Genomic DNA, 121,896 nt, shown 5'->3' with positions numbered 1-121,896 from the left:
AAGTCTATGTTTAGGTATGGGAGGTACGATTCACCTCAGCGCCAAGATCGCTTTGTACAACTGCACCCAGAACTGATTCATTTACTTGTGTAAACAGACTTGACAAGGTATCCCATGAGAAACAGAATTACAGTGCCTACTGGGAGCTGTGTGATCTATGTGATCTATGTGATCTATGCTGTGTACAGTAAATTGTATTTGACGAAAAAATTGGCCATGTCCTTACAATGACTGTATAAATGCCAGCAATGGGAGGTGAGGTGAGGTGAAATTGGGTTTAACGTCGCGTCCAAGATTATTGCACTTATATAGCGACGTTCCCAGCAATGGGAACTTTCAGAATAATTTCATTATTTCATTATGAAAATACACAATCATGTTAAAATATACAAGATGTACTGCTTTAAGATGACCATTTGTAGTAGATGAATAAAATAACTTGCATGCTTACAACTAAATATACACGCATAATTAGTTCAAATTATAATTAGGGCTATAGATTTCTTTAAAAGTTTTGATTTAAAAAAGTTTAGTTGTTATAGTTATTGAAATGTGAAAAAAGGCACATAAGTAAAAAAAAATAAGACACACGTCCCTGGTATAACCTCAGGACTTCATGTGTTCTGACAGGTTCTTCTCCAGCTCCAGTGTGGCATTGAGGAGATCGTCATCACTCTCCTCCTGCTGTGACTGGTATGTCTTCTCCACCTCCTCCGCTGCCCGCACAATGTCATCATCGTCGAAGTCGGACTCGAGACCATCACTGCTGATGTTGAAGTAGTGGCCAGGGAGGACTTCTGATGGGAGGGGCAGATCTGAAAAAATAATGTTTCGGGTCAGATTAACTGTTTGCAATTTGCAGACAGGGAAATATTCTGGTCATATTTTACTGAAGTTGGAGCTTCAGTTTAGAATTATAATGTTTTCGTTTCTTTTATCCATCAACTGGGTAACTTCATAATTATAATATTTTTTGTCTGAATTAATCTTTTACTTGAATTGAAGCATTCAGAAGATAAAATCAGAACTGAATTATTAGGTTGTTAAATATGTACTGTATGTTCAAATAAACACATAAATACAGACAGTTTGTTGCTGAAAAGATACTCAAGATAGGTATACATGTAGTTTGAAAGAGGTCACACAAGAAACAGATGTAGAGGTCACAAGAGGGATATGTGGAGGTCACAAGAAGCAGATGTAGAGGTCACACAAAAGACAGATGTAGAAGTCACATGAAGCAGATGTGGAGGTCACAAGAGGGAGATGTGGAGGTCACACAAGAAGCAGATGTGTAGGTCACACAAGAAGCAGATGTGTAGGTCACACAAGAAGCAGATGTAGAGGTCACACAAGAAGCAGATGTGTAGGTCACACAAGAAGCAGATGTGTAGGTCACACAAGAAGCAGATGTGTAGGTCACACAAGAAGCAGATGTGGAGGTCACACAAGAAGCAGATGTGGAGGTCACACAAGAAGCAGAAGTGGAGGTCACACAAGAAGCAGATGTAGAGGTCACACAAGAAGCAGATGTAGAGATCACACAAGAAGCAGATGTGGAGGTCACACAAGAAGCAGATGTAGAGGTCACAAGAAGCAGATGTAGAGGTCACACAAAAGACAGATGTAGAAGTCACATGAAGCAGATGTGGAGGTCACAAGAGGGAGATGTGGAGGTCACACAAGAAGCAGATGTGTAGGTCACACAAGAAGCAGATGTGTAGGTCACACAAGAAGCAGATGTAGAGGTCACACAAGAAGCAGATGTGTAGGTCACACAAGAAGCAGATGTGTAGGTCACACAAGAAGCAGATGTGTAGGTCACACAAGAAGCAGATGTGGAGGTCACACAAGAAGCAGATGTGTAGGTCACACAAGAAGCAGAAGTGGAGGTCACACAAGAAGCAGATGTAGAGGTCACACAAGAAGCAGATGTAGAGATCACACAAGAAGCAGATGTGGAGGTCACACAAGAAGCAGATGTAGAGGTCACACAAGAAGCAGATGTGGAGGTCACACTAGAAGCAGATGTGGAGGTCACACAAGAAGCAGATGTGTAGGTCACACAAGAAGCAGATGTAGAGGTCACACAAGAAGCAGATGTAGAGGTCACACAAGAAGCAGATGTGTAGGTCACACAAGAAGCAGATGTGTAGGTCACACAAGAAGCAGATGTGTAGGTCACACAAGAAGCAGATGTGGAGGTCACACAAGAAGCAGATGTGTAGGTCACACAAGAAGCAGAAGTGGAGGTCACACAAGAAGCAGATGTAGAGGTCACACAAGAAGCAGATGTAGAGATCACACAAGAAGCAGATGTGGAGGTCACACAAGAAGCAGATGTAGAGGTCACACAAGAAGCAGATGTGGAGGTCACACAAGAAGCAGATGTGTAGGTCACACAAGAAGCAGATGTGTAGGTCACACAAGAAGCAGATGTAGAGGTCACACAAGAAGCAGATGTGTAGGTCACACAAGAAGCAGATGTGTAGGTCACACAAGAAGCAGATGTGTAGGTCACACAAGAAGCAGATGTGGAGGTCACACAAGAAGCAGATGTGGAGGTCACACAAGAAGCAGAAGTGGAGGTCACACAAGAAGCAGATGTAGAGGTCACACAAGAAGCAGATGTGGAGATCACACAAGAAGCAGATGTGGAGGTCACACAAGAAGCAGATGTAGAGGTCACAAGAGGGATATGTGGAGGTCACAAGAAGCAGATGTAGAGGTCACACAAAAGACAGATGTAGAAGTCACATGAAGCAGATGTGGAGGTCACAAGAGGGAGATGTGGAGGTCACACAAGAAGCAGATGTGTAGGTCACACAAGAAGCAGATGTGTAGGTCACACAAGAAGCAGATGTAGAGGTCACACAAGAAGCAGATGTGTAGGTCACACAAGAAGCAGATGTGTAGGTCACACAAGAAGCAGATGTGGAGGTCACACAAGAAGCAGATGTGGAGGTCACACAAGAAGCAGAAGTGGAGGTCACACAAGAAGCAGATGTAGAGGTCACACAAGAAGCAGATGTAGAGATCACACAAGAAGCAGATGTGGAGGTCACACAAGAAGCAGATGTAGAGGTCACACAAGAAGCAGATGTAGAGGTCACACTAGAAGCAGATGTGGAGGTCACACAAGAAGCAGAAGTGGAGGTCACACAAGAAGCAGATGTAGAGGTCACACAAAAAGCAGATGTAGAGGTCACACAAGAAGGAAATGTGGAGGTCACACAAGAAGCAGAAGTGGAGGTCACACAAGAAGCAGATGTAGAGGTCACACAAGAAGCAGATGTAGAGGTCACACAAGAAGCAGATGTGGAGGTCACAAGAAGCAGATGTAGAGGTCACACAAAAGACAGATGTAGAGGTCACATGAAGCAGATTTAGAGGTCACAAGAGGGAGATGTGGAGGTCACACAAGAAGCAGATGTGGAGGTCACAAGAGGGAGATGTGGAGGTCACACAAGAGGGAGATGTGGAGGTCACAAGAGGGAGATGTGGAGGTCACACAAGAAGCAGATGTGTAGGTCACACAAGAAACAGATGTAGAGGTCACACAAGAAGCAGATGTGTAGGTCACACAAGAAGCAGATGTGGAGGTCACACAAGAAGCAGAAGTGGAGGTCACACAAGAAGCAGATGTAGAGGTCACACAAGAAGCAGATGTGGAGGTCACACAAGAAGCAGATGTAGAGGTCACACAAGAAGCAGATGTAGAAGTACTAGAAGCAGATGTGGAGGTCACACAAGAAACAGATGTGGAGGTCACACGAGGGAGATGTGGAGGTCACACAAGAAGCAGGTGTAGAGGTCACACAAGAGGGTTATGTGGATGTCACACAAGAGGGAGATGTAGAGGTCACACAAAAGACAGATGTGGAGGTCACAAGAGGGAGATGTGGAGGTCACACAAGAAGCAGATGTGGAGGTCACACAAGAGGGAGATGTGGAGGTCACACAAGAAGCAGATGTGGAGGTCACAAGAGGGAGATGTGGAGGTCACACAAGAGGGAGATGTGGAGGTCACACAAGAGGGAGATGTGGAGGTCACACAAGAAGCAGATGTGTAGGTCACACAAGAAGCAGATGTAGAGGTCACACAAGAAGCAGATGTGTAGGTCACACAAGAAGCAGATGTGGAGGTCACACAAGAAGCAGAAGTGGAGGTCACACAAGAAGCAGATGTAGAGGTCACACAAGAAGCAGATGTGGAGGTCACACAAGAAGCAGATGTAGAGGTCACACAAGAAGCAGATGTAGAGGTCACACTAGAAGCAGATGTGGAGGTCACACAAGAAACAGATGTGGAGGTCACACGAGGGAGATGTAGAGGTCACACTAGAAGCAGATGTGGAGGTCACACAAGAAACAGATGTGGAGGTCACACGAGGGAGATGTGGAGGTCACACAAGAAGCAGGTGTAGAGGTCACACAAGAGGGAGATGTAGAGGTCACAAAAGGGAGATGTAGAGGTCACACAAGACAGTTTACGTTGGTATCAACATATATCCAAGTAGATGATGTTACCCTCTGATTTGAAGTTGTCAGCCTTGCAATCTGGGTCATGGCACTTTTGGTAATAAACTCCTTTCTTCATATCCACACACAGCCTGGTGTAAACACAGATACAATCTTCATACTACCTCAAATAGACAAACCACCCATGCACTACTACAGGGCTGGGAAGGAGAGGGGGGTGGTTGGTTGCAAAGTTTTTTTTTCAATGGCAGAGTACTCAAAATAGGAAAGTGCTTCCACATAATTTTGGAATCAATTTGCTGTTGTAAAAAGAGTCAATTAATCAGTGTTTTAGTTGAAAACATGTTACCAAGTGATTTAGTTATGAGTTTTTTTATTCTTCACCCTAATCCACACCCCTACCCCACCACCCACGTCTGGTTCTTTGAAAAGGTATCTTCGAAATTTTTGGAAACACAAAATGGTCATGGACACCAATGGCCAATTATTTTCAAATAAAAACACCTTGAACAAAGTCAGAGGTACATGTATATAGCCCTATAGGCACTTTGATTTTGAGAAGGAATATGTTTAATAAAAATCCCTTGTGTCAATATGGAATTTAAGATTTTGATGTCTTGAACAAATTAAACGCCATTATTGATACTTACTCAATGCTCCACCTAAATCTACCTGTAGTACAGCCTAGATAAATCCCTGACACCACTGACATAAAAGAAATAATCACTGACAACAAAATGTTGACAAATTTTAATGATGCAGAAACTAACATGATGTTGTTGCTGCGGTGCTGTCTCTGTATGTTGGCACACCAGCGGTATCGGGCGATGTCATAGATGAGCAGCTCCCCCTGGGGGAAGTACGTCCAGTGTCGGATGCAGCCGTTCTTACCACTATCCCCCACTGTCCTGCAGATGAAGTCATCCAGCTCGGGATACGGGGACGTGGTGTAGCCGGCCAGTGTTTCTGTCAGGGATAGCACAATTAGTCAGTAGATCTTATATTGTCAGAAAATATTGTTTCTTCCATTGTATTCAATAACATGCTCTTTTCTGAAAGTATCGTTTAAACCCAGTCCTTCAATAGACTAGGTGACGAGTGATTAACTTATAGGCTTACCCAACACCCCAGACAATTTCAACACCTGTACTCTCACATACCACGGATCAAGTCAACCAGGACAGGGACTTATCTCGACCTGCTCAGAGGCCCATATCTGGCCCCTGCAAATGACAGTAAAAATTCTCTATTTGAATTTTAAAATTTAAAATTCTTAAAAAAATCCATGATTTTTTTTACCAAATTACCTGCAAATATCACTTGGTTTGACATCCCAGATAAATCCCCGCAGAAAGTCCAGGGACTCTGCTATAGCGAGACAAAATAACAACACATTGTGCCATGTGTACTACTTGCCTGTCTCATCATGAGATCTGTGTTGTTTGATTGCCTGATGTCGGAATCTGCTACCTTGGCTCTTGGAGCCAAACGTCAAGATACGCAGTCTTGGTGTGTATCTGAAACATGTATGCTAATATACTGAAATCATGGCTGTAAGCTATTTACTTTTCTGTGTTTGGGGTCCATGTCATAATGCTAAGGTTAATGAATCAGGGGTCTCATCACAAGCATCCTCTGTTTCATTCAGACAAGCATCTGCCAGGAGAGCAGAAATTCGGTGTCGTGTTTCGATCCCTGGCCACGTTATGCCAAAAGATATTAGAAGATGGTACTTGTTGTTACCCAATCTGGTGCTCGGTATTAAGGGGATGAAAAAATGACTGGTCGACTTGAAGACAGTGTCTTCTCACTCACAAACACACAAAACACACATGCATGCATATATATCGCCATATAAGTGCAGTAATCTTGAATACGACATTTAACCCCATTTCACCTTCAGTTTTGTTTGCTGTTTAAAGCCACGATCATCACTATCCCAACCACATGACAGCAGCATGTGAATAATCAAGTCAGTAAGTGATAGACATAATGAGCAATGCTCCACTCAATCAGGGTACGCTGACACACAATCAACCAGGTCACATAGCCCGACTATCCAATCAATTTAGTCAGCCCTCCTGGTCAACTTGATGTGAGTCTCAGAATGGAGAAATGTGTGACTGTTGGAAAACTGTTCTGAAACACTCACTTGACATTTGAAATGAGAGAGTCAGAGAAGAGGTTGAATCCTTCCATAGTGTCTGGTTTTGGTCTTGGTGTGTAGACGTTCTCAGCTGATACACGGAATGGGTTTTTCTTTCCCAACTTTGTGGACTTCAGCAACCTAAAGTTCCTGTTCTTTGTGTAAACACCTAAAACAAAGACATATATTTTACTGTTAGGGAATTGATATCGTGGCATCATTTTCAGAGTGAGTGAGTGAGTTGGGTTTAACTCCGCTTTGAACAGTATTCCAGTTTTATCATGGCATGTCAGCTTGATGTGGAAGGAAACGTAGACATGATAAGATGTGGGCCCACGTAACTGCTATATATTTAAATGTATTTTACATACCTGTCACGATGTCCATACCATTTTAGGGGCTAAAGAAAATCCAGCTTATTGTATTAATGAAAAAGTGATGTATATAAAACGATAGTCCATCAGTTCTAACTCAATTTATGAAAATGAAAAGTTTCCTCCGACACTGCCTACCATACCTACCCATATCACAAAACAGCATGGGCTTCTGGTCCTTGGACATCACCACCAGAGACTTCAACTCCTCATCAGTAAACTGACCCAGTATGTCACAGCTCTCACTGCTGACGTCCCGGTCTGTCTTCTCCATGGAGCTGCCACTACCTTCCATCTCCTTCAGGGGGCTCTCACTGCTGACGTCCCGGTCTGACTTCTCCGTGGAGCTGCCACTACCTTGCATCTCCTTCAGGGGGCTCTCAAAACCTGAATCATTTCGGTCTTCACTCTTCACCTCAGCTGACACAGCTGCATCTTGCTTCTCCTCACTCACATCTGATGTTTCCGAGGCTGCACTCGACAAAGGTGGGATGATCTCTGTAGAATCTGAAGGTTCTGTTTTAACAGGGTTGTCTCCCCCTGGTGTGCATGGCTGCACGCTGTCCAGCAGTTTGTTAAAGATGTGATGGACAAAGTGACCTGTATTACAAAATATCAAAACACATTTAAGGATTGACTGTGTATTTTTTTCGGTTCATTTAGGTACGAATCGAAAAACCAATGTGCAAACTGTATGAATCCGCGGAGCGCCGTGAACTAGGGGCGTTTCACAAAGCTAGTGTAATATTATGTACGTGTAAAATTGGCGTAAACTCTACGTGTGGTCTTGGGGTGGGGTAAATATTTACGCAAGCGATAAGATGGCGATAAATCTAAACACGGACGAGATTGCCAAAAATGTATGTAAGCGAGATCGTGTTTTCCACGACAGGTCGTTCATGACATCATCGAGAGGTACTGCCTATCACGACACATGATATTTTCTATTATTGGTAAAATGAGTGACAGACTTGAACATCTAACCCAGCGTTCCCAATACCAATCAGGTCTGAACACAACACTAGATTTCAAGGTGTATGTACATTTCACAATTTATGCCTTATATCAAGCACACCCTATGTCAAGCACACCTTACATCAAGCACACCTTACATCAAGCACACCTTACATCAAGCACACCTTACATCAAGCACACCTTACATCAAGCACACCTTATATCAAGCACACCTTACATCAAGCACACCTTATATCAAGCACACCTTACATCAAGCACACCCTACATCAAGCACACCTTACATCAAGCACACCTTATATCAAGCACACCTTACATCAAGCACACCTTATATCAAGCACACCTTACATCAAAGGTGCAAGCTGATTACTGTACACACAGCAGCAGTTACTGAAGTGTTCTCATGTGATTGACGTTGACATGAAAATTGAGAAATGAGTAATTTTAGGCTTAATTTGAATACTAGGGACTCCCAAATAAGTTTGAAACAACTGGGAATCCAACACATCCAGTTCAACAGATGGGGTCCGGAAGGTGAGTTTAGACAACCGTGTGTTCAACACAACGAGGTTTGACTGTTTTGTTTCATGGTGACATGATACTGGATACTTCTAGACAGTGATACACTGATATGCCCTGTTGACATGGAGCATATGGTCATGTGAGTTGCTGGGGGAGGGGCGAGGTTCAGGACAGGCGCCAGTTGGAGCATGATTATATCAAGTTATTCAAAACCCACTTTCTTCATCAGCAAACTAAAATTCCATGATGAATTTCCCCAAATATACACAGACAAAATCCCGGTTCTCCTCCGAGAAACCAATGTACAAGGTGTAGATTGAGGTGGCACCAGACAGTACAGTCCCCCGTCTATAGCACCCATCAAAAACCACAAAAGCAAAACAGTTACTTTAAAGATTCTGTTGATTTTTAACATTACAGGCTTAATCTTTAAACTGACTGTAAAAGTTATTTACCCTGCAAACCAGAGTGTCAGAGACATTAAAATAGGGTACTTATTGTTTCCCTGTCTGATGCTTTGGATTAAGGTGATAAAACTGGCTGGCTCAAAGTCAGTATACTGTGTCTGTTTTAGGTATTCATGTTAAACTGCAGCATTGTATCTCAGTGGACCAGAACAATAAGCCAGCATTCATCTTGACTAGTACAAGCAGGGGAACTAAAAACTAGCCTCACCTGCACCAATATTACTAGCCTCACCTGCACCGACATTACTAGCCTCACCTGCACTGACATTACTAGCCTCACCTGCACCAACATTACAAGCCTCACCTGCACCAACATTACTAGCCTCACCTGCACCAACATTAGTAGCCTCACCTGCACCAACATTACTAGCCTCACCTGCACCGACATCGCTAGCCTCACCTGCACCGACATCGCTAGCCTCACCTGTATCAACATTAATAGCCTCACCTGCACCAACATCACTAGCCTCACCTGCACCAACATTACTAGCCTCACCTGCACCAACATTACTAGCCTCACCTGCACCAACATTAATAGCCTCACCTGCACCAACATTACTAGCCTCACCTGCACCAACATTACTAGCCTCACCTGCACCAACATTACTAGCCTCACCTGCACCGATATTACTAGCCTCACCTGCAGCAACATTACTAGCCTCACCTGCACCGATATTACTAGCCTCACTTGCACCAACATTACAAGCCTCACTTGCACCAACATTACTAGCCTCACCTGCACCGATATTACTAGCCTCACCTGCAGCGACATTACTAGCCTCACCTGCACCGATATTACTAGCGTCACCTGCACCGACATTACTAGCCTCACCTGCACCGACATTACTAGCCTCACCTGCACTGACATCACTAGCCTCACCTGCACCAACATCACTAGCCTCACCTGCACCGACATTACTAGCCTCACCTGCACTGACATCACTAGCCTCACATGCTCCAACATCACTAGCCTCACCTGCATCAATATTACTAGCCTCACCTGCATCAACATCACTAGTCTCACCTGCACCGACACCGACATTACTAGCCTCACCTGCACCGATATTACAAGCCTCACCTGCACCAACATTACTAGCCTCACCTGCACCGACATAACTAGCCTCACCTGCACTGACATCACTAGTCTCACCTGCAACAACATTACCAGCCTCACCTGCACCAACATTACTAGCCTCACCTGCACCAACATTACTAGCTTCACCTGCACCGACATTACTAGCCTCACCTGCACCGACATTACTAGCCTCACCTGCACTGACATCACTAGCCTCACCTGCACCAACATCACTAGCCTCACCTGCACCGACATTACTAGCCTCACCTGCACTGACATCACTAGCCTCACATGCTCCAACATCACTAGCCTCACCTGCATCAATATTACTAGCCTCACCTGCATCAACATCACTAGTCTCACCTGCACCGACACCGACATTACTAGCCTCACCTGCACCGATATTACAAGCCTCACCTGCACCAACATTACTAGCCTCACCTGCACCGACATAACTAGCCTCACCTGCACTGACATCACTAGTCTCACCTGCAACAACATTACCAGCCTCACCTGCACCAACATTACTAGCCTCACCTGCACCAACATTACTAGCTTCACCTGCACCGACATTACTAGCCTCACCTGCACCAACATTACTAGCCTCACCTGCACCAACATTACTAGCCTCACCTGCACCAACATTACTAGCCTCACCTGCACCGACATTACTAGCCTCACCTGCACCAACACCAACATCACTAGCCTCACCTGCACCGACATCACTAGCCTCACCTGCACTGACATCACTAGTCTCACCTGCAACAACATTACCAGCCTCACCTGCACCAACATTACTAGCCTCACCTGCACCAACATTACTAGCCTCACCTGCACCAACATTACTAGCTTCACCTGCACCGACATTACTAGCCTCACCTGCACCAACATTACTAGCCTCACCTGCACCAACATTACTAGCCTCACCTGCACCAACATTACTAGCCTCACCTGCACCGACATTACAAGCCTCACCTGCACCAACATTACTAGCCTCACCTGCACCAACATTACTAGCGTCACCTGCACCGACATTACTAGCCTCACCTGCACTGACATCACTAGCCTCACCTGCACCGACATTACTAGCGTCACCTGCACCAACATTACTAGCGTCACCTGCACCGACATTACTAGCCTCACCTGCACCAACATCACTAGCCTCACCTGCACCAACCAACATCACTAGCCTCACCTGCACCAACATTACTAGCCTCACCTGCACCAACATTACAAGCCTCACCTGCACCGACATTGTCCTTGAAGACTACATCTTGCAGCTGAAAGACCAGATGTCGACTGAACTTCTTCTCGGTGCTGAAAGAACAAAACAGAAGAATGGCTCTATTATTTTCTATATGGATATCATCAGAGAACCGAAAGAAGGGTGAAATTAGCCGATAGGCAGCAGTCATTCTATATAAATATGTATCATTAATAAATCATCCTAATTTGCCATATGAAGCCCATACTCAGGCTGGACACATCTGGTCCATAAAAGGGCAACTAAAGATATAAGAAATGATAAAGGAAAGAATCAGCTTTCATTTGTGTATCAAAATTAAAGGATATTCACACAATTTAAAAAAAGGCAAAAAGCATTATGATGCATAATATTATAAACAAAGTATTTGATTCAGCCCAATCAGAACACTCACCTGGCATCAAGGTCGAGCACATCCTGCCGATCACACTGCACCCTGTAGTGATGCTGCAGCCAGGTACACACGTACTGGGGACAGACGACAAGGTGTTACTGCCGGGCTGGTCAGACAGACTAGCAGGACATCACATAGGTTCAATATTTATTTAATAGCTGTTTTGTAGAGATTACAAGGAAAGAACATAATAATATAAGGATAAACATCAAAGCATCATGTTCTGTCCTTACACATTACTATCTGTGTTCTTTCAAGAATTATATTTCATAAATATGTCATATAAAAGTTAATTTTCATAACAATAAGTCAAATATTGATTCCCAAATTATTACTTTTCAGGGGAACAAAACATTTGTCATGATTTCATTCAATATGTGCCTACCTTTCACTGCCATTGAGATGATGGACTTTTTGATTAAGTGTTAAGGCTGTTAATAGCAAATCATACATTCATTCTCATTTAGTTTTTATACTCAGATGCGATACTTCTCTCTATCAAGGTCAGCCAATCAGGTCATGTCAGATGAACTTTCTACCCAGCCAATCACAGCCAAAAGCCTTCAAAATTCTCAGAACAAGCATGCAAAACATTCGGAACACCATGTCTGATTTCTGTATCTCAAAAACACCCCTAAACAGGAGGTTCCCCATGGAGAATAATAACGGCATATTAACACCTTCTCATCTTTCATTCAATGACATCAGAATTTCTATTTGCTGTGGTTAAATTTCTCACCCACCAAACAGTTAAACTACCTGTATTGTCCAAGATCAGCAATTCAGACAATGATGCCAAATTCTTTAAGAAAGCTGAGTTCTGATTGGTTCAAAATCCCAAGCATTTTACTTTTTGATAAAGGCGGCCCAAGTTCATGTGATGTTACCTCCCACAGTGGGCTTGTCTGACCTTGATGGAGAAAGGTAAGATCTGATAGTAAGGAAATTTATCACACACTTTATTGACAAAGGTTAAGAGTTATTTGTGTCTATCACCTTTATAAATATTTCAACCATCTGTAATCCATTGCTGTCAGGATTGACTTCTTTAGCAAACTCCAGATCAAAGTACAGCTTACACACTCCACCTGCATCAAGGCATCAGAAACAACTTGTCAGGTTGGTGTGTTCAGAAGTTGTCATCTAAGAATAGACTTTCTCAGTGGAAGAGTCAGTAAAGTCAAAGTACAAATATGCAGGCCTATCATTCAGGTGTTTCAATATCAACAGATCAACATAGACAATCACATGATGCAAGGATCCTTCGTATGTAATGCCATTTTCATTACAAATACTCCTAATCCTGTTTTTGATGAGTCATATTTGACACAACATATTCAACTCACTCAGTGATAAGTTCCAACAAAAATAGCCAGGGACTGAAACAAATTGTTAATTTTCCCATTAAAATGTTTTTCAATCTCGATGTTGCCTTTATAATCAAGCAGGACTCACTAAACTGAGCCACGGCTATGTTTGTTTGTTGTTGTTTAACGCCACACTCAGCAATATTGCAGCTTTATGACAGCGGTCTGTAAATAATCGAGTCTGGACCAGACAATCAAGTGAATGACATAATGAGCATCAATCTTCACAACTGGGATGCAATGACAAGCATCAACCAAGTCAGCGAGCCTGACCACCTGATCCCGTTAGTCGTCTCTTAGGACAAGCGTGGGTTGCTGAATGGGAAACCCTGTCAAATAAAATATCACACACTATCAACATATTGATTATGCTCTTGTCTCCAAATTAAATAAGAGGTATCTAATCTAGTTTGACTGCCTAAAAATTTCAAAACAGGTTTATCTCTTGAATGATCCTACCAGAATATGTCAAAGTACACAATACATTGCAGGCTTCTGAATGAATTACATTCCATAATAAAAATAATAATAGGCCATTTATATTGCACATATCTCCACACCACACAGGGGCATACTCAAAGCGCTAAAAGCATCATGAAATAAATGCGAAGAGCCCTACCTTTGAACTTAAGAGCCCAATCAGCAAATGATAAAGCCATATTTACAATATAGTATGGACGAATAGCAGTCCACTAAGAAATATTGTTGGCTTTCTTTGTAAACTGAACTTTTTAACTTGACATGTGTTGTGGGTGATTATGCTCCAAGTGATGAAAATGTTTACTTTAACTGTATACAGTCAAGTCTTGTTAATCAGACAATCAGCATTATCCGACACTAATGATTGAAAACGAATAAATCAGTGCTATTTAGACCCGTTAATCTGACAGTCTTGCACTCTGACTCCGACACACCTAATTTGCAATGAATTACCGAAATCACTCATTAATCAGTCTCGTTAATCCGATGCAGTGTTCAGCGTACGTCATCTGCCCGCAAGTACACAGCCCGTGTTTTGATGCGAGACGAGTCTAAGCTCTGCAGTACCAGTTTCAAACTTGAGACTTCCATTCAAGACTATGTTTTTTAAAGTATTTTGAATAAGTCATACAGTCCATAACAGTTGTTTTGTGTTGAGCCTTAGAGGTTGCATGATTAGAAAACATATTCCGCTAACAATGTAACATAACAATATGAATATTTCATTTTTATTTTTTTATTACGTGTTTGTATTGTTATCTATCGTGTAGTTGTCCGATTTTCGATCACGAACGTTGATACCACTTAATTTCGTTTATCCGACATACTCGTTAATCCGACATAATCATATGCAACCAACCATGTCGGATTAAGGGGACTCGACTGTATTGCACACAGCACTCCACCTTGTACTAACCAAGCACTGACTCATACCCACCTTCTGGTATCACCTCATAGTGGTGTCTCTCACATTCCCTCAGTTGACTGAAATAAACAGTATCAAACTCTATATGAGAAGGGGAATACTTCATGAAAAAAAAGGTTATTTGAAAGCAGCTTTTTTGATCATTCCGAAAAGGATTTCTAATCTTTTCATTAAAATGATCCAAATGTAAACATGGTTTTACAACACCATTATTCCTCCGTATTTGAGGCAATAAAGTCCTGAAATGCTTCCAAAAGTTTTTAATACACGTCATAATTGACGCAATAAATCTGCTGAAGAAATCTAATTTCACATGGAGTATTTACATTATTTGTAATACAATATCAGTACTGTTTACTTATAGATCACTGCACAATGTGTACCTGACTACACACCAGCCAATCAGCTGCGAGTATTTCTGTCTAGTTTTTACTGCTGTCATAATGTATTTGACAGCAAACAAGCATATCCTGGTAGCAGGGTCTTGATTGGTTTTAAATCATGACTGACAAACTTAGAAAATGAACTTCATTAAAAACATGAAAAGATTTGCAAAATATCTGTCAACGCCCAATTGTCAGTACACATGTTTTGCAGTCGACTGAAATCTGTTGAAATCCATGAAATCTATTACGTGAATTTGATTGGACTACACATAGACTCGTAAATCCAGCTAATAATGTAACTCCGAAATACCAGCCTAGTTCAGCCAGGGTGGAAACTGGACTTTTATAGTCTGTTAACTCCCTTGCCTTGAGAAGATGTGACCAATATAATGGTACTTCAGGGCTTGATTTAAGGAACTTGATTTAACTAGCTCCAGGTGCATGTTGACATGAAAACCAGGTTGCACCAGACAAAACCAGGTTGCACCCTGGTCCCATAAATTTATCAAAGTTGGAATATTGATGCATAAACGAGTCGACATTTTTCAATAATAGGTTGCACTGGTGCATGTTTTATACAGCTAAATCAAGCCCTGTACTGCAATTTACCATCTAACACTGGCTCCCACAGGGCATATTGCTTGGGTGAGATCATGCAATATCTCCTAGGAGAAATTGCTTGATCAATGAAATTGCATCACAATGCTTTGCAGACCATTGTGACATCATCGGTTACCATGACGTTACAATCAAATGACATCACTATTCCCTCTGCCACTGAATCTATAGTTGTAAATTTACACCCAAGACACTGGATATTACTGTTTTACAAACAGAAAATGAAGGGAGATTAATTTTTCTTGTCTTCCAAGGTCAAATATATCATATCAATATCACTGGCAAGCCTTAGACATTTGTAACTTGTATCAACTCGTCTTGACATATTTGATCTCGGAAGACACTCGAGTGAGATTCTCTGTGTCACATGCTTCTTTTAATTTTTAACTTTTTAACCAGAGTCGTGGGATCTACGTATGTAGTCTATTTGCAGAATGCATTGACGTTGACGGCTCATGGTTTCTCTACGACGGCGGCTCTTGCTATTCGTCAGACACACTGCCCTTCTACGGTCTCCTTGTATGAACGGAATGGAGCACCTGCCTTTCTGGATGCCCATACCAGTACCCCTGCATGTTTGTTCTTTATTTCTTTGAGATGACTGCATTAAACTCTGTAACAAGGGTACTACATATTGTGAGGGTAACTACGGTGCCTGATCTTTCGAGTACTTCCGGTTGCAATGTAATTTCAACGCATTATGGGACTAGTGAAATTGAAAACAAAGTGGCAGTCTAATCTAGTCCGTGCTCCGGGCTGACCACTCAATAGCAAATGGGGATATGCAGTTGGTCCAACCCACCGTCCTAAGTGGGATAATTGCATACTGTTGTGGAAGGATAAGTTAAAAAATATAGGGAATCAGAGTATCCCCTTATCTACATACTTATCCTGACACAACAGGTCATGACTGCCCACCCATCCATGCCCCCAATGTTTGGATCTACTTGTCACCTGTCTACAGCCGATCGTGGGAAAAAGTGATGAGTAGTACAGGAGCATGCTGGGAACAAGGTGGTCGGAAGGTGAGTTCGGTTCATTATTGTTTTCACAATGTCCAACACTGTTATATAATCGAAGCAAGATGGAATACTGTATACTGTAGTCAGGATAGGTATATATAAAGAAGGGGAATATTCTGATTCCCTATGTTTCTGTTAATCTCCTTGGTTGGCTCTTCGTGCAACTCACAAGAGGTCTCATCCCAAAGATGACCTGTAAGCAACTGTGAGTATACCTGTAGTAGTGCCAGAATGTGGGGTAGCTGGCCACGAGGTACATCCTCTGTCCCGAGTCTCCCCCCAGGGTGTCACTCTCATAGGCAAACACATGGAGGTCATCCTGTAACACAAGCACATGGAGGTCATCCTGTAACACAAGCACATGGAGGTCATCGTGGAATGGAGTGAGTGAGTGAGTTAATGCTTTACGTCACATCGGCAGTATTTCAGCCATATCGTGACGGTCGTGAAATGGAGATATGGAGGTCATCCTGTAACAGAAGGACATGGAGGTCATTGTAGAAGAGAATATGGAGGTCATGCTGGAAGACAACATGGAGGTCATGCTGGAACACAAACACATGGAGGTCATGCTGGAACACAAACACATGGAGGTCATGCTGGAACACAAACACATGGAGGTATTCTTGGAACACAAGCACATAGAGGTCATCCTGGAACACAACATGGAGGTCATGCTAGAACACAAACACATGGAGGTCATGCTGGAACACAAACACATGGAGGTATTCTTGGAACACAAGCACATAGAGGTCATCCTGGAAGACAACAATGAGGTCATGCTGGAAGACAACATGGAGGTCATGCTGGAAGACAAACACATGGAGGTCATGCTAGAACACAAACACATGGTGGTCATGCTGGAACACAAACACATGGAGGTGTTCTTGGAACACAAGCACATAGAGGTCATCCTGGAACACAACATGGAGGTCATGCTGGAAGACAAACACATGGAGGTCATGCTGGAACACAAACACATGGAGGTCATGCTGGAACACAAACACATGGAGGTATTCTTGGAACACAAGCACATAGAGGTCATCCTGGAACACAACATGGAGGTCATGCTGGAAGACAACATGGAGGTCATGCTGGAAGACAAACACATGGAGGTCATGCTAGAACACAAACACATGGAGGTCATGCTGGAAGACAAACACATGGAGGTCATGCTGGAACACAAACACATGGAGGTATTCTTGGAACACAAGCACATAGAGGTCATCCTGGAACACAACATGGAGGTCATGCTGGAAGACAAACACATGGAGGTCATGCTGGAACACAAACACATGGAGGTCATGCTGGAACACAAACACATGGAGGTATTCTTGGAACACAAGCACATAGAGGTCATCCTGGAACACAACATGGAGGTCATGCTGGAAGACAACATGGAGGTCATGCTGGAAGACAAACACATGGAGGTCATGCTAGAACACAAACACATGGAGGTCATGCTGGAAGACAAACACATGGAGGTATTCTTGGAACACAAGCACATAGAGGTCACGCTGGAACACAACATGGAGGTCATGCTAGAACACAAACACATGGAGGTCATGCTGGAACACAAACACATGGAGGTATTCTTGGAACACAAGCACATAGAGGTCATCCTGGAACACAACATGGAGGTCATCCTGGAACACAACATGGAGGTCATGCTGGAAGACAACACGGAGGTCATGCTGGAAGACAACATGGAGGTCATGCTGGAACACAAACACATAGAGGCCTTTCTGGAATACAAACACATGGAGGTATTCTTGGAACATAGACAAATGGAGGTATTCCTTGGAGAAGTTCTGTAGCATGTACACTGATATTCTTAAGTGGTCATGAAGTTAGTTAATGGGTTGGATCTGGAAGAGCAACTGTATCACCTTACATCAATTTTACTCCGAGTGAAGTCGAAGGCATCTTGTTGTCGATAAAATGTTTTCCATTCAGTGCTTGGTCCAGTTATGCTGAAACATAATTGAAACAGATTGAAGGTTAACTAATCATGATGACAACATAGAACTAATCTCATTTCTATTTATATGTCATCAAATGCTGACTTTATGTGATTGAAAACAGATAAAGTAGATTGAACAGAGTATAATATTTTAATCAACTGTGTGCTTGATTGTTTGCTAATTTTAGCACATTTATTTCATTATAAACATGATTAAGGCCACATACCCAAGTACCTTATACATACATGGTGGCATGGTGGAAACTTGGATACAAAAACAATAGGTAAATTGTAATAAAAATTGTAATACATATTATCATGATTATAGGACTAAAGAATGTAAAGTCAAAGCATTTTATATATTTTTTGCACATGAAGACATACTGATTTTTTTATAAAACAGACAAGAAAGGATCTGATATAAAATTTCAGCAAATGTTGTACTGTTTATTTCAGAGCATTTATTCCTGCTGTTTTCTCCATCCTCATAACCCACGTGTATGTGTGCTGTTATACAACATGAAAAGAGAGAACTAAAACATATACAACAGGTGATTATTACCTGTGCTTGAATTCATGTGGAAGCTTTTCATCCTTGAATCTTTTCACTCTGTTTTCGACATTTTGTTCCAGTTCATGTCTTCTTCTGAAGAAGGATAATCATACATAACAGTACATAATAAAATCAATATAAATGTTTGCTGCACTAGGCTGGTTTACTGCTCATGAAGACATTTAGGCAACGGAGAACGTTTGAGGGGGGGGGGGGGGGGGGGATCTCAGGGGCACTGTGAATACTTTCAAGGTATAAATACTGTCAAGGATATTTAAGTAGAAACAAAGTTCAAAGGAAAATAGTGAGCGTAACATAAACATGATAAAAACATTTGAAAAAACTTTGCTCATTTGATTTAGAATATTAAACCAAAATGTTTCATTTGCTAAATTTCTAATCATGCCAACAGGTACAGTAATATACATCTGCCCTCCCTTTTCAAAAATTTTATAACCTCACTACACTACAAAATGACAATAAACATTGTAATCAGTACATCAAAATGTCACCACACTTTTACTGCAGTCAGGAAACCCGCTGTCACTTATAACAGTTTGAAGATTTTGACTTATAGGCAGAAATAATATTCTGTAAAGAAATTGCTTATGGTTTAATACTGGTAGCATTAACCGACTCCCTAAACGGCGTTAATATTGCGCTACGAAACCTCAAAATATGTCAAATAGACACCACAACCAAAATACATGGAGTGTCTTTCAATACTGGGTTGAACTCTTTGTCGTAATTTACCGCTTAGATTTCCTGTCATAAAATCGGAACACAGGAAGTTCTTTCGATGTCATAACTAACAATTTCGAAAGTCAGCAATTTGCCGCCATTTTGAACTCTTCTATGTTGAAAATACGAAAGTCCAGCTTATCAAAACTAAACTCATGATACGAAATAAAGTATCTTATGTCTGAAAGTCACTTATTTTCAAAGTGGCATTTCACAAATTAGATTGATTATGTACAAATACAAATTCTATATCACATTTTCATATTGCAAACTCCAAAGCATAATAATGACTTTAGTCATATTCCGTCTTCCGGTGGCATTCATACTGTTGTAGAAACCAGCATGGACACTTCCTTGTTGAAAGAACTTAAACGTGACTTCTCAGGAATAATACACAAGTACACATCAAGTTTGACTTTTGATGAGATCGTGAGAGAGCAACCAAGCCAAACAATGCCGGGGCCACTGCACGAAGCTAGCAGAAGTATTTCCCGACAAGAACTCTTGTCGAAAATTATATCCACCATCGTTGGTCTGGCAGCATCCTTCACTATCACATATTTTGGGGTGAAATATTTGGTCAACGCAATGGACCCAACTCGAAAGGACAAAAAGGAGGCCCAGGACAGGGTATGATTTGGTGACGGGACATGTCTGGTTGCATGCATGAATTATGATTTGATTAATACTCTCCATACTACCCATATCTGTTCCGCTGTGAATGAACTGAACTGGTCTGATGTAACTATGCAAATGGTTGCCATCAGCCTGTTCATAGAGGTCAATCTAGATGAAAGTTTTTAACAGGTTCTTGAAACAAGCTTTACAGTTTGAATAACATTGAATAGAAAGCCAAAAGACATGTTTACATGGTTAACTTTCAAACAGCTCTTCATGAAGGTGATGAAGAAGGTCTACTCGCCATGTTGATGATATTATTAATAATGCATTTTGTCATGTTAGTGTAACCAGTAAGGTTATTTAGAACTGTTAGCAACTACAATTGTACATTGAAAACATTTAATTGATAAACTTTTGAACATTTTGTATTTCCATCTACTTTCACATTCCACATTCTTGGAGCAACCCATGCTTGCCGTAAAAGCCGACTATGCTTGTCGTAAAAGGCGACTAACGGGATCGGTTGGTCAGGCTCGCTAACTTGGTTGATGCCTGTCATCGATCCCAATTGCGTGGATTGATGCTCATGATATTAATCACTGGATTGTCTGGTCCAGACTCAATTATTTACAGACCGACGTCATATAGCTTGAATATTGCTGAGTGCGGCGTTAAACAACAAACCAACCAAACCAATCTTGGTGTGTTATGTTTGTGAGGAGGCAAAATGTTATTCATCATTTTTCATGTTGTTAGCAAGGGACACAATAAACAAATAAAGACATCTATGTTCAAATTTGTTAGCACTATAAATTAGTACAGTTGCACCCATTACCTTGAGATCCATTATCTTGAAGGTACCAATATCTCAAACTTATTCCCCGGTCCCAACTGCCTTACTATAATAATACTTATAAATCTGACTGCTTTAATTTCTTGAATATAAGATAAAAAGACATAGTACTATCTCAAACCTTGGACTTGGTTCCAACTTTTGCGGTAGAATTTTGTACCTTTATCTTGAAGTTGACATTTTCAACATTAGCAGTTTGTAGAAACAAAACTAAGCATTTCACATAGTGGTGAGCAATTATCTTAGATATACAGTCAAGTCTCGTTAATCCCACACTCGTGCATCCAACAATCGGCTTTATCCGACACAAATGATGGAAACCGATTTAATCAGTGCTATTTAGACCCGTTAATCCGACAGTCTCGCACTCCGACTCCGACACACTAAATTTGCAACGAATTGCTGAAATCACTTATTAATCAGTCTCGTTAATCCGACACAGTGATCAGCTTACTCTGATGTCATCTGCCCATGAGTACACAGCCCCGTGTTTTGATGCAAGACGAGTCGGCAAGTAGCTGCATATTTCAACGGCTGCAGAGATAAACTTGCTTAACAATACAATTACTGCTTTAAATAAACAAAACAGGATTAATCACATGCCTAGATTACCTCAATCTCATTAAAATCGGATACAAGTTCTCGCTACCACTGAGGACATCCCATTACAGGTCATGTCAGGATGACCTTTAGCGAACTTTGACCGACCAATGAAATTACTAGCAGGAAGTCGACATAAGCCACTAAGAAAGCAGCTTTCTTAAGCATTGCGGCACTAGTTTTACATCAGCGACTTCCATTCCAGACTATGCTTTAAAAATCAGTCAATTTTGAATCAGTCATACAGTTGGTAACAGTAGTTTTGTGTTAAACCTTATGATTAGAAAACATATTCCACTGACAATGTAACACAACAATATGAATATTTCATTTTTCATTTTCCTACGTGTTGGTATCGTTATCTATCGTGTTGTTGTCCAATTTTCGATCACGAACGTTTATACTACCTAATTTCGTTTATCCAACATACTCGTTGGTTGCATATGATTATGTCAGATTAACGGGACTTGACTGTATCTAGTACCTTTCCTAACACTCTGATCTAACACCACTGTGAAAGTACAGTGCACTTTGAACCAATTGTTCAAACAATTCTGTACTTACCTTTCAGCCCAATTGTAAATGGTAATCTTTACTATGTTATAATTTATGATCACTATTAATTAGTACATGTATACTCACTGGTGTAATCACCACGTTAACATATGGTAAACGTTTGAGATTTATCATTGTTTATCTTGGTGTTTTAAAACCCATTTTCTAATCATGCTAATAACATTTGTTGTTTTTTATATGTTTTTTGGCTTATCAATATATTGATAATCTGAATCTGATTCATTAATCAGATAATAACTGTATTAATGGTAAAGTTTCATCATGATGATAATTTCAGCTCTTTTGTGTTGCAGGCTCAGAAGATGTTAAAGCGTCTTGGAGTTGAAAATGTGCAAAAGGTATTCAAGCACTCATTCTTTCATCATGCTTATCATGTTAACTAACACGACTATACGTCAAGATGATACCTCCTATGAAAAAGCAATGTTGATAATGATATATGATAATGATAACCATGATATCATAATGATTGTTCAATTGGAAATATTTGATTTCTCAAAGTCATGAATGTTGAACATGTTGATGTGATCTATTTAACATGTTCAATATATGTTTAAAATACACTGTTGTCATGAATACACAATGCCACTGATGTACACAAAGTATGTCATCTAGACTACCAGTTGTCGGACTTGATCACTCTGAGAGTCCGGGTTTGAATCCTGGATGGGACTCAGCCAAAAATAAGTACTAGAATTTGTACTTTACAAGAAAGTGTTGTCCCAAATACCGGTTTAACATTTGTTACTGTTATCATGTTGATATTCATACCTCATGTGCTGTATTCAGTGATGAAGTTTAAGATTTCCTCAAATCCACATACTTCTGTAAATGTGAAATCGGCTTGGGTGAAGTTTCAGCATGCCTTCGCCATGTTGGTCACAAGGATGTTTTTCGAGTTATTTCCAGCCATTTTCCTGATTCTATCACATGTGTCTCCCTGGTAGTCTTCTTCATGATGTTTAACATGTTTAACATTGTCGTGTTTTATATTTTTTCTGTCATGTTGGTCATGATGATAAATAATTCATGTTCTGGACATATTCATAATATACAATGATGTAAGGACATGTCATTCTTAATGATGGGATAATCCAAATTATTTATGTGTATTTGTCGTTCATGAAGGTATTAATCATGTTAGTGATTAAGTAGTCATAACAGTAATGCTTATATCAATGATTATCAATGTTTTGGCTCTTTCCTTTCATTGGGGGAAGGTAGGCCCTGTTGTCTAAGGCACTGCAAGTCATTTTGAAGAGTTGTGTCCCTTAGGCATGCGAGAAACATTTAATCCTGGGTTCTTATCCCAATAGTTTGCCAGCACCACGCCCATGCTCTTGGGATTCAAATGGCAAATTTTAAGATCTGCAATCTTTGGGCTGCCCTACGTATCAAGCTGACATGCCATGATATGATGGAAATACTGTTCAAAGTAGTATTAAACCCAACCCAACTCACTCACTCACTCTCTCTGTTTAGTTGTCTGAGTATGAGCTGTGCATCGCCTCCAACCTGGTGGACCCTCTGACAATTGACATCTCGTGGGAGGACATCGGAGGGTTGGACATCCTCGTCAAAGACATCAAGGAGACTGTCATCCTGCCTTTCACTCACAGCGAGCTGTTCAGGAATTCACAACTACTGCAGCCACCTAAAGGTGTGACGGAAAATCTTGTTTGGTGTGCTGTAAAATGTATCAATATTTAGTGTTATGTCATGCAAATTGAATGGTATTCTGTTTCTGATTGGACCCGTGAAGATCCGGGGTAGAATAGGTCCTCAGCAGCCCATGCATGTCGTAAAAGGCGACTAATGGAATCGGGTGGTCAGGCCTCCTGGCTTGGTTGATCTATGTCATTGTATCCCAATTGCGTGGATCGATGCTCATGATGTCAATCACTGGATTGTCTGGTACAGACTTGATTATTTACAGATTGCCTTCATACAGCTGGAATATTGATTGCTGAGTGCGGCATTACAAAAACAAAAAACAACAAAAACAGAACTGTTTCTGATTGTTTTATCCTTGTAATGATACATTGTCCATAATGAAAGTTTGAGGAACATTTGAATTAACATGCACTGTTATATATGTCATGTACATATATCAAATGTTTAGAAATGCATTATTTTGATTTAATCTGTATATGATATTCCCAAACTTACCCCTTGACTTCCTTTGGAATGTATAACTTGTTAAATCATAATACGGACCGCCTTCATAGTGGACAGAGCGTCTGCGTCTGCCCAGAGAGTGGAAGGTTGTATATCTTAAGCAGTTTGATGTGTTATTGATGACATTCACTAATGATGGATGATGTAATCCCAAGTTATTGCCATGACTACACGGATGTGGATGATCACCATGATGATGACTATTGCTGTAATCAGGTGTCCTGCTGTATGGGCCGCCCGGATGTGGCAAGACGATGCTAGCAAAGGCCACAGCAAAGGCTGCAGGTATGGTGTCTTCAAAAACCTGAATTTATTGAAGAAATAAATGACGTGTGGGAGTTGTTTACTGTACAATAAAACACTGCAGGGAGAATAAACCATGAGAGGTGCAGTGTTTTATTGTACGATAAATAAGGACCACAAATTGTTTTTTCTTATGTGAAATATCAACATTGTGTACAGCCTCTTCAATTTTGATTATGACTCCCTGATAAGAATCCAACCTCGGAAATGTCAGACAAGTCAATTTTTCGAACAGATGGGTTAAGTTTGGTAATTCTCGCATATTTGCACAATCCTCATGTCATCATCTGTACCTTTTCACCTAATACTGATTGTCATATCTCTCCCACTTTTGGATGCGATTGTTTGGCCATTGCATTTATCTGTGTAGCCCAGTTGACTGTGGGGAACAACTTACTAGACACTTTCCTCTAAAAAATAACGTTGTCCAATATATGACGTCATCTAGTTGTGAGCGCATATTGGAACCACCAGAAATGACATCATGATAGAACAGTGTTTTATTGTTCTTCGTTGTTCTTTGCATCACTTCGGGCTTTCCTCCCACATTAAGCTGACATGCCTTGAAATAAATGGAATTCTGTTGAAAGCATTGTTAAACCCAACTCACACCTTCATTCGTGGCAATTACAACTGATGTCAACTTTGATCAGGTGCTAACTTCCACATGTTAAAACATTGTCAAAAATGAGTTTTTGTTTTTTGTAGGCGCTCGGTTTTTAAACCTACAGATTTCTTCCCTCGTAGACAAGTGGTACGGAGAGTCCCAGAAAAGAGCGGAGGCTGTCTTCTCATTAGTGAGTCAACAGTTTAGTTACCATGGTTACACAAACATGGGAAATCATTATTGGAAAATTTGTTTTTGATTTAGTCTCAGTTTTATATGTTGTGTATGACCCACACTTGCCAGATCCTGATGTGAGTGTGGTAGTGTAACTGACAAACCTCAACTAGTGGTTATAATCCTCGGAAAATACCAGTTACAGCATTAGTATCAAGTATCAGTGTTTATCACCCTGTGGGGAGTCTGGGTTAGGTCCCAAGTAACCTGTGCTGGTTGTGTGAGGCAGCTTAATGGATCGGGTAGTCAGGCTTGGTGTCTTTGGTTGATTGCTTACATCGTGTGTCATCATAACCCAACGTTGTGGATGGTTGCTCATGATATCAATCACTTGATTGTTTGGTCCAGACTCGATTATTTACTTGCTGCCTTCATAGAGCTGGAATATTCCTGAGAGGCATTAAAAGACAAACAAATGAAACAATGTATATAAAAACTGAAGAATGCTGTAAACCACAACTATCTGTTGTAAATCTGTTAATTTACACATAAGCAGACCCAGCCTTCGAAATTCATGCCAAAAAAAATATTCTGAGGCTGAGACACCCCTTTTTCGTTTGAAGTGTGCTGAACAAGTAAACATATGGAGATGATGAGGTATTCAAAATTATTTGATGATATGTCTTGAAAAAAGAATATCATGAATAACATATGCATTGACTTCAGCTTTCCCATAATATTTGCATGATCATTGTATTACCTTGCCAGTGATATTCATTCATGTCTCTTTGCAGGCAATCAAGTTACAGCCGACAATCATTTTCATAGATGAAATAGGTAGGTTTCTACTGTCTATATTTCATTTCCACAGTAAATGTACATGGTAGAATGGTATACATAAGTCACTGCACATTTTACCACCTCCATGTCTAGTGGATAAACCATCTGCCCAGGGAGCGGAAGGTCGGTTGTTGATCTCCAGCTGCGTCATACCCAAAGACATAAAACGGTGGTACTTGTTGTTGCCTTGCCTGGCGCTCAGCATTAAGGGAATAAAACAAGAACTTGTCTCAAAGTCTGTATACTGTTTTTGTGAGTGGGGTATCCATTGCGGTATGGTTTCTCAGGGGGCTAGCACTATAAACTGTCATTAGTTTGTACTGGTACAAGCAGACACACACACACACATTGTGACATGTGCATGCCCATTACTATATAAGTGCAATCATCTTGAAATGTGACCCATAACCCCATTTCATTTCATAGTACACTTTTTACAGAGAAGTCAGTTAATATAAGCACATAACATAAGTTGCTGAAAAGGAGTTACACAACATTCAGCCTACCTCAAGTCACTGTCATGGTTAATTACATTAAGTAATACGTTACCACTGTTTTACCGAGGCTGTTGTCTCCCACAACTGCTGCTATAGCGAAATCTACCACAGAGATCTCAATTACCTCATGCAGCACGTGCGTAGCCACCTAGCTGCCATGTGACACCCTTCACTCTTGTCTCTTGCGAGAGCAAGTGCTCGGGGGACGGACGGGCGGGCAGCAGCCCAGTGGTAACGTATTACTTATAGAATATTCCGAATAGGAAAATTCTACAAATTACATTAAGTAACACGTTACCACTGTTATCATGTTATACCGAGGCTGACTACCACAGTAGGCGGCGGGGAGCACCTACAACCCAAATCCTGACTGCTAGCGTTCCTTCCGACCAGCGGAAGTAAACACCAAGGCGGAAAATTCTACAATACGCCAATCTTGACATGAGTGGCTAGACACTTCACAATATGGTTGATATTTCACTCACCCAAACACTGCTCCACATTATAACCTAAAGTTATTCCCCTGTATTATTTATTTATTGGCACTGAGCATCTCTTCTTTCTGTGAATAGATTCCTTCCTACGGTCTAGATCTTCCACAGACCATGAGGCAACAGTGATGATAAAGACCCAGTTCATGAGTTTCTGGGACGGTCTGATCACAGACCCTAACTGCCACGTGATGGTGATGGGAGCCACCAACAGACCCCAGGACGTGGACGCTGCCATCTTGAGACGAATGCCCAGCATGTTTAAGATTGGTTTGCCGGTCAGTCAACAATTTGTCATTTATTCTTGAGCTGGCTTCTTAATTAATTTAATTATGTTCACCACGGGTCCCAACATCATCAGTTTGACACTCTGCTCCTCTTGTCATTGCTTGTAGGGCTGGGATGAGTCCAAATTTAGTATCTGGGTACCCGACCCACTATTACCCACCCCACTCAAGTACCTGCTGTAGGTCTCAAGAGATGAGTACACAATGTCTGATTGGGAATTGTATTTACCACAGCCCTGGCAAAAGCTATTCAGATACATGTATCAAATGATCAGATTATGCGTACACTGAAGTTGACTAAAGCTTCATCTTGACTCAAACATATAAAAGTCATAGGAATGTGTGCATCGTCAGAAAGAATTTCGAACATTTGCGACTTGTAGTGTAACCTGTTACCACTGAGCTATAGTTAGTGTTTGTCATTAAACAATATATAACATGACTTTACATCGGGTCCGGGTAGTACTGTGGGTACCTGGGTCCAACTCATCACCCACCTGGCCGAGTACCTGAGTAACCCATCCCAGCCCTACCGGGTACCCGCTGTAGGTCTCAAGAGTTGGGGACAAAATGTCTGCTTGGGTATTGTTTTACTGGAGCCCTAGCAAAAACTATTTATATATATATATATATATATATATATATATATATATATAACGATCTGATTAATTTTCTTCTTAATTGATATATCAATGTATTATGTGATGCTTTTGGAGGGCTTGAGTCAATTTATTATATACTTTTTACTACACAGCTCGTGCACATATCTCCTTTACCCATCACTTGATGAGAAACATGATACTGTAAATCTGGAAATTAATGCAACTGCTGATCCCTAGCCAAAACTGCGACTCAATATCAATGCGACTCCCCCCCCCCCCCCCACCCCATCCCCAGTGGAATGATGCATATCCTCCAATCAAACACAAATAGCACCGCTTATCAGTGCTGAGTAGAGCACATCCCTTAAAAACAATAAACATTGTTTTCCTAAAAACAGGCAATAAAATAATTGAACCAACAACAGTTCACAGATTGGTATGAGGAGAAGGTGTCAACAAGCTTGACATGAGTGGGTAGAATTCTTGACCCCAGCAGTGATAACTCACCGATGCCCTTTGTGTAATTCCTATTCTTTGAATGACATTGTTATATACTTGTTACAACTGCTGCTCAATAAACCGTGTTTGTGTTTATATTAAAGTTTGTATTTCCGCTATCCTAAGTGTGAAGTGAGGCCGTCTTATTGTTGATAGCCATTTTGGAGACATAAATGCGCAGTTAATTAATGCTAGAACTCGACACATGGAATATTCTCTTTGTACCGAACCTAAAATTTTCAGTCAGTGACACCCCTGTCCTCTTGTGTGAAACTGGTTAGGTCACTGGGCCTGTATAAACACTGATATGGCCCATCATGTGCCCACTTGCACAAAGCGATCTTAGCGCTACGACTATTGTAAGCCTATGCTAAAGTATGGGAGTTACGATCATCTAAGCACTAAGATCGCTTTGTGCAAGTGGGCCCAGGAAGTGACATTTCCATGTGGACGACAACTCGGTAGCTGATTGTTTTTGTGGACAAGTGAAAATAAAGAACAGTGTAACAGCGTGACATGGAGTGACGATCATTCTTCTTGTTCATATCTATTAATGTGACAAAAACATGACTGAAAACATATTGACCAATATTTTCCATGGATTCAAGAAAAATACAGCATTAATATGCTAATGCTAACTGACTTTTGACAGGGTTAGAAATAAGTTTAATATCTTATATATTTCAACTGTCCTTTGACATGTTCCATAAAATGGTTTCAAAGAGATGTATTTAGCATGTTTAGTGTATTTCAAATTTAATTGGATCCTCATCAATATTGTGTTGTTCAGATGTGTTTCATATTTATATTTTTTATAGTTTACATCATTTCCTTCAGATAAAGAGTGCAAGGAAGCAGATTCTCAAGCTTATACTGGAAAAGGAACATGTAAGTATACAAGATGTCTGTTTTACTGTGTTTTTACTGTGTTTTACTGTGTTTTACTGTGTTTTACTGTGTTTTAGTGGCTTCTTGATCCTTTTGTGACCTCAACTTTGTGTTACACCCCGAGAACTAATTTTTTAACAATGACCCAGCCACTGGTCTGCTTGTTCAAAGTTAGTGAGAGAACATGCAGCTTGTAGATCTCTCTTTTTCCTGTAGATTAGAAATGTGTAAAGTAGTTTGTTTCTATGTCATGTGCTTGATTTAATCCCTCCAGGTCAGTGAGATTGACTATGATCGTCTGGCTGAGGTGACCACAGACTTCTCTGGGAGTGATCTGCGGGAGGTGTGTCGGTCAGCGGCCATCACGACGGTCCAGGAGCTGGTCATGCAGAGGAACAACAGCCCCGGGGAAGCTGGGTGAGACTTACTTAAGATTCTGAAATTCCTCCGTGGTCTAGTGGATGCAGCATCTGCCTTGAGAGCAGAAGGTCGGGGTTCAATTCCTGGCCGCTTCATTCCAAAAGGCTAAAAAGAAGGTACTTGTTGTTAACTTGTCTGTCGCTAGGCACTAAGGGGATGAAACTGTTTGCCTCGGAGTCAGTATACTGTGTCTGAGTGGGGTATCCATGTTAAACTGCAGTATGGTATCTCAGTGAACTAGCACCATAAAACCAGCATTTGTCCATTCTAGTTCAACGAACAATGTTCAACCACATTTCAACTCACCTCACTGTTGCTTTTTATTGCAAGAGAATATTTTGATAAACATCAGTGAGAAAGATAAGATGATCATTATGTGAGTTTAAGAATCTTGACAGTGAAAGGTTCAATTTAAGTTCATATAACATGTTTTTCTTCTCAGGGTGGAAAATCTTGTCGACCGAAGACGGATAACTTTCTGCGACTTGGACAATGCAATACGCAAAGTGAGACAGACGAAGAGCATGTCATCGTCCAGTCAGAGCCTATTCCCTGTAGACTGAGTCATGTCCTTCTAGACCAAGTAGCAGTGTGCCTGTCAGAGAGTCAGGGTGTGGCACAGGTGTACTGTGTGTGTGTAGAAGCTGTATGTGTGCATTTGTACAGAAATCACCACCAGTATATAATCATGTTATCACTGACGATGTTTGTGTGATGTATATCCATCAGGACTAATGGTAAATTAGAAATATCATTTTAACTGGAATTATTGTTACTGTGTTGTATGTAACTGTGTCACAATTAGCTGCAAAATTGCTGATGCGACATTAAGCAAGAGTCATTCACTGTGCGTAATTGTGGACATGTGATTTTTAATAGAAGAATAATTTTTTGATAATGTCGGTAAATTTAAGAAGATGGATGTTTAAGTCTGTAGAGAGGACTACTTCAAGTCTTCTCAAGCTTGCTGGATGATTTGCTTTGGTTTTGAAAATATAGTTAAAATTGTTTTCTGAAAAATCCTTTTTTTATTTTTGCTGAAAGTTAAGTTGTGGCATAACATAGTGCAATTGTAGCAGGGTGTGGAGTCATCCCACAGATGACATCCTTACCTTGTAAGTGTAGCAGGGTGTGGAGTCATCCCACAGATGACATCCTTACCTTGTCAGTGTAGCAGGGTGTGGAGTCATCCCGCAGATGCCATCCTTACCTTGTCAGCTTGCTGAGAGGGTAAACCACTTTGGTCATGTGGACAAGGTGTGTGCCCTTGGATGAAAAAATCTGTGGTTCAAATCCTGTCATGGGACTGTTATGGCTGCTGCATTGGCACTCAACATGAGGTTGAATATGTTCCTATCACATGGAGCAAAATAAGTCTCAGTACCCTCCCATGCGGCCCGGGATGTACCCTCTTGTGACAGGGGTGTGTGTAGCAGGGCGTGGACAACTAGATCAAACTATTTGTTCGTGTGGGCAATTTTTATGTGAAATATTTTGGCTGCTTAACATAGAATAGGTTCAACTAACAGAAAATAGGTCCGAACGGTCGAATGGCGATACAGGCATAACTGACACTGCACATATGGCAAGAAAAAACCAAGATTTGTGTCTGGACCCGAATAGTCATCCCCAGGCTCTAGTCATTCCTTGCGATGATGGAATATCTGTTTGTTTACCTTATCTTCACAAGTGTGATGCCCTTTGTACATGTTGTATAGATCTATACATTGCAACACAGTGTATCATTGCGTCCTAAATTATATAACCTTGGTGCGCATTTATCTATACATGTATATATATGCAGTTCTGAAGCGACAGGTCTGGGGTCTGTACAGTAGATGATAGTGTTATTTATCAGTACTTCATGATTGTTTTGTAAGGTGTGTTCCCTCTGTTTTGTATTTAAATCGTGTAAAGTTTTGGTCTTCTGATCAGATTTATTCCATTCACATAATGTCAAAATGTTCAGATCTTTGCCCATCTATTATTTGTTGAAAAGTAACATGATTGATCTTTTTCACTGTTGCATTAAAATGAAATGTAATTGTGTGGTCTTTATCACTATGTTCATATGTATTACCAAGCAGGCTGACATCCCAACTATATTTGATCATTTGTGACAACCAATATTGCAGTGTACAGTGAAACATCGTGAGTCCGGAACCCGTTCTTCCTTAATCCCTACCCACTGGACAAATTCTGTCAGTAACACTCACAGTTGTACAAAGGGTCCTTGACTCTGTATGGATGATTTGTTTATCTGGACAATTGATAATTCGGACAAGTTCACAGGGGACAGATTAGCAAGTTCCACTGTGCAATATAGTATTGTGTTTGTCAGGTTTCATGTTATATCATCATCTCCATATATACAGATGTCTTTCTTTTAGGGGGTGGTCGGGTACCCTAAGTGGTTAAAGCATTTGTTCGTTAGGCCGAAGACCCGGGTTCGATTCCCGACATGGGTACAGTGTGTGAAGCTCATTTCTGGTGTCTCCCGCCGTGATATTGCTGGAATATTGCTAAAAGCGGCGTAAAACCAAACTCACTCACTCACTCCTGGTATAATGTAAGTTGTCCTGGAATAATTCTCACTGGGAAGCAGTGTTATTTGAGTAAAGGAAGAAGAGTTCAGTTTTACCACACAGGTCACAAATCAGGTGAAGTTAAGCAACATCGGTCGAGAGTCCTTGTATCATGTGTATGGGTGACTGCGTGTCGGCAGCTTGCCTCCTGAGTTTCTGGGGCTTTGGTCCTGCCCCACACTGAAGCACATGTGGTGTCACCTTAGGCAAGTGACTTTGTTCGTAATAGGCCATTGTACCCATGTGGGGAATCGAACCAGGTCTTCGGTGTGACGAACGAATCCTTTAACCACAAGGCTTCCCCACCACCCCTACTATATATGGAAGTGTTTTATATGCTTGAAATGCCTGAATATACGGAAAAATCACAGTACTGTATATGTATATGATCATTCAGAACATTAACATTGAAATAGAGGATAATTGACCTCAGATCATTAAAGTGTTTTAAAAGGGAATCACATGTGTATTTTACAGGGACCTGTGAGTGTATGGTATGGTTTTCTCAAATTGGGCCAACACAATGTTTACCCACCCACTTGTTTTATTTATTGTGTTGTGTCTGCGGAAGTATGCTTTATTCTTATCCAAATTTCAACACACAAGGGCAGGTAACTCTACACATCATATTTTCATAAATTACATCTCAGGACAATACACCTCATCCAACCCATATTAACAAGTCTTATATGTTGGACAAACTGCTTTTTCTAAAAAATTAAAACAATTTGTACTAAAATGTACATATGTATTTGTTTAGAGCAAATGTATACAGTTAATATTCCATGTGCTTCATCATGTTATTGATATTTTAGATTTGCTTATTTGTTGTGTAAAGTACTTGTGTGAGGAAACTGTTGACTGTACAGACTATGTAACTTGTTGTGTGTATACATACTATGTGATAAGTTATTTGGCGATATATCATATACTAGTATTGCATGTGATCTCGTCTGTATGACCCAGAGACATGGAAGTAAAACAATCTGCAAACATTCATGTGTTACGTGTTGTCTTTAGAATTTATAGTCCGCAGTATCAATACTGATATGCTGATAAGAGGGCGTATCTTTACAGACTGGATTTTTACTAACGACTGTTACCTTGAGAATACAGTTATGAGTAGGATGCATTGTCAAACTGAATTTGAATCATCTCTATGCGATACGTTTGGCTGTATATTATAGACAATTTGTTTTCTGTAGTGTTGTAATGTGATAGTCGACTATTAAGAACACGTTAAGAGGAAAAGGAGGAACCTTGTTATTTAATTCTAAACCTTGCATCCACTTATGAGTGCAGACCTCCCATTGTGACACTGTGAATTTGACCTAACATTTTGTAATTTTACCTAAAAGACCATTAATAAGAAGCGCCCTAAAAGAAGCAGTTTTGTGTGCTGATGTTATGTATTACATCTTGTGTTCTGTTCCAAATGTACCTCAAGGCTCCCCTATTCCTTGCCCCTACTTGCAGGAACAGCTTGCATTTGTAACCTTTAATTTGTATTATCAGTGTTTGAGTCTGCCCATTGACAAGGATTAAAAACATTTTCTGTCAAATTAATATCAGCTTAATTTCAAAATCTCAAATTGAAATCTCAGAATCGAAAAAACCCTACTCTGTATTTAGAATATCTATTGGATACCTGTTATGTCCTTCATATAGCTGGAATATTTCTGGGTTCAGCGTTACACAACAAACAAACCAAAACCCTTGTTTAGAAGTTGTCATGTCCTACAAATACTTGGGATTACAGGTGCTCCATTGGTTTGAGCCACCACAATTTCATGTGCAGGGTTGCTTCCCCTGTCCATGCCAGGATTCGATGATCAGCACCTTGCCATTTGGCCTTTCTTCTCACAATGTGATGTGTTGTGATATATCTGAGATAAGAAACTGAGACCTTTTAACAAAACGACTGTAGGTGGATGTGCCAGCTGTTGCAGTATTATGGTTTTGCGTTTCAACTCGCCCCATAATCTTCATCTTCTAACGGTTTCAAATCTTTGCTGATCATTTGACGTACCATGACTTTATTAAAGTCTATATTTCCATGCTGCCCAGATTGACATGATTTTACTTCATGCACATGACAATTCATAGCTGTAGGATGAGAGTCAGCACGCATGTCTCATGTCGATACATACATCCTGATGTAGAAATATGAAAAGGGGCAGGTTTCAGTTACATAGTTATGTTGACCCTGTAATCTTGGAAGGTCTTAGTGAAACATATATTCGGCTAGCCTAGTGGTTAAATCATTCGCTCATCACGTCGAAGACCCGGGGGCTCGATTCCCGACATGGGTACAATGTGTGAAGCCCATTTCTGTGTCTCCCGCCGTGATATTGCTGGAATATTGCTAAAAGCGGCGTAAAACCATACTCCCTCACTCACATATTTGATGGCATATTGCAGGCGATAGTAGGACACAAGAAGACACAAGTAGGTCAAGATAATTTCTTCATGTATCATTTGCTGTAAGTCACATGTTGAGATGGACCATCAAGTCCTTGATCCGTTGTCATATCACTAGGTCTAACAAGAACCATATATGCCGGATGTCTTAATTCTCGTACCGTTACCGACCTACAAAACTGCTTCCAAATGCGTTGACTTCATATCACAAAACCACAGGACACGATGCTATATAGGACGATGACTGGTTGATGTCACTGGGTCTTGTCCTTGTCACGATGTTTCTGTAATATCTGTTCGGCTTCATCAACCTACAACAATTATCCATGTATTAGCAGCGTCGCACTTGAGTTAACATTTGCATCAAATACGCAGACCCGTATAACACTGGGTCACATTGTAACATAATTTGAAGCAATAACCAAAACTATAATGTTGGCATCGAGAAGTTCATGCGTTTTGAGGTCAAATAACAATATAACTGGTGTCAAGACTCACTTTTAATCTGAGTTCATCCTCTGATGTCATCATTTTTTCAATAGCCTCCGTGTCAAGTTCCAAAAGCATTCCTGTTATTTTCCCTGGATTTGCAGATGTGATGTCCTTCACCTTTGGGTACAGTCTGTTCCCTAAATACTGGTATCTCTCTTTGGCTGACAGTGTTTGAAGATCCACATCCAACTCCTCATTTGACTCTTCTTCTATGGTTTCAAATGTTGGCTACAGCCGTCAAAAGATATTTGCATATTACTTTGAGAATCACATATAGGCATGACATACAAAGTAATCATTCAGCAATGATTTTCCAAAGGGCAAAGAATCCAAGTACCAGCAGTCTACCTTGGGCTCCACACTGAATATATTGAAATATAATAATATACTGAACACAAAAGGGTTCGGGGTCATAAATATTTTCGCGGATATGTTTTTCTTGTGAAGGCTGAGAACTCAATTATATATGATATCCCCAAATGTGTTCATGATCCTTAACTTATTTTCTTCAGTATATATGGCTTTGTTGATTTCGTAATATTCTTGCCTAAATAATGCCGTCAAGGTCCATGTGGTATTAATAATGTACTTAAAGGCTGTTCATTTAGTTCATCACCACTGACCTATTCCACCAGGTGTCCACGTACTTCTGGTCAGAATAGAGTCACCAGTACTCATGCTTTTGGAAAGAGCCGCCCAATGAGGATAGGGTGAATACAAGGTGTGACCTAGCCATACCCTGTTGACCATGCTTGGCCTGCCTCACCCAAACTCGAGTTTTTGAATGCTGCCATGATTTAACTGGAATATTGCTGACTGTAGCATAAAACAACTTTCACTCACTCACTCAGGTGATTGGTTAAATAGATTCATATCACTAGTAAAGCAAATATATATTATGTTGTGTTACCATCGCGTTCTCTTCTGTGTGTTGAGATGGCTCTGCAAATGAGACAATACTTGATGAAATACATCTGTCTGAGAGATGGTGGGTAAATCAACAAGGATTGTTTCTAAAAATGAGAAAGGACTTGAAATACATCTGTGTCTGAGAGTTGGTGTGTAACTCAACAAAGATCGGTTCTACAAATGAGAAGAAACTTGATAAAACACACCTGTCTGAGAGACAAATGGCAGTCTCAAAGCCTTCATGTATATTCATCTGTTTAATCATACATTCTTAACAATAGGTGCCGTCAATAACAAGCCTTCACTAATCCTGGAAGAGAACTAATCGTAGCTTGACCTTGGTTCTAAAAGGTAAGTTACCGTTTGTTTGGGAAGCCATGGTGGTTCTGAAGTGTGATCCATGAAGAGGCATGTACAACATTGGTGGTTGTGCTGGTGGTGGCGGCGCCAGATAACGGAAGATGGGTGGTGCAGGTAACTGTGACTGGAATGGTGGCGGCGGTGGAACAGGAAATCCCATTGGATACTGCAGTGATCCAATAGTCCCTGGCCCTTGCTGTGAGTTACCTTGAACACATTTGACACATCATTGACATCTAACATAGCTTATTTTCACATATTTCTATTTTCTGATTCAGTTGATTCAGCTGGTCGACAGATGTGTGATAATATAATCATCTCCAATATAACTGCTGATTAAAAAGTAATACTCGTGTCTCAACTCTTAGGTTCTTGTAATGATCAAAACGCCACAGGTCATAAGTGAGTGAGTATGTTTTTACGCCACTTTTAGCAATATTCCAGCAATATCATGCCGGGGGACACCAGAAATGGGCTTCACACATTGTACCCAAGACGGGAATCGAACCCGTGTCTTCGGCGTGACGAGCGAACGCTTTAACCACTAGGCACTGACCCCGCCACAGGTCATAGTAAATGACTAATACTTACGTACTAGTCGACAGTCATCATTAACCTACCCGGCAAACTTCCATACGTGGAGGGGTGGCGATACCCTATAGTTGACGTCCCCCTTGGTGTGGTGAAGGTTGTTCCTGGCTGGGCTGGGGAGAAGGCGAACTGTGGATATGTTGGACCCTGGACAGGAGACAAGAAATGACGAAAGTATGTACATCAAAGCGTTGTGGGCAGAACGATTACACAAGGAGTGTATACACAGTGTATATGTATGCATCTTAGCAACTGTCATTAACTTACTTGCAAAGGAAAGCTGGAGACCGCGTTGCCAGATTGGGAACCCATTTCCTTATTCTGAAGAGAAGGGCACATGCTGTACTCACTTTCGAATCTAAAACTAGCATATGGTACAATTCTATTTGACACAAAGCGACAAAAAACATAATCATAAGAATCCCCTAAAATGCAGATACGGTATCATAAGCATGTGTTTATGAATCACTATCAAATAGTGAAGATACCAGGTGTTAGTCAGTTGTTCACCTACTGAACATTGGAACATGTGGTACAACCTATGGTTAGTTGTCTTGCCTTTGCATGTGTTTGTGACGGTGCCACTGGTTGGGTAGGGTTCGCTTACCTTTTCGCGAACACCTAGTGTCATCACTATTTGAAAGTGATTCATAAACATGATTGTCGCTTTTATTTACATATTTGAAAAGTTGATCAGGTTCCCTTTTCAGTACCACAAATATGATTTAGCTCACAACAGCTTTTTTGAAGTCCGGGCTTTCCTTGAAAGTGTAGAAATATTCTTGAAACCTTTGAGCAAGTAAGGGGAAAATACGATTGGCCACACGATCATACAATGAGTTACCTTGTCCGCCTGAAACGATATGAAATGACAAGATATTATTAAATTACCAAAAGCCTGTCAGATGTATTTGACATCATTCTTGTAATTTTCACCACTTTTTTTTACGCCAAATGCAATTTGTTTCGGGTGTTTACGTTTATCTCATAAATACCTATTGCAAATGAAACAGAAATGCACGCTAGATACCCCGTACTGCATCATCAGCTGTAAAAACTGATGCTTTGTCCGAAATGTCTCCAGAATCAGGATGTGTCCAGTCAAACACCGTCCTTGTCTGACACAAACACTGAAATGAGTTGGCTTCATCGGTCATTAACTGCTGGTACACGTTTGCATATTTCTTCTTTAGGCTGTGTTTAAAGGCACTGAAGTCTTTAACATGTCCCTGTAACCGTTTCCATTTATCGTCATGACTTAGAGCATCGTTCCTCATGTCATCTGTCACTGCCATTGAAATGATATCGTTACTTAGCATGTCCTCTGCAATGTCACGAAGTTCAACTGTGTCTTTCATGTAACACACAGAGCATTTATGAAGAACGTTAATGCCTTTGGAACTTGAGAAACTTCTTCTCAGAGTTTCCTCTAAAACGGGATGTTCTTTTTTCAGAGCTGGAAGAAATTTCTGTTCAAACGCCGCTGTCGTTATTCTTCCATTTAAAAAATGAAGGAAGCGTTCGTTCCGCCTTCTGTCTTTTCGCATGCTCGAAGCATCAGTGGCAGACATGAGGTCATCTTCTATCAGCTGGTCCAGCAGCATCGTACGATCCAGCATGAGATCCCTGCGAAGAACGTGGTAGCAATCCCGGATGACATGCTGGTGCCTTGTGGAGTGTGAACCTGGTTCCATACAAAGAACACATTGTGTTAGATGTTTTCTCATTAATATTTGAATAACTTTACGATAAATGGAATGAGCAAGTGTCCCTTAGATAGTGATGGTCAAAACCGTGTTCTTCATGACCTGCATTGATGAGATCTCTTTTGAATTACGGTAAATTAGAATTGCTAGATAGATCAATGACAATGTACCAGATGCTATGGAATTACGTATTCAAACAATCACACCAAATTTAAATATAAACACACAGACATATACGCATCAAGAAGTGGCTGAAGTGGTGTGTGTTGGCAGTCATAATGTTACAACATCAAAAAGTCAGGATGTTTTCGTGTGGATAATCTTCATTCCTATCCACACTGGATTGGAAGCACTTATGAAAATGTAACGAGCAGAATGACAATGTATTGACAATGGATAGAATATGTATGTCCAGGATACCCATGTGATACTGAAGACCATGCTATTTAGCAAATCTCCATGAAATATGAAAAAAATAACTATTATGTATACACTACGCTGGCCCATAAGGGACATGGAGTCTGTTTTTCAATATTTTGATGTTTCACTAAGTGTACTTTTATCGAAACCTTTTGCAAATTAACACAATTTGCCATACAAATTTGTGATAAATCATGTATAAAACATCCGAAAACATGGAAAATGTACTTTCAAGTAGCTATTTAGTCAAAAACTAAAATGGAAATGTCAAAAACCAAAACGAAAAGGTCAAAAACTAAAATAGAAAATGTCAAAAACACAAAACGAAAATGTCAAAAACTAAAATGAAACCACAGGAAACTATTTCCACCGCGATGGGAATAGTTTTCACCGCGGTGTAAATATTATCACCTCGGTGGAAATAGTTTTCTGTATTTTCATTTTAGTTTTTGACATTTTCGCTTTTGTTTTTGACATTTTCTTTTTGGTTTTTTACATTTTCGTTTTTGTTTTTGACATTTTCATTTTAGTTTTTGACATCTTCGTTTCGTTTTTCAGCGATTCAATATCTTCTTTACACATGATTTATCACATATTTGTAAGACAAATCGTGTTAATTTGCAAAAGGTTACGATAAATGTAAGTGAAATATCAAAATATGGAAAAACAGACTCCATGTCCCTTATGGGCCACCGTAATACACTGAAGACCACTGATATTTTTTCAATGTTTTTCATATATTCAAACCAGTGGTTTAGTTTTCATGAAAGTAGTATCTGAAAACTTGTTGTATTTTACTGTTTTAATCAATTATATTCACGTAAAGGGTTGATACTTCTTGACAGTAATCTATCATGTAAGTGTGACCACACATTGTGAGTGAGTGAGTGAGTGAATCTGGTTTTAAGCCGTTTTTTGCAATATTCCAGCAATGTCACGGCGGGGGACACCAGAAATAGGTTTCACACATTGTACCCACTACACATTGTGAACATACCAACATTGAATGATGGGTATTCAAGCTGATGAGGAACCTGAACATCCATTTGTCTGAATCCCTGCATTAGTGAGTCTTCATAAAAACGGAGCATGTTCTCTATATCCTGGCCATGGACGCCAACATCTTTACTCAGATTATATGCTTTTTCGGCATATGATTTTACTCTTTCCCCAAGCATTTGCACACCAAATGAAATGATATTTTCAATGATCGCCAGTACTCCGTCTTGTGAATCCGTTTGACGATCCAAATATGGCTTGGCAAATAATTCAAAGATTTTTCTGTTGACGTCTTCTATAGATCGTTCTCCTACTGGTACATTTCTGTTTCCGTCTGGCACAGTTGTGTTATTTGGACTTTGATGGCCATTCTCCCCAGCATCAGACGTGTCAGACGTCAGGTCTTCAGCACTATCATACAGAGACTCGGCCGAGTCGGTTGTGTTCCTGTGTGTAGTAAACTCCATTTTGTTGCTACAATAAAACAAATAGCAAATAATACACATTCATAGGCATATGGTGCTTAATGTCTCGAAGATGCATCAGTGGCATGAGTGGCAAAAACGTGATGGAGAGCGAGTGACTGAGCGAGAGTGGCTGAATACCCAGTACTTTGTTCATCTTAGTGGAGACACATTGAGAGAGAGAGAGAGAGAGAGAGAGAGAGAGAGAGAGAGAGAGAGAGAGACCTCAGTCAATAGTGTGACCCACATATCTCTTTTCCACGAAGCGATACACACAAGCACTTCCTTGAAAGCGGACATTGTTACACAATCAGTATCTGCATTTGTAATAACTGCTTCCACAGCAATTTGATGTATTATATATGATATCTGAATATACGACACTTATTTCTGTGGACAAACACTAACAAATCAATATATAACCAGTTTCTCCGTCTATGTTTCTTGTGTCACGGTGACCTTAGTCAATAGTGTGACCCACATATCTCTTTTCCACGAAGCGATACCGACAAACACTTCCTGGAAAGCGGACATTGTAACACAATCAATATCTGCATTTGCAATAACTGTTTCCACAGTAATTTGATGGAATATATATTATATCTGAACATACAATACTTATTTCTGTGACAATCACTATCTGAGCAACATATAACCAGTTACTCCTAATAGCTAGAACAATCTAACCATTATCTAACACCTAGAAGCATTATCTGTTACATGGTGTTTCCATCCAAATCCACGATATAATGAAAACATTTACTTACCTTGGCCTCCCTGATAATATATTAGTTGAATCCTGTTTGTTTTATATCAGTAAGGTTTCACTTTATAATCACAATCTAACTCGTCAGTAACACATATGGGGAAGGCTCATGCCACTGATCGGCACATGTGCCAGTAAAAAGTGCCAGTGAGCTGACCCACATCTCTGTGTTATTGTTTATATCCCCTTTCAGCAACAGCTGTGTTGTGGCGAGACTGTCCCTTATCTGATGGAACCCGGGGTCAGGAGACATAGACTTACACAGGCTTTTCCCAAAGCATTGATAACATTTTTTTGTCTTATTATAGTACTTATTCACATATCTTATACTTATTCACATGTTACATTATTTGTCTAGTGCATACTAGGTAGTATATAACACCCTGTTCATATAATATTCTTGTTTCGAAAGTAAATACCGTGAGAGGAGTTTGACCAAGAAAGTCTATACTTTGGGGGTTTATAGTTAAATTGAACTCTTTTAAAATATTGTCCAAACAGTTAAGAGCTCCTGAATAATGTTTCCTTTAATTTCCCCACCACCAACCAGGGTATGAAACTCCCAAAAATTTCAGCCAGACCACAGGACTGGCTAGCAGAAATACTTGCCAGCCCTGACCAAAACCTGCCTGCCCACTATAATCATATGTTTCTCAGGATAGTTTAATTAAAAATATCAAAACTGATTGCTTGTAGCATAAGCGCATCGCTAAATGTTAGGTTGGCTAAAAGCTAACGGGGTTTCTTTTTGGTTACATTTTATCATTCATCTTTACATGTGAATTAATGCTTATCATCGGGAATTATTTAGAATATTTTCACCTATAAAATAAAACCCGACCGTCGGGCAGGGGGATTTGAAAATCTGACAGTACGGGTTAAAATCAACCAGTCTCGGACGGTCGGGCAGGCAGGTATTTCGAACGCTGCACCAACCCCTCCAGCCACCTATATTTAGGTACATTTTAGTTCACTGTTCTGTTTCAGCATGCATGTTCCAGTGTTTTTCTATTGAATTCAATTATGCGTTTTTATTCTATTTCTCCAGTCTGGGTCATCTTAAATAAGAACCCCTCTCCGCCGCCTGCTCAACGCCATTCTCCCGTCAACACGTCAAGGCCAAATGATGACAGCACTTTTGTAATCTGATACGACATCTCCAAATAAACTGCAGCGCGGCCCCGGAACAAATCCCTTCAGTGAAGGTTCACATGAACAAATCTCCCACCTCCTAACTGATAAAGACGAGGACGGCTGGATAATTAATCTGCAAGCTGTTTGTAACAGACGACACGTTCTTTACTTCCGGCTGGGAATGCATTTATATTATACAATATCATCTTCAATTAGTTCCAACTATTTTATCATCAAGCGTGTCAAATAGGTAAAGTAGCCATATAGATAGTAAAGATATATATCAGTATGTTCTTGTGTTATAATGCATTTTTTTTTCATCAAATAATCTTATAAAGCAACTGAGCATACATCGCGTGAAGCTACTATATATAATATGATTCATATGATCAGTAGTTTGACCTTTGTGTAGTTCTTTTGTATGCCCGTCCTTTGCAAATGTTATGTAATGTTACCAATGATCAAAGTTTCATCGGAAACGAAATAAGAAACATGGCTGCAACATTACCATAAAATCTAAGTTAAATACAACACATTGGTAAAGAAAGGGTAAACTAGATTATCTTAGTAGTAAAGTCAAGGGAATTACAGTCACATCATATGCTTCTTCTGCATAACTCCCAACCTGTAAAATTGTTGGTAAATCATTTCGATCTACAACCTCTCTCGTTAACTTTTAACTCACTCACTCGGGAACTATATGTCTTCCCTTTAACATAGGGTTTTCTCTATCCAAACGTCACTATGGAAATAGCCTGAAAATTTCGTAGCACATCTGGAAGCCTCGCATGAATCGCATGGAAATAGTTTCAAATACAGGTTTGAAATATTATTATCTTTTTACTTAAACATTTAGGCATAAAATGAGGTAAAAGGAGTAGCTCTATATCCTGTCTCGGAAACTATATAGCTTCCCTTTAACACAGGGGGTCGTCTATACAAACGTCCCATTGGAAAAGAGCCTGAAAACTTAGTGGCACATCTGGGAGCCTCGCATGTTTCGCATGGAAATAGTTTAAAATACTTGTTTGAAATATTATTATCTCTTTCCTAAACAATTTAGGCATAAAATAACTTTAAAACAGTCGCTCTATACCCCCTTTTGGAAACTATATTGCTTCCCTTTACCACTAGGGGTTGTCTATGGAAACGTCCGTATGGAAATAGCCTGAAGACTTAGTGGCACATCTGGGAGCCTCGCATTTTTCGCATGGAAATAGTTTAAAATACGGGTTTGAAATATTATTATCTCTTTCCTTAACCATTTAGGCATACAATAACTTGAAAACAGTCGCTCTATATCCCCTTTTGGAAACTTTATAGCTTCCCTTTAACACAGAGGGTCGTCTATTACAAACGTCCGAATGGAATTAGCCTGAAAACTTAGTGGCACATCTGGGAGCCTCGCATGTTTCGCATGGAAATAGTTTGAAAAAAGTGTTTGAAATATTATTTTCTCTTTTCTGAACAACTGAGGCATAAAATAACTCTAAAACAGACCCTCTATACCCCCATTTGGAAACAATATTGCTTCTCTTTAACACAGGGCGTTGTCTATGCAAACGTCCCTATGGAAAAAGCCTGAAAACTTAGTGGCACATCTGGGAGCCTCGCATTTTTCGCATGGAAATAGTTTAATATACGGGTTTAAAATATTATTATATCTTTACTTCACCATTTAGGCATAAAATGAAGTAAAAGGTGTAGCTCTATATCCTGTCTCGGAAACTATATCGCTTCTCTTTAACACAGGGGGTCGTCTACAAACGTCCGAATGGAAATAGCCTGAAAACTTAGTGGCACATCTGGGAGCCTCGCATTTTTCGCATGGAAATAGTTTAAAATACGGGTTTGAAATATTATTATCTCTTTCCTTAACCATTTAGGCATTAAATAACTTTAAAACAGTCGCTCTATATCCTTTCTTGGAAACTATATAGCTTCCCTTTACTACAAGGGGTCGTCTATACAAACGTCCCTATGGATATAGCCTGAAAACTTAGTGGCACATCTGGGAGCCTCGCATTTTTCGCATGGAAATAGTTTAAAATACGGGTTTGAAATATTATTATCTCTTTCCTTAACCATTTAGGCATTAAATAACTTTAAAACAGTCGCTCTATACCACCTGGTGAAAACTATATAGCTTCCCTTTACCACGGGGGGTTGTCTATACAAACGTCCGAATGGAAATAGCCTGAAAACTTAGTGGCACATCTGGGAGCCTCGCATTTTTCGCATGGAAATAGTTTAAAATACGGGTTTGAAATATTATTATCTCTTTCCTTAACCATTTAGGCATTAAATAACTTTAAAACAGTCGCTCTATATCCTTTCTTGGAAACTATATAGCTTCCCTTTACTACAAGGGGTCGTCTATACAAACGTCCCTATGGATATAGCCTGAAAACTTAGTGGCACATCTGGGAGCCTCGCATTTTTCGCATGGAAATAGTTTAAAATACGGGTTTGAAATATTATTATCTCTTTCCTTAACCATTTAGGCATTAAATAACTTTAAAACAGTCGCTCTATATCCTTTCTTGGAAACTATATAGCTTCCCTTTACTACAAGGGGTCGTCTATACAAACGTCCCTATGGATATAGCCTGAAAACTTAGTGGCACATCTGGGAGCCTCGCATTTTTCGCATGGAAATAGTTTAAAATACGGGTTTGAAATATTATTATCTCTTTCCTTAACCATTTAGGCATTAAATAACTTTAAAACAGTCGCTCTATATCCTTTCTTGGAAACTATATAGCTTCCCTTTACTACAAGGGGTCGTCTATACAAACGTCCCTATGGATATAGCCTGAAAACTTAGTGGCACATCTGGGAGCCTCGCATTTTTCGCATGGAAATAGTTTAAAATACGGGTTTGAAATATTATTATCTCTTTCCTTAACCATTTAGGCATTAAATAACTTTAAAACAGTCGCTCTATATCCTTTCTTGGAAACTATATAGCTTCCCTTTACTACAAGGGGTCGTCTATACAAACGTCCCTATGGATATAGCCTGAAAACTTAGTGGCACATCTGGGAGCCTCGCATTTTTCGCTTGGAAATAGTTTAAAATACGGGTTTGAAATATTATTATCTCTTTCCTTAACCATTTAGGCATTAAATAACTTTAAAACAGTCGCTCTATACCACCTGGTGAAAACTATATAGCTTCCCTTTACCACGGGGGGTTGTCTATACAAACGTCCGAATGGAAATAGCCTGAAAACTTAGTGGCACATCTGGGAGCCTCGCATTTTTCGCATGGAAATAGTTTAAAATACGGGTTTGAAATATTATTATCTCTTTCCTTAACCATTTAGGCATTAAATAACTTTAAAACAGTCGCTCTATATCCTTTCTTGGAAACTATATAGCTTCCCTTTACTACAAGGGGTCGTCTATACAAACGTCCCTATGGATATAGCCTGAAAACTTAGTGGCACATCTGGGAGCCTCGCATTTTTCGCATGGAAATAGTTTAAAATACGGGTTTGAAATATTATTATCTCTTTCCTTAACCATTTAGGCATTAAATAACTTTAAAACAGTCGCTCTATATCCTTTCTTGGAAACTATATAGCTTCCCTTTACTACAAGGGGTCGTCTATACAAACGTCCCTATGGATATAGCCTGAAAACTTAGTGGCACATCTGGGAGCCTCGCATTTTTCGCATGGAAATAGTTTAAAATACGGGTTTGAAATATTATTATCTCTTTCCTTAACCATTTAGGCATTAAATAACTTTAAAACAGTCGCTCTATATCCTTTCTTGGAAACTATATAGCTTCCCTTTACTACAAGGGGTCGTCTATACAAACGTCCCTATGGATATAGCCTGAAAACTTAGTGGCACATCTGGGAGCCTCGCATTTTTCGCTTGGAAATAGTTTAAAATACGGGTTTGAAATATTATTATCTCTTTCCTTAACCATTTAGGCATTAAATAACTTTAAAACAGTCGCTCTATACCACCTGGTGAAAACTATATAGCTTCCCTTTACCACGGGGGGTTGTCTATACAAACGTCCCCATGGAAATAGCCTGAAAACTTAGTGGCACATCTGGGAGCCTCGCATTTTTCGCATGGAAATAGTTTAAAATACGGGTTTGAAATATTATTATCTCTTTCCTTAACCATTTAGGCATTAAATAACTTTAAAACAGTCGCTCTATACCCCCTTTTGGAAACTATAGCCTGAAAACATAGTGGCACATCTGGGAGCCTAGCTTTTTCGAATGGAAATTGTTTTAAGTACGTTTTTGAAATAATATTTTCTGATTCCTTAATCTTTCATGCATAAACTAACGTAAAAAGAGTCGCTCTATACCACCTGGTGAAAACTATATTGCTTCCCTCTGGTGGGGGTTGGAGGTGAGGAGTCGGGGTGAGGGGTTTGCAGTGATTCTGCTATATCTTTTACTGCATCTTATCTTCATATCTTCTTATACAATCTCTGCGTTTCACATCTGAAATTGGTTTGTGTCTCGGGGTGTGTTACTGTTGGTCATCACCCTTTCTTGGTGAGTGTGCCTCAAAACTAAAACAGCCACAAACCGTAACTTTTACGACATGATATGTCTTAGACGAACATCTTGTCTCTGAAATTAACATATTTTACAGATATAAACAGTTGTTAAATATTAGTTATGAAATATATTAATAATAAAACTCTCTTCATTTTCAGGGACTAAACAAATCTGTAGAGCTATAATTGCCTGGAAATTCACAACACACGTAAAGATTGCTATCACCCATCACTGACAGGCCGCTGAAAGTGTGTCTGACAGGATCATTTACTGACGCTACTGCCTCTCCCCAAACACGCACACTCTCACTGTCAGTCGTGGGCAGTTGAGAGAGCTTAAGTGTCTAATGTCCAGAAATCTCTCGAAAAATCCGACAACGATTTCAAAGTTATTCAATATTTCTGCAAAATCTAAAGATTCTGTTTGCACTATACTTGTAATGGGATGTCCTCAGTGGTAGCGAGAACTTGAATCCGATTTTATGAGATTGAGGTAATCTAGGCATGTGATTATTCCTGTTTTGTTTATTTAAAGCAGTAATTGTTTATTGTTGAGCAAGTTTATCTCTGCAGCCGTTGAAATATGCAGCTTCTCGCCGACTCGTCTCGCATCAAAACACAAGGCTGTGTACTCGCGGGCAACAACAACAAACGTATATTTCGTATATGGTGACACGAGGCAGGAGACTATACGTTTAACTGCAACAAACTCATACATTTAATTAAGCATTTTGAGGATTTCTTTTACAAACTGTGCTAGTTTTCTTTGTTCTGATTAACTTTCAGTATTGAGTAACATAGTGGTATCGCACAAGGTCTTGTAAAATACTTCTTTTGAAGATATAACTTACGCAAGTTATGCAGAAAAGGATATATTAGTAGATAGTGATATTCGTCAGCTAAGTCAATGACTACAAATTCTGTCTGGTATATTTTCCCATCGCCCCTTTTCTATTGGTAATCTATGGTTTGTGGATCTTATTTTAGTAATCGGGATACTGAGTCTTAAGGGTAGCGACAGCAGATAATTTTCTAACTGGAGTTTATGTTTAAATATTCGGTAAAATACTGCCTTGGGAGAGTTGTTTACATAACTTGTCCACGTCTGGCTACACTGATTTAATCCGTTTATATTTGGCATGAATTGTTAGGTCCGTATAAAACTAAGGCCTAATCTATCAAATAGTCCTTTAACATATTTATGGTTACAGCAGTCTGCAAAACTATACATAACAGTACACGTTGGTTTATTATAAGTTATCTTAGACCAATATGTCAACATTCTTTGTTTAATTAAATCCGTAATAGGGGTTCTTCCCAGCTCTCCATATAAAAAATAGTGGGGTGTGCTTTTTTTACCCTTAGTATATATATTAAGAAATCTGTGTAAACATTTTCTATCATATCTAGTTTATCAAATCCCCAAATTTCGGAACCATATGTTAATATAGGCACGATTGTTTGATCAAATAATAATAGCTGGCAGTCTATTGGCAAGTCAAGATTACGTATTCTAATATATATTAAGTGCTTAGCTTTTCTAGCTTGAGCTACTAACGACATCTTGGCTGCTAGGGAATTTCAAGTTCGTTTAAAAACCAGACCCAAGTACTTATAGTGATCTACTACTTCAACAACATTATCGCCTATCCTAAACACATTATTGTTCTTTCTTGATCCAAATACAACCACCTTAGTTTTATCAATATTAATACTCAGCTTCCATTGTTTTCAATATTCATAATAAAACATTCATATTATTTTTCTCTTAGGTCACAGGGGTTATCTGCAAGTCTAATAGTATCATCTGCATATTGCAAAACAATAATATTTTTACAGATTCTAACTACTTCATCTTCCGATATAACATCAATACCTTTACGTATTTCCTGTTGTAGATATTCTTCAAGGTCATTTAGGTACAGAGCACACAGGATTGGCGATAGATTTTCCCCCTGTCTTACTCCGATATTACTAGAGAAAAACGATGAATCTTCACACGACTTTATGCCTTGATACATGTTAAATATGAGCTCGAAACGTTTACCTTGTACATTTGTTTTTATTAATTTTTGCCATAGCCCAAAGCACCAAACGTTTTCGAAGGCCTTAGAGAAGTCTATAAATGTACAATACAGTTTCTTTTTGTGTGTCTTGAGGTATTCAATGAGGGAGTGCAATACGAACATGTTATCAACAGTAGAATATCCGTATCGAAATCATCCTTGTGATTCTGATAACAAATTATTATTTTCTAGATAATTATTAATTCTTTCACTTAAAATAGAAGTAAAGGGCAGATGACCACGGAGTACGCTGATGACTGTGTCGGATTAACGAGACTGATTAATGAGTGATTTCGGTAATTCGTTGCAAATTAGGTGTGTCGGAGTCGGAGTGCTAGACTGTCGGATTAACGGGTCTAAATAGGTTCCCATCATTAGTGTCGGATAAAGCCGATTGTCGGATTAACGAGACTTGATTGTTGTATGACAGAATATACGTTTTTATTAGAAGTACTAAGACAGAGACATTTCTTCTGGCTGCAAAGTTTTCAAAGAGCAGTACATCGAAAATGTTCTTCACATAACGTGTCCCGAACATGTCTAGGTGAGGCAACTTGAGTGGACAATACTTTAAGCCAACTTGTGAATGTTCCTATTAATTTTTAACCAGAAATGCCAACCAATTAAACAACTAAAAAAAATACAAAGGTTGTATAGAATAGAATAGAATTTATTGTACTGAACACCCTCATAGGGCAGGGTACAGACTATGTACATATGAACATGTATATAATTATAGATATGACAGGTATATGTATATATGATGTACATTTTGTATAGAGGCATTATTTCATTTACATCATATAAACATTTATGTATATTAGGTTATTGCTGGTTATTTCACTTAATTGGATCGAATATAATAGAATTTTCTTATGGCCTCAGCTTGTACATGTGGTATATAGTCCGGGCAACAAGACTTGACCATTCTTTTGGTGGATTCATAAAGTGTTTTAAGAGGTTTGTTTTATCGGTCTGGGAAGGGTCGCCTATTTCTACCAGTGCCATCAGATTTCTCCTAAGGTCTGTATATAGTGGGCATGAAAGCAGGAAGTGTTCTTCATCCTCTACGGAATGGCAGTCACAGTGCGGACAGAACCTATTTTCAACTGGGGTGTTGGAGTATCTCCCCCTCTCAATTTCCAGGCTGTGAAGACTCAGTCGGAGCTTGGTAAGGTTGTATATGTCACCAGGTCTCCAATGTCATCACACATGTCTGGCCAGAGCTCGAGTGGCAGGGGAAGAGCAGGAGCAGGAGGTCTTGGTGTGGTGTCACTAATGCCAGCTGGAGATTAACTGATGATTACAAGGCCTGTGATTTCAGCAGATTTGTACAGACCCTGATACTGCAGTAATCTTGACTTGCCAAATATCATAGGCTTGGAAGGGACTGTAATGGATATATTTGTTTCATGATCTGTATGACAGCATAGGTACAATAGGATTATGTCTGATTTATTTGTATCTGGAAAGGATATTTATTGCAGAAAATAATCCATTCCCGAAAAAAACACATCATAATTCATACATACACATATACAGACAGACATACATACCTGAAAACACAAAGAAATAATTTAATGCATAGAAAATATCAACAGTACAGATTTGATGATATTATACATAAAATGTCATAGGTTGATCCACGGGAATCTATTGCTCGACACCATCCATTTGAAACATATGCAATTGATGTTGATGGCTAAATATTTGAGAGGATGTGGTGAAATAATATGTTTTCATTATTGTGGACATTTACATTTTGTGTGGATACTTTTCCAAAGAGTATATTTATTTCTTTCGTGTGTTTGATACAATAAAGTAGGTAGTGTCTTTCCTCATTAATGGTTGAACATGTAGAGCATAGTTTCTGATGTAGTGGGGTGGGTGGCTTTGTATGTCTTCCAAGTTCTATAGTTAATTTATGGTTACTTACTCCTAGTTTAGAAAAGTGCACTCGATATTTTCTTATTTTACAGTGACTGAAATATGATTCTAATCTTATTTCATTTTTAACTGTCCTGAATGTCCTCAGTTTTTTCTTGCACCTTTTGGGGCACGGTTGGCCGAGTCGTCTGAGGCGCAGCAATTCGCTGTGCAGAAAAGCGCGTCCCTTGGGCACGCCAGAAATCTATGATCGTGGGTTCGAATCCCGGTTCGCCCCGATTATGTTTCTAGATTTGGTCAGTACGACAACCGTGCTCGTGGGTTTCACCGAAGTGGTTAACGTCTGACACCTGCATCACTTCGGGCTTTCCTATCACATGGAACGGGGCGGTCGGGTAGCCTAGTGGGTAAAGCAGAATTTCACTATGTTGAAGAACCACCATAGTGATAGCAATTCGTAATTTATATTAGTACTGTGTACATAAGAGTATAGAATCCTAGTTCTGCTCGCCTTGCCCAATTGTGTGTTGTTTTGTTGACACCTAACATGGATATACAACATCGGCGCCGCAGTTTCTCGGGGATTAATTAATCAAAGTTGTTCAGACTAGGGGTGTTGCGTCTATACCCCAGATTTGGGTAGATTATTGGTAGACTGAAGCTTATGGTAGTACCTAGACCCTATTTCAAGGGAGGTTTGGCGCTATTATTAAGTTTATCATTTGCTTCAAATGTTATTCATAAATAATTATATCTATCCATAACTAGAATTTTTGCACCAACCAAGGTCCAAGTATTCGTTTCTTCTATTTTACTTGATTTGCCAAACACTGCAACATTTGTTTTTTCACCTTTAATCTTTAGGTTATTTGTTACACGAAATACTCTTAGACCATCAAATAACTCGTGCAGAATTTTTGGAAGTGGCAAAAAGTACAAAGTCATCGGCAAACAACAAATGACAAATGTTTAAAGCATTAAGTGTTATTTTGTTATTTTCTTGTTTGATATGTGGTGGACGATCATTGTGGAATATATTAAATAATCTGGGAGACAAAATGCACCCATGTCTTATGCCGATGTTGGATTTAAAGGATTGTGAAATGCCCCGTCAATTTTCACTTTATAAGAACTATTTCCTGACATTTTATGTGAAATAGCTTTGTTAGGGGTAGTGCTCTGTCAACTGAATCAGAGGCCTTTTGAAAGTCTACAAAGGAAGTGTATACATTTTTCTTTTTACTTTTTGTTAAAACTATTAAATAAATATTTTATGAACAAATACATTACTTGATGTTCGGTAGCCCTTTCTTAATCCAGAATGAATATCTTCATTTTTGGAAACAAGAAGTCTAGACTCTCTAGACTCTTTCCTTTTAGGGTCTGTTAGGGGACTTGTTTGTTTATTGTGACGTGATACATTCTGTGGCAAGTTCCAGATCCCAGAGGAGTTTCTAGGGAGTTAGAGATGTCACAGCAATAACTGGATAACACATTTAGTGCTTCTGTGAGATCCTAAAAGATAAGCACATACTACCTGAAACCCAGAATGGGGCATGCGGTTGACATTCTGTAAGAATGAGGTTCATGAAGTTGACAGGGCTAACTGATACATATAAACAAGGAACATCCTGCCTCATGATAAAAGTGCTAACACCAGCTAGCTACAGATTTTTGAAACTTAGGCCGTGGTCAGCCTTTAACACACCCAGGGCATCTCACAACAGACTCTCAATAAGACTCAGATATTTACAGAGCGCTGAGAACTCACAAACAGGGCTATGTAACTTTCAAGACTGGATCATGTCCAAAAAAATATTTCTTGCAAGGTACGTACTATTTTTTAAAGTTTTCGTGCAACGTTGAAAGGAAGCAGGATTAGCTTTCAAAATGCCACTTTGGGAAACATGTACATTGTCACGTGTTAGTTTTTAGTAATTTATTAAAATAGAGGCGTTTCTTTTCTCCATGTTTGCGGGTATAATATGTCCAGAGTTTTGTTTAATGGGTTTCAAATGGTTTTCGATTAGTATGTGCTCGCATGTGAAACGTAAAATATTAAAATTTCATAAAGAAGAGCACTCCACGTATCTTTCATGTCGGGGACAATACGTATTGAATGACGGTAGGGTGAAGGGCGTTTAGGTTTAGTCTTTATCATATGCGCAGTGGAAATGAGTATCTATTGTTCTTTTTATGTAAAATACATTCATTTGAATATTACTTTTTCTCATGTTATGTTATGTTATGTTATGTTATGTTATGTTATGTTATGTTATGTTATGTTTTGTTTTGTTATGTCATTAAACATTCTTATGGAAGGAAGGAGATAATAATGCTGCATACCCGCATTTGAAACTATTTCCATGCTCCTGGATTTGCCACTAAGTTTTCAGGCTATTTCCAAAGGGATGTTGTGTAGATAATCTCCCCCGTGTTAAAGGAAAGCCATATAGTGTTCCAAAGGGGGTATTGAGAGACTCCTTTTACGTTTGTTTATACCTAAATAGTTAAGGAAGGAGAAAATAGTATTTCAAATATAGTTTTCCAAACGGGACACAGAACGATTCCGTTTACGTTTTTTTATGCCTAACTAGTTAAGGAAGGTGAACATTGTATTTCAAACACGTATTGTAAACTATTTGCATGCAAGAAATGCGAGGCTCCCAGATGTGCCACTACGTTTTCAGGGCATTTCCAAAGGGACGTTTGCATAGACAGCCCCTCGTGTTGGTTGGGTTGGTTCGTTGTTTGGTTGTTTAACGCTGCACTCAGCAATATTCGAGCTATTTGACGGCGGTCTGTAAATAATCGAGTCTGGACCAGACAATCCAGTATTTAATATGATGCGCATCTCTTCACGCAATCGGGATCGATGATCGTGTCAAAGCGAAGCCATATATCTTCCCAAAGTGCGTTTTTAAACAACTCTTTTTAAGTTATTTGATGCCTAAATGAATGTGAAAAGAACTAATACTATTTTAAACCCGTATTTTAGCGTTCCAAACGGGGTGTAGAGCGAATACATTTACGTTATTTATGCCTAAACAGTTAAGGAAGGAGAAAATAGTATTTCAAATACGTATTTTAAACTACTTCGATGCGAAAAATGCGAGGCTCCCAGATGTGCCACTTAGTTTTCAGGCTATGTCCATAAGAACGTTTGCATAGACAACCCCATGTAGTAAAGGGAAGCAATATAGTTTCTAAAAGGGGGTATAGAGCGACTGTTTTAAAGTTATTTTATGCCTAAATGGTAAAGGAAAGAGATAATAATATTTATAATATTTCAAACCCGTATATTAAACCTTTTCTATGCGAAACATGTGAGCTTCACAGATGTGCCACTAAGTTTTCAGGCTATTTCAATTGAGACGTTTGCATAGACACACACACGTACACACGAACACACGAACACACGAACGCACGCACTCATTCACTCACTAACACACAAATAAGAAAGTAATGGTATATGTTAACTATATTGTTCGTACTATATAAGGTTATAGAAAGAGATGGCTGAAACTCGTTAATGGAATTGTGATATACATAAACCAAGAGCATATATTCCTAGTTATAAAGACATTGGTTCTAGTTTAAACTGCCTACACCTTGTGCTAAAAACTGGTAACAGTGTTAACATAAATTTAAGAATTCTAATGGTTGTACACATTTCTTCAAATGTTTATATATTGTCATTATTTTATTTCTTCCAGGCATGGACGTTGTGAAACAAACGTGAGTATTATTATCTACAGTGGCCATGTAACCTAGACATTGTAGCACCCTACCTTCAGTTGGTTACAGGTTTTCATAAATGCACGGCGAAGATAATGGATATCGACGCGTTATGTTTCATTTAGTACTCATAAATGTAAGTGGCTTTACACCACTCAGTGTCCGGGAGTCTCAAGCAATAGAAAAATAGGACTTCTTTTGAAAACTTGTTGATTTTACACTTTCTACCTTTGTCTACAGAATGAAGACATATGGCACACAAAAGAGCTCGGCACATGTAAGAGTTTACTGGCTAAAGTTGATGGAATATTCCAGTGCAAACTGTGTCCTGAATCAACGTCACGGCGGTACAATGTCAAGGAAGGACACATCAACAAGCACACACAACATGCCGTCAAAGTTGGGGGTATGTATAAATTGGTGTTTGTTATTAATCTAATATTGCGTGGTATGTACCTAGCGTATACGTGGCATTACGCATACGTGTAAAACGGTGTCCATTACACAACCTCACAAGCCCAACGCACCATTTTATCTGGTATAATAGTGAGGTGAGGTGAGGTAAAATGGGGTTTAACGTCGCCTCGAAGATTATTGCACTATTTAGCGACGTGCATGCTCGTGTTTGTGTGAGTGGCTGCTTGTACTGGTCCGGACTGATGCCGTTTTATAGTGCTAGCTCACTGAGATACCATGCCACAGTTTAACATGAATACCCCACACAGAGACAGCATACTGACTCCGAGCCGACCAGTCCTTGTTTAAGCACCTTAATGCCGAGCGCCAGACATGTTAACAACAAGTACCATCTTTTGGTATGACGCGGCCGGGGATCGAACCCCGGACCTTCCGCTCACCGGGCGGACGTTCTACCACTAGACCACGGAGGCGGTCCGGTATAATAATCCGTATTTGTGTCCTTGCAGATTTATGGGTGTTAAGCTGCTTTTTGGATTGTACTCCGAAACAAGACCGGTGCCATTACCACTGCCCGTGTGGTAAACTCTTCCGGAGAAAGTTCACATTTGTCCGACTCACGACCACGGTTTGCCCTTTTGTTCTGACAACAAACCAGACAGCTTCTGAGGAAAGAACTTCAGCAGAGTCCCCTAAAATCCAAAAAGTGAAGAGAGAGCAAGTTCCGAAAGTGACATGTTTTGTCTGCAATGCAATGATCTCTAAGAAAAACATTAAAAGACATATTGAGACACACAATGCACGAGATGAAGTGAAAACCAAGTCATACCAACGTGGAATATGCGTTGATAAACACCGCGGTCTCTACATGATCAGCAAGTCCAGTATCGGTCCAGATTACCCACTTCATGTACAAATGAACACTGTCACACAGCAGATACAATGTGAACATGAAAATTGCAATTTAGCTTTGGGTGTTGCAGCAAGGGGCAATGTAGGTATTTATCAGTGCCACCATTTGCAATCAGTTATCATAAAGAAGTGCAAAGCGTGCGGTCACTTCTACAGGTACCAAGAGCACAGGGATGGTATACACAATTTTGACGACCACGTGTTCCTGTCAGTTCGCCTGTGCCACTGGTTCAGAGTTAACTTGAAGGTACATTATACCTAATTTAGTTAGTTTATGGACGACTCCCTTCTCCAAAACAACACTTTGCATATTTATGTGATCGTGATATCTGATTGTTGTATGGCGCATTGTTTGTTGATATATGCACTTGATGTGGGCCGGTGACATTCGGACTTTAAACACTTTTGACTGTTAACTTAGGATTAGTTTAAAATATCGGCATAATGAATGTGATCAATTTCGCCTGCTTAATGGTTTCAGAATCATACAGCCGTTGGAAGGGCTGCCGATATCTTATCAGAAGATTCCGGCTTACATTTTCCCGGAGACAAAATGTTACAGGGATATCTGCACTTTGAGGCAATGTGCGATCACAAGTACAACTTTACCTGTGACATCTGTGGCCGTTTTCCATGTTGCCTGGTGACAGATGCAAATAGGAAATGTGCATTTCCATTAGCATGTAAGTCTAATTTATAATTTCCAGTGTCTAAGAAATGTATAAGCGCATTAACGATGTAGTTTCAAAATGTAAAAATGGAAAGCAAAAATGTAAGGTCCATTATCTCATGGTTGATCACAAACAATATCCCATAATGATGTTTCCTTATCCCTGTTCTCTCGTCTGTTATGGTAAACATGTATTGCTTACAGTGTCACAAGTACCAGGGACAGAAACAGCTACAGATGGAATCAACATGGATGTGTTTTGGAGCCAAACGGTGGAGGCGTCTATTTTACTTCGGGGTTTTGGAAAAGGTGCAAATCCTCATATTGTATTATAAATGACTCATCTTGTCTGTGTGTGTGTGTGTGTGTGTGTGAGAGAGAGAGAGAGAGAGAGAGAGAGAGAGAGAGAGAGAGAGAGAGAGAGAGAGAGAGAGAGAGAGAGAGAGAGAGAGTGAGTGAGTGAGAGAGAGAGAGAGAGAGAGAGAGAGAGAGAGAGAGAGAGAGAGAGAGAGGGGGGGGGGAAAACTAAAATTAAAGTTACTGTAAGGATATTGTTTATATACACTATAATGTATTTATCATTTCATTCCCTGACAGAAGCAGCCAACGTCGGGCGTGTTACACCTAGTTATGACAACTGGGCTCCTTTCATTGGATTAGCCAGAAAAGATGAAAATGCTTTCAACACTGAAGCTGAAAAAGTTCGATCTCTCAGAACCCATCTTCGAGATACAGATTTTGATACAGGGGATAAGGAACTGACTGAAGATTTCCTGATCCAAATGTTATGTGAAAAGAAGGTAAATATGACATAATCGAAAGGCCTTATTGATATCAACTAGGCACATTTGTATAATTCTTGCAATCTTGATATGCGTAGGTAGTAATATTACAAATTGAGATATGATATGATATGATATGATATGATATGATATGATAAGCATAGTCACTCATGTTTTCGACATTTTCTATATCATATCATGTAGGTTCTGGATGTACGGCACTGGTGTACAAAGATGGAAGTAGACGCCAAAGGGACCAAATTAGAGATGATCAACAGCTTGAAGGAAAAGTTGAAAAGCAAATCAACCTTCAACAAGTTATTTTCAAGCATATGGGGCCATTCTGGTAATTATGCCTACTATTGCATTTAAAATGATGAATAAAACATATATAGTGTGTGTTCCCACATTCAAGTGCCAGACTAAATGATGCAAAATAACTACTTACTTTGTAACACAATTGCTTTTGCTTGGTAATATTATTTTCGTTAAATGTCTTCAAGATAGGCCATCCCCAGCCCCCTCTGCATAAGAATCAGCACTGAGTCTGTTAATGGAATGTCATTTTGTAACTTGAAACTCCACAATCTGACTACTGGAGTATATAGTATACTATTAAAAGCAAGGTTAAACCAAATGTGTCCCATCACTATGTTAATGTTCATTCAGGTGGATGGGTATCAGCGTCCTGCCCCCATAGAATAGTGTACGCATTCAAAGCTATTCTGAGGCCTGAAAGTGTCAGAGACCATGTCGACATCATTCTATCTATGTCAAGACAACCGCCAGTCATCATTAGTGACGTAGCCCCAATGATGTCACGCCATGGTAACAAGCGGCGGAAGAACATGTTCTCGCCCAACGAAGGACGCTTGGGTGAAGCGACTGCAGACAACATAAAAAAAGCTAAGGAGGGGGTATTTTCAAAGAGTATACCTTGCATGAAGGAATGGGTGACAGTAGCACCAGTCTCCGACTATGATTTGCCAACCTCAAATGAAACGTTCTGTTTGCTGGATAGGTTTCATGAAGGGAATACAAAATCAGATGAGGAACTCCTAAGGCGTATAACGTTTGTTCCCGAAATGAAGGGCTCAATAAATTCACAAGTTGAAGAGCAGCTGCACAGGGAAATGAACCGGAACAACTACTTTCTAGATGCGATGTCGCCGGGAAACTACATGTTTGTCCTGCGATTGCTTCTACATTTTCACAATGAACATACAAACAGGAAAATGACAGAAGCAATCAAAGGAAAACTGTACACAGACATTTCGTATGGTGAAATACGTCATGACAAGTTTGGCCGCCTGCATCTTTCAGGTAAGAACTTATAAGTGGCATTCTATGACATGATCATGTATGACGTTTATTGGGAAGTGAGTGAGTGAGTATGGTTTTACGCCGCTTTCATCAATATTCCAGCAATATTGCGGCGAGGGACACCAGAAATAGGCTTCACATGTGGGAATCGAACCCGGGTCTTCAGCGTGACCAGCAAGCGTTTAACCACTAGGGTACTCCACCGTCCATATGAAGAAATTGAATACAATATAATAGGTTGACATTATTTTGACGATATACGCCAATCAGCACGCACAAGCGTCGTATTTCATTTCCAAAGTGACATTTTACCTTCCAGATTTGGACAATGCAGCAGAAAAAGAAGGTAAATTGATACAATTTATTTCTAACATGTTGATATACATGTACCTAAACATGCAGCATGATTTAGCATCCATTACGTGCCTTGTCTAATTATAAGTTAGATGACAAGAAATAATAAAGGCTCTTGTTGTATTTTATTTGAACTTTTACAATGGCATGTTAAACTTTATCTGTTGTTTTTCAGTGATCCATTCATATAATTTTCAAGGCTATTGTTCCTTTTACAACCAATGGAATCTGCTTCGTCGGATAATCGAGATAATCGTTCTGGTGTTGACCTTTCATATTTACAGGGAAAACAGACCTTTGGACGAGGACTGAAGACGCACAGAAGCACAAGAAAATATCGCTCAAATGTAAGTAACATTTATGTATCTGTTGGGCAGTGTGGTACCCTAGAGGTCGGTGTTCTTCCCGATGGTCAATGTCCGATTTCACACGTGGGAAATGCATGAAGCAAATGTCTTATGTCCCTGTATGGGATATTGCTAGAATAGTGCTAACAGCGGCATCAAATATTAGTCATTTCACTGATGAATCTGTTGACCTGCATGTATTTTTAACACATTAATATAATGTTTTAATGTGAAGTTCACATGTCATGAAGTCACATGTCATGTCAAGAGGCCGGTCACATGACCACGAAACTGACGTTTATAAGCGTATGAACAACACACATTGAAATTTAGATGCATGTCTTCATGATACTGTATTTCAGAAATTGTCGTAAACAATGGCGGACTTCTTCCACATCCCCATGGGAAACTCCTGGGAATTCTCTATAACGAAGAATTGAGAAGTGTCAGTATTGATCATTTGGGCATTTTCATCTTGAACTTAGGGTTTCTGCATACAAGTGTTTGACTGTATGGCAGTGATGGAATATCCTCGTTACGACTCATCCTAGTGAACATAATATTTAAAGATATGCACACACAGACTATAGACTCGATCCGTGCCTAGATTGACACATGTGCGCGCGCGCGCACACACACACACACACACACACACACACACACACACACACACACACACACACACACACACACACACACACACACACACACACACACACACACACACACACACACACACACGCACATATATATATATATACACACACACACACATATTGCCTACTTTTTATTGTACTTTTGTATGATACAGATCACAAAGTTACCTTGAAACAACTGCAAGAAGCACTGCAGAAGGCTAGTCCATCAAACGTGACAACGTTTTGCCAAGGGACATCAGAACGACTTCTGGCCTCGGTAACCGAACACGGGCTGCGTTTTAGAGGGAGAACTGCCGGAGATGGCAACTGTTTTTTCCACGCAGTTGTAGATCAGCTTCAACGCCTCGATACCAGATCAGTGTTTGACCACAGGGGACTAATGATGGCAGTAGTTGACAGCCTACGGAGGTATCCTTATGTAAGTGCACACCGGACCATATATTTGTGCATATGTAAGCTCATACAGAACCCTTCTATATAAGGGCGAGCTGTCATGGAAGACGCATGCCACTGATATATGCTTAGGCGAGTACAGTATAATAGGCTAGTATTGGCTTCAAATTAATCTGTGTCTAGGAACACATTTCGAAAGGATAATACATAATCAGATAACAACATAATGGAAAACAGCATTGTCAAGGAATCACATGGAGAATCCATGCAGATAACCATTGTGACGTGTTATTGGTCTGGTGAGGGTACTGGGGTTGCCCTTCGGGTGCAGATACACTCGATAAGTGAATACAGATGATACAGGATGTCTGCGCACATCATTCAAATTCATAACACAGGTATTCAGTGGGGTTCAGGTGGAGGTACGAAATTTCGCTGGACAAGGCAGTTCCAAGACTGGCATAAAACATGCCGACTAAAGTGGAGGATAAGGTCAGTTCTATAGCTGTGTACATGGTCGGTATTTTCTAACATGGTTAATGGACGTAACTCTGCACAGCGAATAGATGACAGCTCCTTGTTCCTCGCCCCATTCAACCTCACCTCGCTATGATTAGAGTTTAAGGCGCATGTAGGTGTTTAATTTCAGAGAGTGATTGTGGTTTTAGCCGGTCAATGGAACCGTTGATGACCTCAGAAATTAGATCCATAGATGGTACTCATGTGGGAAATGTAACAATGGCTTGCGGCGTGACAAGCAAACGTTTCAGCCACAATACTACACCCACACCCTAAGTGTGCCTAAAATTGATATATGATGAATTACTAATTAAAATGCTACCAAACCTGCTTGTGTAACGTCAATTATATATACTTGTTTTCTATAGGAAGGAGGCACACACCTATCCAATTTTGTCGATGTGCAACGGCACAAAACCTGGAACCTTTACTTGGAGGCCATGTCTACACCGGGTGAATACGTTGATCACCTTGTAGTACAGAGAACATCGCAGTTTCTCAAAAAGGACATTGCCGTTTTCACAAGTTCCGAAGATGGAACCGCGTCCGACAGCAATGTTGTAATGATATCTGGTGGACCAGGAGCGGCTATGATGTTAGGTCACTATCATGAAGCACATTATCAAAGTCTGGATTTCCAACGTGCTGGTAAGTATTCTATATTCAATATTTTCATTCATACGGGTTTCATATATAAGTAACTAAAAGATCAAATATGAAATAAGTACCCACTTTTGCCACACATTTGCTTTCACCAACAGTTCTTCTATATCAATTCTTCTAATTCAAGAACCTGGGCCAGTGGTTGGCATAATAAGTGTTATCATCCGATACATTTTAGTCGTCTCTTAAGACAAGCGCTGGCGACTTATTCTAATTAAAAATACAAAGTATATTTTTTTTCACAACCGCATACAACGCGGAATATTTCCTTTAACTATCACCACTATTGAGCCTTTTACGCCCAGTGGAATCTGTTTCGTCAGATTATCGAGACTGGTTAATCGCTGTCGTTGACGTGTTACATTTAAGAATTAACTTCAATATATATCTTTTGCTTTTATGTTGGTATAAAGGTAAAAACCGGTTTGCACACTGTGTACATAAGCATAAATAAGTACGTCAACGATAGTAACTTCACAGACTGTTCATTAAACAAACAACTGTAGCCAACATTTCGAGCTAAAACAGCGCACACACTTCATAAGCCAATCATAACACAGTTGTTCGTTAGTGACCTAAATATTTTTCGGTAATTGTTTCCGCCTAAAATTCCTTGGTTAGTCAATGAAATGCCATGGAATCACTTGCAATGTATATAAGTACAAGTAATAAAAAAAGTATACATGACGTATATGTCATTTTAGCAAGCTGTTGCCGAAACAATCCGTCATTGTTATTTTAGGACAAGTGGAATGTTCCACCGCGCAAGCAGATTCATCACCATTGCCGGCGGAGGATGTGGTGAGTGTGATGAAACATATTGATATTTTCGTCTTTACAAATATGCTTACGATACAGGGCGAACTGCCTTAAGGTAGAGAGTCATGTAATAATGTTTGTTATTACAGGGCGGTTTAACTGTAACTGTTACTTGTAACCTATAACTAAGTACACTTACAATATATAAAGGAAATATAAACTTGGCGGATACAATGATATCTTTGATATATAGATATAATTTGTTGTATGTTTTTCAGTTTCAAGATATCTGTAATGATGACAGAAGATTGGACGAAATAGTAGTGACGATAGGTCCCTACCGAATATCAAAATTGGATATTCTGACAATAGCACCAATACTTCCGAAAGAAACAGAAGACCAGATGAGAGTGAAAATTGACAAAGAGACCAGATGGGCTGTGGGCTGGCTATATGATCAGGTATGTGTACACCACTGTATACACATGAAGTACATTTATTAAACGGTGATAAAGTGGAACAATAACGTTAATAATATTATGTTTCTTTGCAGATAATAAACGTCTCCTTGTATGTGCTGTGTCAAAGGTGGGGGGTAAGTGACAGGATATTCAACATACCGTGATATATACATATGATATGTACAAAATGATATGTAGATATGTTTACAAGATGCCATGTCATTCATTAATAGATTAATCAACTTTGTTACAAATTGTGATAATGTGTGCAAATACCAAAACAATATTCGTCCTTGAATATATCACTTGCTATTTTAGAATATGTTATTTGTTTCGGGGTAAGCAGAGAAACGCAGCTTTATCAAGCCAAGTTATAGAGGGATGGCAACATTTCAAGTCCAAAAGGAGACGCCGGGCGCCACTTGTTCAAAAGGTCAGAATTGCTTTTTAGAAATATCTGCAGTTACAATTTTAAACTGAAGACAAAATATGCCAAGGGAATATATAGTTTTTTTATTCGCCCGTAAAGAGATCACCCGTTTAATAAACATACAGCTGTATAACACGTTGTATTATACCAAAGCGCGTGCTTATATACTGCGGGAACAAGTTTCAGTAACAAATATTGAAAACTCCCAACATCCTTGGGCTTATTCAACGACATTGCGTGTAGTGACGATAGATCACTGAGAGGGTATGCACACGCAATGACCCTCTCAACCCTGATGCTATGCTGACGTCACATGACATTGTTTCGTGGTTGGATCTTGTAACAATATTCTACATATTACGTCAGAGGGTATTGTGACGTGTTGTAATCTTTTTGATGCAGCATCCTGAGAAGCCAGAGGTCTTCCATTAAGACCGAGGGTTTCTGCAAATGATAATGCCCTGAAAATAGCGTTACCGTTATAATAGCTAAAAAGGATGGAATTTGTTATCAAATAAAAAGAATCAACGATATCGGTTTTGAAACATTTACTGCAATCAACACGAATGTCACTGACCCGCTTTTACAAATATGGAAACGCCATAGAACAAACCAGATGACGTCACTACTGAACATGACGTCACCTATCCCTATCCTAACAAATAGTCAAAACCCAAGTATGACATCATCTGGTTTGTTCTATGACATTTCCATATTTGTAAAAGTGGGTCAGTAACATATTTAGAAAAGTTATAAACGGCAAGTAATAAATAAATTACTAAGCTCGCTCCTGTTTAATAACATTTTTATGAAACTCGTCAATAGTTTCTTATATCGGACTCCCTTTCGATCGTGAGATACCAGAACTATTCACTCGTTTCATACAATAAGTATTACAAAGGAGCTCGTTTAGTATTCTCTATTTGTCATAAAGTGGGAATGGGTAAAGAGAAGAATATTTCGAAGATGACGTTGAGGAGAAGATATCATTCACTGTCGGTTGGTGAATAAGAATCGCCTAGCCTTGCAAGGCTTGTCATTATTGAGAAAGGAAAATTAAATCTTCAAGAAAAAGCGTTTTCTGAAATTGACAGTATCATAAGTGAGATAAGATGCACTGGAAGAGTTTGTGAACCGCCGAAAGACGCCGACATATTGAGGAAATGAATTGAATGAATTGAATAAAGTTGATGAAGACAAACATTCCCTTAATTTAGCAACAGGTAACTGGATACATATCAAGTCTAATCGTTGCACATACAGTGTATATTGCACCTTACGGTTTATTAAGCAGCAGCAGCTGTGACAAGTTTATAACAATGTCATTCATAGAATAGAACTTACACAAAAGGCATCCGGTGAGTTATCACTGTTGGGGACAAGAGATCTACTCACGCATCATTGATCTGAGTACTCAAGCAGTCCAGACAGACGCAACCCATGCACTGTGTCAAAGGCCGACAAACTTATTCTCAGATCTGACGTTTACAGAACACCCCTAATACATGAATCACTTCACTTAAAGTCAAAGGCTCTTCACTTAGTTTACTCTTTTCCATATTTTCAATTTTGTAGATATATGTTTGTACAACACAACCATTAGCCATCAAATGTATATAAAGTTCAGTTCAGTGTCTTGCGTATGTGTAATGGACAGTCGCTAGGGCAAGTGAATGAGTGAACTGTTCATTTGAATAATTGTGTCATTTGTACTACTTGCTCTGTGTTTATATCTAATACTCTCTTAATTATGTAATCACGACCCCAAGAACGCGAGGGTTAGTACATGTACTGGTCTTCAGCAACCCATGCTTGTAGTAAAAGACGACTAACGGGATGCATATCATCGTATACCATTTGCGTGATCGATGCTCACGATGTCAATCACTTGATTGTCTGGTGTAGACTCGATTATTTACAGACCCGTGGTCATTAGCTGGAATATTGCTGAGTGCGGCGTTGAATAACAAATATAAATGTATTAATGGCCTTAAATGTTGATGTGACCCTATGGGGAGTCCTAAAGAAGTAGGCGTTGCCTCAAGTAACCTGTGCTTGTCGTAAGCGGCGACTTACGTGGACTGGGTGGTCGGACTCGGTGACTCGGTTGATTGAGTGTCACAGTATCCCGAGTGTGTTAATATTTGCTGGTGAAGCTATTTGAAGCAGGTATACCTAACACACCTTTTTTATTACAATGGATATATTATATGTGTTTATTATTCTGTTATGAATAAATTTCTTTGTTATCATGTACCCCAAAGTTTGAGTTCTTTGTGTGCACTTAATGCATGTGTATGGTTTTATACGCTTCAACGGCTACATCACGGCGTCGGGGGGCTGCAGGAATGGGCTTCAAACGAAACATTACCCCGATGTAAGGAATCGAACTCGACAGTTTCGGCGTTGATTGAGACACTGAGCTACCCTATCGCTAATATGGACATATTTTCTTCACACCTATTACATTTACAAATATTACCGTGCAAAGTGGAATCTGTCGGGACAGGACTTTAACTAATCAGCATTTGTAATACAAGGCGATATCAATGGTGCCGAATATACTATGATTCATAATAATACTTCTATAATATTCCTAACACAGGCCTCTGTAACAATCAGACTTACTTTCGGCCCCACAATAAGTAAAACGTTCATTTCCCCTGGATGTCAAAACATTGACGCAATGAAGTCCGAAGCAGATATTCCACTGTACTACACAATACACATTGAACGTCAAAAGCCCATTGGATGAACGTGCAATTGCAATGCTGATGCGATAGGGTAATTCTCTCAAATGTTGGCGGCAAAGGGAATTCCAAAGCTTTGTACACATAGATTGCGGTGTTCTCAGCATTCCAGAGAATCCTGCGCTCGTCCTTACGGTAGACTTCACCAAATGCATGGTGATAAATGATGATTTGTTTGTTGTTTAACGCCGCACTCAGCAGTATTCTAGCTATATGACGGCGTCTGTAAATAATCGAACCTGCACCAGACAATCCAGTGATTAACATCATGAGCATCTATCTACGCAATTGGAATAAGTTGACATACATCAACTAAGTCAGCGAGCCTGACAACCCGATACTGTTAATCGCCTTTTACGACATGCATGGGTTGCTGACGACCGATTCTAATCAGGAGCATAAACGGCGTCTCACCTACCATGGGAGGTATTTACAGGTTGTTACAATCAGCAATCCCCGTTATTTGAATCGGCCAGATGTTGTATTTTTAGTAATTTATTGTGTATTGTTCGTCATACATGATGCGACACACTAATGCAATATTTTCGCCTTTGTTAACGGTACAAAAACACTACAGAGATGTATCGTGCCGGGCAGTGATGTATATAATGTGTATGTTTTTGTGAATGATAGATGAGTATGTGGGTAGTGTTTGTATGTGATGTATGCGCACGTGATATTGAGTGGATGTGGTACACTGCATGTGTGATTGAAAATGAAATGCGTGTAATATTTATGTGTGTGTGTGCGTGCGTGCGTGCGTGCGTGCGTGCGTGCGTGTGTGTGTACTTTCGATTATGTTCGTGTATTATTCTTGCCAATTTATATAATGGATAATTTAATGATTTTAAGTGCAATCATACGTATGTATACGTGTAATGTTTTTTACTGTTTTTAAACACCAGGTGGCACTATAATAAAATAATTTTCTTCTTCTTCTTCTTCTTCTGTAATGATGATTTCCCCTGATATTGTGCAGTCTGGATCAATTAGAATTGACTGAAGGGTTTGGCAATAACACTATGGTCATATAAATTCGTCTACCGTAAATAAACCAGAATTGATTAAGTAAACTATGTAACTAACTTTTCTGACAAACACTAAATACATTTTTATATTAAAAAGTGCAGAACATTGAAAAAATATTTTAATTATCTCAAGAAGTCGGCGTGAGAGTTCTGGAGACAGATGTGAGTGAGGGGCGTCCCGTATTTCTACAGCCTCGTAATAAAGGATCTGGCGAGGGAGGCTTGCCGCCAGTCTATGTAACTTAACTCTCCCCTGGGTTCACGCTTACTGGCACTTCCTTGTGGCTCCCGGCACACGGCACATAGGAGCCTTCCCCTACTCCAGTAACACCACGTAGCCGTTTGCAGTGTAGTATAAACGGTTCTATATTCACAGCCACGCAATTGTTTAACGATTTTTACGCATATGTCAAGTATACTACTAAAACGAACTTACAGAACACCCGATCAGAACACCCCATGAGAGATAAACTATAGTCATATGATAACTATCGAGTGTCCTTCACATTCTTATAGTAGTATATATGACAATACCCATTAGACACAATCTCTTTACCCACCTTATTCCCACACACTACACATAACCTGAACTTTCGGTTACAGCGCGTTGACTTCCATGCTGCTCAGCCATTGATAACAAATAACAAAGTTTGTTTACACTTACCTTTTCGAATGTGACGTAATGAAACAAGATACATAGCGCTGTATATCGAGGCTCTAGCTGATAAGATGTCGAATGACGTTTGTATGACATGGCAATATATTTCAAATGAATGATATACTATGTATAAAGTGAGGACATTACGAACTTATGTCACGGTCTTCGTTCGTGGTCCCACCGTCCACTCCGTCAGCTCAAACCCCCAAAACCCCGACATAAACTTGAAATTAAATTGAACTCGTGTAGTCATGGTTACATCCTGTAAGTACTTTACAACAAAACATTGCAATCTTTTTGACAATGTGTTTGTTAATGTTGATTGTGAGAGTACCTTGATTAGGAAAAAGTTAGTCATTCAATCAACTTTTTTTATTTTTGACTATATAAACCATTTTAGATCATGTTACTTTATGTATCAATGTGAATACACTAGTGGAATATTATGAAAGAAAATAACTATGCATAATAAAACGTATCTTTGGAAACTCAATTGTATATATCCAACAAATTCTCTATTAAGTGCAGTTTTCAATACTACGGAAACATCCCATCCTTATGTTCTCATGTTTGCGCTTCATAAAATTGTTCCTTTAACAGCCATAGCTTTTGATTTTAATTTTTATATTACATAAGGTACGTTATAATTGGTGGAAATTCGACCACTGATAATGCAGTTTCCTCCACTTTCACCGTAGGGGCAAACACCTTTGCAGATGTGGAGTATTAAAATGCCCGGACATTTTGTACATGAGGATCTCGTACCCCATGCATGTGAAAGCGAACTATTCAAGGAACCAGTTCAAAAGTTCGATGTAGGATAAAAAAATAAATAATTCCGTACGTTTTGAAACACCCCCCTCCCCCAAATGTGACGCGTATAACTTTTAATTATTTACTTTTTGACCAGGTTATTCTTTTTAATGTTCAAATTACACCCAGGTTCATTCCAACAGTCACATCCTCTATCTCTGCTTAGCTGCAAAACAATAAACACAGTTATCATTAAACGTCAGCACACAGTTCTGCCCAAACAGATATTTTCCATTTCTGCATGATTTCATAACCATCATTACAACGCCAGCCGAGATATACATAATTTGATTATACTTGTGTCATTCTAGTACGCCTGTTTGATCATATTGGTTTTCACTGACAATTGCCTCGGACTTACTTCCCCTAAAAACATGTAACCCTGGGGATAGGCTTTGAATAAGGTCAAGGTCACCTGCTAGGTAAAGGTCATTGTTTACAAGAAATGGCTAAAAAAGGCATGGCGACACAATAACTGCCAAACTATTTATCGGATTTAATTCAAACTTGGTACAATTAAACGACCGGAAGGAGTCTCGATTTGGTTTGGGGTCAAATTTGTTAAAGGTCAAGGTCACGGCTGGTGATTTTATACAACATGCCTATAGATTTTTACTGACCTGTTCATATCTAAACGGGGGCACGGGTGGCCCAGTCGTCTAAGGCGCCGCGATTCGCTGTGCAGAGTCCCGTGGACACGCCAGAAACCTATGATTGTGGGTTCGAATCCCGGTTCGCCCCGACTATGTTTCTAGGTTTGTCAACACCATACCCGTGCTCGTGGGTTTCACCGAAGTGATAAACGTCTGAGACCTGCATCATTTCGGGCTTTCCTCCCACATTAAGCTGACACGCCGCGATATAACTGGAATACTGTTAAAAGCGGCGTTAAACACAACTCACTCACTCACTCATATCTCAACTGACGGGCAAAAGAGAGTACACATCTCAGTTGATTTTACCATATGTTTCTTTTTCAATTTCAGGTTTCTCCAAGAGCAGATATAGTATCCCAAAAATGAAAAGTACTAGAGTTTAGTCAGTACTCAAAGAATACCACTGTATGATTTTAATTTTTTAAATACAACACCTTCAACCTGATAGACAGGATGAGTCCTGCACAAGATGAGACAAGACAGGACAGAGGGGGTCGTAATACTGCTGGACTGGCCAGCCGGACACTGGTGGCCTGTAGGCAAGAGGATGTTGGTTGAGCCTCCAGTCCTGTAGCATCCCAGAAAACCTACTTCATCTGCCAGGAAATCCAGGGCTGAGACACCCTATTCACAATATATTGGGACTGATGGTTTGTCATTTGTCAGTCAGTCTCTCACGAGGCATTGCATGTCAGCAGTTACCTGTGATGTGATTATATGTGTCTGTGGAAAGGGAACTTTTTCGTTCAACATACAGCTTTGATCCTCTTTTTCCTCGCTTGTGCCAAACCTTAAACATTTGACACATTTGTTATGACACACATACTCATTATATAGTCGGAACTGTACAATCGACTCTGGTTTTAAAATGGATACTGTATTGAACTTTGCAGGTTGGACCAGAGGAAACACTTTCGCCAAATTCTGTAAGCGTTGTATAGGTTCTAAACAAAGTAATAACTTTTCTAGTCTGTGTTGAGTTGCGGTAGATATGGATTATGAAGCTAGTCGTGATGGAGTAGTTTCCCCTGGACCATATACGAGATGTTAATATGTTCACAGGAATGTTTTCCATGCAGATGTCGGAAGGTATTTAATTCAATTCAATTACATGAATTTGTATATTTGTGTTTTCTTTTGTTTGAGGAACGTGTACTTGTGTATATGTTGAATGGATGCAGTGGTTATGTAAATATGTCATCATGCATCCGTTGCTCTAAAGTATCATATGATTCCCCAGTGTTACCATGGTGATGGAGAATGAAAAATTATATGAACTTACCTGTAATTGAAGTTTGATTGAGAGTCTCCAGATCCATGGTAACACAACGGGGAATTGCATGCCCTCATTACCTAATACCCCGGGACTATGAACTCACTGACGAGTAACGCTTTATATGGTAATGATGTTTGCATGGAGATAATAAGTTCTATGTAATGTATCCATGATTACACTGTATACTGAATGCTGGGATTGATGAAGTCTTCTCATGTTATTCCCATTAGTGTTCGTTTATTTTTTCAATTAAACTTCCCTTGATGCTATTAATGTTGAGAACGCATGCTGCCACTGAGAAGTTGTTTCTACGATCAGACATGAGCTTCTTCACTTCCCTTTGATAGACAGGAACCGCCTCAGAGCATTCATGAAAGCAGAAGTACGAAGCTCCCCAATTACTTCAATGCCAAGCCCATCTTTTACTATTTGCTTGATCTCCTCTAGTTGGTCTTTTGACGACCGACCACAGACAAGACGAAGGAGGACCGCCGCCAGATCAGGGTTTCTGAGTTGGGTTTCGTGATCACGGAGCTTGCGGCAGCTCCTTCTGTACATGTATGCCCCTGATGTTTTACTTGTTCATGGTAATGGCACACAAGAAGAGCTGCGATGTGATTATGGCCAGGGACTATAAGATTGTTTTTGTGACCAGTACTCAAAGATGCCTTAATGAGACGGCAATTTACTCTTCTTCATCATGTCCTCTTTTCCATAGACGTTATTTTGAAATTGTTTAGTGATAGAGCGTTCATACACAACGTAAGTTTGGTGCTCACAATACTTGTACATGAAAAGTCTGCTTCAGTGTTAACACATCAGCTCTTGAAAATGTCCATTCCCGTCTGAGAAGTTCTCACGGCGAAATTATCCGTGTGAAACACTTGTAACAATTCTGTTTTACTTTCTGAGTCCTCAAACACAGTGTCCATGTGCTGATCTGTCTCAGGGATTTGAGAAGGTCCTTGAAGCCATGGACTGCTCCAAATTAACTTGGCCTAGACCACTCTTGTTGCATTATCCTCCGGAATGGAATCTGTTGCCACTATTTTCAATGTTGTGGAGACGATACTTTCCTGATGCCAGCCACTCTATTGGCAAAATACACTGAAAACCTCCTAGTTTGTTATAAATGTATCCTAGTAGAATCCTACTATCTGTGTAATAGCTGACAGATGTATATGTACATTGAATGTCAAAGCACTCACACAACAACCTTCCAATTTCTACTGCTACCACTGCTGTGCATGAATTCCAGCTGAGGAATGGTACATGTATGTCAATGGGTCGTTGCAGCCTTTGCTGGGCCAAGGATAAATTCTATGTGCGTCTTTCCATTCTCGTCATCCCAATTTGTGATAATGCACAGCTGTTATAACGTTTTCAGATACCTCGGAATATACACATCTTTCTTTCTTTACAGTATGTTGAAGAGGCAGTGGTAATAATGCGCGTGGGATCATTAACTGCTCAGATGACTTTAAAGGGTCTCACACTTGTCCCATTCCCCTTGAGGTTAATCCCATTCCACTTTCTGTGATATCAACATCGTGGGTGGTACCTTTCCTTTAATGATTACAGGGTCTACTTTACCCATGGTGTCAAAGAGACGATTAATGGTTGAAAGCACTCCACATCCCATGTCATGCCCAGACTATGCAAGTAGAGTGAATGTATGTTCCTTCAAGTTCAAATCTTTGAATACTTTTGCGTCAAAGGGTTTAGTCGTTGTTATTTACATTAATCTATAAAATCGTTAGTAGATAGGATGTGTGATTCATTAATATATTAATCACGGATATATTCCCCGTTTCGAAGTGGTATAACATAAGATCTATGTCAGAAGCCTTATTCCAATTTAGCTGAATAATACCGTTTAGTTACAAACATAATGTTCATACAGACATGAATGGTACAGAAAATAAGGTAAAGCTGTATCCATTGTGTATGGGGTCTTCAAACAGATGGATCTGACGTATTACACTTTTTGTTCACAGTGAGAGGGTTAGTGTAGTGTCCCAGCTAATCACGGTCTCTATATAACCCTAGCTGGTCCAGGCACACCATGGGTAACAACATGAGCAACGTTCCACGCCATCGGGGAATGGTGCCACACGATCAGCCAGGTCACACGTTGTAAATAAGGTAAAGTGGGAAGATTTCCATACATAACAAAACCATTTGCAATAACTTCTGAAAACCATCTTTATTAAGATCGAGGAGGTACATGTCATGTATATATTTTAATATATTGACTGATCCGACGATGTGGGCTGATATACTTGGGGTCTGAACATTTGGAATAAAACTTTTGAATACGGTCATCAATGTGTAATTATGACGTTTATTGTTACTGAAAAAAGCGACAAAAACTACCATATTCAGAGCCAGTCACTTGTAAGATTCCGACTATATAGTGATGATGCCAGGTTCTCCCGATCCTCATGTTATTCTGCTGTTACAACTCACATGGGGTACTAATGACTTATTCAGCCACGGATCTGCACAGGGTATTGTTTTGAAACAATATGTCACGATTGACTTGCTCTGTAAAAGCAACATGTAAAGGTTGCTCATAGATTTCCCGGAAGTACAACTAGTTTATGACGATGGTGTTTGCTTCTACATAAATCCTTAAAGAACAGCTCATCCTGTACAAGAGCTGTAAATGACATGCAGCCTCTGTGGGTACAATATATATGTTATGGTTGTTATATATGAGACGAGGTCAAGATTGAGGGACCGCCTCCTTGTATTTTTTATTTGCTTATGTACAAAAAATGTTTAATTCCCTTCATTTTTAGTTACCTCTTAGGCGGTAACTAAATAACCAATTTTGCCTTTTTGAATACCAAACATGTTCTTAAAGTGCAAACACTGCTCCTTATAATGATGGGTTCATTTCAACAAGCTCCAAATCGGTCCAGTGCCTCTCAAAGTCAGCGGTGTGTGACCAAGCTGTTAACTGACATTTCTATAGCCTGTTTGACTATAGTCTGTTTCAGGTAATATCTATGAAGTGACCGTCTGCCATCAACGTATAATTAGATTAATTCGCATAATTATAAGATATAATATAATACAAAGGGATGTTTTAGATAATATTTTATTAGGTTTTATTTCAGCATCAGCATGTTCACACATTATTATTTTCAATGGTTACATGAACACATTTTACATGTAATGAGAGCTTCAATGTCATATAATTTTACAAACGTTTTTGTCAATTGTCTCTGACACTGGGAATGTGCAGACGATGTGACACTGCATCTACATACGACATCAGGTCTCGTCAGTAGTAAATTCCAACATAAGGGTGTTCAACGTTTCTCCAAGCTCTCTGAAATTCTTTTCTGTGGTCTTGTGACGTCATTTTGGTTCAGCTGCTAAATACTTATTTTTGTCACGGCTTGTTCTCTTTTCAGTACAGTTAACATCTTTTTACTCTTGTTTAATGTGCTGTGCCACCCCTCACCATGGTTGGTGGTTCTGGGCCCCTCTGTCTGGAAGTGGTTCCAGGACTGCCATGGCAGTAGGTCTTCCACCCATTGTTCAGTCACATAGTCAGCAAATCTTGAAACAGTGTCAATATGCGTTGGACCATTGTTGATAACCTCAAACCAAACACCTTCTACCAAGTTCACTGGCACTAGTGTCAAGGCAGCTGCTCGTCTCACAAAACGACGTACATCATCATCTGTCTGGTACAGATGCTGGAGTCCTGTTCTCGGGGCCTTTCACCACAAACACTGGGTGTAATGGAAATAACACTCTTTGACATCTGTAGTGGGGAACACAGTCTTCACATTGTTTCTTTCAGCAGTCTCAAAGTCCCAGAAAACACAAGATGGCGAGTGGTCAGGGAATTCGTATTTTACAGCTTGGAAAAGTCGTTTATAAGTGGTCTCACTCTTGTAAAGAATGAAAGCATGCACCCATGGGAACAGCACGCCAAATGACATGTACATAGTTTCATTAAGAAAGTGATGTCAGTATGGTGTGGACACTTTATATTTGTAACACATCCCTTAAGCAATCATGCAATTAAAAATGCTTTCATACTTGTCAGTCAGTGTGGAATAGTTGTAAAGGGATTGTGATTTCAACAAACCTCGACCATTTATTACTAGCGTTTACATTATCTCTCTAGGGTGGGATCAAATTATGAAATGATTTCTGTTACCCCTGATGAAAGCCAAGGCTACCAGAATTATTACTGTAAAAAACCCAGAATACTTAATTTAATTCATACAAAACATGTTTCAATGATTAATAAATCACAAGGACTTTCTTCTATACCTGCACGTGCCTCTGTCATGAAAATTGCCAAAGACTTTCACACGAAAAACGGTACGTCACCTGAGTCAACCAATGTTACCACATGTCTGGCAACCAGGGTTGAGTACATTCAACCTGGGTTATCTAAGCAAAAATTACATTGGCCAGTATCCAAAATATAACGCATAAAATGCAGCCTCAGATATAATATCAAATGGTGGTAAGCAGAGGGAGAAACACAAAAGTCATGTGTATTGCTACCATTGGTTTATAAGTATTACATGTCTTGACAAAGCTGTCATTGTACATTTTCTAAATAATGCATAAACAACGATAAGTAAAACAAACGAAGACCATGAAACAGAGATGCAAAATGATCAGCAAAGTTTCATTGGTGAGTCTAAAGTAAATTTATCAATAATCGAAAGACAAATTTCCCTAACGCAAATCAGATTACATATACGACCAATATATAGTTAATTATAAACATTAAACTGCTTTTGTTCAAGGTTGAATCAATAAATATCGCACCCAGAGGTTCAGTGGGTATGGGCAACTGAGGGCAACCGAAGTATGACGTAAATCAGTGCTGACATGGACAAACTAAGGTAATCTTAGGTAAACTACTTGGGTTATCTTTTGGTCAAAAAGGGTTTACTTGGGGCGGCCTCGATTTTGAAATAGAACTCAAGCAGTATTATTTAGCCATTATTTATATTTTGCTACACTAACGTTTTACATTTGCAAAACAACATTTGTTTGCAATTCTGTATGCTTATTTTGGAACATAGAGGAAAGAGTGGGGATTTGTCTGTGTCCGGTTTTCCGCTGAATGCAGACGCCATTCTGTTCTCTTCCAAAAAAGTAGGGGATACTCGGATATAATTTCCAATTTCCAAACTTACGCTACGATATTACTTTCTGGTAATAAGTGCTCACTTCTCACGATCGTGTCCCAGATTTGTTAAATAAAGGTCAGGGGTCATCGCTGGCCATGGCATTCTATGGATGTTGTCTTGCTGGAGGTGAGCACTGACAATTTGTGCACAGTGAGCATGGATGTTGTAGTCCTGAAAGATAATACGTCGCCCCACATGCCTTGCAAACGGGACAACAAAGGGTGTCAGTATGTTGTCCCGATATTACTGCCCAGTGACCCTTCCTTGCACAATATGGAGTGGGGTTCGGTCAATCATAGTGAGGCCACCCCACACCATAACTGATCCACCGCCAAATCTGACACGAGGTCTTACGAGGTTGCCATTGGCTTGACGTTCATTTCGACGTCGCCAGGCACGACAACGCCTATCAAGGAAGAGAATCGGGGCTCATCTGAAAACATGACACGTGACCAGCCGCGATCACCACAGTTTCGACTTTGTGAACACCACTGACGTCTGTTGGCACTATAAAGATTTGTAAGGGGCAGCACAATACGTGGCCGTCGAGCCCATCTGATGCGCAACTCGTACTCCAGTAGCCTAATGAAAGTTTGATTTGCCATTTGATCTCGATTTCGTAGAGCCTGGTTCGGATCAACCGATCCTGAACTCTTGTCGCTGACCTGTGACGATCTTTTGGGTTTGTTGGTATGTGTTTCATGCTAACCACAGACTGAGAAACATTGAAAGTATTGGCCACTGTGCCCTGACTTCTGCCAGTTTCCAGCATGCCAATAGCCCGTAGACGCTCTGTGCGTTGCAGACCCCGCACCCCACACACAAATAATGAAATTAATTAAGTACATCACAACTATATGATAAGCAGGATCAATACGATGAACAGAAATGGTCCACAAAGATTTGTCGACCTTCCTTGAAGGTCAAAATCATGAATGGCACACTACATACGTGTGTGGCGCTACCGCGTAAGGCACCTGCAAGCTATAGGATTTGTTTTCGTGTTACAGACACAAACGTTCTTTCATAGGATGTTTGTCGTGTACACTTATTTTTGTTCTAATACTTGGTATTAACATTTAAATTTCATGGTCCCCTACTTTTTGTAAGAGTATATAAACACCTAATATTCAGTGATAAATAAACCATTTGATCACAGTCACTTTTGTCATGGAGCATAGAGGCAAATATTCAGATTGGCTATCCGCATGGACTGTTGCGATCATGTGAATAACGAGTCAGTAGGTGCGCCTCCACTTTTCACAGTGAGCAGAGGCAAATGTCTGTACATATACGTCCTCGTACGCTTATGCGTTTTCCTCTTGACCATCATAATCATCCAGTGCGAGAATATGGTTTTCGGGGACAGCTCTCCTGGGTGTCTCGGCACTACGAGGTCCATATTGTTCCAGGACTTTTCTCATCTCCTTACGGACTTGTGTAGCTATTGCTTCCTTCAGGTCAGACTTCATGCTCTGTATTTGCTTCCTTAATGAACCGACAAGATCTTCTACCCTGGAAACATTGTATTTTTTAAACGTTAGAAAACTATTATTTTTCACAGGTAATATCATCTTGATTTTTCATAAATACGGAAATGCTTACTTTAATATGTCCATTCCGTTATTTGACGAAGCTACTTCACTTGAACTGCAAACGGAAAAAAAATATTGTGTCAAACAAAATCTAACTTTTTATCTTTTTGCGGTTCAAAGATGACCCACACAAGTTATTCATATGTAAAATAATATTATCAAAATAGTCGGGCTTGCGCCGTTTTGAAGAGTATTTCAGTTTTATCAACGCTTCGGCTATGATCAATTATAGGTTCATATATGCCACATGACGGTCAGTGCACGAACGTTTGGCAATGATGCCATGTTTGCAACTATTATGTATGTAATTTGACTGATTAATGTGTGACGTGAGTGTTTAAGCCCCTCGACAAAAAAAAGTATAACAATCTCACCTCGACGGTTCAGGAACAGCTCTGAACGTCTTTACCATGCCTTCTTTATTGTCGTGCTTTTGTCTGAAAAGAAGGAATGCAGTCTCGAAATCATTTATTGACATTGTCGATAATAAATAAAATTGGTATACGTGTGAATCACATAACGCTAGTGTATTGTTTCTAAATTAATACTTTCTTATACTTTCAAATACATTTGATACAAAGACGTCACAGTTTTGATTTGCTATGGAATAAGCAGAATGTCAAACAGTGAAAATATGTTGACCTGACATGCGGTTCGACTTCAAATGAATCAATATTTTATTGGTGTAGGTATAATGATGTTATCTACATAAAGTTCAATTATTACCTCAACAATGTTTTATCTATTGTTTTGGAAGATACACGAGTACTGTCAGTAGAAAATAGATAAAAACAAAACAATGTGATACAGCTTTAGTACGTAACCGTATTCCTATACACACCGTATTTACTGTTAGTGCACTAAACATTTTTTGGCATACTGTTTATATATTTTTAGAAAATCCAGTTTTCAACTTGTTTTTTAAAAAAAACATGCATTTTCGTTTGAATGACAGGGAGCTTCCAGCAGGGCAGAGCATGCGTTGGACTATTTTGGTATGTCGACAACGATTCGTGAGCAGGGTTCACTATGAATTTGTCGCTTCCACGAGTATGAATTGCCTTGAAGCTTTAGTTCTCTTATTGCCACAGAAAGCCTGGAACTTGTTTTCCTACCGATATATTCACGAGGTTTTCGTAGCCGACCTTTATGTTCCTTATGTGGTGGTAAATGTTAGCTCACTGTCAACTTACTGATTTACCTTTTTCAAATATTCGAACTTAAAGAACTGTCTGGCAATCATTATGCAAACGACGAAGACGCCATGTCTGCTGTGGTGAACGTTTTACACCACCAGGTGGAGCCTTCTACACCAGTGGGATCCAGACACTCCAGCATCGTTGGGAGAAGTGTGTGGACCTCGGAGGGGATTATGTTGAACAATTATTATCAACAAACTCCATCAACATAGTCTATCATGGTTTCAGCCACTCATCGTACCACTATAGCATGACCCCGTGCAAATTCCGTGTCAGATTGATCAAGAGCCGACTTATGAGGACTCAGCTGCGTGGTATTTACTCTTGCTCGCAAACACCGACTCGACTATTTGCAGGCCTCAATGATATGACTGGAATATCGACGGCGGCTGACAACAGTCCCACATTTACTGAATAGCTACAGCCAGAATAGAAATCACAAAACTATGGCCATGTTGAAAATCGAACTCTCTTTCGCCCTCGACTTCTCGCACTCGTTATCACTGATTGATCTAGCTATAGCTACCATGAACATATTTCATTGATTTCGTCAGCTGGCCTGTCGCCAGCATTGTAGTGTGGAAATATAGGCAATAGTAGTCCTATACACACGCGTATTGATGTTCCATTGTAAGAAAGCGAGGCAACAGTTTTTGAAGTTGCAGTGAGTGAGTGGGTTTAACGCCGCTTTTAACAGTATTCCAGTTATATCACGGCGTGTCAGCTTAATGAGGGAGGAAAGCCCGAAGTGATGCAGGTCTCAGACGTTTACCACTTCGGTGAAACCCACGAGCACGGGTATGGAGCTGACAAACCTAGAAACGTAATCGGTGCGAACCGGGATTCGAACCCACAATCATAGGTTTCTGGCGTGCCCAAGGGACGTAACTCTACACAGTGAATCGCGGCGCCTTAGACGACTGGGCCACCCGTGCCCCCTTGAGGTTGCAAATATAAGACATTTACTAGTATAATTTCATGATGTTCAGAGCGTAAGTTCATTTCATATTCTTTCTAATCTATGCATGCAATGTTTTACTGTTGGCGTTTCTGTAGTAAGTGTTTTTTTAAACTTACTTCACGTTTTAATTTGTAATTGCATGTCAGTGCGACGGTAACGATGTGTTCTTTATCACTATGTTAAAGGTGAATCGATGGTTTTCTGGTTTGATTATATGAATTGCGAAGGCAGACTCTTGTAGCATATCTAAACAACTTCTCTCTATTCGTTCTTATATGCGAAATCGACAAACCATTTTCTGTAATTTATTGTTAGATGTATACATGTACCTGATTTTAGCGTTGATGATCAATCAATGATAATCAATGTATGTTTATCAAAGTATATTTCGATAAATCAAGACTACAGCGACACTAAATCGGTTTAGATAAATCAAGACTACAGCAACACTAAATCGGTTTAGATAAATCAAGACTACAACAACACTAAATCGGTTTAGATAAATCAAGACTACAACAACACTAAATCGGTTTAGATAAATCAAGACTACAGCAACACTAAATGTTTTTTTCAGTCCGGCTAAATGAAGTAGAAGAGGATCGAAACACTGTTTGTCCGCGTTGCAAAGGACACTGTATTTTGTTGTTCAACACATTTAAAATGCATATATTGATAATATCATGGTTTTATCCGTTGCAGGTGCTAAGAGGAAAGCTATTAGACAAACATATGGCAGTTTCACACATGGGCGGAGATGGTCTGGGAGAACCTTACTGTGAATGCAAAGATGATATTTTTGTTTGGACGTACACATAAGTATGACACCGTTCTCATGAAAGAAAGCAAACTTTATCGGAATCTAACACTGGAAGTTTTATCTGGACTTGCTTACGTTATGGAGTACCTTCCTCGTACGAAGTACGTCTTTAAGGCGGATGACGACACGTTCACAAATATTGACCTTCTTGTTAGAGTATCAAAGAAACTGCAACCTGTCAAGTCAGTTCTTGGACATATTTACATCTCTAAAAACGCCTTAAGAACGGGGAGATAGGGTATAAACGAGACTGTATACCCTTTCAGTAAGTACCCAAACCACGCAGGAGGATGTACCTATGTCATGACAATGGATGTTGGAAAATGTGTGGTCGAGAACTTTAAGTTCTTTAAATACTTTTGCATAGAATATGTTTTCATTACTGGCATAATGTCATTAGTGTGTAATGTAACTTGGGTTCAGGTGTCAGGGATTACTTACTGGGGTGAAAGGACGCCAAAGTTAGAAGACTTTCTGCAAGGATCTAAAATATCTGCAAACTGGGTGCCGACGGTAAGAAGTGGAAGATATGGAAATTGTGGAATTCAATAATTATTATTCTTAAGCTCTCTATATAGCGTTTGTTAACTTCAACCACTGGATGATAGTCGGTAGACCATCTGGAAGGTTCTCAATGTTACGTAAATTTAATATTGAAATTTTGTATTTTCTATAAACTCTGGCAGAAAATCTAAATGTACAACATTTAGCTTATTTACTTCACATGCATGTACATACTAGCATATGTTCCAATCACATTGACATCGTTTACATTTCGAGGATATACGAATGGAATTTTCGTGTGGTCAACGTGCTTTTAAACCAAATTGATTTTATTTTAAAATACCCTTATTTTAAACCTTGGATTCTTCTGATCCCAAATACAATGTGTCATAGCTAAGCTTGTTTAACAGGAATTAATATAAGAGCATTGTCCTATAGGTATATGTAAACACGTGCTGACAGGTATTACTGCCGTAAATGTTGGCAACGTCTTATTATTCACATGAGGGTAGAGATGTGTCTTTTCAAATCAGCTGAAACATTTTGAGCTAATTTACCTAACTATCTTTTCATTCTGCTAGTATTGGATTTTACTCCAATTTCGTTAAGCAAGAACCATAATATATGACAAACCCGAGTGGAGACATTCGCTTGCTTCCTGATTTGAATTCCTCAGTGGCCAGGTAGTATTCTCCCATGGACCTCTCCCAAGAATCCATTTCTGCATTCTGATCCTTTGCTGAAAGAAACGTTTCCGAGTAGAATTAAGTTCTTTAGGTACATGACTATTGGTCAGAAAGATACTTTGGTAATGTAGTTGTTCACTATATGGTCTCACCATACATTGGTATTGCCTGTGATAAGGTGTTGTTTGTAGAATACATTAAAATTACTTGATGTATACTTGATGTATACGTGTTACCTAAACTGCCCATAATAAACAGTTTATCCACCAACTGCGTGAACCTGACCATTCGAAAACAGGATAACATTTAACATGTACAAAAATCATGTACAGACAATGGCAATATATTGGATAACACATAGTACATTTCAAAAGCATTAAAAAACTAAACCCACTGAAAGATTGAGGTGAACTTTGCCAATTTATCTTCCGTTAGAAACTAATACCATGGCACATTTCCTTACACACACGACCACATACGTTTACATAAAAGAAGTTGAAATTGCAATTGGGAAGCGGTATCTTGATCACGCTTGTACGAGTGTAGCGTACTCATCAATGCACATGTTAACACTCTCGGTCAATACTTAAAAACAAACCTGTAAAATGACTATTGCCATCATTTAATTGAAGTAAACCTATGCACTTATTTCGATGCTAAACATCTCACCTTTTCCACCAATAACCCTTCCAAACAATTAGATACTAACAGAAAATGCAGTTGGCAATGTAAAACACAATTGGATGATATCAAATTTTAATTCATTTTGTCCTCTTACGAAGTTTTATGTTTTCTATGTAAATATCAACCAAACAAAGCATACCTGGGAGTATGAATCAACTATCAACATATCAACTAATATAAGGGTAGAAGCCCGAGGTCTGTAATTCACTGCTCGATGAAGTACATTTGTGATTTCTTTTAAATACCCAACATTTCTGACCGCTTCCTTGGTGTAGCGAATAGAGATTCTGCCTAGAGAGCGGAAGGTCAGTGCTTCGATCCCAATCCCCCATGCCAAAATACGTTAAGCGAATGTACTAGTTGTTACCCTGCCTGGCGCTTGGGTATCAATGTTAAACTGCCGCATGGTATGACTACACCCAACGTGCATTGACCAACACCGGCCACCCCGCCACCCCCCCCCCCCCCCCCCCCCCCCCCCCCAAACCACACACACACACAAAGGGTGCGCCAATACGTGTAACATTACTTAATCGTATTCCGCATTTCATTATTGATGAAGATGTGATATATATTTTCTCACACCAACACTCACACATAGGTGCAATGATCGTGAACGCGCCGTTTAAACCCATTTCACCTCAGCCAACATTTATATACATACCCTCTTTTGGTGCCACTTGCACTGACTTGCAACACACATAGAGAAAGTAGCCAACGTCAAAGAAGACGTTGAAAGGAGGGGGTACCGGGGGTTTGCTGTAGTATTCCAGTATCACTTTCGCCTTTTGCCACGCTGCCAGCCATTCAGTCTGATCGTGAATCATTTGAAAGGTGAAGCTGTGAACAACACAATATCACCACAATAGCGCCTCTATGATGTTGAGTGCACGTTCAACCTTGAATGAACACGTACGCTGATTTTATGCAATGTTATGCTACACATCTTAAACAAATCTGTTTACTTGTGCTCGAGTGGCACCTTCGACCTGCATCTCGTTAAGTTTTTGTATTGATCAGCCTGTATACTGATCCACAAAGACGGATAGTCTGGCAAGACCTTAATGGTATGCCCGAAGGGTTTATCCACATCTGCGTGATCTTAACAACAAACAATCAATTCCATTATTCATACAAACGTGCATGCTGAAGATGAGAATTAAATTGTTGAGGAGAATATTTACCTGGATGAAAATACTGCCCTGAATCTTGCTAAGGGGATAGTATTGAAGAGGGTTTGTACACTACATCTGAATTCTGCTTTTAGGAGGCTCAGGAAGAGCACTTCAATCATAATTCACCTGAATCTTAACTAAAGAGGATGTCTTCACTCCCCCGATTCTTGCTTCCAGAAAGTTAATGAGAATTTGCAATCATGATAAAAATACTAGACCCGAACCTTGCTGTCAGAGTGTTTAAGGGGATAGTGTTCAAGAGGATGTGTATACCCAAACGTTGCTTTTATGGAGGTTAGAAGAGAACACTCATATAATCTACATGGTATAATTTACCTGAACCTCTCAGTCGCCTAGAGTGTGGGTATTTATCAGGGTTTATATCACAGTGTTCAGGAGGAACTAACTGAAGAGTATGTATAACCTTACCTGAATCTTGCGATCAGGATGTTGAGGAGGAGAACATTCAGTAGAAGCATGTGCAGTGCCAAAAGAAGTGGAACTATATATTTCCCCAAGGTGGATGGACATTCATTCAGTGTGTCGTTTTCAAAGAGAAGTGGGTTAGACGAACACTCATCCTGGGTTTCGCTTGCTGAACATTCCAAGAAATTTATAATTCTGATGAACCAAGTGTGTGAACTAGATTTGTTTTACTTTCTAGGCTAGGTATACATAGATTCAATGCTGGCAGCAACTGAATATATAGATTTGTGTCACTTTCATAAGATTTACATCTCAGTCATTGTGTCAATCTTCAAAAAGGGAACAAACGACACATATACATGTATGTAGACATATACTCATCATCGAACGCCAACACCAGAAAGTCATTCAACCAAATATATCTGATTCTGCATTGTATACATGTCTATAAATAATCTGGCATGCCATTTACATGCCTAAATGTTAGGAAAGTCTTTGATACGTTATTGATTAGCTGCTGTATGTCTGTAGCATATACTCATAAAAAGGATACTGGTACTGGTTTAAAAACATAGGGATAGTATAAATCAGTTTATAAACTGAAAAAAATGGATGAATGAAGTTGCACGATAAACAGAATCTCACCCTCGTGTGTCTTGATATCAAATATATCAACACTCGTAGGTAAAACTTCTACACTTTTATCGAGTCGTGTTGATATATTTGATATCAAATGACACTCGGGTGAGGCTATCTACATACTGTACCTTCAATTTCATCCAGCCCTAATTCCCCAAACAAGTTCCAAAAGGCACTTCTAGGAATGTCAATCAAAGCTTCAGGGGACCAGACACGGTTAGGATACAGCAGCGCGTGTGCAGCCAGGCCTTGCGATATGATGAAAACCGACATTATCACCAGGAACGGAAACAGGTCTTTGATCTACATAGCAATGAAGAACAATTACCTAACCACTGTCATATTAGATGCTACCATATGGAAACCTCAAATACTTATTTGATTGGAACAAAACACACTTTCGTAGCTCTCTGCCTAGAATTAACATATTTGTGTCCTCTCAATAACTATTGAGTAATATAATTGCCCATCCTTCATATTACTAACTTCACGAATAACTAATGTCTAGACATGCTAATAGGTAGCTCTCAGCTAATGTGATAAAAATACCAAGACAGACATTTGACCATTAAGGACATAATTCTTGTCCTTTTATTTGTACCGAGCATGGTCAAACTCTACCTACCATTTGAAAGATCATTTCAAGTACTGGACCCATGATGCGGAATATCGCCAGATGTTGAAGTATTCTCCAGGTAAAGAACATGATGTCGAGACTCAGTATGACTCTAGCTGCTTCATACACATAGTTCCTAGAGGTGTCGAGATGGACGATGGTCATCAGTACAGCACCAATCAAGAAGAACCCAAGGGAAACACAGTCCAGTATGTTCCAGTAGTTATCAAAGAAGTATCCCCTGAAATCTGCGCCGAGTTTCCACTTGCAGCAGCACTGACATTTGTCTCTAGAGCAGTAGGCCTGTTCAGACTGTTTGATTTTTACAATCTGAAAGTATTAACAATGCATTAACTTAAGCTGACTCTTTAGCCATCATTTCACACTGCAGAGTGAACAAGAGGATACAGCATACATGTATTGCAGGGCCCACCAATGTACCACCAAACCCTGTCTCAAAGAGTTACCATAATCCTTAATACGTTTTTTTTTTAATTCTTCCATGGAGTATTTGAGATGAAAAAGTAATTTCATTCGGATTCTCAAAAAGGATTTGCTTGACTTTTTTTTAATCTCAGAAGAGCCAGGTTCAATTCTATAAACAACAAAAGTAAGAGAAATTTCATGTTTTAGCCCATAAGGCTCATGTCGCAAAACGCGGTGACCATGATATAAATGGCTCCAACTCTATCTTCGAAGGTTCATCCCGGTTCACTCAGATTATGTTTCTAGGTTTCTACCTCATCTGTGTCATATTTAGATCTATACATAAAATGTCTATGAAAAGACTATATGACAAGGAGGATGAATTTACTTTCCCTTTTTGTTGAGCAATGTCTGGCAGCTCCAGCATTGGTGTCTACAGTTAACAACTTTTAAGGTACAATCAAGCAGGATGTTTCTTCGAAGATTTCAAACCGGGTCATAGGTCTTTTTTCTTTAACTTTGCATTGTTTTGGGACGAGTGATACCTGCGGGGCAGGACACGCTAATTTTCTTCTCAAACATCTGGTTAGGTTAGGTTTGTTGTTTAACGCCGCACTGAGCAATATTCCAGCTATATGACGGCGGTCTGTAAATAATCGAGCCTTGACCAGACAATCCAGTGATCGATATCATAAGCATCGATCCATGCAATTGGGATCGATGACATGCATGAACCAAGTCAGCGAATCTGACCACCCGATCTCGTTAGTCGCCTCTTACGACAAGCATAGTCGCCTTTTAAGGCAAGCATGGGTTGCTGAAGATCTATTCTACCCCGGATCTTTCGGGTCCGCAAACTTCTGGTATCATCACAATTTGAAAGTGATTAATAATTACATGCTTGTGATATAGTGGGAATCGTACAATGGACTTTGCTTTAAGGAGACTTATGATTATGGGATGAATTGTCTCGCTTTTGTTTGAATGAGTTTTACGTTAGAAATTGTGCATCAAACCTCATATTAACCTGTCTGATTTCCTCCCAAACAAACGTGAACCACCATCCGACCAATATCCCTTCAAGGGCTGAAAATTCTTTCTTCATTTCAAACAGCAATGTGTGGCCAAAGAGTCCCAGGAAACAAACGTAGAACAGCTGCAGTGATTGAAAATTCCGTTGTATTCATTTACGTGTTCATTCATTCGATTATAAAACATATTCAAGACGTAGAGCTGTCAAGTCTCTTTATGAAAGTGATATTTCATTTTGCAATTATATCGTTATTGTTTGGGCGCGGTGGTGTAGCCTAGAAGTTAATGCGTTCGCTCGTCACTTCGAAAGACCGTGTTCGATTCCTTACATGACTTGGGTTCCATGTCTTGATGATATGGAATTTCTGCTAAAAGCGGCGTAACATCGATACCAACCACTCATTCACGCTCTTATAATTGTGTGTATGTTACCAAGTTCAAAGTATATGTTGTAACTGGTGCTATCACAAGTCGTCCCAAGCGAGCACAGCGTGTTTCATTCCTGAAATGAATACAAATGAAATATGCACTTAAAGTATTGGAAAGGAGTAAGTCATTCGTGCCTTGACATCTGAATTATTGTATCATGATTTGTTTGTAAAATCTTATGTCCAGGTTCATACTAAATGCAAAATTTCAGAAGAGAAATACTCACTCCTTGATAGTCATTTTCTTAAGTTCTTTGTATTTATCCTGAAAATAGATGACACAAGTTTTCTTGAAAAAGTAAATAATGATAAACAATGTTACTATTTCACATGTACCTAATAAACATTACAGCGATATGTACTATGCAGTGAACAGTTCGAATAACAATTTATAGAAATAGTAGTGCGTACCACTTCACTATGAACAGTCAGCATCACCATGTTCAAGACAGAATTCGAGTTGTCGTAAATTAAATAGCATGTTACATCATAGCCTGAAACCTGCAAGGTGTTGTATTCCAAAGGACATGTGACCCGTGAAGATCCGGGGTAGAATAGGTCTTCAGCAACCCATGCTTGCCGTAAAAGGAGACTATGCTTGTCGTAAGAGGCGACTAACGGGATCGGGTGGTCAGGCTCGCTCACTTGGTTGATGCAATTATGTGGATCGATGCCCATGATATCAATCACTGGATTGTCTGTTCCAGACTCGATTATTTACAGACCGCCCTCATATAGCTGGATAATTGCTCAGTGCGGCGTTAAACAACAAACCAACCAACCAACCAAAGGACATCTTGACACGATCGTGGGTTTTCCAGGATGGAATACGTCTCCATGAACCTGTGCTGGTCGTAAAAGGCAAATTAATGGATCGGATGTTAGACTTGGTGATTTCCTTGACGGCGGGAACCCTTGCACATAATATCAATCACTGGAATGTCTGGTCCTGATTTGATCAGTAACAGGCCGCCGGCATAGAGTTCCACTATTGCTGAAGGGGTCATTATACAACAAACTAACCTACCAACGCACCAAAGTAGAGTGAGTGAGTGAGTTGGGTTTAACGCCGCTTTTAACAGTATTCCAGTCATATCGCGGCGTGTCAGCTTCATGTGGGAGGAAAGCCCGAAGTGATGCAGGCCTTAGACGTTTACCACTCCGGTGAAACCCACGAGCACGGGTATGGTGCTGACAAACCTAGAAACATAATCGGGGCGAACCGGGATTCGAACCCACAATCATAGGTTTCTAGCGTGCCCAAGGGACGCAACTCTGCACAGCGAATCGCGGCGCCATAGACGACTAGGCCACCCGTGCCCCCGCACCAAAGTAGATATTCTATTGATGTAACGGTTGCATAACGCCACTCACCTGTATGGGTGGGTTAATTTTTCCAAACCACACACGTTCACTGTACTTCCGATAAGCCTCTGTCGCAAATATTCTCCGGTTATGAACAGCCAAAGAACATCTCATCAGATCCTGCTCCCATATGTTGTCTGCTAACTGTGACTGTATCAGTTTCATAGTCCTTTCTTTGTGGTCATCATAACATTTATTTATGAGGCCGATTGCTCTGCTCTGAAACAATCTAAACATATAACAGATGACCCAAGTATGTGGTGTTCCTTACATCGATCATACATAATAAAGAAATATGTAGTCGGCGCAATGTCCAGGCTTTATCACGGCGACCTCTAACACATCAAGACCAGACGAAGCTTCAGCAGCGAACAACAATGTGATGCACGTCACCGACCCCCTTGTATAGTGGGAACAAGTTCTTCCTTGATTATGTAAACGTTGCTATTCTTATGGAATTATGTCTTTAATTCAAATATTGATCCTTCACTTTCAGCAAACGTCATCACAAGTATTATGTGTGTATTATGTTTATTATTCAGGACTGGTGATTAAAACATTTCTTTTCGAGCAAACACATACATAAATATAAAACCTTACGCTCCTTGTGTTGAAAACATGAAATGTTCAATGGTTTAATACGCCGAACTTACATTGCCTGTTCTTCTAGTGTTTTCTGACTGCCAATGTTCTCTTCATCCCTCATCCGAGACCTGAGGACTAATGCCGCCAGCAGGGACGATGTCAGCAGGTGCTGAAGATAGGTGACATGCTCAAAGTATGATCTCCATCACTTTCAAAATGTACTTACAAGTGTACAGGTTAGCTTACTACAATACATAATGTACATATACTTTTTGGGCATGGGTGGCACAGACACCAAATCGCCGTGCAGAGATGCGTCATTTTAACTGATGAGGATTCTATAAGTTTGGGTTCCATTCCCAGATCCTTAGTAATAATCCAGCTATGTGACGGTGGTCGTAAATATTACAGTCTGGAACAGACAATCCAGTGATTGACATCATAAGCATCCACACAATTGAGATACAATGACATGCAATCAACCAAATCTTCCCAGCCTGACCACCCGTTCCATTTAGTCGCCTTTTACGACAAGCATAGGTCCCTGGGATTCTTTACCGGATACCTAAATGTATCAGCCTTGCCATGGTATTACGGAAATACTGTTCTAAGCGGTGTTAATCCCAGCTCACTCAGTCATTCGTGTATGCAAATTATCTTACGGTTCCTTTCTTCCAAAACAGCGCAGCGCATTTCAGTCGGTCTGTCTGCACGGCCCACATCATTAAACGTCTGAATACCTCCTCCTTGGGCCCATACGACGTAGCACTGGATCGCGGGAACAGATTGTATGAGGTTTCCTGTACAATAATAAATACCGCATTCGCCAATGGCATTTTTACCATATGGGAAGATTCATAAATTAAATGCTCAAACCAACATAAAAAAGAAAAAAATTATCACGTTGATATAAAAAAGTACCTACCAGTGGCTGTGTACAGTGTGTCACTTTACACAAGTCTGAGATCACAGTCTCAGTGAAGAAATCTTTAAGGTCCACACCGTTATAGTCTATGATGAATTGTGCACTCTCCGCCTCGTCCATCAACATCGCTTGAAGAAGGAACATGCCTATTGTCTCTTGAAACAAAGAAATGAATTGTTGGTTCAGTAAAATTGTCAAAGTTACATAATACAATTACGAGGTTGGGTCGATAACAGTAAAAATTGTTTACTTGATTAACCAAACGCTCATTGAGACCAGACATCACTAGTGGACGGCTTTGGTGTCTGACAAGAAGAGTTTACACTATAAAATATACCTTTAAAAATACAGTAAACTACGGTTATAACGAACTCAAAGGGACTACTAATTTTAGTTAGTTATAACCGTAGTTCGTTATAAGCATATATACAGCATAACTACAGCAAATAGTCGGGACCAAAAAAGTAACTTCGTTATATCCCTCAGTTCGTTATAAGCGTGTTCGTTATAACCGTGGTTTACTGTACGCCAAAAAGGGCAACGATTGCGGACATGGGTTTCGAAACGTTTCCATAAATGTCATTTTGCTAAATTGCCAACAAGGCCAGATATCCACACGTGGCGTTTACCACTGAGATGTCTCCTCTGTTCCTGGATGTTGAGAGCTGCAGCGGCAGCCCCTTCCCCGTCAAACAACCTCGCCGGCATATAGTAGTCCAGAATCTGCAGCACTTCAGGAACAGTTTTACCTGAAATTGAATAACACAGCTTTGTGATCTCATGTACTTAAAATACACTTCACAATTTCAATAACATGGCTCCGTACCTGCTTTCATTTCCAGACTCAAAGTCTTTTTTTGACTTAGACATTGTCGTCTTGACAAAATGCACCATCAAATTCAGCATGGACCGCCTTCATGGTCTGGTGGTAGAGCGCCTGCCCGGAGAGCGGAAGGTCTGGTGTTCGATCCTCGGCCGCGCCATACCAAAAAACGTTAATGATGGTACTTGTTGCTATTCTGCCTGGCGCTCCGAATAAAGGGGCTAAAACAAACACTGTCTGAGTGGGGTATTCATGTTAAACTGCGGCATGGTATCTTAGGAGGCTAGCGCCATAACATCGGCATGAATCAAGACAAGTACAAGCAGCCACACACACACACACACACACACACACACACACACACACACACACACACACGCACACACGCACACACACACACACACACAAGTGCAGTAATCATGAACGCGACGTTAAAATCCATTTCACCTCATCTCACCTCAAATTCAGGTTTGGTGAGATATGAATGATATGAAATATGCATGTGTTGTCGGCCAAGAACGGCGATACGTGATAGTGAGTTTGGTTTGACGCCGCGCTCTGAACGGTATTTCTGTCATATGAAGGCTTGTCAGAAGGAAAGCGGCGCACAGTGACGTAGGTCTTAGACATTAGCTATATTTAGTTTAATCATGCGATACGTACAGAGAAATGATTTGAAGGGATTCAACTTTTCATGATTCTTTTGTTGGTGTTTCAATAATGAGTAGGTAATGTGAATGGAGAGGGAACTATCGTTAGCATCACACCTTTAATCGTTGAGCATGTACTAAGTCTTACTTTTAAGAAGTGCCTGTATGACTGCATTTAATCGTTGAGCATGTACTTACTTTTAAGAAGTGCCTGTATGACTGCATTTAATCGTTGAGCATGTGCTTACTTTTAGGAAGAGCCTGTATGACTGCATTTAATCGTTGAGCATGTGCTTACTTTTAGGAAGAGCCTGTATGACTGCATTTAATCGTTGAGCATGTGCTTACTTTCAAGAAGTGCCTGTATGGCTGCATTTAATCGTTGAGCATGTGCTTACTTTTAGGAAGAGCCTGTATGGCTGCATTTAATCGTTGAGCATGTGCTTACTTTCAAGAAGTGCCTGTATGACTGCATTTAATCGTTGCGCATGTGCTTACTTTTAGGAAGAGCCTGTATGACTGCATTTAATCGTTGAGCATGTGCTTACTTTTAGGAAGAGCCTGTATGACTGCATTTAATCGTTGAGCATGTGCTTACTTTCAAGAAGTGCCTGTATGGCTGCATTTAATCGTTGAGCATGTGCTTACTTTTAGGAAGAGCCTGTATGGCTGCATTTAATCGTTGAGCATGTGCTTACTTTCAAGAAGTGCCTGTATGACTGCATTTAATCGTTGAGCATGTGCTTACTTTTAGGAAGAGCCTGTATGACTGCATTTAATCGTTGAGCATGTGCTTACTTTTAGGAAGAGCCTGTATGACTGCATTTAATCGTTGAGCATGTGCTTACTTTCAAGAAGTGCCTGTATGGCTGCATTTAATCGTTGAGCATGTGCTTACTTTTAGGAAGAGCCTGTATGGCTGCATTTAATCGTTGAGCATGTGCTTACTTTTAAGAAGTGCCTGTATGACTGCATTAACCAAAGCGGTTTCCTTTTCGTCAATGTGCACAACCGTGATGAGCTCTCTTTTCTGTAGGCATTGTAGGATTTTGTACTGACCAGCTTCGTCGTCCATTTGCTCGTGAACCTTGGTAAACTCCTTCTTTACGTGGTTGCGTAACACGTCATCAATCACTGTGCCCGTCCTGTTCACATTGTGTACATTGGAAAATAGAGGCAAATCAATTATCTTGCTCAAATATATTCTCATACATACATACTGCTTATTATGATGGAATTAGTTTGTTCATAATTTTAACATAGACACTTTGTGGAACGAATGTTCTACTTCTACATACATGTACATCGTCACATCATGTGAGATGTGTTTCTACATTTGGGTCAGTAAACAACGCACCATTCCTTTTCACTGTCACCAGAAGAACTAGTCCTGTCTTCTTTGGAGTCCTCAAATACACTGGCGAAAACATCAGCCATACCACCTGTTCCCTGATAAAACAGATTATGACGGTTGTTAGCCACATATGCGGGAAAACGCGAACAAATTCCATTGTGAACAGTATAACCCTTCGTAGGTTACAAGTATAAACATAGATATTCAGAAGACAAAAGAGTTACTTAATGACCTCCTCGTTGATAACATCTATGCAAAATGTGGCAAGAAGTAAGCATCCCCGTGGGCACCAAATGTTTCCCCTTCTTGCTGATCCGTTTCTTTATGCATATGAATTGGAATTTCTGCTCGGATTGACAAAGTCAAAACAAGGTCATTTGGCCAAGGAGTTACCTTAAGCCTAGGTATATCGATGATCTGATATCGTTCAATAACAATCAAATAGCCATTTCCCTTCCACTGATTTACCCACCTGAACTAGAAATAAAGGAGACCAGTGAGACCACCTCATCTGTTTCATATTTAGATCTATGCATAAAGATTCAGAGTGACAAAACACTCCTCACAAGACTGTATGACAAGACTGATGACTTCAAATTTCCAATGGTCAACTTTCCCTTCATGTCGAGCAATATTCCAGCGGCTCAAGCCTTAGGTGTTTACATTTCACAACTTTTGAGATACAAGCCCTTTCTTCCAAGATTTCAAAGAGCGTCATACGACTCTTGTTCTGAAGTGGTTTGATCAAGGTTACAACATTCAAGGCCTCAGTAAAGTTTTAAAACGTTTTATGACAGACATGTGGGGGACATTTCCAAATTTGACGAAACAGTGACAAAAATGATGTCCGATGCAATTCCCTATTTTGACTTGTACCATATGTTACCGTGTCCTTGTATATATTTGTGACGGGTGCCATCGGTGGGGCACGATATGCTCAACTTTTCGCAAACACCTGGTATCATCACTATTTGATAGTGGTTCATGCCCATGATATAATAGCAATCGTACTCGACTCTGCTTTATGCAGCTATTTCTATTGGACATGGAAATGGTTTTGTCGCTTTATTTAAACAAGTAAACTTATGTATGGCTTCATGCTCATTACGAGAAAAAAGTGACCACTTGAATAATGTCATCGTTATCTTAACACATGTGATTCAACACCCGTGAAGATCCATGTTAGAATAGGTCTTCGGAAACCTATGCTTAACGTAAAAGGCGACTGTGTTTGTCATAAGAGGCGACTAACAGGATCGGGTGGTCAGTCGCGCTGACTTGGTTGATGCACGTCATCGTATCCAATTTTGTAGATCGATGCTCATGATGTCAGTGTCTGGAATATTCCTGAGCGTTAAACAACAAACAAACGAACATGTAATTCCACTGTCATTTTCGGCAATAATTGCCATCATATATGATATGAGGCATGTTATTAATACTCTTATACAGTTAAAGCAATATCCTATACTAGTTTCAATTTACCTTCAATACAACCACAGGGACGTTGTTTTCTATTGCAGACTGGACTCCATCGAGAACGTAAGCCCATCCACAATACAACACGGCCACCAATGGTATAGAGGATGTTCCTTGATAAATCAGTTATCCAAATTTACAGTTTGCGTAATACATTATATCACATTCAATTATTTTGTTAACGGATGTAATCAGTGTATGTTTCTTTTCTCTCTGATAATGTTAATTATTTAAAGAAAGTAATCATTTAATTTATGGTATGGTTCGTAATTAATATCTTGAAACATTTACATTTGTTGCAACAGGTCATCATTTCGTTGTAATCACCTTCTGAATGCTTTGTCATTGATGTTTCTAATCTCATTCTAAAATCTTGGAACGACTTGTGAACATGTGACGGATTAAGAGATCCGTCATCCACCAGGAGGTGATGCTTGTACAGGGCACTGGGTCTGTTTCCTTGTGTCTTCTCTGGTATTTGAGGCTATATCAAATTTTTAACATGAAACGCATTGCCAATGTGTTTAGTATAAAACATGTGTCTCAAGGGACTCCCGAAATCCATCACTATTTAATTGTTCACAAGATTTATCCTATGAGGTCCGAGGCAGACCATTATTAGCTGGGATCCTTTCAGGAGGATACCAAAACAGAGATCGGTTGGTTGCAATGCGTTCTCAGTCTGTTTACCACTGGTCTAACTTGTCCAGATTCAATGTAAAGGTTGATTTTCAATAAAGATGTAATATTGCTGAATGGGGTTTCATCTGTAAATAATAACCTTTCATACGTTTCAATAAATATGTTCAAACCGTTTAATTTAAATTATTATCCTTTTGATCAAACCTGTTTTTACAATTTGCGTTCATTAACGGCTCTCTTGTCCAACGTCATGAAGATCAAAAGACCATACGATACATGAATATAAAAGATAATTTATAAGTCGTTTTGAAGAATTGAAGCGTATACCTGCTCGGTTTCAAGTTTTTTAATAACTTCGTCGTCAACTCCTGCCCACGCATACACTCCGACAGGTGTTATGTATTTAGAAGGCTCGTCTTTGATATAATCTCCAACCATTTTCGCAATCCCATAATTTATGCCTTCGGTTGTAATCCAAATATCTGACAAAAAAATGCGTGATATGTACAAGATAATTATGATTATGTACATGTTTATATTCTTTACAATTCTTACGTCAATCATTGATACGGTATTTTACAAAACATATCACAGTGGAAATTATATATAAGATACCTTATCTGTTATCTAATGATGTTTACATGAATCTTACTTTGTCCATTGGAAAACGACTTCATTAAGCCTTTCAGCTGGCACCTAATTTCCTTCTCCTTTGCATCCGCTTGTTTGTGTCTATCTCCTATGACAGAGAACATCCACTTTGGCTTAGGCAGTCTCCATACCTCCAGCAAGAGATGCTCAACGATCGACATATCACTCTCAACATCGATACGAACATACTGTAAAACAAAAGCGCATTTGGGAAACACTTAACTTTAACTTAACTTTACTTGCAGCTCCTTTATCATTTTTTGTAATGGACTAAACTAAAGTCTTCAAGTTTAATCTTTATACCCTATGTTTAAGGATTGTTTTTCACTTCGCTTTTGCATTAATTGAAAGATAAAAGTCAACGAGTGTATAAAATCGTGTAGCGTAGTATCATGTACTGAATGGTGATATGACGTTATGCTGCAATAGAATATTCTCCTTTGAACAATTTATTTTATTAGTTCACAACAGGTGCACTCGTAATAATTTTGACAGTCCACTACATCGGAGTTCACGATACTGTTTTTATATATTGTTTCAAATATTGCATACATTCAATTTTGATCAATCAATCAGAATCGCGGAAAACAGGAAAACACACACTCACTTTGTAATTGTGTCATATGGTACAAGGTATTTTCCCTAACATGGCACCTGGTGGGGCACACCTATCCCCTGTTTGTAGTGAAGGAAGGACATCTTTAAGTAATCTGAACAGGTGCTGTATTTTTGTATGGAGACATGAACCTATAGCTGTGGCCTGGCTGTCTGTTTAAACACTTTCTCGGTCCTTGGTGCTCATTGTACCTATCTACTTTGAATTACGCCTTAACAGTTGATGTCATCCGAATTGACACCTCTCTTGACATGTAAAGTTGCATCAAATATTGTTTTAGAGATGGTGTCACTTATATAGCGTTCCATAGTGCATGTGAAATACTATCCATCCATAACATAAGGTGACAAGTTGTATTAACACACCTGTGAAGTCCTGCCTTCTTCGACGAAGTATATCTTTCCATAGTTCCTGCAAGGTTCAGATGCTGTGTTCCGCGATGTTGACCAGTCCTCGTCATTTATGGAATCGGGGTCCTGGTGTTCACTCTCACTGCGCCAACATTTGCAGGAAGTTTTCCTCTGTAATCTGCGATAATGCGATACCGAAATTATTGTTAGTTTTGTCAGTTGGCAACACACAAGGAATCACAGAATGTTTATATCTTTGATCGTTTCTGTATTTCCTAGTAAGCAAAAAAGAATTGTGTACGTTTCAAATGTGACAAAATACTGTCTATATGAAACAATGTGTTAGCTAGAACAGCAAGATTTGGTAACCCAAATACAGAGAAACGGAAAATACTTTTTGTGTAGTTGAACTTAATATCACGTTTGTTCACTCATCACTCATCTGACTGAAAGACGGAATGGTCGACCCAAGGATTCAATTGTCATACATCTACCTGATGTCCAGCTGATAGTGTCCCTTCACATACCTACCAACCGAAAACGTTTTGACTTCCCAAATATGTTTGATACACATGAATGTGACTTTCCACTTTCTACGATATTTGCAGCTTCCTTTTTTGTAATGATAACATTTTATTTTAATGTTGATCTGTGTAATCTGGGGTTACTGATTGTACACACGAGATGCACGTGTTTGTCCAGGAATAGCAATACCCGTATAATGATAACTGACAATCAGGTCGACAGTTCGCGTGGCCTCATTGCATTATTGCAGTATTCTGATTTGTAACCTTATATTTGCTTTGACTCGAGATACACCATTTGTCTCATGCAGGATTAGCACGTAAAATTTGGAAATCACCTGCAGCACATCGAGATAAGAATAAAGACACTCTGTGGTAACACTTGAGTGATTGTAAGTTTGGCCATTACTTGGTATACATTGAAAACATATCTTCTTAATGTACGATTCTCCATATGTTTCAATAGTTCGCTTTTCCTTTGGCGGTGAGCATATATATTATTGTTGTGTCCTCGACTATTCTGGTTCCGAATCGGAGGCAGAAGTAAATATATTCTGATGAACATGACACAGATGGCAGCAGGTGGGAAGTATGTATCAGTGCAATATAACCGTTACAACACGTAAATCATCATTTATTAAAAGATAAACAGTAAAATTCCGAATCATATATTATATTGCTGTATATGGTGAAACGACTCATCGTACTATTGATGCATAGCAACTGTTCATAGCCTGGTGACAACTTAAAATATCAACAGTTCACATTGATAGAGTTTTTAATTATATCGATAGAAGAAATAAATGAACATAGTACGACTGTTCATCAGTGACATTAGCTCCCATGCCTGTGTGTCAAATCTGGTGTGAACAGAAATGGAGGTAGTGTCTGGTTCACTGGCACTTGATTGTGCGGTCAAAAACTGTGGGCCGTCGTATGGCAGTGGCACTTCTGTGCAGCGTTTTGACTAACTAACGCAGTCACACATGTTGTGGTGTCAATTTAGTATAGTCTGCCTGATGAGCATAATGTTGGTAGTTCGATGCTCTGGTCGCGTCATGCCAAAAGACTTGTTGTCACCCTGCCTGGCATCAAGGGGATGAAACAAGGTGTGGTCGATCAGAGTCAGTAAGCTGTGTATCCAGGTTAACTTGTGGCACGGTATCTCTGTGGGTTGGCACTATGCAACCGGTATAAATCCGGAGCAGTACAAAACGCACGCTATATTAAACCCAATTTCACCTCACCTCTACTTAAACACGACCGTTGTTAAGGAACACCGCCGTGTTGCTTTCGTAGATAGATAGCTTAATGTAAAGTTATACTGACATGTGTCAGGCCTAGAACGTAGGGAGAAGACACCTCGTTATTCATCTAAACGTCTTTGTGTACTTTATCACCGAGTTCGCTGTTCAAATCTTTGTTTACTCTAGTGACTCACATACAAAAAAACCCACTTCACCCAGACAGCGAATGACAACGTCCTGCTTTGGTTGTGATAAGCAGTTTCAGCAGTCTCGGTAAGATGTCCTTTTTAGATAACGTCATTGAATGTGAAAATATTAAATATTTCAATATCGAAAAAGTGTTTTATACAGTGTGCACGTTCATTACCATATATTGTGAACAGAAAATGCGCACAACCGCAAATATTCATATATGCACAGACAGCATCTTTCAACTTCAATGCTATAAACAGGAACAGCAGGGTAACCTGTTTGTTAGCTTATCCACGTTGAAGACCTGGGTTCGATTTCCGACATCGGGTACAATGTGTGAGTCCATTCGTGTAATCCCGTCCAGTGGTGATAGGCTCACTAACACATGACGATGAAGAACGCTGACAATGCAGCTGTAGATTTACATGCACGAGATTAAAGACTTACCTAGGAAACACTGACAATGCAGCTGTAGATCTACATGCACGAGTTAAAGACTTACCAAGAAAACACTGACAATGCAGCTGTAGATCTACATGCACGAGATTAAAGACTTACCAAGAAAACACTGACAATGCAGCTGTAGATCTACATGCACGAGATTAAAGACTTACCTAGGACACACTGACAATGCAGCTTTAGATTTACATGCACGAGCTTAAAGACTTACCAAGAAAACACTAACACTGCAGCTGTAGATCTACATGCACGAGATTAAAGACTTACCAAGAAAACACTGACAATGCAGCTGTAGATCTACATGCACGAGATTAAAGACTTACCAAGAAAACACTGACAATGCACTAGCTTAAAGACTTACCTAGGACATACTGACAATGCAGCTGTAGATTTACATGCACGAGATTAAAGATTTACCTAGGAAACACTGACAATGCAGCTGTAGATCTACATGCACGAGGTTAAAGACTTACCAAGAAAACACTGACAATGCAGCTGTAGATCTACATGCACGAGATTAAAGACTTACCTAGGACACACTGACAATGCAGCTTTAGATTTACATGCACGAGCTTAAAGACTTACCAAGAAAACACTAACACTGCAGCTGTAGATCTACATGCACGAGATTAAAGACTTACCAAGAAAACACTGACAATGCAGCTGTAGATCTACATGCACGAGATTAAAGACTTACCAAGAAAACACTGACAATGCACTAGCTTAAAGACTTACCTAGGACATACTGACAATGCAGCTGTAGATTTACATGCACGAGATTAAAGACTTACCTAGGAAACACTGACAATGCAGCTGTAGATCTACATGCACGAGGTTAAAGACTTACCAAGAAAACACTGACAATGCAGCTGTAGATCTACATGCACGAGATTAAAGACTTACCAAGAAAACAATGACAATGCACTAGCTTAAAGACTTACCTAGGACATACTGACAATGCAGCTGTAGATTTACATGCACGAGATTAAAGACTTACCTAGGAAACACTGACAATGCAGCTGTAGATTTACATGCACGAGATTAAAGACTTACCAAGAAAACACTGACAATGCACTAGTTTACAGACTTACCTAGGACATACTGACAATGCAGCTGTAGATTTACATGCACGAGATTAAAGACTTACCTAGGAAACACTGACAATGCAGCTGTAGATTTACATGCACGAGGTTAAAGACTTACCAAGAAAACACTGACAATGCAGCTGTAGATCTACATGCACGAGATTAAAGACTTACCAAGAAAACACTGACAATGCACTAGTTTAAAGACTTACCTAGGACATACTGACAATGCAGCTGTAGATTTACATGCACGAGATTAAAGACTTACCTAGGAAACACTGACAATGCAGCTGTAGATCTACATGCACGAGGTTAAAGACTTACCAAGAAAACACTGACAATGCAGCTGTAGATCTACATGCACGAGATTAAAGACTTACCTAGGAAACACTGACAATGCAGCTGTAGATCTACATGCACGAGATTAAAGACTTACCTAGAAAACACTGACAATGCAGCTGTAGATCTACATGCACGAGATTAAAGACTTACCAAGAAAACACTGACAATGCACTAGCTTAAAGACTTACCAAGAAAACACTGACAATGCACTAGTTTAAAGACTTACCTAGGAAATACTGACAATGCAGCTGTAGATCTACATGCACGAGATTAAAGACTTACCTAGGAAACACTGACAATGCAGCTGTAGATCTACATGCACGAGATTAAAGACTTACCTAGGAAATACTGACAATGCAGCTGTAGATCTACATGCACGAGCTTAAAGACTTACCAAGAAAACACTGACAATGCACTAGATTAAAGACTTACCGAGAAAACACTGACAATGCACTAGATTAAAGACTTACTAAGAAAACACTGACAATGCACTAGATTAAAGACTTACTAAGAAAACACTGACAATGCACCAGATTAAAGACTTACCGAGAAAACACTGTACATTTTCTTTGTCGGATATTTGTTCTGATCCACGTATCTTCATCCATTTTCTAATGAACAAAAACAATCATTAATGCATGAATCGATATAATTGATGCAACATAAACGCATCACTTCAATGAACACCATGATCTAGTATGGTCTGAATCTATTAACGCATACACACACACAAACGTGTTGCTAAGTAAACAAACACAACTGCATGGTCTCGGGAATGTTTACTGTAATTATTGATGATCTTGTAGTTACCACCTCTGGTCTAAATACTATATCCTCTCATGTTGTTCGTCATATGCAAGCATATATTCCTCTTGTGTTGTCAGTAGTCGTCTACTGCTGCACAAAGATTGAACATCATGGATACTTACTGTTGTGACTTCCTGGTCCCGTTATTCACTTGTCTTATCACCAATTCCAAATGCAGGTCGTTATTGATTATCAATAAGTCCAATCGATTACTTCTGGCGTAGATCTCACCAATCAACCGATGTCACGCCTTGACAGTCAACTGACACAACAAACTATGCAGTTGCCTAGTTAAAATGATTGCGTGGGGTGAGGGTGTTCTTTCATATCTGTTGGAGCGTGCCATACATATGTCATTGATAGCCATAAAGCAGGCTTAAGCAACCGGGGTCACATAGCTTGTTTACGGCTTAAAGTTTAGTTTGGATATCAGCCAAGAGATCTTTTATGCCTCCTGTCGCGTATTGAAATAGGGATCTAAATCTTAGGGATGTGTATGCATTGTTGGGTTCAGTGCAGCTTTGAACAGTGTGCCATTTATATAACTGCGACTCAGTTTAATGTGGAAGGACGTCCCCAGCTGGTGCATTTTTTCGTTGTTGACGTCTTGGAGTGTTGGTGGATTACGCTATCTGGTGTGACTGGGTTTCTTTTCCAACAGGGGCGGTCGGGTAGTCTGGTGGTTAAAGCGTTCGCTCGTCACGCTGAAAACCCGGGTTCGATTCCCGACATGGGTATAATCTGTGAAGCCCATTTCTGGTGTCCCCCGCCGTGATATTGCTGGAATATTGCTAAAAGCGGCGTAAAATCAAACTCACTCACTCACTCTTTTCCAACACGTGTGTGTCTAGTCTGTTTACTTGTCGCCGTCGCATTAAAGGAGGACTGCCCTGTCAGGCAACAAATTCATACTTTTTATGCAAATTGTGTGAGTGGCAGGTGCTTACCCTTTCTGTGAACTCACTGATCTTCAGTGCTCCATTCATAAAACTTTAACCGTCAGTTTGCCTTGAAATCACGCCCAATCATAATCAAGACTGGTTATTCTCTGGCGTTGACGTTGAATATTTAAGTACACTAGCACATGTCTGGTGGTGAAAAGGCAAAGGACCAACAGTCATAATTAGGGAGAATCTGCGATTCGCACCAGGAACATAAGATCATGGCACGCCTAAGGGACACAACTCTTCCCAGCAATTTACAGCCCAGGCGATATGGCCAGCGGCTACACACACCAGGGTTTAAGGGTTGGCGGCGCTATGATACATCTCTCACATAATGTTACATTCACATCAAATTTTGAGGGCGGTCGGGTAGCCTAGTGGTTAAAACGTTCGCTCGTCACGCCGAAGACCCGGGTTCGATTTCCGACATGGGTACAATGTGTTAAGCCCATTTCTGGTTCCCCCGCTGTGATATTGCTAAAAGCAGCGTAAAACCATACCCACTCACTCAAATTTTGATGTTGAAATTTAATCAGTGTTTGTTTAACTTTATGCAAAGAATTGTACTGATCTGGTTATACAAATACTTTCACTTTCAATATAGCAACAAGTTCCAAGTTGTACCAACTATCCATTATCAAGCTCATGTAAATAAAAGGGACAAAACCCTTTCCATATTCATAAGGATATATGGCAAAAGCAGAGTCGATCGTACGATTCCGACTATGCAATGAACATGTGTTTATGAAACTCTATCAAATAGATACCAGGTGTTCGTGAAATTAGCAAGTATGTTCTGCCCAACCGACAGTCCCACACAGACGTATGCATCCAAAAACGTGTGTCATATAGACCTTCAAACCTTGAAGGTAGGTGGGGTAGCCCAGTGGTTAAAGCGTTCGCCCGTCACGCAGAATATCCCGGGTTCGATTCCCGACATGGGTACATTGTGTGAAGCCAATTCCCGGTGTCCCCCGCCGCGATGTCGCTGGAATATTGCTAAAAGCGGCGTAAAATCATACTCACTCACCCAAACCTTGTATTCAAAATAATTACAAAAAAATTCAACCACAGTGGATCTTCTAAACACAAATATCTAAACGTAAATCCACGTTTTACTGAGTAAGTTAACAATTTCAACAAAGATCACTGAAAGATTCGTGTACAAGAGCGAATGAATATTATGCAAACAATAACAAGAACCTTTTATTCATAAAGTAGTGTGAGCCATAGGTCCATTCTACGCTACAGATACTACAGAGAGAAACATTTGTCTTTGTCTGGCTATGTTCATTCTCTGTAAAAGTAGCCGGAAGTGGTGATGTATACTATTTCAATGGCGATCTAAACGGCATCAAGCTTCCCTGGTCTACCTGACGCATATGTTTGTTGTGTTCACAAAATTCGCATAGTCACTTGTCACAAACATCGTAATATTTATGAAGTTTCTGTTATAATGAATGGTTAAGATCAGTTAAGAATAGACTTTCACACTGCGTGAGTTCATTGGAGTATGAACCTTCATAGAGTGAGTTCCAAACTGTATGAACGTCGGAGCTTGCGACTTATAATTTTTTATCACAATTTCTTACCTCAAAGGATGTAGGCCAAGATCTATACACAATTTTATTAAGTACGTGTGACTTCATGTTTACAATGACAGCTATACAACAACCAGCTGTATCGCGGAATAAAATAGTTCCTCAAAAAGAGAGGTGGCATGAGCGTATGGATGCACAACTTGCTCTTCAGAAACATCTTACGCAACACATGTATTCAAATAATATCACCGTTAGATGAGAAAGATCTGCAAAGAACTAACCCAGTAAGTCAGTCACAATGACTGCGCGTCGTAATACATTTATGTTAAGTACATGACGCCAAAATGGCTGACACGATAAACGTGAAGGGAGAGATTTCGGGAGTTGCTAATGAACCAATGGCGGTTACATGTTTTAGTCATCATTGATCAATTGACCGATCATTGAAAGGTGAATAAAGATGTGTCAAATAGACACTAAGGTAAAGTCAAAGATTGCTTTAGACAGTCACTGTCAACCTAGACACGGATCGAGTCGATACTACTATAGTTTGGCTGTGCATTTCTTCGTTTTGTTCACCAGGACGGGTCGCAGCGAGGATTTCGTGAACGATCGTGGTCAAACTCTGACGTTTCTGTGTATACTAAAACGCTGAGGTCAAGATTACAGGGTCAATGATCAGAGAGAACGCTTCTGTAGGTATTCGTGCCAGGGAATTCCCAGGGGTTTCCCAAGGAATGTGGAAGTAGTCCGTCAGTGTTTACGTCATTTCAAGAACACGGTCACGTGAAGAACGTATGAACGTCAAATTGTGTCGTCCATACACTTATGAATGTCAATTTCGCGGTCAGGTGACCGACCTCTCATCCAATTGAAAAGCCGTATATCATGTAAACTTCAAATTAAAAAATATTCATGTTTGTCCTTGAGTAGATATAGTCATGTAATGTCTCATGTTAGGGACTATGCCATTCCGACTGCTGATGCAAAGGGGAGATACGTATGTTGTATACACGTGAAAACAATAAAATCCAAACAGAATAAACGTATCCATGTAATATAGGTATTCCACTATGTTCAGCTGAAGTATAATGCTTATCTACTATAATGCAAGATCAAATCACGTTACTTGCCTAGGTCACGCTAACGCGAACAACAATCACCAATGGACGATTCGTGCGTCCTTTGAACAGGCAAAGAGCACACAAGGTAGGCTAACAAAGAAACACAAAGCATGCTTCATTGATCAAGGGTGGTAATGTACACCACCTTGCATGTACCCTGTACGACATGGTTTTTTTTAAGGTCACTGTCAGCAATATTCCAGCTATATCACGGCAGTCTGTACAAAATGGAGTCCAGATGGTCCAGATTATGAACAACGTCCCATGCCGTTGGGGCACAATTGCACGCAAATGGCCTATCTACAGAGCAGGACTATCCGACCAGAGTTAGTCGCCTCTTACAAAGTCTTACGTGTGCATTGTAAGCTTAACTAATTCTGCCCGTATATGTTTCAGGTGAATAAGTGACTTGGCTTTGTGTTTGTGACGGGTGCCACCGGTGGGACAAGATACGTTCACCTTGTAATATTACTTTAACATTTGACAGTGATTCATAAACACATGCTCTTGATATAGTCGGAATCGTACAATCGACTCTGCTTTTAATGAATAGGGTTGTGTCGCCTTTATTACCATTACCTTATCAAAATGTAGTAAGGAACGAAGTATGCGTTTATTCGGAAGCAACTAAGAATGTTATTGAAGCTGTGCCTAGCATCAGGACGTCATCTCCACAACAGTGGAAATGTGTTATGAAGGATTCCAATCCAGCGGATTATGAACCAGATTGGTCCAGTCTAAGTCCATGGCTTCAAGGTCCATCTGAAATCCCTGAGAGTCAAGTCACCTTTGCGAAAAAGGGTAGTTCACTATTAAGATGAAACCAAGTGATTGAGGAAGAAAATATCCGCCGATCAAAGGATTTCTCAGCGCACAGTAAATGCACTAACCATCACGTCTCTTTCATCAGATCCAGCATATACCTAGTATACTGACTCCATCCGCACTGACAAAACTGATCCTGTTGTGGAACTTGTGACAAACGTGTATAAATCACAATGGCGACATATACAGACACTGGCTGATCATTTTCGATGGATAGGCGAATATCTCAACCTTACAAGGTAGTCGCAGTTGGTTAAGTGATATTGTCCTTTTGTAGGGAAAGAACACTGCCAGCATTGAATGGCCTATCGGTATAGTAGTGAAGACTATCCCGAGTCCATATGGCAAGATACGAAAGGCTTCCATCTGTCTTATTCGATAAAAATCAGCAGATTCATAGACAAACAAAATAAACCTATGAAAATACTAGACTATCAACAACAATGAACAGAGGAATTATCACTTGTCTTTCCAAACCAAATAAAGACCAACAAGTATTGAGCAATTAGCGTCCAATTTCATTTTAAAACCTTCATAAGATAATAAATAAGCGCACTGCAATATAAAAACAACATTGAATACAGTTACATATGAAAATGAAATTTTATTCATGGAAGATGGTAGAATACTCTATGGTACTAGATTAAACAAACCAGACCTGCTTTTGTTACTTGGTCGTTAAAAAGCATTTGTCTCTGAACAATTGATTGAACAAATAATTGACAAAGGTATTAGATATAATTTTTCTTTAAAATAACTCTTGATCTAAGTGAACGATTTGATGATATAAACAGAATACTAGCCTAATGGCATAGAAGAAATTTAATAAACTGAAAATGTATTGCAAGCACATATAATACAATCCACTGTTTTCACAAGAAATGGAATCAACTGACAACTCCCCTTGTCTACAACAGTTGAAGCGTTCATAAAATATGTTCTGTGTATAATTCTAAAAACAACCTACTTCAAATGTTGTATACACGTCTTCTATCATCAGTTTTATCATGTTGAACTCCTTGAAGGTAAAAGTATTTACCCACTGTAAACATTTTTTACCCTCTACTTTGAAATGGAATGAAAAGTATCAAAAATGATAAAAACAAATAATACATATGATCTCTCCAGGGTGGGATCGAAGTTTCCCTGTGACCTCTGATCAAGCCTAACAGGATCCTAATTGTTAAAACATGCAATGCTTAATTTTAATTCACGATAATACAAAGAATTTTTAATGATTATAAATACACAAGGACTTTCTTCTATACCTAGATGTGTCTAGGTCATGCCAAATGGTAAGGTCATTCACACATAATACAGTAGTATACAGATGTATTTACAGTGTGCCGCATTGAGGTTTTACATTTGTAGCAAAACATATGCTTGCAATTCGGGAAGCTTATGGCTGAGATAGAGGGTCAGTAACATTAGACCGGAAGTGTATTAAGAGCATTAAGTATACTGCATTATGTTTCTCAAACGGGAGTAATTAAACAGGGAGTAATAACAGCATTGTAAAGTTCACAAATGTGTATGATGTTAGGCCACTTTAGAGATCAAAGAGACTTTAATTAAGTTTCAGGGAATTCAGGTAAAGTAGGGAATGGTTCTGATTCCGTTTTTGCCTGTTACCCAAACACCGTTGTTGCACCTCGTGGTTACAGATATCGTCAAATGATTACAGTCACTTTTGTTGCTGAGCACTGGGAGGTCTACCCGAACAGACTGTTGCAATCATATGAAAGGTACGTTTCCAATCTTCGGAGGTGCAGAAGCCAATGTCTGCACATATACATCCTCATACGCTTAAACATTTTCCTCTTGACCATCATAATAATCTAAAGCCTGACGGGAACACCTGTCTTGGACGTCTCAGTTCCATATTGTTCCATCCATTGTCTCATCTCATTATCACTTGAATTCATCTTCTGTATCTGCTTACTTAATGCCCTAACAAGATCTTCTACCCTGGACATACTTGGACGATATTGTGTATTATAAATGTAATCAAACCAATATGTTTTTCATAGGTTATGCCGTTTTTATTTTGATATTCATAAAAACTGAAATGCTTACTTTGCTGTGTGAAGGAAGAAACAGGACGAAAACAAGGCATTCTTAGTTTCCATAAACGCGCCAAGGGTGTGGGGCATAATCTCAATGTCAATGTTGATTATGTTGATGGTTCTGTACTGCTGGACGAAATAAGTGTCAACCAAGCAAAGTGCCATATCAAATCGGCTCGGATTAAGATTTTCAGGGAGAGGCTACCTGAAAGACCACTGTATCGAGGAGGATGTCAGCAACTCTGCAGAGTTCTTCGCTGAGATGAAGTCGGCTGGCCTGAAAAGTGAAACAGAAGGCTTTCTGTTTGCTGCTCAGGACCAGTCACTTCTCACTCGAAACCGTCAATGTGTGATTCTCGCATCAAAATGTAAATATAGATTATGCAATGGATTTAATGAGACTGTCCAACACTTTGTCAGTAGATGCCCAGCGAAATGATGGAGTGGCTCGATCCTTTAATACCGTCTTTGGCATGCTTGTCGTTTTGACACAGAGGTACCATCCATGGTACGACACATAGGGTCATTGAAAATGATAAATAAAAACAATCTTTGGAATAGGCCCGTATACAGCCTCTGACATATCGAGGCTAGCAAACCCGATCTTGTCCTTTTTTTATAAAATCCAATAAAATCATTTATATCATTGAAAGACACTAATGTGATTGACAAATTCAGGAAAAACATGGCAAATATGCAGACCTCGCTTTCGAAATGTCCCTTTTGCATCCCAAGTTGTCCGGCTCACCATTGTTCTCGTTGCCTTAGGTTTGGTACCTCCCAATCTGTTGATTGACATTGGGAGAGTACCCGGGTTTGCTACCAGGAATACAGCCCTTCTGACAATATGGGTAATGCAGATGGCTGCAGTTTTGGGGAGTCTTCACATTCTCCGAAAAGTCCTGGGTTAGTTTGACAAGGCAGCGCTTCCTGGGAGAAGTCCCATTCGCTGCCTGGGCTGCGTGTAGAGGGGGCAAGGGCCCTGTGCTGCTGCTGATCCTAACCAGCCTGACTGTGCCGTGATCACCCAAACCCTGTGCCTCTTTGCTGCATTTTTAATTTTAATCTGTAAATAATAATAATAATAATAATAATAATAATAATAATTAAGTAGTGTAGGCCATAGACCCATGCTACGCTGCAGATAAGAATTTTAATTTACAATATACCTGTATGTATCTGTAAGTGTAAAAAAACACACATTATGGGACATATGTTTACACACCAAATGATGTTAGCGACTATACAAAAATATTATTCCTTCTCTCCTCTCCTCTAACATACAGTTTATATGCACAGGGTTCAAGTACCTTTCGTTGACTTTGAAGATGTAAGTGTACGAGGGTTTTATTACAACAAATTTGGAAATATCTATTTACTTGGCATACGAAATGTCTGGTTTTTCTCATTCACTATATGTGTTGGTAGAAGTCACGATGAACACTATGTTTTTGCGCCAATAGCCATTTATACGGCATTTTGCTTCTCTGGTCTGTTTTGAGAAATCTTTTTGTTGTGTTCACAGTTTAAAAAATGATAAATTTGAAAATGCATACAGTCCCTCGTCCCAAACTTTAATATACTTATGACGTTTCGTTTTAGTGAATTCATAAGATCACAGTTATATTCACCTAGGTTATAGTTTATGTCACGTAATGCCTCATTATGTTTCGGCCTGGTGTGTAAGGGACTATGCTATCTATCTGCTGTGCTACTACTAACGCAAAGGGTAAATAAGTAAACTGACGAGCAAAAGAAACCATGCCTCTTTGTTTGATTTTCAATTGGTCAGCACTCAAACAATACTTCTGCATGGATTTATTTTGTAAATATGATTTGATTTAAAACTTATAAATATAACTGCAAACATTTTAAACATGGTCGGGGTTGCAAATTCACTTCTTTACCAGTCTTCATTAAACAAATTATATTTTACACAAAATTACCCAGCTACTTTTTACAAACTGATGCAGGAATGAGTGATGGTTATAAAGACATTATCAAATTTATACCTTTTTTCAATTTTCAATGAAAAGACTCTATACTTTCTTTTGCCCTTCCCCCAAGTTTAAAATAAAATAAAAACAGTGTCTAATTTTTGTATGAAAACAAATCCGTGAAGCATGCTTATCCACTGTGACCTCTTCACACATACATTAGTTGTCTTGCGGGGTGGTCGGGTAGCCTAGTGGTTAAGGCGTTCGCTCGTCACGCCAAAGACCCGGGTTCGATTCCCGACATGGGTATAATGTGTGAAGCCCATTTCTGGTGTCCCCCGCCCTGATATTGCTGGAATATTGCTAAAAGCGGCGTAAAACCATACTCACTCACTCACTCACTCAACTTGTCTTGCAATGAGATCACGTTACATGCCTGGGACTCTTGAACAACCACTAATTCTGCATCCTTTGAACAGGCAACGAGCACAACAAGGAGTGAGTGAGTGAGTGAGTTGTGTTTAACGCCGCTTTGAACAGCATCCCAGTCATATCGTGGCTTGTCAGCTTAATGTGGGAGGAAAGCCTGAAGTGATGCAGGTCTCAGACGTTTACCACTTCGGTGAAACCCACGAGCACGGGTGTGGTGCTGACACACCTGGAAACATAATCGGGGCGAACCGGGATTTGAACCCACAACCATAGTTTTCTGGCGTGCCTAAGGGACGCAACTCTGCACAGCGAATTGCGGTGCCTTAGACGACTGGGTCACCCTTGCCCCCAAGCACAACAAGTAGGCTGACAAAAGACCGCATAGCTGAGTCACACTTCAGTGACCAAGGGTAGGCTCGCAATGTACAGCACCATAAATCTACTCCATATGGCAAGGACACAATAACTCGCAATCAAATAAAAACAACACAATCCCTTTCATACCCATAAGAAATCTCTGTCAATTCCACGATTCCGAAAGTATCTTGAGCATGTGTTTATAAATCACTATCAAATAGTGATGATACCAGTTGTTCGCGAAAAGGTAAGCGTATCCTGCCCCACCAGTTGCATCCAACACTGCAAAGGCAGTCAATTGTTCCCCTGAAATAAAAACCATTGGAACATGTGGTGCAAGTGATAATAGGGAATTACATCGGACATCATTTTTGTCACGGATGCTTCAAATTTGGAAATGTCCTTCACATGTACATGTCTACCATAAACCTTTTCGAAGCTTTACTAGGTCCTTGAATGTTGTAACTTTGATCAGACACATTTTGAGCATGAGTTGTATGACGCTCTAAGAAGTCTTGGTAGAAAGAGCATGCTCAGTTGTACCTCAAACGTTGTGAAATGTAAACACTAAAGTCTAGAGCTGCCGGAATATTGCTTGACAAAGGAAATGTTGGCCATTGGAAGGTTGCAGTCATCACCCTTGTCATACAACCAAGAGCAGGCCGAGTTAGTCGCCTCCTACGACAGGCAGCAGTGTCCTAAGACACATTGTACATTGTAAATCATGTCTTATTCTGCCAGTATTAGATACATATTTTATGTTCAAACGTTAATATTGGTCAGCAAATCGTGAAGCTTGGGGCACATGATCGATGAGTGGTGGAGCAGTGGCGTGCACAGATGGTTCCTGGTCCGAGGACGTATTACTGTGGTGATAGGGCACGGCGTATTGAGGTGTCTGGTCTGGGCGAGACACCAACACACTGGTCTGAGACCCAGCAGGTCTTAAATAGGTGAAGGGCGCTACCACGCTGTTCTCGTCCATTGCAGTACACTGGTGTACTGCCGAAAAATTATCGGTTGAGTTATTTCTTCTTCTTCTCGTTCTTCTTGTTCTTCGACACTGCTTGTCATTCCGGAGTCCCGCCAACATAAACATCCCTCCATAGATAGCCATGGCACTTCCAGCACAGCCTACACCCACGCCCCAGTACAGAAACTTGATTTCTTGACAGAAGATGTATACAATACATGCTGCTGCTCCGAATAATCCTGAAATGATAATAATAATAATAATAATAATAATAATAATAATAATAATAATGTGCATACTTATAACGCGCCAAATCTACACAATAATGCATGCTCAAAAAGCTATATTATTACCCCCGTCAACAGATCGATTTTCATTCTCAGCTCGCTGTAGAGTATGCATCCTATGCTACCCGTGAGACGCTAGAAGGTTTATCATAGTATCACATTATCATCTCATCCTACCGGGTACCCATCCACTGCCATTCCCGATTCAGAGCCCCTTTCCTAAGGAGACAACATATATGCTACATGTGGTTTGGTGTTGGGAAGGACCGAAGCTCTAGAAACTCCCAGGAGTCAAGTTGCGGAACGCGTTCACTCATCCAACATAAACATAGTTTGCAAACAATCTAACGGAACACCTGGACGATCAAACGTGAATGAGTGAGTGAATGTTGTTTTACAACGCATTCAGTATTATCCCAACTAAATGACGACGTTTTGTACATAAACGCACGACGATCCGGGTAAGAATTGGTCTTCAGCAATCCATGCTTGAGGCGACTAACGGGATCGATGCATGTCATCGTATCCTGGTTTCGCAGAATCATGCTCATGATATCAATTACTGGATTGTCTGGTCAAAGCGCGATTATTTACAGACCGCCGTCATATAGCTCGAAATATTGCTGAGTGTGGCGTTAAACAAAAAATAAGAAGTTTTCATTGGTCCACTCTGACGAGAATCATGGAATGCAGGATGATATGTCCCAAGCCGAAGGGATATGATAACAACCAACTGTATGTCACCGAACCTGACCATCAATCCATTTAGCCGCCTCGTGCGAAAAGCATAGGTTGCTGTGCAATGACACGCGTAGTGGCGTGATGACATCCTCAGTCTGATCGTTACTGCAAACATCCGATCTCTACTGGGCAACTCTCACAATAAACATGAGATTGTGGGCACGTGTTCTACTCCAGAGTTCTATGACGTGTATTATGGTCAGTAGATAGACACGGACGCTGCAGTCGAACCTACAGGGTAAACGTCCTGCGTTAGGTCTGATCTTTCCCTCCATTTGGATCGGAACCCCGAGCCGATCAACTTGTCTGTAAGACGGTCCGAGAACATACACACATTAATCCACAGTATTTCACAAAATATAATTCAGTGCGGATCCCGGGGCCAAGGTTCCCAGTGCCCCATGCTTGCCAGACGACGTCTTACAATGGCCATTAAAGCATATTCAGACGCTATCTTTTGCAAGTAAATGGTCAGTTTGAGGTAAACTCAAGTTGAATACCATTGTTTTGCACAGACCAACGGGCAAAAAATTAGTATTAGACAATGTAGACGAACAATAAAACGAAACTTAAACTAAATTTTGCAACGCTTACCTGAAATGAGTGGAAATACTGACACAAGTTCAGTTTCATTCTTTAGGAATCTGGAGTAGCCGGTGAAGTTATATAATGGTATAAGAACCAGTGATATGACAGCCAAAAGGAGAGCCGCGCTGGCCAGAGATCGTGCCGAGTGAAACAAGACTGAAAGAATCAAGACTTGCATTTCATACATTTCACAGTAAAAGAAACAATGGCTTCCTTATTACAGTTTGCACAACTATAAGATGTTATATTTTCACAGAAATATAATTTGTAATGTTTTCGCGAACACCTGGTGTCTTCACTGATTTTCAGTGATCCATTCATATAATTTTCTACCGCTATTGTGTCACACCCAATGGAATCTGTTTCTGCGGACAATCGAGACTGGATATTCTCTGGCTTTGACGCTTTATATTTATTTACATTCAGCGAAAGAGGACATTCGCAGAAAATCTTTACATTGCGACTTATGGCAGTTGAACATTTGGAGATGAAATATTATTTTTAAGATTTTTTTCCAGAAAATAGTGAATAGTGTAATTTGTATTTACACGTGAATATATTTTTGGCAACTAATAATTATAAGATCTAGAGACTAGCTATTTATTTTGTATATCTGCATACTTTAGCCTGCAAATCCATAATACAGCAAATATTAATATATTTGCACGTTACTCCAGCAACCAAATACAGTAAACCACGGTTATAACGAACACGCTTATAACGAACTGACGGATATAACGAACTTACTTTTTTGGTCCCGACTATTTGCTGTAGTTATGCTGTGTATATGCTTATAACGAACTACGGTTATAACGAACTAAAATTAGTAGTCCCTTTGAGTTCGTTATAACCGTAGTTTACTGTAGTGTCTTCCCTTTCCTTCTTATGTAGTTACATGCTGAATGTCTGACTCCGGACATCCAAGACAGTGACGGCACAAATACTGTCGACATACGTTGTAATTGATGAAATCACTCTTTTAAGGATCAATAAGGAGTATTGCGTACTTCATATTCAGCGACCTCGTTGGATTCATCACCCCCTATGGGCCCTATACGCTATGATATCCCACAACTTCCTAGCGGTAGTACGTGCTAGGATTAGGCAGTACACTATGTGGCTGTAACATATTTATGACAAGACTTCGATGTGTGACAGGCAATTTTCTGTTGTGTTGTATTGATTCTGTAGGTCACGCTGACCTCCATGGCAGTCCGTGTGTCTTGTAATCACGATGGTGGATCAAGCAAGAGCCCCCGCTAACCTTCTAACGTTGAATGAACATAAAACTTGCTATTATGCCTGTGCATACATGTGTCCGATGTTTTTTGTCATATTCTAAGTGACATTAGGTTAGGTAACGATGACAATATCACGGCACATGTGGTCTTGGCTCGCCGACTGGGTATTTGGCACACTCATCGATCTGCACCGTCAAGGTAAACAATTATTCAGTTACACAATCCACCTGATCTTCGTTTGAGAGAATTGTACGTCAAGCATCGTGTCTTGGCCATAGACTCGCGGGGAAGAATACTAGTATATTTACACAATTATTTAAATATAGAACATCAACGCCGGAGAAGGATTAGTCTTGATTATCTGCTGAAACAGATTCCATTGGGTGTGAAAGGAAACATAGTGGTAACATTCTATGAAAGGATGACTGGAAATCAGTGATGACACCATGTATTCCCGAAAAGGGTAAGCGTGTCCTGCCCTAAGTACGCTTTCCAACGTAAACAAACATGCACTATTTCATGTACAACAGTACAGCAACGTGTGTGGTTAAGCACTCCTCTGATGATACACCTGATGATACACCTCATGGTACACTATGGTACGTAGAACAGTAATACCACTTGCACGGATATGGTCCTGATGTAGCTATCCTGTAACCGTAGGTAATTTTTTAATGTAAGGTGAGGTGAGGTGAAATGGGGTTTAACGTCGCGTCCAAGATTTTTGCACGTATAAAGCGATGTGCATGCACGTGTGTGTCTCTGCTTGTACTAGGCCGGACTGATGCCGATTTATAGTGCTAGCCCACTGAGATACCATGCCGCAGTTTAACATGAATACGCCACTCAGACACAGTATACTGACTCCCAGCCGCCCAGTCCTTGTTTTAGCCCCTTAATGCCGAGCGCCAGGCAGGGTAACAACAAGTACCATCTTTTAAAGTCTTTTGGTATGACGCGACCGGGGATCGAACCCCGAACAATCTGCTCTCCGGGCGGACGCTCTACCACTAGACAACGGAGGTGGTCCCGCTTTAATGTAATTTTATGTTTTGTGATGGTGGAAGGTGGTCTGGGATTTCTTTTGGTTGGTACCTCAGTGACTCAGTGTTTTCAAATACAAATCCTGTGGTGGGTAAAGCATCTAACCAACAAATACTAAATACAACAAATATTAATATATTTGCACCTTACTCCAGCAACCAACATATTTTCTTTCCGAGCTACATTCTATTCCTTTTACTTCGGACGCCCAAAAGGTGTCTGCAAAGAAGCTTTCGGCATAAGTTGTAATTGATGTAAATTGATTAAATAAAGCATGGTAATTATAGTTGTTTTCAAATCTACAGATGGAATGTAGAATGATACATTAGGTGATTGAAATAACTGACGGGGTTTTAACTGAAGAATGATTCATTTCATCAATATAATAATAACATATATATTTGAAACACTTCAACACAATCCTACACTCTCCCTATAATCGCAAAAGATAAAATTTATTTTCAAATAACTAAGAATTCGGAAATGTATGTATCCAGTATGCATATACATGCACCTACATGAACATGAGACACGCCACGAGTCATCTGGACAATCAAGCTGTTATGTTTGTAATAAACTCATAAATTAACTCCCTTTACCATATCAGTTGTTATCATTCTGTAAATTGATGTTCATGCGGTTACATATAACCAAATTATCTCCCTTACCTAACAATTGCTACCTGAAATGGGCCGAGCAAAATGAAATAACCGATGACCTCATCAAGACTGATCACTGAGACATCAGTAAGTAATATCTACATAATTTGAAATATATTATTTCATTTAACTCGATTTAATCCTATTTTTTAATGGCCTAAACGTATTTTAACGTTTTGGTGAGTACTTCATACTCTGAGAGTTACAAAATATTGCATTGTACATACATCATGCAATGTTAGAAGAAACACGCATGTCTTCTCAGTTTGCCATGAATAAACAATTTGATTGAAAAAATCTACGGTGGTGTTGTCAAAATAAACAACTGCATCAATACAAATGTTTGACTCCATGAGAGCACGTACACAAACCATGTTGTGTACATGTGTAGGTGTGATTCTCTTCACCCTGTACTCACCCGTCTGTTGTGTAACGTTAAACGGTCGGCAGCTGGACCACCCTTCACACGAGTGAAGCCATAGGCCACCATTCACATACTCCCCTTGATCGTACTCTACAGTGTCTATATCGCCAGCAGGTACAAAAACGTGGCTCCAGGTGGGGAGACTGAATGCGAGGATGTATCCGAGAAATCCAAGGCTGGTGCAGACAACACCTAGGCGGTATGTGCGACACTTTTCCCCCCAGTGAGGCATCACTGAAACTAGCCCAATCTACATGGGAAATGGTCTATATATTCAGCTTCTTGAAATACGATCGTAAGTGTACAGGATCGACAACAGCTGGTGTGTCTGTTTGCATGGATGTATTATATATGTATTGATATTTCTCTCCATACTGTAATAACACTAGCATGGTTGTTCCTGAGTGAGTTCAATTCACCGGCTGAGTTAACACCCTAACATCAATGCATTCATGTGACAAAATTATTCTTCTTTACTAGTTTCATAAATACATTTGATACGTATTCATCGCCAACTGCACATGTGTTGATAACGTCAGTGGTATTTCATTGCTATTCATGTTCACATAAATGCAATAACGTTTGAAATAGTCTGATTGATTCATATGTTGTGAATAATGAATTCCGCTATTAAAATGACCATTGACACAATATTTACCCTAATATAGACTCCGCCTTACAGCTGTGTCCTTATTGAACTACGTTAAATGAGTCTATGTGTGAGAAATGGGGTTTAACGTCGCGCCCAAGATTATTGCATTTATACAATGTGTGTGTGTGTGTGTGTGTGTGTGTGTGTGTGTGGGTGTGTGTGTGTGTGTGTGGGTGTGTGTGTGTGTGGGTGTGGGTGTGGGTGTGTGTGTGTGGGTGTGGGTGTGGGTGTGTGTGTGTGGGTGTGGGTGTGGGTGTGTGTGTGTGGGTGTGTGTGTGTGTGGCTGTGTGTGTGTGTGGCTGTGTAGCTGTGAATACGAGTCCGGACTAATGCCGAGGTTATAGTGATAGCCCCCTGTGATACCATGCCGACGTTTAACATGAATACCCCAGTCAGACATGGCAGACAGACCCTGAGCCAGTTCTTGTTTTAGCTCCTTATTGCCGAGCGCCAGACAGGGTAACAACAAGTCCCATATTGGTATGACGCGGCCGGGGATCGAACCCCCGGGGGGGGGGGGGGGGGGGGGGGGCGGAGGCTCTACCGCTAGGCCATGGAGGCGTTCCTGCTGCCTTACAGCTGTGTCCATATTGAACTACGGTACAATCCGTTACGTGAGTCAATGGTTGACTATCCCCGCTGTGACGTTATCGGTTACATGTATCACTTTAAAACTGCGCCCAACTGTGTGGCGAATTTATTTCTTAACGTTCCTCTTTACTTACATGCAGAAAATCTAAATACTCGTAGACGTAATTGAAAATTAACATACCGTTTTTATTAGTTTCAACAATATCAGTAATGGAACTCTCGTGTCACCGGATTTTCTGGTTCATCAATCACTTGATTGTCTGGTTTGTTTACAGGCTGACGTCGCAAAACTACTGCTGTGCTGCGTCATGCAATAAAAGGGGCGGTCGGGTAGCCTAGTGGTTAAAGCGTTCGCTCATCACGCCGAAGACACGGGTTCGATTCCCGACATGGGTACAATGTGTGAAGCCCATTTCTGGTGTCCCCCGCCGTGATATTGCTGGAATATTGCTAAAAGCGGCGTAAAATCATACTCATACTCACTCATGCAATAAAGACTTACTTTTTATGCAAATTGTATGAATGGCGGGTGCTACCGGTAGAGCAGGGAATGCTTACCCTTTTCGCGAACACCTGGCGTCATCACTAACTTTCAGTGGTCTATTCGTATTTCCACAGCTATTTGCCCTTTACGCCAAGTGGAATCTGTTTCGGCAGAAAATATTGGCTGGGTATTCTCTAGCATTGACAATTTATATTCAGAAGCGGGGAGCCCTTTGGGATTCCGGGATAGACTTACTCATGAACAGGCTGACCGAATTGATCGAGGCAACCGAATTGATCGGGGAGTCAGGCTCGGTAACTTGTATGCATCTTGTCATACCCCGTTGATCATGACATCAGGGGGTCTATATATCTATGTATTGTCTCCCTGATAATATCAATCACCGGTTTCTATGGACCAGGCCTGATTTACAGGCCGCCGTCATACAGCTGGAATATTCTGAAACACTTGCAGGGATACGGATTTTACTTGCTAAATGATCTAAAATATTACGAGACCGAAAATTATTTGGACTCCGCAATTTACAAAGAAGTATTTTCGATGAACTAGTTTTGGGTGACCCATCAGATGCATAGATGCATAACGATAACTGAAAAGGAGATAAGGTCAATTGTGTTGTGCCAAGATGGTGTGTCACATCAATCACTATGACGTCACAGTAGGAGTGTGTGGCTGTACTGATGCGAAGAAGGCGTCATATTATTTGGTGTGGCTGTAGAACTGGTAGATGTAAGTAAATAGACACCTGGTGGCTGGTCATTTCACAACATCGTCGAGAACGGATGTAGAAAAAGGAACTGATGGCGTTGTAGATTAACGAGTAGAGAGGATGGGGATCATTACCAGTGACTATGGTACACCAGAATAACGTTGACGCATAGCATCAAAGTTCCCCGCCATATGCGATGCACCAGAAATGCATACTCATGATGTTCCTGAAGTGAGGAATTAAAATGTCATTGAACGGGAGAAAGTGTAGCGTGAATATACTACACGGAACATGGCATGGTAAAAGTGAATTGAACGAAGCTGCATAATTATATTTACCACAAATGAGACATGGGGGGTAAGTAAAATAATAATATTTATTACGAGTCTTTCTGAATACAGTTGCTCCATTTGCATGGGGTAGCTGTATATCAAAAAAGTAAATCGTATGACATGGCAGCACTTTCTTGCACACAAAAAAGCATAAAAACTGCCAATAATAATGATAGATGCATATATATTCAAATTAAATGTATCACATTGTTTTTGCACTTGGCAAAATGAGGCATATGGATATGATCATGTAAATGCAGGTAATTATTAAGGCTCCAGCACTTATCACTTCGGGGCGAAGAAGAATAAACGTTGTTCATCATCAGCAATGGCTGCGACATAACTCCATGTTTGTCTCAAGGAATATCTTCCAATAAACGAGGTTAGTTTTTTTCATATTTAGCAGACTTTCGTAGAGGACTTCTGACAAAGCAACAAAAAACACCAGATAAATTCAAACGCCCTTGTATTTCAAATGCACGTCAGGTGATATAGATATGTAAGTAAATATAAAACATAGAACGTCTTAAGACATATCAACTATAGCGTCTCAAAGGAACATCAAACGACTGTCATTCAGAAATGCTACTTTCATCCTAAGGATGCTAGGAATCTAAGGTTCTAAACTCAGTACTTGTCTGAAAATGCTAACACTCAACCTATGTTGTGAACAGACCATTGCAGAGAACAGTTCTGATGGCACACGTTGGGTTTCATTCCATCCGCTCGACGCACACATTAAAAAATCGCTTTCAGTGTGAAGTGTATGCATATTGTGTCCTATTTATCCATAACATCAGCTCCTGACGTACAAAACGTATATGTACGTATGACGTACATGACGTCATGAAAAGACCTACCTGTACAAGTGTCACTTTAATGGATTCTGTGAAAACCTAAGTTTCACATCGACTTCCAAACCAGGATTTTGAAAGGTTTCTGCGATACGTATTACTACAGCGGTAACTCCGACGTTCAGAAAGAGGTAAGGTTCTTTTGAACTTAAAGTGACGACATAAACAATGATTGATACATATGGTATTATTGTAACAAAACAAATGAAGCAATATAGTTGCTTCAAGTTTCAATGCATTCTGAAAACAATTATCAAAGTAGAAATGTACAAATATTACAAATGAATGCATTTACACGTACTTATAATGTGTTTATATGCTAACAGATTATTACGAATGCTTGCGTTGTATGTGCATATCAACAAGTTTATGTTCCATCTAATATACTACTGAGTATGCCTGTGTAAAAGTAAGTAAAACAATGCTTGCGTTGTATGTGCATATCAACAAGTTTCTGTACCATCTAGTATACTATTGAGTATGCCTGTGTAAAAGTAAGTAAAACAATGCTTGCGTTGTATGTGCATATCAACAAGTTTCTGTACCATCTAGTATACTATTGAGTATGCCTGTGTAAAAGTAAGTAAAACAATGCTTGCGTTGTATGTGTATATCAACAAGTTTCTGTGCCATCTAGTATACTATTGAGTATGCCTGTGTAAAAGTAAGTAAAACAATGCTTGCGCTGTATATGCATATCTACAAGTTTCTGTGCCACCTAGACCCATCCACAACTGGTCAGACTATTTTCAGATACATATTCAGCATATGGAAGACTACAATGAATGCAACATGGTCTATATATCAATCATTTGTTTTAATCATGTTTTTCGCCACACTCCTGTGTATTTATGCATACTGTCTAAACACGTCGTAACTGCCCGAGACGCCTAGATACATGCATATGTCAAGCTTGATTACACAGAATAGACAATCTTGAAAACAAATACTCCCGTCTTTATCGACATCTTTATATGTAACGTTAAACACGTGTTCTTGTTTAATACATTGTAGCATCTTTCTGGTTCTATCATTGCAAAATGATATGATTTCACCGATAATTACACATATATTCATAAATATGTACAATAAAATTTAGTCCAAAATCAACAAGGGAGACAATAATAGTTAGCAAGAGAATGTAAACGGCTGACATACCTATCAAAACTATGCATATTTCTACTTAAGTAAATAGACCCGTGAAGATCCGGAGTAGAATAGGTCTTCTGCTACTCATGCTTACCATAAAAGGCGACTATGCTTGTCGTAAAAGGCGACTAACGGAATCGGGTAGGCAGGCTCACTGACATGGTTGATGCATGTCATCGTATCCCAATTGAGTGGATCGATGCTCACGGTGTCAGTCACTGGATTGTTTGGTCCAGACTCGATTATGTACAGACCGCCGTCATATAGCTTGAGTATTGCTGAGTGAGGCGTTTAACAACAAACAAACAAAACAAACTTAAGTAAGTAATA

General features: G+C 39.8%; 6 protein-coding genes across 11 annotated transcripts; 2 read left to right on the top strand and 4 right to left on the bottom strand.

Annotated features, from left to right (window-relative positions):
• Positions 1–326: 326 nt before the first annotated feature.
• LOC124128995 (DNA-directed primase/polymerase protein-like) lies at positions 327–19,863 on the bottom strand. Its single transcript, XM_046492480.2, has 14 exons — positions 19,764–19,863; positions 19,020–19,103; positions 18,389–18,467; positions 16,710–16,813; positions 14,481–14,527; positions 12,693–12,784; positions 11,697–11,770; positions 11,282–11,355; positions 7,150–7,602; positions 6,635–6,797; positions 5,899–5,999; positions 5,253–5,448; positions 4,531–4,613; positions 327–815 (listed from the first exon to the last, which is right to left on the bottom strand). Exons 1-14 carry the CDS (start codon positions 19,814–19,816, stop codon positions 607–609), a joined length of 1,812 nt encoding a protein of 603 aa, XP_046348436.2. The 5' UTR covers positions 19,817–19,863; the 3' UTR covers positions 327–606.
• A 219-nt stretch (positions 19,864–20,082) lies between these two features.
• LOC124128660 (outer mitochondrial transmembrane helix translocase-like) lies at positions 20,083–33,766 on the top strand. The gene is made up of 10 exons (XM_046492126.2): positions 20,083–20,381; positions 22,695–22,739; positions 23,884–24,061; positions 24,796–24,864; positions 25,591–25,679; positions 26,458–26,500; positions 27,573–27,769; positions 29,716–29,766; positions 30,041–30,183; positions 30,629–33,766. Exons 1-10 carry the CDS (start codon positions 20,094–20,096, stop codon positions 30,747–30,749), a joined length of 1,224 nt encoding a protein of 407 aa, XP_046348082.2. The 5' UTR covers positions 20,083–20,093; the 3' UTR covers positions 30,750–33,766.
• LOC124128332 lies at positions 33,488–68,509 on the bottom strand. Of its 4 annotated transcripts, XM_048400809.1 has the most exons (11): positions 68,059–68,259; positions 41,901–41,993; positions 40,668–41,143; positions 38,575–39,228; positions 38,279–38,397; positions 37,812–37,865; positions 37,574–37,691; positions 36,954–37,160; positions 36,595–36,626; positions 35,691–35,912; positions 33,488–35,503 (listed from the first exon to the last, which is right to left on the bottom strand). In XM_048400809.1, exons 3-11 carry the CDS (start codon positions 41,134–41,136, stop codon positions 35,447–35,449), a joined length of 1,932 nt encoding a protein of 643 aa, XP_048256766.1. In that variant the 5' UTR covers positions 41,137–41,143; positions 41,901–41,993; positions 68,059–68,259; the 3' UTR covers positions 33,488–35,446. The 4 variants fall into 4 exon arrangements, with proteins under 4 accessions (XP_048256766.1, XP_046347923.2, XP_046347791.2 ...); XM_046491967.2 differs by lacking the exons at positions 41,901–41,993; positions 68,059–68,259 and adding an exon at positions 68,392–68,509; XM_046491835.2 differs by lacking the exons at positions 41,901–41,993; positions 68,059–68,259 and adding an exon at positions 68,288–68,376.
• LOC124150071 lies at positions 42,708–64,381 on the top strand. The gene is made up of 17 exons (XM_048400994.1): positions 42,708–43,283; positions 55,239–55,260; positions 55,501–55,666; positions 56,187–56,836; positions 57,071–57,272; positions 57,464–57,568; positions 57,857–58,059; positions 58,246–58,387; positions 58,711–59,364; positions 59,684–59,710; positions 60,003–60,065; positions 60,877–60,980; positions 62,005–62,284; positions 63,042–63,100; positions 63,337–63,519; positions 63,612–63,653; positions 64,352–64,381. The coding sequence occupies exons 4-17, from the start codon at positions 56,432–56,434 to the stop codon at positions 64,379–64,381; spliced, it is 2,499 nt and encodes an 832-aa protein (XP_048256951.1). The 5' UTR covers positions 42,708–43,283; positions 55,239–55,260; positions 55,501–55,666; positions 56,187–56,431.
• Positions 68,510–73,407: 4,898 nt separating the features above from the next.
• LOC124128115 (transient receptor potential cation channel subfamily M member 2-like) lies at positions 73,408–101,941 on the bottom strand. Of its 3 annotated transcripts, none has more exons than XM_046491542.2 (25): positions 101,714–101,941; positions 101,331–101,395; positions 96,951–97,113; positions 95,971–96,157; positions 95,646–95,800; positions 95,004–95,160; positions 94,683–94,789; positions 93,201–93,292; positions 92,792–92,988; positions 91,000–91,119; positions 90,371–90,525; positions 90,108–90,245; positions 89,514–89,614; positions 88,870–89,089; positions 87,723–87,760; positions 87,500–87,569; positions 87,063–87,191; positions 85,619–85,939; positions 85,122–85,296; positions 84,358–84,523; positions 83,418–83,593; positions 82,017–82,122; positions 78,277–78,339; positions 77,913–77,957; positions 73,408–77,822 (listed from the first exon to the last, which is right to left on the bottom strand). In XM_046491542.2, exons 2-25 carry the CDS (start codon positions 101,390–101,392, stop codon positions 77,615–77,617), a joined length of 3,351 nt encoding a protein of 1,116 aa, XP_046347498.2. In that variant the 5' UTR covers positions 101,393–101,395; positions 101,714–101,941; the 3' UTR covers positions 73,408–77,614. The 3 variants fall into 3 exon arrangements, with proteins under 3 accessions (XP_046347498.2, XP_046347613.2, XP_046347546.2); XM_046491657.2 differs by lacking the exon at positions 101,714–101,941 and adding an exon at positions 101,598–101,708; XM_046491590.2 differs by lacking the exon at positions 101,714–101,941 and adding an exon at positions 101,595–101,698.
• A 9,372-nt stretch (positions 101,942–111,313) lies between these two features.
• LOC124133632 lies at positions 111,314–117,069 on the bottom strand. Its single transcript, XM_046498091.2, has 3 exons — positions 116,769–117,069; positions 113,413–113,562; positions 111,314–112,029 (listed from the first exon to the last, which is right to left on the bottom strand). Exons 1-3 carry the CDS (start codon positions 117,004–117,006, stop codon positions 111,587–111,589), a joined length of 831 nt encoding a protein of 276 aa, XP_046354047.2. The 5' UTR covers positions 117,007–117,069; the 3' UTR covers positions 111,314–111,586.
• Between the last annotated feature and the right edge of the window lie 4,827 nt (positions 117,070–121,896).

This window comes from Haliotis rufescens, unplaced genomic scaffold (genome assembly GCF_023055435.1).
Source record: "Haliotis rufescens isolate VD_foot unplaced genomic scaffold, xgHalRufe1.0.p SCAF_20, whole genome shotgun sequence".
Taxonomy (NCBI): domain Eukaryota; kingdom Metazoa; phylum Mollusca; class Gastropoda; order Lepetellida; family Haliotidae; genus Haliotis; species Haliotis rufescens.
The sequence above is the reverse complement of the archived record's forward strand: the minus strand, read 5'-3'. Positions and strand labels throughout refer to the sequence as shown.

Coding starts and splice junctions, on each gene's coding strand:
- LOC124128115 (XM_046491542.2), bottom strand. CDS start 101,392: ATGGATGAAGATACGTGGATCAGAACAAATATCCGACAAAGAAAATGT. Junction 90,526..90,999: donor ACAGAGGAGACATCTCAGTG/GTAAACGCCACG, acceptor CTTTGTTTCAAG/AGACAATAGGCATGTTCCTT. Junction 78,340..82,016: donor AAGCGAATGTCTCCACTCGG/GTTTGTCATATA, acceptor CCTTCTTTTCAG/ACAAAAGCACGACAATAAAG.
- LOC124133632 (XM_046498091.2), bottom strand. CDS start 117,006: ATGCCTCACTGGGGGGAAAAGTGTCGCACATACCGCCTAGGTGTTGTC. Junction 113,563..116,768: donor TAACGTTACACAACAGACGG/GTGAGTACAGGG, acceptor TGATTCTTTCAG/TCTTGTTTCACTCGGCACGA. Junction 112,030..113,412: donor AGTATTTCCACTCATTTCAG/GTAAGCGTTGCA, acceptor TTATCATTTCAG/GATTATTCGGAGCAGCAGCA.
- LOC124150071 (XM_048400994.1), top strand. CDS start 56,432: ATGATCTCTAAGAAAAACATTAAAAGACATATTGAGACACACAATGCA. Junction 60,066..60,876: donor CAAGAAAATATCGCTCAAAT/GTAAGTAACATT, acceptor TGTATGATACAG/ATCACAAAGTTACCTTGAAA. Junction 60,981..62,004: donor CAGAACGACTTCTGGCCTCG/GTAACCGAACAC, acceptor TGTTTTCTATAG/GAAGGAGGCACACACCTATC.
- LOC124128660 (XM_046492126.2), top strand. CDS start 20,094: ATGGACACTTCCTTGTTGAAAGAACTTAAACGTGACTTCTCAGGAATA. Junction 24,865..25,590: donor GGCCACAGCAAAGGCTGCAG/GTATGGTGTCTT, acceptor TGTTTTTTGTAG/GCGCTCGGTTTTTAAACCTA. Junction 26,501..27,572: donor CATTTTCATAGATGAAATAG/GTAGGTTTCTAC, acceptor TTCTGTGAATAG/ATTCCTTCCTACGGTCTAGA.
- LOC124128332 (XM_046491967.2), bottom strand. CDS start 41,136: ATGGAGTTTACTACACACAGGAACACAACCGACTCGGCCGAGTCTCTG. Junction 36,627..36,953: donor CATGGCTTCCCAAACAAACG/GTAACTTACCTT, acceptor TCTCATTTGCAG/AGCCATCTCAACACACAGAA. Junction 35,913..36,594: donor ACACAGAAGAGAACGCGATG/GTAACACAACAT, acceptor TGACGGCTGTAG/CCAACATTTGAAACCATAGA.
- LOC124128995 (XM_046492480.2), bottom strand. CDS start 19,816: ATGACATCGAAAGAACTTCCTGTGTTCCGATTTTATGACAGGAAATCT. Junction 7,603..11,281: donor CAAGGACAATGTCGGTGCAG/GTGAGGCTTGTA, acceptor TTTGTAATACAG/GTCACTTTGTCCATCACATC. Junction 4,614..5,252: donor CACCGCAGCAACAACATCAT/GTTAGTTTCTGC, acceptor TGTTTACACCAG/GCTGTGTGTGGATATGAAGA.